The 144179-nt window shown below is 46.4% G+C and overlaps 1 long non-coding RNA gene across 1 annotated transcript; it reads right to left on the bottom strand.

The window, feature by feature from the left end:
- Positions 1-31234: 31234 nt before the first annotated feature.
- Positions 31235-124665, bottom strand: LOC146783920 (uncharacterized). The gene is made up of 3 exons (XR_014970530.1): positions 124533-124665; positions 32395-32775; positions 31235-31684 (listed from the first exon to the last, which is right to left on the bottom strand). It is a non-coding gene; the product is annotated as an uncharacterized LOC146783920 (long non-coding RNA).
- Between the last annotated feature and the right edge of the window lie 19514 nt (positions 124666-144179).

The following is a 144179-nucleotide window of genomic DNA, read 5'->3' as shown; positions in this document are numbered from 1 at the left end:
TCGGTGCCAAGATACCCTTATGGGTGAACATGTACCTCACAAACACACATAAATATGTTATGTTTTTGTCCGGAGTTAGAAACAAGCTAGTGTCAGAGTGGGATATTTTTCAGTGGTTGATGGTGAAACTTGGGGAACCAGTGACTCCAAAGTGAGGTCAGTGACGTTTCTGACATTTTTGGAAATAGAGATGGATTTGGTGGGGAAGGAGGCACAATTCCCTAGTGAGAAAAGAAATGCAGTGTTGGGGTTGTTGGGAGACATTTTGTCTAGGAAGAAGGTTTAGGTGAGGGCTATTCAATTATTATAGGGACACTTAATTATGCTTGCTGTGTGGTGAGAGCAAGGACACTCTTGTAGAAGATTGGAGACAGCCGTAGCGTGTACTTCTCTTCCACACACACATTGAGGGTATCAGTGGGATTAGGGCTGATTTGCAAGTTTGGCTGGCTTTTATGAGATGGAGGGTCACCCACACCCCTTGTGGGGTGTGGGTGATGAATGATCCAGATTTACTCTGATGCGGCAAGTGCAGTGGTGTAGCGAGACATTTGGCTGTCCGTGGCGGTCCCTGCGTTTGCCACCCGCAGCGGCCACATGCAAGAGCAGGGGGGCGGGGTGTGCTGGCCATTCCTGCCTCTGCTTCCCTGCAACGGCCGCAGGTAAGGTGGGGGGAGGACGCCGCCCCCAAAGCTCGTGGTGCCCGGGTTGGACCGCCCCACTCCTGCCACACCATTGCTGCGCCACAAGTGGGGGCAGGTTTGTCCTGTTGTGGCAGGGTAGGTGATGCACAGAACAGTGGCTGAAGTCATGTAAGCAGGATGGGAGTAGCATTGCTTTCAATGTTTTCCCCTCTTGGTGGCATTGGTGATGTGGTATCCTCAGGGAGGTTCGGAACACGAGTAATAGTCCCACATTCAAGTGCCAGTTCAGACGTTTCTTTATTTTCCAAAGTTAAGTTCAGTGTCCGCGAAACATGTTAGCTGTGTTCGTATTGATTTTGTGCGAGATAAAACGAACCAATGATTTTGAAGAACATATTTTAATTGGAAGATTATAACTTCGGAAAATAAAGAAAGCATCTGAACTGGGATTATTAATTATCTCACTAACTTCCCTGAGGATCCTATGAACTTCATAACGTGCCATTAGGGTATTGATACAGGAGGGAAGAAGAGCACCGGGCGAATGTCCTTTTTACCTTACAATTGGTGCTATGGGGCTGATACAATAAGAATGTGGCCTTTAATGTGGTGAAACACTTGCAAGAATTATGGGCCTCTCATTGAGAGCATGCGGGATGAAAAGGGGCACTTTTAGTAATTATTAACTTAATGTTGCACTTGATGTACTACATGTCGAAGCAACACCTCCCGCTTCCAAGTCTGATGTGTACTTGAGATCAGCGACGAGAGGCACAGAGAGTATCTAAAGAGATTACAAAGATCATGTCAGTTTACAGGCTTAGCACATATGAAAGGACAGTTGTCAAGTATGGCATTTGCATATTAACACGTATTACACACTCACACATCTCCGCCCATACAAAATGTGGCTCAAAATCATGCATATGTTCTTGAAGCCTTACCACTCTTTACACTAGCAGCTTCACCCAAAAGGACCATGGTGATAACATGGGGAAAAGAAACATAAATCACAGAAACATTGGTCTCGATTCTAGACGTAGTCTTAATGGGTGACACTCACGGATCCAGTCATGAGAAAGAAAGACTTATGGAAATAAAACTCAAAATGGGCCATGGTATGGCAAGGGCGATTTCTCAGTTTGTGATTGGTTGAGCGGGAGACCTAGGTAAGTGCCATGCTTCGCATTTTAGCCTTTCACTATATACTATACTATACTATATACTATATATTCACGATATACAAGTTAAAAAAGAAAATGCAGCAGCTTTTTTTAATTGGTTGCACTAGTAGAAATAAAGTTGTGTCATAAAAAAACATATTCTAGGCAGAAATATTTTAAAGCAGTAAGATGCACATCCATGCCTTTACTAGATGACAGCGCCATCAGTTTCACGCCTGCTCCTCTAACATCCATATGCCACTATGAAGAATTATTGTCTGGGACCAATTCTCTGCGAACAAAAAGTAAACGCGCAATCTGAATAGCCCAGTACAGTCACAAATCTTCAAAGGAATGTGTAAACTGCTTTTTTTCACCTCATTGTTTTTTTTTGCAATATCCAGAAAGCATTTAATAAATTTAGAAGCAACCGTACATAATGTATACATCATGTTTCTTTCTTTAGGAATAGGCTGCTTCAGGCTTGCTGTCTGAATATAACCAAAGATTATTATTTCACATTTTATTGTGCGACAGGTTAGCAAAAAAAAAAAAAAAAAAAATTAACCAGATATGTATTTTTTGTGTTGCCGCAACTTGCTTCTATTATATTTGTCTACTGCGAAAAAATGTACATCTCCTCCCCAGCCGAGAAAACTCTGATCCAGGTGATTGTCCTCTACCGCCTGAACAGGGAAAACTCTCTTCTCCCCAGTCTCTGTCAGTCCAGTCACGCAGGTAATAGTTAAACACGTAGTATAGGGTTGGATTCTCTGCCTAGTGGTGTGGCCCCGGGAAGTTCTCATCGGAATGGACATGTGGACATGGACTGCCTTTGCTGGTATTGCTGGAGGAGGCACTGAAATGAAAATGAAAATTATATAGTGCGCTAAACCCGCAGGTGTCAAGGCGCTGTGTTTTGGAATTTCTAAACCCCCTCAGGGGAGCCAAACCCAAGATGAAAAAGCCAGGATTTTAGGTGTTTTTGAAAAGAGGCAAAAGAACCAATTTATGCAAAGGGGCTTGGTAAGGTATTCCATAATTTGGCAGCTGTGACTGAGAAGAAGCCGTGCGCCCCATTTTGCCTTTCGTAATTTTGGCACAGTAACTACCCTGCTTAAAGCTGATCGTAAAAGCCTAGGTTGACTGTGCAGAGCGCTTTGAAAATCACACGCTTCCTGACTGGAAGCCAATGGAGATCTCGAAGACCTTATCTCACAGAGAGATATTTCAGGGCGTTAAGGATACGTTTGCACCAACTGAAGTTTATTCAGAGAGTAGCTGTTTATATTGAGATAGACAGCATTACAGTTGTCTAATTGCGAGGTGATTAACCTGAAAGACACTGTTTTGCGAGGCTCCTCAGGAATGAGTGGGAAAATATTTCTGAGGGATCGAATTATATAAATGCAGGTGCTTGTGGTACAATTTACCTGCAGAATGAAGTTGAGAGAGGTATCGAACAGAACCCCTAAGTTCTTTGCTGATTCTGCGGGAGTTGGGAGAGACCCACATGTATCCAGCCACCATAACTCGGACCAGATAGAGTGCTGGGTTCTGAAGACCATAACTTCACTCTCATCAGCATTAAGTTTAAGGAAATTATCCTTCATCCAACTATTTACACCACTCATGCAAAGTTTGAACTTCTCAGCCATCCCAGGTAGTTTATCAGTGAAGGACACAATAATTTGTGTGCCATCGGCATAAGATACTAACTGGGATCCAAAGGATATCACTAAAGCTGCCAAAGAGTTTACGTATAAGTAAAAAAATGTCAGTGGCTGAGAGGAGCCCTGAGGCAACCCACGTGGAAGGCTGAAGGCCTTAGCTCTAAACTGCCCACAACTTACATTCTGGGCAGTTCTGAGCGAAATAGGCCTTCCGGCTGAGTTACTCACTCTGATAATGAGGCTGCATGAGTGTAATTTCGCCAAAGTTCAGTGGGGTATGAATGGGGAATCATCTGCCGACTTTCCGATTGAACGCGGAGTATGACAGGGGTGCGCTATGGCCCCCCTGCTTTTTTCCCTATTTATTAACGGAATTGTGGCTCGGATGCTGGATGCCAGTGTCGATGCACCCTCGTTGGCGGGCCTCGGGGTTCCGATCCTGATGTTCGCCGACGATATGCTGATTTTGTCTAAAACACCGGCTGGCTTGCAGCGAGCTTTAAACATCTTCGATCTTTTCTGTGGGGAACATGGCCTGGAAGTTAACATGGGCAAGACCAAGCTGATGGCCTTCTCACCAAAACGTAGACCCCGGCCTAAAATACTTCTGAACAACTGTGAGCTTGAGGTGGTTACTGTATTTACCTACCTTGTGGTGCAGATAGCAAACAATCTAAAATGGTCTCAACATATAGAAAAGGCGGTCCTGGGGCATCAACAGATTTCGGGGGCACTTCGGGTGGAACACAAAAAGTCTAAATCAAAGCCTATAAAACCAGTCCTGGCAGTATATGATGCCAAGGCTATTGGGTCTGCCCTATATGGGGCTGAGCTGTGGGGTTTCGAGAGGCTTCTCCCCTTGCAAATATCAGAGAATAGGTTCCTTAGGGGAATCACGGGTCTCCCTCAGAGTACACCATAAATCCCGCTTGGTCTTGATTTAGGGAGAAGATCAGTTAGTGACCGAGCGCGATTGCGCCCGATTCTCTATTGGAGACGCCTCTGGACTATCCCAGAGATACGGCATTATGCAGAAGGGTTCCTTGCCATAATTAAAGCTGACACCTTTCATAAAATAGTCTGGTTAAAAAATCTTAGGACTGCTCTAGGTGACCTCGGCCTCTCCAATCTATGGGATAATCCATCTGGGGAACCCTTTCCAAGTAAAAACATAATTAAAAGCTTATATTGGGACTGGATAGATGGCAGACTCTGGAGTAGAACGAGATCAGACACAATGGCGGGGCGTTTCTTAGAAATCAAACTGTGTCCTGTATTGGAACTGTACTGGGACAGTATTACTAACCCAGGGGATAGGAAGCTTTTCTTCCAGTTAAGATCAGGTGCCCTTCCTCTGAGATCACTGACGGGTAGGTGGAGGAGTTCAACCACCTCGTGCTGCCCGGTTTGTGGTGCAACTGAGGAAAATTTAGGTCACTTTCTATTCCTGTGTAAAGCTTATGCCACCCCGAGAAGAGTTTGGTTAGCTCCGGTTTGTATAAATCTAGGGACAACCAGGGGTGTTGAGGCGCTACGAATTATTTGCACCACCACTGATATGCCTATTGTTCTGGGTACAGCAAAGTATCTGGGGTGGACATGGTCCATTAGACGGAGGGGAATTTCTATTAATGTAATATAACTGGGGTAACAAGTAATCTCTGTGTAAATGTACACCAAAGATTTTTATTGTTTATGTATGCACAACTGTTTTAACAGTATGTATAAATAGGAACATTTTTAATGTGATGTATTTTAAATGTATGTTTGTGCTTTTATGAGTATATTCCTCGAATAAAGCTTTGAATACGTAATACATTCTGCAGTCTCTCAACAAGGAAGGAGTGAAACAGTTCTAGTGCTTTTGCGCCCACCCCTATTCATTGTAGCCGTTTGACTATTTGTATGGGCGAGATAGTATCCAAGGCTTCCGATAAGTCCAAAAGGAACAGGACAGCCGTCCCGCACTGTTCCACCTGCATTCTCATAGAGTCAGTGGTAGCAATGAGCGACAACTCTGTGCTGCGGCCACTTCTTTTTTTTAAATGTATTTAAAATAAATTTTTTATTTTATTTTGAGCAAAGAAAACAAAAGAAACAGGTCATATTATTATTTTCAGTGTCACAATAAGTATACATTGAGACAACAGGCAGTCAGTCAAAAGTGTTGACAGAGCACACATTAACAGTTGATCTCACGAGGAAGAAGGCGATCGAGGACAGAATTATGCTCGTCCAAACCTTCGCAATACAATCTGATTATCACATAAAGCTTAGAACCAACAATACCCGATGACCCCTGTTGAATGCCCATTGTACGAACTGGTTGGTGCCCCCAGCCCTCACATCACCCAGAGCAACCCAGGGGCAGCTTGTATTCAAACGTTATCTGCATCATTATCCCGTTTTTTGACTAGATACAGTGCAAACAACCCCAACATTTTTTGGGGCAACTGCGAGGGGGTAACAGCTCATTATAAATATACGATTGGGTATTACAATACAACATATCTCTCTTCCACTCTGCAACAGTTGGAATAGGGCCCTGCATCCAGCACATCGCAACCCGGCGCTTGGCCAGTAACAAACCCATGGAGGCCAGTTTTCTGACTTACTTTAGAGAGGTTTCGTGTAACCTAAAAGCACCAGGAGGGGATCAGGAGTGAGGGAGAGCCCAGCTATCGTTCAATGTTTGAAAGATATGCTGCCAAAATACCACAACTAGGGGGCACTGCCATGCAACATGTAAAAAATCAGCCCCTGGTAATCCACACCTCTCGCAAGGATCTGTGTCCCTTAGCCCACAATGAAATAGCTTCTGTGGCGTGTAATGGACCCTATTTAAAATGCACCAATCTATGCCGGCCGTTAAGAGAGACCTTTTGTGTGGCTTCAAAGCAGTGTTGCCAGATGTCATCAGTGAGGGGGACCTGGCTATCGTTCTGCCATGCCAATTGTGCCTTGGTATATTGTGAGTTTTTTAAAACTTGTGACGAGGCGTAGAGTCTTGAGACTAGTTTAACAGGGGACTCTGAACGCAATAGGATAGAGAGGGCCGGGAGCTCCGGGGTTCTTGAAGTTGTTCGCCCAGCAGCGCCCTCAGAGCATGACGAGTTCTAAAAAAATAAAATTGTGTTAGGGCAGTAGGGTCTGATAAACCTGCCACTGTCTCCTCCCAGGAGTGCGCCTGTCCGTCCTTAACCCCTTTGCTGCTTCTGTCGGCCAACATCCGTCGCGAACACTACCTCCGTAGTGCCGCGGCGCCGTCCACTCAATGGAATGCCCCGCACCGCGGCGGAATGTCCACCGCGGTTAAACCGTTAAACCGTATTACATGGATACGCAGGCCGTTTAGTGAGCGAAGTGCACCTCGTTCGGAGCTGAAAGCAAACCATTGACACAATTCAAACGGTAAAAGAGGAGAGTACAACTGAGCACCAGCTTGCAACTTAAGTAACACATGCCAGGCATGAACTGTAGACAGAGTCCAAAGCGCTGCAGTGCCTAATAGGCTGCTGAGTCAGCAAACGCGGGAGAGGGTATGGACTAACAGCCACCTTTTCTATCTGAAGATGTGGTAGATCGTGCAGGCCATGAATCCAGCTATGAGCGTGCGAACCTTGTGCCACCCTGTAATATAACCCGAAATCTGGCGCGCCCAGGCCCCCCGCTGTATAGGGCAGGGTAAGAGTATCTAGTCCGACACGTGGAGTTTTGCCCGCCCATGCCAACTTAACCATCAGTGTCTGCAGCTCTCTGAACATGTGTTGGGGCACCACTATGGGTATATTTACAAAGAGAAAAAGGAAGCAGAGAAGTACTATCATTTTCATTAAGGACACGCGCCCCACGTGCGAGAGGGGAAGTCGTATCCATCGTTCTGTGTCGTCCCCTAGCTTGGCAATGGCTCTCCCGTAGTTTGCTCTGAGCACTTGCTCCGCATCGGAGTGGACTTGAATACCCAAGTAATGAACCGGATCAGAAGTCCACTGAAGAGGAAAGTCCAGTGGTATCGGCACTGTAGCCAGAGTTATCAGAAAAATTATTGATTTGTCCCAGTTGATTTTAAGACCCGAGAGGCTGTCAAATCGCAGCACTTCCCGGATTATTGGAGGGAGGTTTGTGTCCGGGTTCCGAATTTATAGAAGCATATCATTCGCGTAAGCAGAGACAATTAAATAGTAATTAGGGAAGCGGAGGCCCCTGTTACCATAAAATTCTCGCAGTGCTCTCAACAAGGGTTCTGCGGCATCCGCATAAAGTAGTGGGGACAGGGGGCACCCCTGTCTAGTGCCCTTAGAGATTTGGATAGGTGCGGAGACCAGGTCTCCCATACTCACTCATGCCGAGGGCAAATTATAAAGAACCAACAACAATTGAAGGAAGACCTCCCCAACGCCCATGCGTCTGAGGACCGCGAGCATAAATCTCCATTCAATGGAATTGAAGGCTTTCTCAGCGTCAAAAAACACTGCCGCCCCCTTAACCTCTGGCCGGACATGCTAGAGGGCACCGAAGACAGTTCTAAAATTATATGATAGTGTGCGACCTGTATAAAGCCGGCTTTCTTCGGGCCAACCAGCAGAGGCAAAAGGGGGGATAATCGGTTAGCCAGTATCTTAGCAAAAATGTTGGTGTCGACATTTATTAATGACAGTGACCTGTACGATGAGCAATTCTGGGGATCCTTACCCGGTTTTAATAACGTTAATATCAGGGCTTCGCGCATAGAGGGGGACATAATGCCAGTTTCACTTATTTTTCGGAACAGTGTACTCAGATGGGTGATCAGCATGTCACTGAAAGTCTTATAAAAGGGCACCATAAGCCCGTCCTGTCCTTGGGCACTGCCGTCCCGCATGGAATTCAGCACCATGAGAATCTCTACAGCTTAAAGGGGACGCATTAAGAATTCCCTGTGCCCATCCGACAGCCATGGCAATTTGATGTATTTTAGGTAATGCAATATGTCTTCCTCATCAGGTGCGACCTTGGAGCTGTATAGGTCCTGATAGTAACTACAGAACCAGTTGTTTATATCTGCCTGCTCTGTCAAGACGGCGCCATCCTCGTCTAACACCTCAGCTATGGCGCCGGACTCGAACCTACGGCGAACGAGTGTCGCCAGTACCGAGCCTGGCCTATCCCCTTCCCCATAAGTTCTGGCCAGAGCATATTTCCCCATTGTTTGATTTCGCTATCCGCCACCTTGTGGTACTATTCTAGAGTGGTTTTCAATTGTTCTAGGATCTGTGGGTCACTCCTGATGGCCGCCTCAGACTCCAGTTTCCCCAGTCGGGCCTCTAACAAAGCGAGTCTACCTCTAATGGAGCGAAGGACACCAACGTGTTTATTGATAGCAACCCCACGTATGAAAACTTTGAATGTCTCCCAAACCGTTGCGAAGGAGTCGACTGACCCATCGTTGGTAGCAAAAAATTCCATGGTAGCGTCAGCTAAATCAGCTTTAAATACTGTATCCAATAATGAGTATGGCGGGAACCTCAACTGAAAAGGAGGAGGTCCCCGGGAAGGAACATCAACTGCTAACAGTATGGGAGAGTGATCTGAAAATGAACGAGCCAGAAATGTGCAGCCCTGTACCTTAGTCATTAACATCTCTGAAATGAACCAGTAGTCAATGCGAGTGTGGATATCATGGTACGCCGAATAGTGCGTGAACCCACCATTCCCAGAGGACCTAGCTCTCCACACGTCCACCAGATGTATCTGCAAAGTGCTGCGGTCACTTCTGAAAGCATTTTGTGAAGGGTCGAGAATATCATGATAGGTAATAAATTGTGCATTGGGCATTGTGCCCCGAAACATGTCTCAATGTAAATATTGGATGAAGCTTTACCCTGGACTGCTTCGCTGGTGTAAAAGAAAGCAGTAACAAGGGAGAGAATTGGGCTTATGATAGTTGTCTATAATATACTATGGTATTTTATGAAATGTGGAGATGTCTGACTTATAAAAAGGCCTATGAAGAGATGTTGTCTCAAATAGTAGTCTGCTGTATTGGTGAAAAAACCTTCAATAAAATCTGTTTACAAAAGCAAAAAAAAGAAATCAGTAACATAGCCTTTATTAGATTTTCTGAATCTACATCTGGCTAGATATGAGGGCCTCAAGTACCTCGGCGACAATGATGAGAGGAGCCTTGCTATTTATGGGACTTCCCCACCTAATCATCGTTAGTCAATGAAGTTCATCAATAAAGAAGGCCATAGCTCCAGAATGTTTTGCAGTCTTGAAGAAACACCAGACCAGAGAACTTTGTTCAAGGCCACCAGGTATGAGGTGGTCTTCCATTGTTTTGTAGTAGTATTATCCTTGAAGAAAAGGGGCTTCTCATAGGAAAACAGACTCGAAACCCTTCAGTTATGCTTCTCCATTAGGCTTGAAACTGAGTGATTTCTGAATAGACAGGGAGAGAATGAGAGTGCTCAAATAGAGAATCTGGGCTTCAAAATTTCTTTAGGCAGGTTTTTTTTTATTCAAGTCGTTTTAAATTAAATTAAAAAATTAAAAGCAGATCTGACGAAAGCCCCACTTTTGAGCAATCTGACCTTTTAGAAGGCTTTTAATGAATGGAAACAGAAGAAGGCTAAAAGGTGTGTTTTGATGTATGTTCTTGGGAAAAAGAAGTGTATTTTTGGAGATATTGCTTGCTTTACTTTGCTGTCCAGTAACAGTTTTTTATTATTGTAGGGCCTCAGCTCAATGTAATTGATACAAATTCCCTCTCTTTGCCTTCCGAGGTGTATATATAGGGGAATTCACTTACCATTAGGAGTATGCGCACCATTTCCAGGTAGGAGTTATAACATATATGTATGCTGGAAATATTCACTATATAACTCTCCCAGTGAGCCAATGAATAGTCGACACCCACTGTCTACAGGATCAACTCTCGGGCCACCCCTTGCTAGACCTGTTCCCTAAACCTTGCCAAAGTTAGCCATCTAAGTATAGCTCTTGACTACTGCGTCAAGATGACGGTGGATTTTGGTTACATTCTGCCTGCTTAAGTATCTAGGCCTTGACAGTCTCTAACTTTGCTTGATTGCTCAACTTCAACTTGTGTAAAATGATGCCACCTGTCTTCTTTTCAATCTTCTCCGGAATACTTGTATTTTGCATCATCTGATAAGCTTATACTTCCTTCCCATTGCTAAATGCTCTTTGTTCAATACACTTTGCATTTGTCATCAGGCCATTTTTGCATTTGGCCCCTGTTACCTGAAAGAAAGAATCCAACACTATCAACCGATCTGCCCTCTGGGCTCCAACTCTCTTTATCTTTTGAGGGTTCCCAAGATCCTTTGGACTAGGTGTGGTGGTAGATCTTTCTCTCACCTAGGACCCAAACACTGTTATTCTCTCCCTTTCTCTATCCACATGCAATCTAATTTTCTACGCTTCTGCAAATCTCTTAAGATTAATCTCTTCTCACTTTGATCCTGGTGTTGTCTTTGCCTTGATATGCCCTCTTATCTAGTTATCACCAGAACATTATTATTGGGAATTTGCACACTTTACATAACACCATCATCCTTATTGTGAAGATCTCTTGTCTACTAATGTCCTACCTACATGGTTCCAAGTCTTAACTTTGCTGTTTAGCACAATTGTTCCAATTGTTCTCACATGTCTTTATACAGGTACTTATTGAAAATATCATTAGACCCATCTGCTGTGATCATTTGCGGTCTTTTCATGACATGCAGGGCCTACATGGTATCAAGCTTTCCTTTGCTTTTTTATGACATCTTTTCTCAGGTTTCATTTTAAAGCGCTTTTTGAAACAATGGCCTTTAACCTTTCCATGAAAACAAGTTCTAATTTACTCCTGAGAAGCCACTTATTTTGTTCCCTCTAGAATACTTGTAGTAAATTGCAGCCTTCCAAACTATGCCAGTTGCTTTGCAGTAATTGGTATATACAGCACAATCTTGACACCCCACAACTTTACCTCAACAGAACGCCCACAATTCGATGAACTGGAGACGCATTAAACCTCAGTTTTATGAGGCAATGTGTCCTCAAGGTGAGGCACCTTCCAACACATCAACATATCAGAAAAGCAGTTAAGTAAAAGGCCCACTCAAGAACTGAGTTCCAGATCAGGGGAATAGTTTAAATGATTTACTACAAAAATGTTAAAGAAATATGGGACAGATCAATTGTCATGAAGGCTCTCTTCAAGAGAAGTGCAAAATCAAAAATATTTTAAGTCCCATGAGGGCAGCATAATCAACAGAGAAACGGGCAGCATCCCTCACAGCATCTAAGTCTTAAACAAAGTCTTCTAACTCACCCCCAAAAATGTATGTTTTTTATACATTATTTTTTCATATGAAATCAGCAAATAGGCTGGGTCAATGTGATATGATCAAAAGTGTTACATTCTCAGAAAATCAGACCATGGTTTTATTAAGCTTCATATTACATTACCATCAAATCCCTATCCCACTACATGATTCTTAACTCTGCCTACTTCATGCTAATGCAATCCAGAGACAGTGGAACATATTAGATACATGAACAACAGCAAGCTATTATGAATGAACAGGGTAGAATGAGGTAGCTGAAAAACCTTGAACTAAAGATACCGTTGTTTGACCAAGCCCAGGAGATTAATTGAAAACAGAAAGAACAATGACATTGGAAATATACAAGTATGACTCTGCTTAACTGTGTGCTGTAGAAATAACAAGCAGTGAAATGTGCAGGTGACATGCCTTTTGATCAAGATGGCTGCTAGTCCTAAATTGAGGACTAGTTAGGTAGGAACACACACTTCTACTCGTCATATAAATGTTCTTTTTTAAACAATGGCACTATATCAGTGCGTAAATGTCAGTGTGTACATGTGTAATGGAGTTTCAAACCACATTCTACACATTAAGAATGCGCAAAATATAAATGTGCAAAAATCCTTAACATATGTACTCCATCATTCAACAATTTTCAGTGACTGATCAAATCTGTCACAAATCACTTTGTGATCATCAAGGGTTGTTAATATTTACGACCCATCACTTACCATCAAGGCATGCTCAAATTAGACATCCAAAACTTCATAAACCTAAAACCATGCTCAGATTTTCCACTCACTACATACAGGCATGCTCACGCTTGCCAAATTTCACTCAGCAATACATCCATGCAAGACAGAGTTTCTGGTGACTAAGAATGGAGGGTAGTTGGGTGAGATGCATAGTAACCGTTGGTCAAACTCCTGTCACACCCAATGATTTTTTTAGCTGACAGTTCTACTTGACTTTGGGATGGGTATGTAGACTGAAATAATTCAACTCCGAGTGGTAGAAATATTCCCCAAGAAACAGCGAGAGAGCGAGAGCATGTGCGTGTGCGTGTTGGAAAGTACTGACGGGACACTCGCCACTTCTTATTCGTCTATTTTCAATTTTAATTTACCATTCTGACAAAGCTATTCGCCAAGTTAGAACTGTAAATTTGAAAATAGGCTCAAACACCATGAGGGATCCGCGTGCATAGGTCCTAATACAGGTCTTACGTGACACACATGTGCAGCAGCAGCCATACTGAATGCATCCTAATCGTTTCTAGGAGTACGTTTGAATGCGCTCAGCAAAAAGCATGAGTAAAGATGTTAATGACAACCATGTAATATTGATCTGAGGTTTTCCAAACGTTCGTGATCAGAAATTTTAGAAAAAAAAAGACGAATCAAGAGCATTACCAGCATTTGTCTGACGTTAGGCATAAACGAAAAATGGCCAGAACGATCTGACAGCAAAGCAGCCCTTGAAAGGTGCAAATGAAGGATGAACACCAAGTGACAAAAGTCTCTTTAGTTTTATACCCATTAATCTCAATGTTCAAATAGTATCAGGGGACTCAAAAGTCTGTCTGCAGAGCTGTCCTATATTTAATTGCATAACAGCCGATGTTTAGTTGCTACCATCCAACAAATAGAATGCCATAATGACTTCAGTCCCTGAAATCCCAGCTTTTTAAAAGTGGTCATCTATGATCAGAGATTCGGTTAACCTAGTTAGAAAAGACATATCCGGATGAGTATAAACGGGAAGCTGGAAAGGTGACCAATTAACCTTTGTCTGGTGCTAAAGTTGAAGGCTTAGTCCCAACGTCCAGAAGTGGATCAAAAAATGCACATCCTTCTGTTCCAGTCTATGAAAAGCCACAAAAACATACATAATGGGAAAAAGGGTTCAAAATGATTTGGACAATTTAGGCATATACAGACCGTAAGAGCTCTTGTTTCTTCTGAATGGAGAACAGCACATAAAATACGCTTTAGTAATGATGGTAATATGTAACCTCTGACTGTCTGTGTATATCAGAGGGTGTTTATTGCTCGCTTTGTGCAGATGGGCATGCCTCGAAGATGACTCAACATAAACACCAGCGAAAGGAAATACTTTTGTGATTCTGCTCACATTTAAAGCAATCAATGTCAACATTTTTGGGATGCATTTAAAAATACAACGAGGAGAAAAGAAATGCATCTTTTAAAGCGCGTTTTTCCTAAAAGGAAGGCACTAGGACCTCTGGGACGCTGTCCAAACCTTAGACGAGGAGCAGTTCTATTTTGTCCGTTACATCAATGCATGTAATTAGTGATTGGTCCCTTTGTAACACCCAGATTCACCATCTGCACACTCCCATGGGTATGTGCCATTGGAGAACACCAACAGCCGATTAACCTCCAATTTCACACTAAATGATTTTTAAGCACACTTGGTTACAATGATGCAGTATTAGAATGAAAAACGTAAAGTTAGCCTTCTTGTACAGCACCATACGGAGAAGCAATTAAATATCTGCACCATTAAATAGTCAAAAATCGAATTTGTTTTTCCCTTCATTTGAGCATGGCTCAAAAATGAAAATTAAGGACTGGTTTACAAGGCCATAAGTGAGAAGTCAGAAATCTGCTCCCCTAAATATTAAATATGAATAAATACTAACTTTTTTAAATAACCCTTCATATACTTCTGATATTTCTAAACATTACAATGTACTGCTGTTTCAAATACACAATTTAATGGTAATCATTTTACCCGACTCCCGATTCAAAATTGAAACCTACAAATCATCTCATATTCCGTGAACTCACCAAGCCATCCAGCCACCTATACTAGTGTGCATTAGCACACTCAACGTCTGGAACCCGATAAACCCCACCCCAAAAAAAAAACCAAGTGTAGAAAATGCCCTGCCACCCCACTCCCCACTAAATATCGAGGTTTTATCTTGCCTTTCAGAGGAGAAAAGAAATGTACATTTCTAGAAGGAAACTAAGGAAACAGAGCACAGAAACTTAGAGCCTGATTTCGAGTCTGGCGGTCTTCCGACAGCCAGACTCACGGTGGTGGTCCACCGTTTGCCGCATAAAGACTTTGAAAGCCATAGGGGCTGATTACGAGTTTGGCACAGTTGCACCAATCCCCGTGCAAAGACCGTCCGTCATATTACAAGTTGAATTAGTGCACGGCGGGTCCTTCGCCTTTCCCATGGAGGTGCCTGAAAAACAGGCACCGCAATTGGAATGGCATAAAAGTTCCAGCACAGCATGGATGGTGACGTCCCTGCCGTGCCGGAACTTTGGGGTATACAGAAAGGTGGGCACATATTGTGCCCCCCTGAATGTATCCACATGGCGGGGGAGAATATGGGCTCTGTAGGGCCTCCTTTGCTACTTCACCGCCAGCCCTTTCATGGCAGGGCTCCCGCCATGAAATGGCTGGCTGTGGTGGAACTTGTAATATGCTCAGCGGTACTGCGCCAGTTCCGCGGAGTATCTTACATTGTGGCGCAGATGCGCCACCTCTGGCACAGTGGGTGGTCCTCCGTCACAACGACTTTCAAAGTCGTTATGTTGCGGACGGTGGACCGCCACCCCAAGTCTGGAGGTCGGAAGACCGGCAGACTCGAAATCAGGGCTTAATTTGGGAATATTCACCTACTTCTGCAAGGTGCTGTGCCCGCCCAGAAATGTCCAGTGAGTTTCTAATGCTTTATCTGCAAGTGCATCTGTTCTGATAAAGACACTCTGCAGGATTTTTCACATTCCTGAGTACATTTTCCCAACATAAAATTCGATCAGATATTCTGTGGATCGGGATGTGGAATTTCGTTTGCAGAAAAAAAAGTTTGTGAATCAGGCCCTAAGTCAAGTGATGGTCTTGCTGTGAAACAGGTTTGTTTATTTACTACAAGATTATTTTATAATTCACTTGCACATAGGTCACTACAATACTTAAAAAATAAAAACTCGAAATCCAAATCTTAAATACAAGAACAATAAGCATTGGCAATGCCAATAAGACTCATAAGAAGGCATACAGACACGTATGCACAAAATCCATCAAACATAGAGGCCATCAAACATTGTGGCCCATTAATACATATTAACAGATTCAAACACCCATAAAACACAACAAAAGACAGACACTCATGCAAACAAACTCGACAGTCATGTGCAAATGGACACATAAAAATAGAGATATAAGAACCCATGCAGAAAGAAGAGCATACTTACAGCTCACCAAGAAATGTTCACTGATTTACTCAACTGCTGCTGCTGCTTTACTGCTAGCCTGGCTGTCTCTACGGGTCATGCTGTCAATATAGGTACTCCATGCTGCGAATGGATGCACAGACTGCTGATAATCCATCTCCGATGTCTGAGGTAGCAGTTAGGAGAGTTGTAAATTGGATGCACTGGCAGGTTGCATCAATGGCAAACATAAAGCACGCTCAGGCCCTTATTACAAGTAGCCTCTTCATTTTTATGAGGCCGGTAGCAAAAGTTACCACCCCATCCAAATTATGAAGTCTGTGAGATCACCAGATCTTTTTGTTTACACCCGGAGATTTCAGCTGCTGAAACCAATCGAAATCTCAATGTGAAAGCATGGGGGTAATGAGAAACTACCTGGAAATCAGATTGAGAATGAAAAATTTCCTAGCTAACGTAACGGAAAGTTTCAATTCTATTAAGGACTCGGAGGCGAGGATTATGCTCTATATTTCTTTAATTCTAAAAGCAGCACTTCAAAGTTCACAAAAAAAAACACTGTTCCCATGAACCATAGGGAACATAACACAGAAACAATAGAGTGTTCATGGGCAGATAGTCCGACATCCATGCACCAATCACAGGGCCCCTGGGGGTATGTAGTCCTCTGTCGTTATCCATTCCTCCTCTTTCGATGCTGCAGGCCAGCCAGTTCCAGATCCTCACGAATCCTGTTTGCCAGAATCGCCTGCGGAAGCAAAGGACAGCGTAAGCGAGAACCTTGGCTAAGGCTTAGCCCTGCAAGGAAGGAATTTCGGCACAGACATTCAATAGGTACAAGCAAAAAAATTGCAACTCCAAAGAAGACCTGTTACTTACCCTAGTACGAGGGAGGGAAATGTATCCTTAGAACTGATACCCTGGGTGGGATAATCCTCGCCTCCGAGTCCTTAATAGAATTGAAACTTTCCGTTACGTTAGCTAGGAAATTTTTCATTCTATGTCAGGACCGGAGGCGAGGATTATGCTCGTTTAAAGCTTGCTCACCACCAAATGTGCAATATCCAGCACCGGTTTGAAGTAAAACCGTTTAAAGGTGGAGTCCGAAGACCAATCTGCCGCATTGAGAATGTCTTCTAGACGAGCTCCCAGGGTAAACGCCTTAGAGGCCATTGCCCCTCTGGTAGAATGGGCCCCAAAAACACGGAGGTCAATGCCTGCCTCCTGCATCACCCAACGTACCCAACGAGCGATCGTGGGGGAGGAGACCGCCTTGTGCGGTTTCTTCAATGCGATGAGCAACTGTCGCTCTCCAGGAGGTCGAAACTCGTCCGACATCTCCTCATAAGCTTTAAGGCAGGACACCACGCAGAGCTTAGGAGAATCCGGAAAAGCAGGGTAAGACAAAGAGGTGGTACCGCATTTCGTCCGCCTCCGGATAGTGAATGTGACCCCAAAGGGAGTGAAGATCCTGCCTGAGACGTCCAACGCCCGCACATCTGAAACCCTTCTGCAAGATATCAGACAAAGAAGCATAGCCAGTTTGGCAGACAGCTCTTTCCGAGATAAATATTGGTTTGGTTGCCAAGACAAGAAAAGGTTCAGGACCTGGTTCACGTCCCAAAGTTGGGAGTAACGAGGCTCCGGTGGCAACGAAAGGCGGATGCCTCGAAGCAGGCGACAGACCCGAGGATGCTCGCCCACCGGGGAGCCCTCCACTAAGGAGTGGCCAGCCGAAATGGCAGAGCGAAAGGTATTGATGGTTCTGTACGCCAAACCGTCCTCAGCCAAAGCGGCTAGAAAATTCACAACAGCAATCAGATCTGCTGCCACGGGATCGAGATCCCGGCGCATACACCAACGCACCCATCGCCTGCAAGAGGATCGGTATCTCTTGACCGTACCGTCAGCCCAAGTCTTTGACATGAGCTTCTCAGCTGCTCCCGAAAGGCCCGGGATCGCCCATCGTCCCCGGTAATCCGCCAAGCCATCAGGGCCAGGGACCCCTGCGCTATGAGGGGGTGAGGAATCCCGTCGGGATCCAGGAGAAGAGTCGGGAAGCGGGGTAGTAGGATTGGAAAATCCCATGAAAGTTCCAGAAGAACTGGAAACCAAACTTGAGATCTCCAAATCGGGGATATTAACACAATGTCCGCTCCCTGGCGACGCACCTGCGCCGACACTCTCGTCAGCATGGCAAACGGGGGAAAGGCATAACCCGTCTCCTCCCTCCAATCCTGGAGAAAGGCATCCGTGTTCGTTGCTAGAGGATCCGGCCGCCAACTGAAGAACCGGGGCAGTTGATGATCTAAGCGGGAAGCGAACAGATCCACTGAAAACGGGCCCCAGATGCTCTGGAGGTCCGCAAATACTCCCGGATGAAGTTTCCACAGGCTCACGTCTTGAACATGCCGTGAGTGGAAATCCGCCACCTGGTTGCTGTGGCCTGGAAGGTATTCCGCTGTGACGGAAACATGATGATCGAGGCAATACTGCCAAAAATTCGCTGCCAGGTCGGAGAGAGCGCGGGACCGAGTCCCCCCCAGGTGGTTGATGTAACGCACCGCGGACACGTTGTCCATCCTGAGAAGGACGCAGGAACGGACCGAATCCTTGGTCCAGCACTTGATCGCAAAGGATCCCGCTAACAGTTCCAGACAGTTGATGTGGAGCTGCTGTTCTTGTGGTGACCACACACCTCCGGTAGCATACTCGCCACATCGTGCGCCCCATCCGGACCTGCTGGCGTCGGACTCGATAACAATATCGGGCGCGGAACCGAAGATTGCCCGCCCATTCCAGGCTTCCATATTGGCGAGCCACCACTGCAACTCTTCCCTGGCTTCGGCCGAAAGGGTGACTTTCTGGGAATACGAGAGGCCTCTGCGAAGGTGCCTTGCCTTGAGGCGTTGTAAAGCCCTGTAGTCCAACGGGCCCGGAAAAATCACCTGTATGGAGGCTGAAAGAAGACCGACTATCCGAGCCAGTTGGCGCAAGGAGAGACGCGACTGCGCAAGAGACCGTCGGATCTCGTGACGAATCTTGGTCATTTTCCGAGAAGGCAGGCTGAGGGTGGCCGCCACCGAGTCGATCACAAAACCTAGGAACGTCACTTGTTGGGCCGGAACCAGGACCGACTTCGCTTCGTTGATAACGAAGCCCAAATTCTGAAGGAGATCCACTGTCGTTTGAAGGTGGTCCGCCAAAACCCGAGGACATTGGGCCATGATCAAAATGTCGTCCAGGTAGACTATCATGCGCATTCCGGACGCCCTCAAGCGCTCGATCGCGGGCCGAAGGACCTTGGTGAAACACCAAGGGGCGGAGGACAGACCGAACGGGAGGGTGGTGAACTCGTACACCATGTCCCGCCACCTGAACTGCAAAAATCTCCGATGGGGAGGAAAAATCGGAATCGCCAGATAAGCGTCCTGGAGGTCCAGACGCGCCATCCAGTCGCCGGGTCTGAGAAGATCGCGCAAGAGATGGATGCCCTCCATCTTGAAGTGGCGGTAAACCAGCCACTCGTTGAATTCTCTCAGATTGATAACCGGACGTTGTGTCCCGTCGGCCTTGTCGACCAGGAAAATATTGCTGAGGAAACCTCTGGAGTGAGGTCGGGCCTCGACGATAGCTTGCTTGTCCAGTAACGCGGAGACCTCTAAATCGATCAGTGCCATGTCGGCGGCTGAAAAGGAGAGGGGGCGAGGAGGAACCGACTGATAGGGTTCTCCATGGAACTCTATTTGGAACCCTTGTACCGTCTGTAGCACCCACGCGTCCCCCGTGACAGAAGTCCAGGCCTGGAAAAAATGCGCCAGACGGCCCCCCACCCTTAGACGGGAAGAAGGGAGAACACTCACCGGACGAGTTGGAGGCTCCACTGCCTCGACCGCCTCTGCCTTTTCCTCTGCGACCTCTAGTCGGGTAGAAGTTTCCAAATCTGGCTTGATCTTGGTAGTTGCCATTACCGGAGCCTTGCCCTCTGCCCTGCCTAGGACGGCAAACACGGGGATGGAAAACTTTCCGAATGGAAGATTGGGCTCTGTCTAGCGAAGTGAAACTGTTTACGAATTTACCCAATTCCTTGATAAAGGGTTCTCCGAAAAGGCCTCCCTGGGCTACGGAGCCCGCCTCGGAGTCTGCGAGGTCGCCAAGCTTGGGATCTACCTTGATGAGCAAGCTTCGTCGTCTCTCCGTAGAGAGTGCGCAGTTGGCGTTTCCCAGGAACACCACCACGCGCTGAGCCCAAGCAGAGAGGGTGTCAGGCGAAATCAGAGAGCCTGATACCTTGGCCTCTTCCGCCATATCCAAAATCTTAGTGGCAGGGCCAAGTATATCCAGAAGCTTGTCCTGGCAAGCTAGCCAGGATCTGTCAATACCCCGTTTGGGGTCCTTGACAAACTTCTGTAAAAATGTCGCCATACGGGGATCGATCTCTGGAGTAGCAGCCACTTTGCCCTCTAGAGAAGGCCGGGGGCATTCTGCCCTAAGACAGCTCCTGGCTGAGGCCTCTAAAGGCCAGCGGATTCTGCTGGCGACATATTGGGCGACTTTCTCAGAGGGAGCCCAGTCTGAGGAGCGGGGATGCAAAATGTCATCAGGGTCTAACATGTCTGCGCAGAGGTTCTGCGTCTCACTAGTTGGGTCGGGACGGGACGGCCGCCAGGGACGGGATGGGCCGGCCTCGCCGTCCGTATCGTTCGCCAAATCCCCTGATGGAGTGGGAGTCACTGGAGCAGGGTTGCTCGCTAAGAACGCCTGCTTAAGGCGAGCGAAGGCATCTATGTCCACCCCAGTGTCTTTAGGCCGTTTGGCAGGAGGTGGTTGAGAGTCAGCAAGAACACCCCCTGAATTGGGGGAGGGATGGGGAAGGTTCTGTGCCCTAGCTAGCGCCTGCTCTATTCTGCGGGAAAGGCGATCTTCCAAGGGCCCCATGGCCTGCTCCACCGCCTTGTGGATAGAGTCATCCACCGCGTCATAAAAGTCCTCGTCCCATTGTAGGGCTGTAAGGGGGTCCTCCTCCACTGACCGTCCTGCTGGTAAGCCTCTTCGTCATACAGTTCCATTGCAGGTGAGGGCTCCAAACAGGTAAGTGGGGCAGAGAGGGTAACCTTGAGTTAAGGGGGGGCTGGGTGTCAGCCTATATAAGGTGCGGGCAGTGCTCGCGTGAAGAAGGGTACAAAGACCCGGGATCCTTAGCCCTGGTGCAATAATACAAATATATAGGGCACCCTGCCAACAGTATAGGGATCCCTACAGACTCATCAGAGCGTTGCTTGAGCCTAAGAATACCGACCTCACCCCTAAAGCGATTGAAATCGCCAAATGTTTATGTCCTGAAGAAAATGGGACAGCTGCCTAATGGCAGATACAGACTCGCTTTCCTGCGAGCGTTCAAAATTCATGTGGGGGAGGCGTTTAAAACACTGCCTCAGGGCAGGAAAACAGGCCACACACGGGCGTACGGCAGGGCAGGCTCCGCGACGAAGCGTCTGAGGCATTAACGAGGAACGCGCGAAGAATGCACGGAATGCCAGACGCTTCGTCGCTGAGGCGCGCTAGGCGCCCTCTAGCGGCAGGAGGGTCGCCGCGAGCCTGGGCACCACAGAACTCGCCCGTTAGGGAGAGAAACGCTCCCACGGCCAGGCGAGGGATGACCGAGTAGCGGCTCCCTCGCAAACCTGAAGAAAACGGAAAATGTTCACACGGAGAAGTAATGAAACCAGCAAAGCGCCACAAACGCGTTGGTTATAAATCAAACCGGAACCTGACAAGGAACAATCGAAGCCAGCGCGCGAAGCGCTCTTCTACGCAATTAACCAAAATATGTCAGAAATACATTTAACTCTTAAAACAAGTGCCCCAAACAAAGTTATAAGGAGGAAGGTGAAGGAAACACTTATCTGAGGCTGCAGCATTAAAGAAAGAGGATGAATGGATAACGACAGAGGACTACATACCCCCAGGGGCCCTGTGATTGGTGCATGGATGTCGGACTATCTGCCCATGGACACTCTATTGTTTCTGTGTTATGTTCCCTATGGTTCATGGGAACAGTGTTTTTTTTTTGTGAACTTTGAAGTGCTGCTTTTGGAATTAAAGAAAGATAGAGCATAATCCTCGCCTCCGGTCCTGACATAGAATCACCAATTCCCCCAGTAAGTAATCACTTAGTGGGCCATCAGGGTCCAGCTTGTAATGGCCATGATTTTCCCCACCCACAGTTACCGGTACCCCTATTATCGGTAATTCATGGTGTGGGAAAAACCCAGCCCATTTACTAAGCCCCTCATGATGGGGGGCCTCAGTGTGTTACCAATGAGACATTAGTTCAGAAGATGGAAGACAACGGTGACAGTACAAATTAAGAGGCAGGCATATCAATGATGAAAATAAATTCAGCTTTGAGAAACCCTGATCCAATAGTAAAGATAATATACAGAGAATGACATGTATTCCAGCATTGAAGATCAAGAACGATCTTTATTTAGAACCATTGAAAGATATATAAGAAAGGCATAAGCCAGATACCTGAATAAGGCAGCACTTATTTCCACAAAACGACACCATCTGAATCTAAAGGTAAACACTGTATTATTCTACTAAGGAAATACTAACCCCTCAAAACCCAAGGGTTAGCAGTTGAACACCAAAGTACTACAAATATATTAATTGAGGTCCCAATGGATGCATGTCACTTTTTTCCCTGCAATATTACACAAGTGTGTACATTGCCTAGAAACTGTAAGAAGGATGAGAACGGGTTTTTGTCAAGCACATAGAGAACCCTGACTATTTCCCTACATACCTCCTTTGATTATCTCTTAGCAGAACCTGCAAGTGTGGATATGTTATCTTTATTGAACAGTGAAATGGATGCATTTATAAATATAAGCGCATCTCAGCAGGAACATATGGAGCAGGCTTGTGGGGCCATAGCAACATGGGGGCCCTTCAACGGGCTGAAAATTGTTTCATTTGTAGACTATCAGTATCTGGAGGTACTGCCACTTTACTTTGCCACGAGGAAATAGGGCTAACATACCTGGAAGATATTGATAGAGCGTTGTGATATTCTGAAAATTGTAGGGGTACATTATATTCATGAATAGTCCGTACCTGCATATAATCTTGTGTGTGTTAATATTAGTTAGTAATTTGTGCCGTAATAATCAATGGAAAGTGAAGTGTTAGAATGAAGCTTGCCATTCACAAAAAGTGAAATGGCATTTAGATGGAATTATGTAATCCTCGATGTTCATTGCAAATGCTTAATGAGGTAGCACACGTGTAATGTAATGCATTAGATTTAAACGTGCATCATATTACATTCTGTACACGTATAGATGATTAATTGTGCCTTAAATGTGATGAAATATAGTGCTTGCAGATGCAACATTTATAAATGTGTGTTTAATTTGATGTCAAAGGCCTAGATGGAGTATTTGCTCTTTCGTGCTATTAAAGGCCTATTCGTTTCCTTATGTTAGCCGGTTTGTGTAGGCCTGAAATGCATTTTCCCTGGTAAAGCTCTCATTTGGAGGCAGTCAGCGAAATTCATGTGCGTGCAAAGTTGTTCTGTTCTCATGCTTCTGTTGCAGGTGCAAGGACACCATTCTCGTTAGTTAAACTAACGCCTTTTGTTTTAGGAGTTAGGTGTGGAGGAGACCTGCTACAAAGTATTCAGGAATGCCGATAATTGGGAGCCGATATTCTTTCTCGCTGAAGAAGCTTGAGACCCAAGGACACATCAACCGTTGCTGGACCGAATACAAGTTTTGGTGGAAAATTACCTACGAGAGGTGCCTGGCCAGAGGAGGTGTTTCAGGGGCGTGTTCTATCAATTGTGCATTTTGTATTAGGGACAGTGCCCCGAGGCATGAGTGAGCAGAGAGCCGTTAGAGGATAGAAGGAAGGGATCGATTCTCAGAAGGAAGACTTCGAGCGAACTCTGTAGCTTTGGCTACTGACCCTTACAACGTGAGTGTACTTCTTAGGAAGTCTTCACGAGATGACCCCTTTTCTTGATCTTGCCTGGTAAATGCTAATTAGGGATGCCATTTTAGTGATAGTGTAGGGACAGATTAATGGATTTCTTTTAGAGCTGCTAATGAAGACTAACATAGATATTGGAGCAGTTATTGCCGGTTTAGTATTTTTGGAGTTGCTCATTCTTTTTATATCGCATCGGATTAGACTAATTTGTAGGATGAACTTTGTATTAGTGCCTATGTATTTTTTTCAACCTCGTCATGAGGTGCTTGTATGTTCAGTTATTCTTGGCTTTGTAATAAAAACCCTAAATTGGAATTCGGAGTCAGTGATCCTTTCTGGGTCTTACTTGATTGGTCCATGCTAGTTAGTCATGAATGTATGGTGTCTCCCCTTTACACTTTTCAGCAGGTAATATAGATCCAGTCGACCAAGGATTCTTAGAGAACTTTTATAGTAGAATCCGGCGTTATCAGTTGGTACCAGAGTAGGATGGTTATCTCTGTAGTAAGGGGAGACGTAGAGAAGGGTATTCATTGAGTCCCCATAGAGCCCAAGTGATGATTATCGAGCAGATTGTGAATGGAGGACGACGGCTTTTGATGGAAATCGACGGAGAGTGACGGTGCGGCGGAGGCAGCAGTTCGTGGTAGAGTGAGTATGAACAGGGATGTGTGTCTGTTAGATTGCGGTGTTGTTTTGATTGTGTGATGCCTTGCGGAGTTGGAATGAGAGTTGAGTGATTGTGGTTTTGGGCTGAACGCGTGCGGTCCATGAGATTTGATTTTGATATCCCGAGATAAGAGATTGTAGTGTAGAAGACACCCAGAGTTGAAATTGTCTGACCAGTGATTGTGGGAGTCATGAGACGTCATTGCCAGACCCACCAGTGATAGGGAAGCGTGTGTGTGAGTGCGTGAGTAACCAACGCAGGTCGTGGGTTACTGAATGTGGTACATTGAGTGATTGGATCCTATTGATTAAGTACATGACTGTCCAGCTGTTCGTGGGCAGATAGTCAGAGGCAGCTGTCTGGTCGTTTCGTGGATAGACAGTTGCCGGAGTTGAGGTCGACAATTGTGAGAGACTGTCTGGTCATAGGTGGACAGACAGTCAGAGAAGTGACTGTTCGGTCGTTTGGTGAACAAACAGTTATTTCATTGTATGAGAGAGACACGTGAGTGTGCGAGAGACGAATTGTAAAGGAGGGGAACTGCTGCATGTGAAGGAAGAGTGACATCAGAGAGTGTCGCACTGCGATAGGTCAGTTGGAGTGAAGCCGCGCTGGTATTGGTGGATTGACATCGGGAAGTAAAACGAAACGCTGTGTGTAAAAGAAAGTTGATTTCATCAGGAAATGTTTTAAAGTTTTATGAGATATGTGCAGAGGAGATAGAAGGGGGTTACTCGAGGAGGAGAAGAAGCTCCACCTGAGGATACTCCAGCCCATTGCATGGCTACAAATGTGTGATTGCATACTATAATAAAACGACTGAAAAAGAGGGAGAATTGGCTTTCCGCATTATGGTACTTTCAGGTTGGAGGTGTTGTACCAGTTGAAATCAGTGATGTCTTCATTGCGACCTCTACCCAGACCGACACAGTTTGAGGCGCTACATGCATGGATGAGAGCAAAACATGACAGGAAAAGAGATCGAAGTCAGGAAAGGGTGAAAAAGTCGATCAGGGCATTTCAGGATGCACGATGGGACGCATTGGGGAAAAGATGGAGGGTGGAAACTATTGAGGGGGATAGGCTATGGTGAGAGTAGGAAGTACCCAGAAGAAGTGTGGTGAGGAAGATGATAGTGACACGGATGACAGCTTGTTAGATAGATTGCTATCAGAAAGACCGCCTCCATATAATCCAGGTTCAGAGGAGGGAAAGTAAGTATCAACAGAAGGGACTGGAGATCGCAGACTCAACCTAGTGCGAAAGTAGTTGGAAGAATTTCAACAGGAACAGAAGGGATGGGAACACAGACACCAACAGGTACTTAAGCTAACGGAGTTACCGTTGTCCCAAGACTACCGGATGCTCTTACAGTGTCGGTTACGATTGGCCCCATGGTGTCAGTATATGACCCAGATCAGGTAAGAAATTGAAGTTTAGCACAATCAGTAGCTGGAGAGGGGACTGGTTCTGGGGGGAATGGCATAGTGAGTGGAATAGCTCACCTTCCGAGACCTATGGAATCAAAGAAACCATTGCCAGCCACTGCAGACTCCTCTAGAGGACAGGTGGATGTAAGAACAGCGAGACCAAGGTCTTTGGCCGATTTAAGATATGACATGAACATGTGGGAACCACCAGTGAAAGGCCAGAATGACAGGAGATTTAGCTCACGGAGACTCAGGAAGCTGACCGGTCCTTAGGAATATAGCGGAAGGGACCTGATGTGGAGAATCGAGCAGTGCATCTAGTCGAGGGACCCTGAAAGTTTCTATAAGAGCAAAGATGTTGGACATGGTGAGGTTAAAAGCTGAGATAGATTAGTGAGAACCTGCGTTTGGAAAGAGTGGAACTTTATGAACCAGACGAGTTGCTGTTTGTAGCAAAGGATGTAACTCGCAAGGCAAGGACCGCACATGAGAAACTGACAGATTTGGAAAAAAGATATGAGGTGGATCTGTCCAAATCAAAGATGTTACAGGGAGGTCCCAGATTGCAGTACAGTGATCAGGATTTGGAAGAGAAGAAAGTCATAGGGTTGAAAACTCACATTCGAGAATTGATTGTTGGAATACGTGCCTGGAGCATGCTTGATAAGTGGAAGGAAAGATGGTCCAAGAAGAAGAGCACTAAAAAGAGCGTAGGAGAGACACCGCCTCCAGGAGGGGGTATAGTAGTAGTGGAGAATTACCCTTTGTGAGAGGTACAAAATGGAGGGTATGTGCTTGTGCCTTGGAGTAGAGGTGATTTGGCAGCATTTAAGAAAGAATTTCCTCGGCTGAGGGAGAAGCCTGTTGAGTGGTACAAGCAGGTCGATCGTTTTGTTAAAATCTTGAAAGTGTTAAGGGTTGATCTGAACACATTGTTTGATATCGTAGTACCAAGTGATTTGTCGGCGGCTTGTAAAGTTGCAGTTGATTGGCCGACTTCTGAACCAGACAGGTATTCTGTTACCAATGGTCCTTCATCTATTGTTATGAAAAAGTTTGAACAGGTAATTACATGGCTGGCCACAGGGTATTGATTGGGTTAAGATAGATCGAACCGTTCAGGAACCGAAGGAGTCCGTACACAAATATTATGAAAGGCTTCTACAAGCCTTTAAGCCGTACAGTGGGCTAGACACATTAGACCCCAAAGACATGGGACAGTTTGTTTCCAAGTTCATTTTGGGTCTGAGACCGGAAGTTAGCTTCATGATTCAGCAGCATTGGATCTGCTGGCAGAATAAGTCAGTGGACGAAATACTGAGGTACGCCAGGTACTGCAGTGACGAAGTGGACTCAAAACACAGGAAACTTAAGGATAAGCTAATGCTAGTTAAAATGCAAAACGCTGACAGGGAAGCCCAGACACAGCCAAGTGGAGGGACACTAGGAAGAAGACAGGGAAACAAACAAGGAGGAACCCAGAATGTGCAGGGTCAAGGGAAAGGGAAACCTGTAGACCCCAAGACAGGGATGGATTTGGCAACACTGAAAAAGACCACTGCATGCCACCTTTGTCACAAGATCAGCATTGGAAGCGCGAGTGTAGATTGAATCCAGCGAACCAAGTGCAACAAGAGGAAGATGCGGTGCGGGTATCAGAGGTCGTCAATACAGTAACGAGACCCAGGTCCATGCAAGGGGGAACACTGTGCCCACAGGTGCAAGTTCCGCAACCTCCGAGAATTCCACAGGGAAATCGAATGTATCAGCAGATGCCCCTTTTCGAGAATTATGATGAGTACGGCTCAGACCCGTTGAAATGACGGTGCCTGAGGGTGGGGAAGACAGCACTCTTGGGTCAGTCTTAAAGGTAGACCAGAGAGGACCATTTGTAGAGGCGGATGTTGACGGTCATCCCACCACCTTTTTGGTTGATACTGGTGCTACCCGTTCTACTGTAAGATCTGCAGTAGTTCCCAACCTACCCCTCTCGGGACAATCAATCCAAGTAGTAGGAGTGGCAAATAAGAAAATGACTAACCCATTGACCGAGCCGATTCCTGTAAGAATAGGAACGTTTCGAGATCGACACCAGTTCGTGGTGTGCAATTCAAGCACAGTCTGTTTGTTAGGACGTAATCTTTTGTGCAAGCTGAATTGTACCATCTACTGCACGCCCAAGGGAGTGGAAATACAGACGAATGATGATGATGCCACCTTTAAGGTTGCGAATCAGCATTTGTGCATAGAGATGTATCCTGTGATGACAGTGGAAGAACTTCCACTGGACTTGAGAGACTCTGTTTCATTGGATGTGTGGGATTTCAACGGAGAAGAGATTGGACTGATCAAGGGTGTTGAACCAGTTAAGATCCAGGTTAACCAGAATGTTGAGTTCCCGAGAACGCCCCAGTATAATCTGTCACCTGAGACGATTGCAGGGATTAAACCTCTAATCAATTCCATGATTCAGCACGGAATCCTGAAGGATATAAAGAGCAGTCGATACAACTCACCCATTATGGGATTACAGAAACCAAGCGGTAAATTCAGAATCGTGCAAGACCTGCGAAAGGTAAACACGATTGTGGTTCCATGTTGTACGGTGGTACCGAATCCATCAGTGATATTATTTCAGATTTCATGTGAAGCTGAGTGGTTTACTATTATTGACTTGTGTCAAGCATTCTTTTCGATACCTCTACACGAGGAGAGCCAATTTTTATTTGCTTTACGGCTGGAAGATCGTGTGTTAACGTGGTGTCGTATTCCTCAAGGGTATACAGAGAGTCCATCGATCTTTAATCAGATCTTGAAAAAGAATCTTGAGAGTCTTGTATTGCCACAGAATTCGGTTCTCGTGCAATACATCGACGATCTCCTTATTACGTCAGAGACGGAAGACGCTTGCAGGATCGACACGATTGCCTTTCTGAATCATTTGGCAGAGAATGGACACAAGGTGTCCACAAACAAGTTGCAGTATTGTTTGAGTGAGGTTCAGTACTTGGGTCGACAAACTGAGAAAGGCAAGAGAAAGGTGTCACCAGAACGAATTGAGGCGATCATGAATATGACTTTGCCTACCACTCAGAAGGAAGTCAGAATGTTCTTGGGGATGGTTGGCTACTGTCGCCAATGGATTCCCAATTTCTCCTTGAAGGCGAAGCTTTTGCAGAGACTGACGCACAAGGATGTAAGTGATCCAGTGCCATGGGACTATGACTGTCTGATGGCGTTCTTGGAGTTGAGAGAGGGCCTGTGTCGTGCTCTTGCTCTGGGAATGCCTGACTACAACAAGTCTTTTTCATTGTTTGTTATGATCGGGAAGGTTGCGCATTGTCAGTCCTGACTCAGAGTCATGGAGGTGTCCGTAGACCAGTTGCCTATTTCTCAGCTACTTTAGATCCAGTAGCTTCAGTGTAGCCTGGATGTCTCAAATCCGTTTCGGTAACGGGTGTCAGCATTGAGAGGTGTGAAAGCATTGTTATGGGTCACTCTTTGACTGTCTATGTTCTGCATTCTGTTGAGCTGTTGATGACGAGGACTAAAACACAGCACCTGACAAACAATAGACTCACACGCTACGAGCAAGTAATACTTGCCGCGGAGAAAGTGACTCTGAAAAGGTGTTCTGTTTTAAATCCTGCTGCACTGATGTCCTTGCCAAATGCAGATGATGAAGATTGTGAAGACCATGACTGCCTTGATGTGACTGAACTTTGCACCAAACTGAGACCTGACATTGTTGATGAACCTCTGCCTAACCTTGATGAAATTTTCTTTGTCGATGGTTCATGTTTAAGAGACAATGTGGGTCAGTTGAGAGCATCGTTTGCTGTATGTACCATTACGGGAGTAGTTGAAGCTGCTTGCTTAGAAGGAGTATACTCCGCACAAGTGGCCAAAATGATTGCCTTGACTCATGCCTGTTTGGCAGCAGATCAGATCCAAATCACCATCTACACTGACAGCCAGTATGGGTACGGTGTGGTTCATGATTTCGGGCAGCTAGGGTCGCAGAGAGGTTTCCTGACATCATCTGGATCTCCCATTAGGAATGGAGAATATGTGAGACAATTGCTGGAAGCTTTACAGCGTCCAAAGGAAATTGCTGTGGTAAAATGTGCAGCCCATGGGAGGGGAAATTACTTTCAGGCACATGCATCAAAGTGAAAAATTGCGAGTCCTTATTTGCGATTTTTAAGGACTCGCAAAACGCGATGCACCAAAAAAATAGCGATAAAATAAAGAATCGCTAAAAAATCGCTAATATAATAGCGATTCCAGCAATTGCGAACTCGCTATTAGCGATTTCGCTATTAGCGAAATCGCAATTACCAAAGTCGCATTTTGATGCATCTTGATGACATCAGAACCAGGAAGTGAGCAGCTCCAGACTCATTTTCAGTGCACAGTCTCAGGGAAAGGAGGGAGCTGGCTCTGGGAGCTGAACAGGAGTGGGAGAGAGACATTAGAAACACCTTGAATCTCAACTAAATGGAAGCCTCACAATCAGCAGAGGAGAGCCAAACAGGCAGGAAGCGGAAAATAACGTTTTCTGAAAAAGAAATTGACACCCTCATTGAGAGAGTAGTCCACAGCCATGATAAGCTGTTTGGAAAATTATCCTTAAAAGTGGCAGAGCAGAAGAAATGAAAAATCTGGCTCCGGATCCAAAACAGGGTCAATGCCATTGGGGTGACACACCGCACCATCGAAGAACTGAAAAAACGATGGTACGACTTGCGCAGTCGGGCTAAGGTGCGCATTGCTGACCGGCTCAAGGAGGCAAAGAAGACAGGAGGGGGAACACCAACAGACACTGGGAACACTCCCATGGAGGACTTGGTCGAATCCACCATCCAGCCAGAAGCTGTTGTTGGTGTGACCCAGCTTGACACGTCAGGAGCAGCAAACACATCTGAAGGTAAGATGAATGCATGTTACCATTGTCCTAAAATATAATGGTGGAACATGACCTCAGTACAGCCCAAGCGCACACTTTGAACATCCACTACACAAGGTATTCAGAAAGGGAGGTGCATTATGGGAGATGTAGTCAGGTGAAGCAGTTACAATGACAAACACACAAATCTGAGAGAAACAACTCTAACTAGTGTAATAGATTATCAATTTAATAACAAAGCAAAAAATATATTACTTTGACATGACATGACAGACATTAATTCATGTAATTTTGCACTGTTTCACCTCACAGATGCACAACGTGTAGAAGCTGAGGATAGTGATTCCCAGGACATGCAGGACACCAGCGCAGGTGAACAAATGGACACACCCGTGTTGGCAAAAAATCCGTCACGTGCCCCAAACTCACGCAGGGCAACTGTCCCATCACTGGTCACCATGGATTCTGATGATGAGGCTGATGCAACACCAGGTGCCAGCCATGGCCAGGCCACTTCCATCCCAAAACCACAAACACAGGTCCACAGAAACAATGTCAGAGTCCGGCGTAGAAGAGGAAGAGCACTGAGAACACCGCAGGAGGAGCAACCAAATGATGTCTGGGGTGGTCTTGAGGGACAGATGCTCCGCATGCAGCGCCTGCAGACAAAAAACACATGTGCAGTGCAATTACAAATTGGCAAGATGGCAAGCAACATTCCAGTACTGTCCGATAGTGTGCAGCAACTGACCAAGCTCACGCAGGAGGGACATGTATCCCAGAAAAGACACCATCGCGAACTAATGCGGCACCTCAAAATGTTTGCAAAATCTAACAATAGGCTGGCCACGACAACTGCACTGCTGGCACATAGGTCTGTGACCATGCAAACAGAAATGTGCCATTGGAGCGGGGATGTGGCGAAAGCACTGGACCAGGTGACCAATGCAGTAGATTTGCTTAATGCTTCCACAATTACGGCCAACATTTCCACGCCGGAACAGGGTAGTGAGGGCGCCTCAAGCCTAAGTAGTTTGGCAATGCCAGTCACCACTGCAGGAAGACGCAACACACGCAGCAGTACCCCCTCCGCTTCAAACATTAGGGATGACCATAATGGCTCTGACAGGCGTCTGGGTGTTCGTGGAACAAAGCGCTAGACTGCCATGTAAAACTACATTCCACTATGGTGACGTAACCATTGTTGTGATCTGACCTTTTACTGACTTACAAGTAAATTTCCTTTTGCAAACCAATTATGTCCATTACACTGGTCACATTAAAAGTGTGCTTCAACACTCATGTCATTCTTATTTAATTAAAGATTACTTTGATTGCAATATCAAGTTTCTGTGTCATCATTACTCGCCTCAGAAATAATTTTGTGTGATGTCCAATCTTCTCCTGCGTCCTTCTGCTACGCTTGCCCCTTGTGCTGCACGGTGGTGTGGCACTTGCTGGTTCCCATCCTCTGATTCGCTGTCAGACACCTCGATTTCCATTCCTCCCTTTGTCGCAATATTGTGCAGCATGGCACATGCTGTTACTATCTTGCAGCATTGTTCAGGGTTGTACTGAAGTGCTCCACCGGTCTTATGGAGACATCTGAATCGGCTCTTCAGCAGCCCAAATGTGCGCTCTATGATGTTCCTTGTTGAAATATGTGCTGCATTGTACCTCTGTTGATTGGCAGATGTGGGATTGAGGTAAGGCGTCATGAGGTAATTACGCAAGGCGTATGCGCTGTCACCTACATGTAAGGAAGCAAAGGGTCAGTGGCAGTTTGACATTGACATACGTACAATGACTGTGAGAAACAATTACACATATTTACCAAGCAGATGTCCCTCTCCAAATTCTCCCCTGACAAGACGGGTGTGTATGCCACTTTGCCTGAATATATAAGAATCATGTGCACTCCCGGGAAATTGCGCAACTATGTCAGTTATTATGTTTTTGGCATTGCAAACAACCTGAATATTGAAGGAATGGTAACATTTCCTATTTCTATATAAATATTCCTGTGCTGCAGGGGGACATATTGCCACGTGGGTACAATCAATACAACCCAAAACATGTGGGAAGCGAGGTATCTGGTACAACTCCTGTTTAGTTTTCGCAACGTCAAGCGCGGTGGTAGGGAAATTGATGTGTGACCCGATCATGGCCATCATGGCATCAAGGAATGCTTTGAATATTCTTGAAAGTGCGCTTTGTGACACACCTCCCGCTACAGCAATGACCCCCTGAAAACTGCCTGACGCCAGAAGGTGTAGGCAACATAGGACCTGCACATGAGTTGGGATAGCATTGGACCTAGGTGTCTGTCGTTGCAGAATGGGATCCAATTCATTGATTAGATCATGGATCATTGCTGCATTGAGCCTATACTTATCGTATATCTCATCCTCTTGCTGTCCTAGCAAAGTTATGCGGACTCTGAAAATGCGCTCATTTATTCGCCTCCGTCTGTGTGCAGCAGCCTGCAGCCTCATCCTCCTCGCCATCAGGTAAATCCCTGCCATTGTGAAATGTGCTAGCTCATTCTGGGTGTGTTTAAATAGGTTTTAGTTGATTTTCATCTGTATCTGATTTGCACTCATGATTACCACCTGGTTGTGATCCTTCTTATTTTGCTCTCGCAAAATTGCGATTTTCTGGTAAATCGCAATCTGCGATTTTTCATGCATATATTTTGCGATTCTTTATTTGCGATTCGCTATTTGGGAGACGCAAATACCGAATCGCAATATGAATCGCAGAATGTTTAGCGATTCTTTATATCTGCGAAAACGTGTGTTTTCGCAAATATACAGTTGATACATTGCTACACCGTCTTTTGCAATCGCCAACGCCCAATTTTTGCGATTCGCACCATTTGCGATCGCAAAAAGGTTTGATGCATGTGCCTGTTTGTTTCTCTTGATAACAAGTACGCGGACGAAGTTGCACGTTTTTGCGCTAAACAAGGGTGCATATTTACTGGGGATTACACAGGAGAGAGCCCAGAAAGAACTGAGCTCAGCATAATGTTAGCCATGGCAGACACTTGGGAGGAACTCAAGCGCCTGCAGGGAGAAGTTTCAGACCAGGAAAAGAATGTATGGATCAAATCAGGATGTGAGATGGGGGATGTTGGCATTTGGGTTTCAAGTGATGGTCGAGCAGTATTACCAGATGACTTATTGAGCCCGATGGAAAGGCATATTTATGGTGCTGTGCATCTTGGAAGGGATGTGATGTTGAGAGTGTTCAGACAAACCTGTCAACAAATGAATGCTGGGAAAAAGACTGTGGTTGCGTTGAGTCATATTGGGAGGTCAGGAGGACCTTTCAATAGAATGCAGCTTGGTTTTATCAAAATGCCTAAGTGCAATGGATTGAGGTAAATTTTAGTGGTGGTGTGTGTTTTTTCACGGTGGGTGGAAGCTTATCCAACACGAAGGTGCGATACCCTCACAGTAGCGAAGCTGTTATTGAGGGAGTTGATCCCTAGGTTTGGTTACCCAACCTCGTTGGAGTCGGATAGAGGAACACACTTCCACAGCGAGATTATGAAGTTGCTTTGCACTGCTTTGAATGTTGATCAGAGGCTCTACTATAGCTATCGACCAGAGGCTTCTGGGATAGTGGATGGCAAAAGTGTGTTCATCTACATCCCTGAAATGGCCTAATGCATTGCCTTTGGTGTTGATGAGTGTTCGCAATGTCCCAGATAGGAGGACTGTTCTTTCCCCAATTGAAATCCTTATAGGGAGGGCGATGCGATTGCAAGCAGTACCATCCACAGCTTTGAAAAACATCACTGATGACTTAATCCTTGATTACTGCAAAGGACTAGCTGATGAGGTCCATTCTGTGTCTCAGCAGGTGCAAACTGCCACTGTTCTAGCTTCAAGTGACCTCTGCCACGATCTGTGCCCGGGTGACTGGGTGCTTCTCTGCAAGCACGTGAGGAAGAGCTGCCAAGATGCTGTGTGGCGAGGCCCTTACCAGGTGATACTGGTAACGAACACAGCGGTGAAGTGCGGAGGGTAGCTGAACTGGGTACATGCCTCCCACACCCGCAGAGTTTCAGAACCCTTGGAAGAAACAGCTTTGCTCAGAAATGAAAATCCAGCTGTGGCGGCAGGGCCACGAGAGAGGACAAGCCAAGCTGTGAGGGTTTCTGATGAAACTGGTTGCTCACCAGACCAGGCTGAGGAGGGTTACGCTGCACACAACCCAGATATTGACTCTGATGAAGAAGATAATGTTGCGAGTGGCATAGAGTCAGACTCAGCTGAAGGGAGTGGTGCGCAGGGTATTTGGGAGGAAGGCAAGAGGGCTATATGAGCAGAAGAATTGAGGCCTGAGAGACAGAGAAGGCTGAATCTAAGATTGGCTCCTGAGAGAGATCTTGCCCCGTGTCTGAGACATCTGAATCAGAGGTGAGTGAAGAAAAGCAAGCCCAAGGAGGCCTGAGAAGGTCGAGAAGGACAAGAGTGCCTTGCCAAAGATACGCTGCCCCGGAGTGGACTTACGCCGTAACTGATGCCGGCAGTAGTGAGTTCGGGGAGGCTGAGGTTCATAAAAGTGGTCAGCAGGAATCCTCTACAAAAATCGATGTGGGACTGATAGTTCCAGGACTCGAAGTTGAAGGAGTGTTGACAATCACGGTTCCAAAACCTCCAGTTTTGAGCAGGGTGCGAATCCTGATACTGCACAAGTTAGTTTTCCCTACGTTTGGATTTGAACCACCACCTCATGAAATGGTCAATGTCCGTCTTGAAATTTTGCAGCATGTTTTAGCCACAATTGGATCTGATCTTATTGTGGACTGTGAATGAACTGTGATCTGTAAATAGGTGTTTGAAGATGATAACCTAGGCCCGAGTGAAAGAAGAATAAACTTAGGGACTTTCTGTAGAAGAAGAAAGAGGGCTAAGGAAGTCTTTTTGGACTGTGTAAATAAAGAACTAAAGTACTGTAAAGGAAATTTCCAGCACTTCAGGAGAGATGTTTGAACTGGTTAAGCGGCAACCTGTGTTGGAGAAAGAGAATCTGAGTGTTCTGTTGCTGAAGACTAATCGGACAGCGAAGATGGAGGCTGGAAATCCGAACCGTAGGTCCTAGTGTATAATAGGCGCATTCATAGTAGGAGTGATAGTCTCTATAGTCATCGTTATTATAGTGTCAGTTATTGTTTCACACGAAGCAGAAGTCGTAGAGGTGAAAGGGACACCTACACCCAGTACTTCTAGCAAGAAAGAGGATATCATAGGAGCTGAAAGGGCTATACTAGATCAGAATAGTCGTAGGTTGCACTTAGATTTGTCTAAAGGTGATTTTAAGCTTAATGCGTATGCCAAGCTGCTACACGAGTATGTCGAAACGATGGATGTGAGAGATTGCTATGTGTGTATGCAGTTGCCAGCATTAGTGGATGAGGGTATTAAATACCACCATCTTCCATTGACGTATGGGATTTCGTGTAGTTTGTTGCTTAGTAAGTTTTATGGAAGAGGCCATTATGAGTACATCTTTTCCAATTATGATGCGGTGCTTTCAGAGGTACCAGCATACAAGCACCTGAACAAGTATGATTATTACAAGCAGTAAGATAGAATTGGGAAGTATTTCATACCAACTACAACGTTAGATACAGCTTATGCCCATAGACATCATTTGACGTGTTCACTAACAGGTGTAGAGAAGAAATTTGTAGATCAAGTAAAAGATAGATATAGACAGCTAACACAAACACGTAGCACCGGAGAAAGTCCAGTAGATTGGACAGAGAAGGAGAGAACTCACAGAGCGAAAGGGAGCTATGGCCCTATAGCATTGGATCTAGAGCAGAAGGGGAAGCTGTGTGTTAAGCGTGTCCAGACCTATTATGATAAGGTCTATGTGGGACAGAGTGCGTGTGATCACGTTTTCACAATGGTAGAAACAGCAAAGAACTTTTTGCAAGGTCCTGTACAACTGGTGCCGACAGTATATTATGTGTGTGGGAAGAATGCTTACGTGAGATTGCCTGCAAATTGGTATGGAACTTGTTATCTGGGAATTATTTTTCCCACAATCTACCACGCGGAGGAACTAGAACTCCTGGAAGGTGAAAAGCATTCTAGAGCAAGGAGAGATGCGAGTGCAGGAGGAGTGATGGGAGATATTTTTGGAGCAATGATACCAGGCTTGGGAGTGGTTTTGAATGATGTGAAGATTAACCCCTTCCATGCTGCGCAGATTCCGCCGCTGTGCTGACGGAATCTTGCGCGGGCGTGGTCATGACGGAACGGTTCCGTCATGAGCACAGCTCAACCGTGGCTCATGACGGAACCGTTCCGTCATGAGCACCGAAGGGGTTAAAAAGCTGGCGATGGTTGTGGATAAGTTGTCAATGAATACAGCTAAATCACTGATCCTCGTTGATGGAGAGATGTTATCGATAAGGACGATGGTGATGGAGAACCGTCTTGCTTTAGATGTTTTATTAGCGAAAGAGGGCGGAGTCTGTAAAATGCTGAAGGTTCAAGAGTGCTGTACTTATATACCAGATAATAGTAAAGATCTGAAGAAGTATATAAGTAACATCACTGTGATCTATCATGAGATCCAGGATCTGAATGAAGAGGGTGTTTGGGAGAAAGTGTGTAAAGGTTTTGGTAGAGTTGGGAATAGGGTTGCGAGCTTCGGAAAAGGTATCATTGGTTACATTTTGAAGCCTATAATTATAATCGTGGTTTGTGTGGTTTGCCTGTGGGGTGTAGTCAGAGCTTATCAGTGGTACAAGGCGAGCCAAGTCGAAAGATCCCTTAGGGAGTGAAAAGTAAGGATGGCTAGAGTGCAGGACAGTCACTACGAGAATATCAATAATCTAGAGAAGTTCCCGACAGGGAAGAATGGCTACAAGTTCTGTTTAGGTTGGTTCTTTCTCCAGGGAGTTGTGATTTTGTTGATGACACTAGTCATCAGAGGGGGAACTGATAGAGCGTTGTGATATTCTGAAAATTGTAGGGGTACATTATATTCATGAATAGTCCGTACCCGCATATAATCTTATGTGTGTTAATTTTAGTTAGTAATTTGTGCCGTAATAATCAATGGAAAGTGAAGTGTTAGAATGAAGCTTGCCATTCACGAAAAGTAACATGGCATTTAGATGGAATTATGTAATCCTCGATGTTCATTGCAAATGCTTAATGAGGTAGCTCACGTGTAATGTAATGCATTAGATTTAAATGTGCATCATATTAAATTTTGTACACGGATAGATGATTAATTGTGCCTTAAATGTGATGAAATATAGTGCTTGGAGATGCAACATTTATAAATGTGTGTTTAATTTGATGTCAAAGGCCTAGATGGAGTATTTGCTCTTTCGTGCTATGAAAGGCCTATTCGTTTCCTTATGTTAGCTGGTTTGTGTAGGACTGAAATGCATTTTCCCTGGTAAAGCTCTCATTTGGAGGCAGTCAGCGAAATTCGTGTGCGTGCAAGGTTGTTCTGTTCTCATGCTTCTGTTGCAGGTGCAAGGACGCCATTCTCGTTAGTTAGACTAACGCCTTTTGTTTTAGGAGTTAGGTGTGGAGGAGACCTACTACAAAGTATTAAGGAATGCCGATAATTGGGAGCCGATATTCTTTCTCGCTGAAGAAGCTTGAGACCCAAGGACACATCAACCGTTGCTGGACCGAATACAAGTTTTGGTGGAAAATTACCTACGAGAGGTGCCTGGCCAGAGGAGGTGTTTCAGGGGCGTGTTCTATCAATTGTGCATTTTGTATTAGGGACAGTGCCCCGAGGCATGAGTGAGCAGAGAGCCGTTAGAGGATAGAAGGAAGGGATCGATTCTCAGAAGGAAGACTTAGAACGAACTATGTAGCTTGGCTACTGACCCTTACAACGTGAGTGTACTTCTTAGGAAGTCTTCACGAGATGACATCTTTTTCTTGATCTTGCCTGGTAAATGCTAATTAGGGATGCCATTTTAGTGATAGTGTAAGGACAGATTAATGGATTTCTTTTACAGCTGCTAATGAAGACTAATATAGATATTGGAGCAGTTATTGCCTGTTTAGTATTTTTGGAGTTGCTCATTCTTTTTATATTGCAGCGAATTAGACTAATTCGTAGGATGAACTTTGTATTAGTGCCTATGTATTTTTTCAACCTCATCATGAGGTGCTTGTATGTTCAGTTATTCTTGGCTTTGTAATAAAATCCCTAAATTGGAATTCGGAGTCAGTGATCCTTTCTGGGTCTTACTTGATTGGTCCATGCTAGTTAGTCATGAATGTATGGTTTATCCCCTTTACACTTTTCAGCAGGTAATAAAGATCCAGTCGACCAAGGACTTTTAGAGAACTATTATATGGAATCTGGCGTTATCAATATCATAGGGCTAGCACCATTGATGCTATGGATTAAGAGTTGGGGTAAACAGAAGGTGGGATTGGTTACAACCTTTCTTGGTGGTGATTGCCTTACACTCGATAATGTGGAGCGGATACCTTGGTTTACTTATTTAAGGAAAACTTTTGAGACGATAGGCATCCGGGTATTATATAACAATCCGTAATCAATAACCTCTAGCTATAAAGAAACAGTCAAACAGTGATACTTTGATTATCGTATGAAGCTGCGGCTGGAGAGGGCCCAGTTGAAGGGAACAATAATTATATATTCCCCGGTGTCAAAAACAAGTGGCATGGAATCTTATTTAGAAAGGGTTGAGAACCCCATTTACAGTTGCACGTTGCACTTTAAGGTAGCTTTTCCCTTGCAAGGAATCTGGCAACATGATCTTCCTCCACGCTGGTTTGAAGATTTTTCTAAACAATGAACAACTAATTAAAAAAAATTCTGTCCACTTTATTCAGCATCCTACCTCCTTTCTTGTCCCTATCCTACGAAGAAATAATCTTAGACAATATAAATCCGGCCTGGTGTTTTTACAGCGCCTCCGCAACATAGATACTTTTTATGCTGTGATAAATTTCATGAGAGTAGAATTAACAACCAGAAAATGATTCAAAGATTAAGGTATTTAATTGTAGGCTGATTTCTTATGTATTGATTTTGTTGAAATTCATTATAAAATCTATCGACCACAGATTTTTAAATATTTTAAATTATGTGCTCATACTTTAGGCATTGTATATACTGTGTTTTCTACTTTTATGGCATATGCCGGATAAAGATTAGCAAAAGAAAAGAAAGAAAGAGATGGATGCTGAATTATGGAATCAGTGGCGGAAATCAAAAGTGAAAAATTACTTTCCTCAGTCTTATGAGGCAGAGGTAGATTTTGAGAGAGAGAGAGACAAGTTTTTGTAAATCCACAGAATTTAGTACCAACATTTTTGTACCATCTACCATCATTACCTCAGAAACAGCAAGTGTCGTGATTGGGGCATTTGATATTGTGAATGAATTAGAAAAGGGTGGGAGAAAAGCTACTTCTTAGATCTAGTGGTTGTAATCGAGGAATATTACACTACATCTGAATGAACTGCGGATAACCAAAGATGAACGTAGATCTCTTTTTGCATTCTACCCAGATTCCCCTGACCACTGTCTTGTTGACTTGGCATTTAAAACCCTTTGCCAAGCCTTAAACTCCCCTTTTGTTACATATGCGTGACCCCTAAGGTTGCCCCCGGTAGCCCATAGAGCAGGGTGCTATTTAATCAAAAGGTAGGACATGTACTTTTAAGCTTTGCATGTCCGGGTAGGAAAAAACACCCAAATTTGTGTATTACTTCTGTGAGGCCTACCCATCTCCTTATTAAACCCTTACGCTGTGATTACTGATTGAGAAGGAGTAGATCTGTCATTTTTCATATCACTGGAATGGTGATGATAAATCCTCTTTACTGATAAAGTTAAATTTATCATTACCCTTTTACAAATGCCACTTTTAGAAAGATGCCATTTTTCTGTTCTTAGCCCTGTGTGCCAGCAGCCTGTCTCCAATACACTTTTGGGGTGGGTGACAGCTGGACTTTGTGCATTTCCTCTAGACAGCCACACACAAAGAGAGCTTATATGTGACTGAGTAGCCATCCACATCCTGATGGGTCATCCTGGGCAGGATGGGAGGAAGGAGCTGAAAAATACACCTAAATAGACTGTGTCCTGTCCCCACACAAAGGGCTGCATAGCCCCCTGGTCTGATTCTGGAGCCAGAACTGGGAGAGAGAACCTATGTGCACTTCAAAGCGCCCCATGGAAGTCACTCCCTTGTCAAAGGCACTACTGGATATAAGTACTGACCCCCACCAAATCAGTACACTACTGCACCTGTGCAGAACTCTGCCAGGAGGAAGGACTGCTGTGCTGCAAAATTACTGCGACTCTGCTGGACTGCTGCTCTGTAAGAACTGCTACTCTGCTGTGCTGACCTGCTGCCTGCTACCCTCTGCCCTTCTGAGGAAGGACTGGACTCATTTCACTTGATCCAGAGTGACCCCAAGGGCATGCTGGCTTGACCCCTGTTCTAAGTCTCAGAGACAACTAAGACTTTTCATCAACCTGCAACAGCACCTGTACTTTGCACGCTGCCAAGTGGTGCCAATTCAATCCTAAGCCCTTGGAAGTGAGTATAAATTGCTGCAACCGCTAGAATTCACGCATTGACAAGGTTGTGCCAATCGGAACAGAAGCATCTCCCTCGATGCCAACACATCACTGCTGCTGCATGGACCATGGGCATCGCTTCGCCGACTGCACATTACATCATCTCCAGTTTCTGATGCATCTCCGACTCTCTGCGACTTGGCACTGGCACATCACCTTCATCTCAGAGGTTCGACGAGGAGGCATCGCCTCCTTGCTTACCGCGTCTCGACTCCAGTCCCATCAAATCTCCGACTTTGAGCGGCTCGGTGCCGACGTATCACATTCAATCCTACGGTTTGACGACTACGCATCGTCTCTTTGCTTCCTGCATCTCGGCTCTGTTGATAATGCAACTAAGGTACTTTTCAGCATGCAAAGGCTTGTCCCTGTATCCGACCCGTGCTCCATCACGGCCAGCCTGAACCTTTAGATTTACCCCGGTCTAGCGCAACCAGATAGCCCCGGTTGGCTGGATGTTTGTCATTTTGGTCTTGATTTGTTCATAAAAATACAACCTATTTTTCTAACTTGGCGTGGAGTCTTTTTGTGGTGTTACTATTTCAAGTGTTGCACAATACTTTACACATTGCCTCTTAAATTAAGCATGTCTGCTACTAGCTAAGCTACCAGAGGATGAGAACAGGTTAATTTATGGTGTGTATCTGACTTACCCTGATTAGGTTTGCGGTTCCTGCTTGGACAAGGTTCATAACTCTGCCAATCAGAAACCCAATTTCTAAAAGTACCCATATGAAAATCATACATTTGAAATGCCACAATATGCACTATGTGGTGTTCAACAGAATTAAGTATTGTTGTGGATCTCAATGAAATGTAAAATTGAGATGTGCTTGCAGTTTGTTAGAATGCAGTTGAAATTGTACATCTTAACCCCAACACTGTATGTATTTTCCCCAATGTTTGCAGGATTGTAGTTAGTGTGTTTGTATTGTTTTTCATTTATTTTTTAATGTTCTTAGTTTGGAGTTAGGTAACGTACTTATTTTTATTTCATCATTCTAGTTTCTTTAAAGTTATTTTTCTTTATTTTGTTTTGTTGGTATTTTTTGTTGTATTTTGTTTTTTAAATCAACACCTATTTTTCATATGATTCAGTACTTTAAAATATTAGTTGTGTTACATAGCTATAAAATACATTATGTATGGGTTAAATATTAATATATCAGTGCAGTTATAAAATGATCTAAATGGTGTTTCCGTTTGGGTAGAAGAGAGTTAGGGTAACTTGAAATAATGCAATGAATCAACCTTTGACTACTGTTAGAATGTTTTGTAATATAAGTAGTTGCTATTTTACCAATAACACGATAAATTAAGGGGTTCAGTATATATTTCTATCAGGCAAGAGTATTACTGAGTCAAAAACTTGAAAATAATAATTGTGGATTATTATCTATATAGATATGATTGTTGGAACACTATTAGAATGTACTATTTTTGTAAATTTTGAGTGATATCATTAATATTAATATGTACTTTAAAGTGCTTGTTATCTCGTGTTTAATTGTTGTGTTTTTTCTTTTTCTGTTTTTTTGCCTTCCCCTTCCTTTGCACTCAGGTTTGCCACACTTTAGCCCTGAGGATACGCTTGAATATGCAAAACATGTGTTTGCTGTGGGGTTTAAGACATTTTGGAATTATCTCAAAGACAAAAAACATATGTCAATGAATATGTACAAAAAAGGGAATATGATCTAGTATTGCAAAGTTTAAAGGTAAGACAAGTTTGAAATACAAAGATATGTTGGAACAACTGCAATGAGAATATATATGCAAAAATGTAGATGTGTATGAAAAGGAAGAAGAAATTATAGTATAATCTCTGTGAGTATTGAAGACATTTCAGATTGAGACTCCTTTTAATGTTTGTATTTGCAATGAGTATTAATATATTTGGACAAAGAATACAAATTATTTTTAGGTATAGTTTTGAAGATAGTAAATTTATTATATGTTAAATGTTATGATCCCTCAGACATTATTGTGAATTTGATGTATACACCACCTGGGTTCCTAGTTTAATTGGGTTGAGAAACACTGCAATCTAAAAAATAGTAATTGTTTCTCTATATTTGTTATACCATTGTCTTCACTCCTGCATCCTATCTTGGATATCCAGCTGTACCAATCCTGCCACTTTCTGAACAGGTTGTCCATATATGTTTTTCTGGCTAGTTTCCCAGTTTGTCTGGGGGCTAGTTACACTGAGACTATGCAGGTCACTGAGTAAGCCGTAAAGGGCTTAATTTAGAGTTCCTTGGACATGGCTTTGTCAGTTAGTGTGGGGAAAGACATTGCCTCTGCCACCGTTACAGCCTACCATCTGCCAAATTTAGAAATGACCACCAGCCTAGTGGTCATCTCCGTACCTTAAAAGCAATTGTTGCCCTGGTGCCACCCTGCAAAGTACAAAACGTTTGGTGATCAGATGTCGATTTTGACAGCTGTCCACCAAAACATTTACACTTTTTTTGCATTTCAGAAGCAAACTCCCAAATTGGGACAGTGTTTCTGAAAAACATAAAAAATCATTTCTCCAAGGGTGTGGGGGGCATTTATGTTTTTTTCTGTCCCTTAATGCCACAATTTACGGGGTGTTGAGGACAGTAAAAAAGGACAGTACACTATCCACCCTAAATATAGCTAATGACACTCTCCAAAGGTTCGGTGGACAGGGTACACTGTCTGTCTGCACTAGAGTACCCTCTCCACTAAAATCTAAATCAGGTGCCAAGACTTGTACATATATTGTTGTATCTGTTTCATTATGCCTGATACAATACTTTACCCTAGTGACGGCCGTCTTGTTACCACACTCTACAAGAAAAAAACGGACAGAAACAAAGCCTTACACTACTCAAGTAACCACCCACGGAGTTTAAGGGATAATCTGCCTTACGGCCAATTTTTGCGGATCCGCCGAAATTGTTAGTTTAAAGATGAATATTTTCTTCATGCCGAAAATCTAAAAACCAATCTCCTAGCCAGAGGCTATCTAAAAAAACTATTGAAAAAAGCAATCAAACGAGCTTGGTGGACCCCGAGAGAAGCATTGTTGGAAAGGAAGGTTAAATCTAAGATGGACAGGATTGTATGCGTATCCACGTTTGGTCCCATGTCCAACTGGTTCAAAAAGACCATTAGCCAAAATTGGCATTTGGTCAAGAATCTTGACACCACACTAAAGCAATCACCGCTATTTGCTTTTAAGAAAGATAAAAGCATCGCCAACCAGATAGTGCGAGCTGCACTACCTAAAACTAAAAGTCTAAATATGAGAAGTTTCTTGAATCTTCCACCCATCCAAGGCCATCACAAATGCGGAACATGTGTTTGCTGCGAATCAACTATGGAAGGCAACCATTTTTCCCACAGGGGAATCCATTGGAAACACGACACCTTTTCCAACTGCAAAACCAAATTCGTGGTGTATGGAATCCTATGCCCATGTAACAAATTGTACATTGGGAAAACAAATCAGGAGATCAGATTAAGGATCCAGCAACATAAATCCAGAATTCGTAAGAACGTGCAAAATGCCCCGTTGGTTAACCACTGGAATCTTAATAACCATACGGAGATCGATCTAAAATGGACTATAATCTCCAAAGTTGAACAGGACAGTCGCGGTGGTGACCTTGACGCCAAACTATTAAAAAGGGAAGCAATGCTCATTCTAAAGTTCAATACGTCGGTTGACGGCCTAAATGAAATCTCTGAGATTTACAACCTTTAATTGCCTCCAGCTCCAGCTTGGTTATCACTGGATGCAGTCCATGCCATCATCTGAAATGAACACATATAGGGGCTAAGATTTCTACAGTACTTTTTGCCATATGCGACCCTTGTGGTTATAAGTTGAAGACGTCATTACGTCACTGGCGCGCTCCACTCTCAGATAATCTTCAAGCGTAACAAGTGAGTAAATGATTCGTACTTTGGCCACCAGTGACCACCTAAAAATTTGGACAATTCTAGGTCAAGTTTGCTGTCAGCTTCAATAAACACTGACATCAGTCAACCGAAATGTATTCTGTTCTAAAGTGATTCTGTCACCCCTGCACTTCCTTGAATATAAAGCACTTGACATATGCATACTGGTCGTTCAGTCTTCAATAGCAAACTTACTCATCTTTATATACATCACGGTGTTCTATCCCCTAAATAAAGTTTTGACTATGTCAACTGCGGATCACATATAAAAAATACCATGACAAAATCACTACCCTCATGAACACTGATTTAAGGTGTATAACCTTACAGTGGCCACCAATGGGTGACTTCGGCACGGTGACATAATGGCCACGTAACTTAATTTGTTTTGATTTCAAAATCGCACACGGATTTCGATTACTGATAACCTCCTAAACTACAACTCCCATGAGTCTCTTCTGGCGGAAGTACTTGTACTCAAATAGCCGCGGTGTCGACTGGACTCTTATTCCAAACAGTATGGCGCCAACACGCCCGGAGTAAAGAGCAGAACCTTTACGCATTTTCAGGTAAAATCTTGTGCCGTGCACAGCTGTGTCCAAATTGGAACGTTCTACATGCCAAGGAGGGTACTGAATTGCATCTTTATATAATTTTTTATTTCTAACTAGAGTGGTTAAAAACAACCAGAAGGAGTGACAATTGAACTGAAAGCTTCGTGTTTAAGGCACTGGATACACGGTAATTTTAAGGATCCAGATTTGGACGCCACTGAAGGAGCACTGACGAATCTTTCAGGTAAAAGCGCTAACAGTGCGCAGTTGTGTTTAAATAGGGACGCCTTATATGCCGAGGTGGTTACTAAGTTGCGCTGTCATTTTTTCATCAGAATTGACATAAATAATCGTAAAGGGCAACAGTTGCACAGAAAAGCCTTGTGGCCGCTGCACTGGGAAACGGCAATTGGTAAAGACCCAGACTTTGACGCCAGTGAAGAGAACTATCATTTTGTCACCACATTAAGCTCGACAAGTAAGATTGTTATTTCCTTGGGTTGCTCATCCATTGTAAAGTCGGTTGTACTCAGGTTGCATGTAGATTACATTTTTGGTTCTTTGTCTGATGTTCAGGTCATTGTTCGGCTTCAGAATTTTTGGTGAAAGTCTTCTCTGCACACATTGAACTGCAGGTAAGACGCTAAAACTAGGTCTGCGGTTCAAAATCTAATTATTTTTGGGTCATTTTAGTAAAATTCGGTTGTGTTTCTGTTTTGTTTCAGAAAGTGTTGGTCCTGACGAGAATCCCTACATGTAAAGGGATTCGAAACGCGTAGACCTTTCTTCACTAGAGGCCAATCAAACTCAAATGATCAAATACAGTGTATTACAAGTGTGCCAATTTATATTTGTCGATGGCCGTTTTGTACATTTGATTCATGTTTTTAAAAATATTTTTGTATCATAATCAGTGATTGAGGATGTTTGTGTGAAAGTGTATGTTCAGTTTGTATGATTGACCGTTGTATGCAAGTAGGGGTGTCGCAAAAAATTTGTAGATGTAAATGTATAGATTTATATTGTTCTCTTTTCTTCTCCTTTTGAATATGTGATAAATGTGACATTTAAACCACATAAATTGACAAATAAATAGATTGATTACAAATGTTAAAAAAATGTTGATTTAAATCCAACTGAAAAAGTGGTTGCTTGTGAAACTGTTTCATTCAGTTCATGTTCTAACTTTTCATTCGAATTAGGTGCAGCATTGGCACTGGTTTTGTTTTGTTGACTATATGTGGCTTGGCCTTGCTGCTATTTAGCCAAAATCCGAGTTGGTTATTCAGGTTGTCTGGCGGGTGCATACTCGCGAGGTTGTTTTGCATTTAAATTTGGAGTAGTAGTTCTTTGCTTTGTGTTGTGTGCAGTCGGTTGGCTGCAGGTTCCTAAATTGATCACTTGGTGTTCTCTTTAGGTTTGAGTTTAGTGTATGAAGAGGGAAATATAGTTTGTTTGAGCACTCTTCTTCATTTTAATTATGTCAGATTGCGACACTTTTGCATACAGTGAGGAACACATATTGAAACTAATAAATGACCCTCCATTGTTTTCGTCCGCTGCCTTAAGCACAACAGCAAAAATCAACAATGAGTCTGACAGACTCATAAGACTAAAAAAGAAACAAATCAGAACAGACTTACATGGCTATTTCTTAATTGAACACCTGAGGGCAGGAACCATACCAGGAGGCCTGCAGATACGCAACGTCCCAGTCATATTCACGGACGATCCGATTTACAAAAAAGGATATAGTCTGATAGAAACTAAATGTAGCAGAGATTTAATGGTGCTTACTGTTGAGACAGCACAAAGACTCTCTAAACAACAATTAGAAGAGATTGCCAGTTTAGAGATTGAAATTAAAGCTAACCAACTCATCACTGACGCTAAGGGACTCTTGGATAAAGTAGAAAAAGGAATACTAGAATTTATAGATTATTCGATTAACCAAAAGGGGACTAAATTCGAAAAGGACAAAAAGAATTTCTCATTGGAAAAAGTCTACCCGTATCTTCAGACTGATTTTTATTCAAGATCAGAATCACGTAGGTTCCTACCGGACTATCAAGGTAGATCTAGAAAAAAATTTATCACTTTTTCCGAATCGTCATCATCATCAAGTGGCAGTGACACAGAGACCCCTAACACTTGGGCAAATTTCAATAGACGTGGCAACTTTCAACAAGATTTTCAACAGAATTTTCAACAATCGCCTTTTTTAGGAGGAGGCCAGCGGAAACCTCGAGGCAGGTCCAGATATACCAACCAGCCATGGGAAATGTCGACAAGGCGCCAAAATTACAAGAACTAAAAACATCATCTATTTTTAACCTATCAGATAAAATACTGACAGCTGTCGAGTTCAGTGTATTGGAGAAGGGACTGTCCTTTGTGCCATCTAAAGTGACCAACTTTGTCCAACTAAAAACAGAATTTATTGAATTCTGCCGTAAGATACGCCTTAAAATGTTTTTCTCTGACAATCCACTTAAAGACAACTTAGAAACAACAGGACTAAAGAAAAAATCTATGTTTTGCCCACCAACAGCAAAAACTCCGAAGGAGGTAATCATGTTCGAGAAAGTTGTGATGTCAGCCATAGCGGAAGTCGAGAAACAAAAAAGGAAATTTACTAAACCAAACATCTCCAGAATTCAGAAAGAAGCTTTGCTGGATCTAAAAAATGATTCATCTATAGTGATCAAGCAAGCCGACAAAGGCGGGTCAATTGTCATCTGGGCAACAGATAGGTATACAGCAGAAGTTTCTAAACAACTTTCTAATGAACAATGTTACAGAAAGATAGCAAAAGATCCAACATATGAATTACAAGGCAAACTGTTCAATATTCTCCAAGAAGGATTTGATAAAGGATTTCTAGGTAAAAAAGAATTTGAGTTCTTGAAAAATAAGCATCCTCGGACGCCAATTTTTTATGTACTACCAAAAGTGCATAAAGATCAAAATTGCCCTCCGGGACGACCGGTAGTCTCGGGCTGTGAGTCATTAAATGAACCTATTTCGAAATTTGTTGACTTCTTTCTAAAACCATTTATGCAAGAAGTGAAATCATATTTACAAGATACCACGGACTTTTTGATTAAACTAAGTACAATGGAATTTGAAGAAAATACACATTTTCTGGTCACATTAGACGTAACATCATTGTACACGGAGATACCACAAGATGAAGGATTGGCAGTATTGGAAACATTTCTCAACAGTAGACCAAAACCCGAAAAGGTTCCGACACAATTCATCATGGAACTAGCCACCTTTGCTCTGAAAAATAACTATTTTTGTTTCAAAGATGAATATTTCCTTCAAATCAAAGGCGTCGCTATGGGGTGTCCTTTCGCCCCAGAGCTGGCAGTCCTTTATATGTCCAAATACGAAGATAGATTTGTATACAATAACAACCCCTTTTCAATCTACATCAGCAACTGGGTCCGGTACATCGACGATGTTTTTCTGACCTGGACTGGAGAAGAAAATCAACTACAAGCTTTTGTTGATTGGCTAAACAACAGAACACCAGATATTAAGTTTAGCCTCAATTATTCTAAACTTCGAATGCCATTTTTGGATGTTGAGGTTTACCCTAGTGACGGCCGTCTTATTACCACACTCTACAAGAAAAAAACGGACAGAAACAAAGCCTTACACTACTCAAGTAACCACCCACGGAGTTTAAGGGATAATCTGCCTTACGGCCAATTTTTGCGGATCCGCCGAAATTGTTCGTTTAAAGATGAATATTTTCTTCATGCCGAAAATCTAAAAACCAATCTCCTAGCCAGAGGCTATCCAAAAAAACTATTGAAAAAAGCAATCAAACGAGCTTGGTGGACCCCGAGAGAAGCATTGTTGGAAAGGAAGGTTAAATCTAAGATGGACAGGATTGTATGCGTATCCACGTTTGGTTCCATGTCCAACTGGTTCAAAAAGACCATTAGCCAAAATTGGCATTTGGTCAAGAATCTTGACACCACACTAAAGCAATCACCGCTATTTGCTTTTAAGAAAGATAAAAGCATCGCCAACCAGATAGTGCAAGCTGCACTACCTAAAACTAAAAGTCTAAATATGAGAAGTTTCTTGAATCTTCCACCCATCCAAGGCCATCACAAATGCAGAACGTGTGTTTGCTGCGAATCAACTATGGAAGGCAACCATTTTTCCCACAGGGGAATCCATTGGAAACACGACACCTTTTCCAACTGCAAAACCAAATTCGTGGTGTATGGAATCCTATGCCCATGTAACAAATTGTACATTGGGAAAACAAATCAGGAGATCAGATTAAGGATCCAGCAACATAAATCCAGAATTCGTAAGAACGTGCAAAATGCCCCGTTGGTTAACCACTGGAATCTTAATAACCATACGGAGATCGATCTAAAATGGACTATAATCTCCAAAGTTGAACAGGACAGTCGCGGTGGTGACCTTGACGCCAAACTATTAAAAAGGGAAGCAATGCTCATTCTAAAGTTCAATACGTCGGTTGACGGCCTAAATGAAATCTCTGAGATTTACAACCTTTAATTGCCTCCAGCTCCAGCTTGGTTATCACTGGATGCAGTCCATGCCATCATCTGAAATGAACACATATAGGGGCTAAGATTTCTACAGTACTTTTTGCCATATGCGACCCTTGTGGTTATAAGTTGAAGACGTCATTACGTCACTGGCGCGCTCCACTCTCAGATAATCTTCAAGCGTTACAAGTGAGTAAATGATTCGTACTTTGGCCACCAGTGACCACCTAAAAATTTGGACAATTCTAGGTCAAGTTTGCTGTCAGCTTCAATAAACACTGACATCAGTCAACCGAAATGTATTCTGTTCTAAAGTGATTCTGTCACCCCTGCACTTCCTTGAATATAAAGCACTTGACATATGCATACTGGTCGTTCAGTCTTCAATGGCAAACGTACTCATCTTTATATACATCACGGTGTTCTATCTCCTAAATAAAGTTTTGGCTATGTCAACTGCGGATCACATATAAAATATACCATGACAAAATCACTACCCTCATGAACACTGATTTAAGGTGTATAACCTTACAGTGGCCACCAATCGGTGACTTCGGCACGGTGACATAATGACCACGTAACTTAATTTGTTTTGATTTCAAAATCGCACACGGATTTCGATTACTGATAACCTCCTAAACTACAACTCCCATGAGTCTCTTCTGGCGGAAGTACTTGTACTCAAATAGCCGCTGTGTCGACTGGACTCTTATTCCAAACAGTATGGCGCCAACACGCCCGGAGTAAAGAGCGGTATCTTGTAACAGTGGTTCCTGTCAATGCTTTATAAATTACTGCCACCTTGGCAGTCATTTATAAATTCAGCTGGCGGTACCGCCACCAGGGGGATAAAGTAATGTACTCCATCCCCCTGGCGGAACAACAGGCCATTCCCCGAAATATCAATCGGGCTTTTAGTCTCTCGCTCTGTGTCTTAACAGGTTATTGGTTTAAGCCTATGAGTCAAAATGCCTCTTGTAGTCCCAAGAGTTCAGTCGAGGTCTTCTACCATCCAACCTGATGGGAAGCGTATTTTATCTGTCATTTCCACTCCCCCCGCCCCCTTTTACCCTGGTCCTAGGTTTACTTAACTGTCCTGGAGTAGCTATACAGAAGGTGGACTAACATCTAAGGGACAAAGGTGGGATAGGCCTCGCTATCAAGTATTTGAGTCTAGATTTTCATATACTGTGTTGTGAGCTCTCTGCAGCATCTTAGAGTAAGCTTTCTCCGAATGCTATCATAACCTTTGGTGAGTCAAGTATACAAAGGAATTAACTTGATTACTGAATTGGAATTAAATAGTACATTAGACCTTACAATCTCCTTAGGCCATTAGTCTCTTACCTATAAAGATTAGGAGTGCGCAAAAACAAACTCAGTTAAGGTAGTGAGTGCTATACAAAATCTTTGACAAAGAAACCCCAATGAGGTGTGCAATGCACAGTGTTGGGCTGACACAAACACCCAATTTCCACCACTAGATGTGGTACAATGGGAATGTTTTAGCCATGGCACCATGAGACCTGACGTGTAATCATATTTTTACTAATTTACAAAAATATGTTGTTTGTGAACTCTATTTTAAAAGTCTGGCCAGTGACATTTCTTTGGTGAGAGTAGTCTCTGAGTCTCTCTACTGGAACTATTCACACCCAATTGCTGTGTAATTGGCAACATATAAACCATGGAACCAAAGCATATTGTTTTTATCATAGTCAGCCTCCCCTTGTGACAACTTGTGCAATCTTTAGCAATCACTTTTGGAATATATTTCTCTGCTCCTTTTTTTCATAGCGATAGAAAGAACTTAATCAAATGAAACACTGGTAGTAAGTATGTGATAAGAAAACAGGACTATATACCCAATAATAGTTTGCTTTTACCCATGGTGCAAAGAATACTCAGTCTCATAGTCCACTCATTAAAATGTGGTGGAGTGAGAAAGTGATGGACCTTAAAACAAGGAGTCTTACACTGCAGTGTTGGTACTCCTGCTTCACCGAATTCTTTGATCATGGTCAAATCATTTCCTTCCTATGCCTTTCTCCCCTCAATTGCCACACTGGGATAGAAGTTGGAAAGCCACTCCAAGCTCGAGCTAGGTGCCTGGCTCTGGCTCATCTCATAGTTCTCTTGGATCCTCGATCGCAAAATGTGCAAAGCCTTCATGTGGCTTCTGTGTGCCAGCCACCCACGTTCTAACTTCATATGGCAAGAATTAAAGACAGAGAACTAAATTGTGATGCAAAACGAGAGGGAGAGATACCCATCTAGTGGCTGAATTGTACAACTTGGAACTAGAATACATGGGATAAGTCCCGGCCTCCCAGCTTGACCAAACTGCATGATCCCAGGCTTTTTATTTTATTTTACATTGCCTCCTTTTTCTTCATCGCATATGAGAACACTTTGAAATACATGAGTTCAGGGTGTGTGCTGTCCAAAATGTTCTTGTGTGTTTAACTTAATAGACTATAATATTGTTCCATGTAGAATAACAACCTAGGCCACATATAGAATGCACATGACAACTAACATACCTCTTAGTTCACTAGTGTCATTGTCTTTGAAATAGGGTAGGGCATGGATGTTTTTATATTTATGTTTGAAAACTATCATTCCTAATAATTGTCACTCGTTGTAGTGATATAATCTCATATAATCACATTAGCGAAAATAATTTTTTTGAATTTGAAGACTTAATCATGGTGTTTCATGTTTGCTGCACAATGCCTTTAAACATGAAGGTGATCCTAAAAATAAAAGCAGCAGGACACCTTTTGTGCTTCTTTTCCTTTTCTTCAGTTAATATGTAAATAAATGTTTGCACATTTCTTTAACATCTTTCTGAATACTAGTGCTCAGTTACATAAACAGCAGCCAAGTACTGCTAGATCAGGGCACCACTTGTAAGAGGCAGGAGGGTCGCAAGCAGCGTATGGGGTCTATAAGGAGTATCCCTGCTGTAGAACAATGCACAGAACAAACCAAGGTCAAAGAGAGACCCTTCTATCTCAGTTGAAATTTCCTTTCAAAACCAATCAAGATGACAGAATTCTCGCTCATGCCACAAGAACCAATGTAGATAAAAAGTATTCAGAAGACCATCACAGCCGAGGAAAAGAAAAAGAGAAATGAAAAAAGGTTGTACTCTTCGGTGGAATTGCATGGCATTTTGTAAAGAACTACCCGTAGCTGTCAGAAAACTTTAGAATTCGGCTGAACTCCGATTGAGTTCTCTTTCAACAAAGGGGTTAATCTTTGAAAGATTTTCAAAAGACTCATTTTTAGCCACCAATTCAAGGGTTTACTGAGACTGCGCCTTTGAATGGTCTCGCTTTATGAGATTGTATTGCTTCAGAAAACAACCTTTACGACACAGTCATTACATCGCACTACATTTACAACGCAGTCATTACATTGCAAAATCCTTTACAACGCAGTCATTACATTGCATGTCACTACAACGCATGACACTACAACGCATGTCACTACAACGCAGGCATTACATCGCATGTCATTACAACGCATACCATTACAACCCATAGTACCCCTACACTATCCAACACTTACCCTACTGTTGCACCCTCTGGAGTTAGAATAGTAATGTTTACCCCTACACTATCCAATACTTACCTTAAATGCAATGTAATGGTATGCGTTGTAATGGTATGTGTTGTAAAGGTATAATGCGATGTAATGGAATGCGTTGTAAATGTAGTTTTAAAAAATTTGTTTTAGTGGCATGTGATGTAAATGTATGCGTTGTGAAGGATGTTGTGATGTAAAAACTGCGTTGTAGAGGCATGCGTTATAAATGTATGCGTCTTAACGTCATACATTGTATTGCTTCAGGCTGTTTCAAGGATCACTTTTCATGCTTTTTGTGATTTTCCCAAAAGGATCAACAAAAGTCTGAATCAACAACTGGAAAAAGATGGCAAATCCTTGCTGCCATAACGTCTAAATAGGGAGACTGCAAAAATAGTGATGACTTTAGAAAATGGACATCTGGGCACAATCCAATTCAATCTTCTTGAGTACCCCACATTTAGGGTGATATTCGGAATCTCTTTGCTTTAGAATCAAGTGAAGAAGACAGATTCAAGTTTATCTTCATAGTGTAAACAGCTCTTTGCTTCCCTCGCCAGGGGTTGAATCAAGATCTTCTATTACTTGCTGAATGTTACAACCAACCAGAATCTCCTCATTCTTGCATTCCTGAACCCTACAATGAGTTTTCAGATGTCTTTAGAAGGAAGGGGGCAGATGAATTACCACAACACAGGCCCGATGGCCGTCTCTTTGATCTTGTCCCCCAAGCTGAGATTACTGACGGAAGGATGTGTCCCCTCATGGTAAAAGAGAATGAGGTATTCTCTAGTTACTTCCAAGAAAACCTGCCAAAAGCATTTATCAGGCTTTCCTCATCATCAGCAGGAGACCCAATATTATTTATTCCAAACCGGGAAGTCGGGTGGTCTATTGGCTATGTATCAATTAAAGAGAGCTTAACAGCATCATAATTTATAACTGATATGCTCTGCCTTTCACATTGGTACTACTAGAATAGATTAAATCGGTAAAGATATTTCCTAAATTGGACTTGAGGAGGGGCATACAATCTTGTCCACATACATAAGGAAGATGAAAGGACGATAGCATTCAACCCCAAATATGAAAACTTTGAGCACTTGGTTATACAGTTTGGGTTGTGAAATGCTCCAGTGGCATTCCAGCATTTTGTTAATGATATTTTTGGGGATATCTTGGTTGTGTAAATAGTCAAGTATCTGGGTGGCAATCTGATTTTCTCCGAGTCCTTAAAAGAACACAAAAAACATATTGAAGAATAAGTTCTCTGGAGGTCGAGACACTACTTAAGTTAAAGAAGTGTGTCTTCAAAGAATTTTGGATCAAGGACTTCACATGACCTATACAACGTAAAGGCAGTAAAAGAATGGCTAGCTTCCAAAACAGTGAAAGAAATCCAACAGTTTTTGGACTTTGCCAATGTTCTTAGATGCTTTGTTCAATGGTTCTCTCACATCATTCAACCTATCTCCTGTGCAATTGTAACCGTTCTCTCCCAGAAAAATCCCGAGACTGGCACTATACATTATGTGGCACACTTTTCACAAACGTTAACATCATTTGAGATCAACTATACGATTTAGAATAGAGACCTTTTGGCCATCAAAGAGCCTCTGGCTCACTCTAGACACCATTTGGAAGGGGTTGAACCTTGCATCATCTTTTGGACAGACAAAACAACTTGTGTTACTTAATTACCATAAAATGTATGAATACTCGCATACAGAGTGATCACTGTTTTTCTCAAGATTTGACTATGAGATCACATATAGACCCTGAAACAGACATGGATAGGTGAATGCCTTAACCCAGCAGAGAGAAAAAGAAACGCTGATCCACAGTCTATCCTCTGCAATGGTGTTAACCAGAAGGAGTACTATAGATGTGGAACATTTCCCAAATAAATTGAAGGAAACATTTCATCCCTAGGACTCGGTGGCTCAAGATACAACCACCAAGAAAATAGAAAAGGAACTTCTTTAGGATTCACATAAGATCTTAATTTCAGACTTAGAGTTGCATGAACAGGACATGACACAGGGCCATTCTTCTCCAGTGGCAAGACATCCAGGAATGCAAACATCAAGGGATCTAATAACTTTGCGCTTTTGGTGGCCAGGCATGAGAAGGAACATTGAGCAGTATGTCCAACACTGTGTGACTTAGGTACACGCCAAGGTACCTCATAAAAAGCCAATGGGATTATTACAATCTTTGCCTCAACAAACCAAGTCTCAAATTTCTAGAGACTTTATAACAGATTTGCTACTTTATGAGGGGATGACTGTCTTATTAGTGGTTGTAGATTATCTTACTAAGACCTTCATCTCTTTTGCCAAGATCATTACAGCTCCCATGTGAATTACATATTTCTAAAAGAAATTATCAGGTTAAATGGACTGCCCCACATCATTGTTACTGATCAGGGGTCTTAGTTCATAGTCTGATTTTGGAAAGAGCTACTTGAACAAATTCGCGTCATACACTTCCTGTCCAGAAATTATCATCCTCAGATGGAAGGGAAGATGGAGTGATTAAATCAGACCCTCAAACAATATCTAAGATGAACACTTCAGAACAGTTTGTAAAATGGATCCCTATAGAAGAATTTTCCTATAACAGCATCCTCCACACCTCGTTATGGTATTCTCTATTTTACTGCTTCTCTGGCTAATACTGACACATTTGGCCAGTTGGGATTTTCCCTCATCCCTTCCTTCTGTTGAAACATTACTAGAAGACAGTCGTTAACTTTAGGAACTGGCCAGTAGACACTTATGTCCTGCTATGTCCACATATACAAGATTTGCAGACAGAAGATGAAGTCCTAATCTAGGGTTCAAGGTGGAAGGCAAAGTCTGGCTGTCCACCGATTATCTATTGATAACGGATCACATCTAAACTTTTCATCCAAGACTTGTAAGTCCCTTCCATATCACTTGACTCATTGGAAAATTATCAGTAGAGCTGAAACTACCAAGTCAATTTAGAATGCAGCCTGTATTTCATGTTTCTAGGGTAAAAAGGGCCATCCCTCCTGTTACACATCCATCTACTCAAGTGAGTGGAACACTAGAATATGAGGTGGAAGAAATATTGGACTCCTCATACAAGATGGGGGAAATATAGTACTTAGTATCCAATTAGGGATATGATGTATCAAATAATTCCTGGGAACTAGCAGCATTGGTGTATAGCTCAAAACTAGTGACAACATTTCATAGGATGCTCCCTGTGAAACCTGACCCCAAGAAGAGTGTGGCCTGTGGGGGTTGGGTACTGTCAGATCACTGAGAGAAACACTGGTTAGGTCGCAATGGGGTGTATTATTTGGTGTGGTTGTGAGACTTCATCGTGTAATACACTACCAACCTTCTTAGGACCAGACAGGCTTTGTTTAGCTCAATTCTGGGAAGCTGTGGCTTTGAGCAACCAGGCTTCAACAAAGTAACAAGTGTAAAGCATTTAAACAGTACCAAAACAACTGGAGAAGAAAGGAACATGACCCTCAAGAAATCTGACGTCACTATATAAAAATAGTTATATTTTTATGAATTTATGGACACCAAAATAAAAAAGATCCACTGGAGGGATCAGGAGATATAGATTTTTAAAGAAACAATAAATCAAGACTTTTCACTCAACCACAAATTAGCATTAGCAAATTCAACAAATTTTACACTTAGAAGGTTTTTCAGCAAAACGTTACATCCAGTTGTATGTGGTCACTTTGGATTACTTTGGGTGACCAACTCCAGCAGTAAGCCAGTCAAAGGGTCAACAAGGTCAGAAGAAATGGTTACCTTTACTAAGAAAGCAGTTTCCAGTCCAGGTCCAGCATTAACGCCCCCTTGCCATTGACATCTATAGAGTGGTCATGATGAAAGGGATACAGGATGCTGAAGATGCTCAAGGATGCTGAAGATCCTGTGCCGTTTACGGGGAACTTCTTGGGGTTACTTCTGGTTTCACAGTTCAGTGGGGGCAACTTTGGCCACAGGGGTCGATGTCCCTCAAAGTTTCTTTGATCCAGCAAACGTCCAGTCGCCACTGGACTACTGGTCACCGGGCACAACAAAATCATTAGTTCTCTCTTTTAATGATAACAGTCCTTTTGGGGTACCAAGCTGCACTCTGATGACTTTCCCGGGTCCAGCAGTATCACGTGTAAATTGTGGGCATCGGATCTCTGTCTCCAAGGCTGCGCTGCGACAAGGAGTGAGGATCCAATGATCTGGACTACCAGCTCGCCCAGGCAGGTTTCCTCAGCTTTTGTGGCCCTGTGCTGCAAACAGGAAGTCAGCCAACTGACTCTTGGAGTCTCCACTTCTGGCTGGGCTCGGGACAATTTCTCCACAAGCATGACACCACAGGTACAGTCCTCTCTTTGCTAGCACAAGGAGCAGCAGGTGCAGTCCAACTTTGGTACAGCCTCTTCTTTGCCAGATCCAAAGTCAGCAGGGCAGTCTTTCTTTGGTCCTCTTTTACAATCCAGGCGAGATCTGAGTTCTGAGTTCTAGGAGTGCCTCTATAATATGCCCAGAATGTGCCCTTGGGGGAAGTAGCGGACACTACTAATTGGGATAATAGAGATCCTCCCGCCTGGTGTCGACTTCCTGTGAAGTGTGCCATCTAAATATCACAGAAGGACATGTTTTGCCCATCCTCAAAATGGCAGATTCCTTCTCTCAGCTTGAGGAGCTTGGTAGTCCACACCAGGCGTGTGGCTACCTGTGGGCTACAAGCAGAGCGGAAAACCAGTTTGGCAACTGTTTTCCCTCTTTGTCTCCACTGCCAGCCTGTCTACCTAACCAATAGAGCAGCCTCTCCCATGTGGGAGCACCGCTTGCCCTTCAAAGAGGCCTATACCCCATTTGGCTTCAAGCAAGGAGGAGCTAACAGCTCCTCCAGTGATGGACCCCTATTGTTACCTTTCCTGGAAGTCATTCATGCATCTCCCCAGGAGGGCAGAAGACTGTCTGGAAAGACAGTCTGTGTACATTCATAAATGACTACAGGAAACCTTGGGTAAGCAAAGAGACAACTTACTAAAGTTGTGCTTTGCCCATCAGTGACATTAAATTCAATGTAAAAATTAAATCAGATTTAATTCACTGATTCTTTTGATACCTGTATGTCTGTGATGGAACCGGAGTAGGCTCATTCGTCGACATATTGTCGGCCTGCCCACCTCTATGTAAGGCAGGTGGACCGTGAGTTTGGTGGAGAGGGTACTTCTTTGTTGTTGGGACAGAATACTGTCTCAACCCTGCAGTCTTTAGCTTCCAATACCACTTAATAGCAGTCTTCCATCTCTGACTTGGAAGTCAATTCCCAGTCCTCAGGCGGCTGGTGCAGCATGGATTGGGCTTGACCCCGGAGGCTCTTGTACTCCATGAATGAAGTATCCACTGCCCCGTCTGCCATCTCCTCCACATCGTACATTTCCTCACTTATGTGGTGTCTTGACAGTACCCACCTACCACACTTACCCACATTAGGCCCAGTCTTGTGTGAAAACATTTTGTGGTACAGTTTTACCAGTTTCGGGTCATGGGCCAAGCAGCTGGTTTCCAGGAGTTATCTGATACATCATACTTCCATGCTACTAAGTACTGCAGTTGACCTCGATGACATTTTGGGTCAAGTTATTCCTCTACTTCATAATCACGTATTGCATCTATTAAAGTAGGAGGAGGAGCCACAGAATTAGAGGAGGTAGCCTTTTTTTACCCTGGAGACATGAACTACAGGGCCAGATGTACAAAGGTTTTTTGCGTGCGCAAATGGGTTTTAAACCAGTTTACGCCAGCAAAAAACCTGTGGCTCATGTACTAATCCTATTTTGCGAGTCGTAAATCAATTTGCAACTCACAAAATAGGATTAGCGACTCGCTATTAGGAAGGGGCGTTCCAAGGGCATCCCTTCCTAATAACGACTCCTTAAGCTATTTAAGAATGTTTTGCGATGGCAATTGCGGTTGCAAAACACTCGCAGTTTACCACCTTTCTCAGAAGGGTGGCAAAGTACTCGCAAACAGGAAGGGGTTCCCATTTGTGAATGCATGTGCACATTTTTTTTAAGGGCAGGCTGTGGTCCAAAGGACCACAGCCTGCCCTTAAAAAATGAAACTGAAAAGTTTAATTATTATTATTTAAATGAATCCAGTTTTCCTTTAAGGAAAACGGGCTGCCTTTGAAAAAAAAGAACTGCTTTATTTAAAAGCAGTCCCAGACATGGAGGTCTGCTGACCCCAGCAGGCCACCATCACTGGAAGTGCCAGCCATTCCCAATGGGGTCGCAAATTGCGACAGCCTCATTAATATGCATGAGGCATGCCATTTGCGACCCCACTGGGAATCGCAAACAGTGTCTCAGACACTGTTGTGCATCCCAATTAGGGAGTCGCAAATGCGACGCAATTTGCAACTCGCTAATTGGCAGGTTGTACATCTGGCCCACAGAGTGTATTCCCCAGTGATCCAGGAGTCTTAATTCTGAGGCATACTTGCCTATTAATTTGATTAGGGGGAAGGGTCTTTCAAATCTTGATGCAAACTTGGGATGAGACCCGGGGGAAGGAGTAATGAGTTGACAACCTAACCTTTCTGAAACACTGGTTCTGCATTGCTCTTCCTGTCAGCTAACCTCTTGTAATGAGCTTTAGCCCATTAGCTGAACTAATGATGGGTCTTGAACCTTGCATATGTATTCGAGTAGTGTCTGGACTGAAGTAACTATGGAGGACGAAAAGGTAGGTGGCCAAATGTGGAAATGAATCCCTGTGGAGCAACAAACTCAGAGTATCCCAGTAAGGAGTGTAGAGTGTTATTGTATGAGAATCCCACAACTGTAAACCATTGCATCAGTCTTACTGAACAGTTCATTAAAAAATCTCAAATATTGTTCAAACGTTTGATTTAGTCTTTCTGTTTGTCTGTCTGTCTGGGGATAATAACTGGTGGGCATAAAATGCAGAACCCCAAGTTGTTTCAGTATGGTTCTCCAAAATTGGACTACAAATTCAGACCCACTATAATAATGACAGGGGGAAGTCCATGTAATCTAACAGCTTTCCTGAGAAACACTGATACAACGGTGGGAGTGGTAAGATGCAAATGGAATAAAAAGACCTGTTGTAGTGGAATGGTCAACGATTAGCAACAGCACCCTCTTTCTCCAGACAAGAGTAAGTCTGTTATAACTTCAATTAAATCTGCGACCATTGTTCTTGAGGGGTTGGGAAGCATTGCAATCCCACCTGTTACCTTCGAGGGGCCTTATACTGGACACATATGCTGCATTGTCTGAAACCTTTTTAATCCCTCTCCTTGTTTGTGACCACCAAAATTGATGATTTTTCAAATCTTGTGTCTTATAAATTCCAGGATGCTGCAGGGGATGCATGTCTCCATCTTATGATTAGTTCATGTAATTCAAAAAATTAGTATGTAGCTCTTTACTTTATGCCACAAAAACTGTTTTCTATCCTTTGATGTTTCAGACTTCAAGCAATCCATTCTGTTGCAATGAGCGTTTGATGCTTTTCTTCTGCCCTAATTCTTCCTGTTCTGACCAAAATCGATGAGGAAACAAACACTACTCTTTTCTCTTTTCCTTGTCTAGACGGAGCATCTTCTTTATCATGTCTTTTACAGGGTCTATAAATTATCTCATATTCGGCCTGAAGAATAAGACAAATCACCAAGCAGGTCTTTAGTTCATTTATTTCATTGACTTCAGGTACCATAAATTCTGCCCAAATTGTAATCTGATTTTGAACCCTCTCCAGATAAAGACACCAATGGGCCAAATAATCTTTTATTGCCAAACATTCTCTGTCGTCGATAATATAATTAATTTCTGCAGCACTGCCAGTTCTGGAAATATAGGCTACCGGTGAGCAGTCCTAGTCTCTGGATCTTTTTGTGACAAAATTTGCTTCAACGACTTAAGAGGAAGCATCTAGTTACAGGCTTAACTGTAGCTCACTATCTGGATGTTTTAACATAGGTGCAGCAGTGAAGGCCTTTTTAAGTCTTTGAAATGCCTTCTATTGTTCCTTTGTGTAACAAATAGGACTCTCCATCTGTGAAAAATTGATTTACAACCTCACAGTCTTTGAGAACCCTTTCACAAAATGCCTGTAAAAGTGAGAGAATCCCAGAAAAACGTTGAATCAGTTTCACCAACATGACTTGAGGGACAGTCACTCTTGTACTGCTATCACTTTATCTTGGTCGATATAGACTTCTTTCTCAAAAATATTGAAACCCAGAAAAAACACATTAGTGACTTCAATTCTTTTTTCATCTATGCAAACAAAGAGCGTTCTCATAACCTTTCAAATACTTCCCCTACATGCAATGTTGTTCCAGTGATTCCAAAAAGATTAAGATGTCATCAAGGTAAATGAATATGTCTATATCCAACACATCTCATAAAATGCCCTTGACAAAATGTGGAACTGCTGCAAGAATGTTACACAGTCCAAAAAGCGTAACTAAATATTCATAATGCCTGTACAGAGTAGTGACTGTGGTCTTCCACTCATCTGCTTGTCTACTTCTTGCCAAGTTATAGGCATCCCTCAAATCCAATTTGGATTTTTTTTTTGCATATCTTATCTGTTACAACAGAACCTACTGAGCACTATCTGGCAAGGTAGAAAAGGCGACTATACCTCTACTGTAGATTTCCCCTAAGTAGTCACAAAGGACCTCATTGTTGGTGAGAGGAGTGATTTTTTAAGTTATGTTATGTGTGGCTGTAGAGCACATGACTCACCTGAAAGGGTATCCTCACACTAAATGGAGATGCTGTATCGACCAAGACTGGGCCATGCCAGGGGCATGCCCGAGCACCATCAAAGATGGACGCTGGGTAAAGTGGCTCCCACAACTGACCAACAATCCCCCAGTCCCAGTATCTGTCCCATTTCAGCACTACAGGGATGTTCAGAGGTCATGAAAGTAGGAGCGCCATATTCTGGTGACATTTTAGACCCAAAAGCAGTGCTTAAGAAAAGAAAAGGGCCAAAAAGAATCCTGTGCTTGCAGCCGCAGTCTCAATTAAAACAGTAATGTGGTGATGGAGGCACTAACAACAATGAGGAGGCCGATGCCGGAAGAACTAAGTGGACCTAGAGACCAGGAAAAAAACACATTGAGAGGTCGGGAATGGACAGCAGTCTATTCGCTACATTACAGAAGGGAAAGTAAGGCCTCTTCATTGATGGAGACTGCAGGAGAAGAGACTTGTAAAAGGAAAGTACGATGTGTGGCCCCAAGACAGGAAAATGACAAAAGAGCGAGGGAGTGTTGGTGAGACGTCAGCCACTCCCCAACCAGAGTCTCAAGGGCGCAGAAACTGGCGCTGGGCTCAGGGGCAGCTTGCGAGAAGTCTAGCAAGGCATATATCTAGGGGGCAACCTGGAGAGACATGGACACTGACTTGACCTGCAGTACCAAGGTGAGGGATTGGATCCGGGGCTCACTGTTGGATAGGTGGTGCATTGATGACCAGCCCGGCCCGGCCCCTACCCCTTAATACATCGGCCCAGCTAGAAACAGGTCGAATGTTAGGCATATGATACCTGCAAGTAAATCAGCTGTGGTTGAAGGGAGTGAGGGGGGGGCGAAAGGCCATCCATAGTGGTGCAGACATGAAAGACTGCAGAGGCCCAGGATTAGACTTGCGGTCAAAAAGTAGGAGTAACAGAAAACCAAGAGGCCACAGTGAGGTGTGAAACAACTACCTAAATACGGGTCAAGTCCCCTTCTAACGCCCCCACCACACCAGTTGTTGGCCGAAGTGTCTCCACTACTGGAGTGTATGCAGCTTTATCCCCCCTCTCTTCCACACAGAAGTTTGGCAACGCATGGGCCGGATCATCCTCAGTGAGTGATTTTATTATTTATACATACATACATACATTTATATATTATCACTTAAAAAACCCAAAGGTTACAGGTATGTTATAGTTAGGAAATAAAATTAAAAAGTACTTAGAAAGTCACTGAAAAAAATAAAGGTTACAGGGACGTTATAGTTGGGCTCAGATTTGAGTGAAATTCAGCAGTTATAGTTACCTGAGCTAACTATAACTTACGACCCCGGAATGCACTGCTTATGACCTCCCATATTATATCACTCATGACATGGTCAGTGACATCACTGATGACATCTTAAAGGCCATCACTGATGACATCATCTACAGAACCACTCACAAAACCACTCACACCCTCATTCAACCTCTCATACGCCTACTCAGACACCCACTTAACCACTCACATACCCATTCACAGACCCATATCAGTACTCACACACCCACTCACTCCTCCAGAGAGCCAGTCACACACCCACTTACTCCTTCACATGTACAGCTGCTCACACAACCATTCACTTATCCATACAGCCACTCATACAACCAGTCACATAGCCACACACTTACCCATCCAGCTACTCATACACCCACTTATTTACTTACAAAGTCATTCACACACCCACTCACTCACCCATATAATCAATCACACACTCCCTTGAACACCCATACAACCACGTACATACACATTCACACATCCACACAAGCACTCACTCATCCGCTCACTCGCCCACACAGCCATTCACAGGCACTCACTCTCCAATACAGCCACTCACACACCAATGTACTTAATCAAACACCAAAACATCCACTCACCCATACCGCCACTTACACACCCAGTCACTCACTCATACAGCCATTCTGACACCCACTCACTCACCCATCTAGTCACTAAACATCCACTTAACCACCCATAGAACCACTCACATTTCCACTCACTCACCCATACAGCCACTGGCACACGCACGCACTCACCAAATACAGCCACTCACACAGCATCTCACTTACCCACACAGTTACTCACACACCCAGTTATACACCCGAACAGCCACTCACACACCCATACACACAAGGATACATACAGTCACACAGCCACTCACATAATATATGTTAAAAGTAGTATCACTCAGTAGTAGTGCACCTAGTATGCTAATTTAACTTTTGCAGTTGGTTAGTATATATGTTTAGCACCCATACACTCTTAAAAACACTTACACTCATTTGATAATGTCATCAGTGATGTAATTTGAGATGTCATTAGCGATGTCACTGGCCATGTCATGAGTGATTTAACAGCGGCCACAATGGTGCAGGGAAAAGGCTTCCCAAAAAACAAGATGAACAAACATGCAGTATTAATGTCCATGCAAGGGCTGACACGGTTCAAGGGGAGTGACATAAAGACCCCACCAGCAGGAAAGAAAAAAGCAAAACATCCCTTCCTTAAGGTCATTACAGCAGCTATAATCAAATGAAACACACACTGGAACCAAGAACTGATTCAATGACAACTAGGGGAATCTGCTTAGAGCTGACCTGAGGAGAATGAGTGAAAGGATACAACACAGTGAGCGAAAGATGTCCACACTAAAAGAGAAAGTGAAAGCTCTCTAAGCAATAGTGAACTGACTGGGAAAAAAAACAATTTCACACAAGTGAAGCTTGAGGATAATGAAGAATGATCACGAAGAAACAATATCAGGTTGGTGGAGGTTCTAGAGAGAGCATAGAGGCCCAGCTCCAAGTTGTTTCTGCAGGGCTTTATCTTAAATGCACTCAGGCCAAATGGCCTCTTCAACTTCTTCTCCATCAAACGCGTACATACAGCCCCGATCCCACCGCCAAAACCGGGGACCCCACCTAGAACAATGATCCCATGGATCTTCAACCACAGACACAAAGATGCAATTTTTCAGGCTGCACAATGCCTGGCATATCCAATATGAAAATGCTGCTATAAGAATTTTCCCAGATTTCATGTTAAAAGTTCAAAGGTTGAGACACAACTTCAGCAAGGTAAAGAGAGTCCTAAGAGAGAGGGAAGTCCAGTACATGATGCTGATCTGAATGCGGCTTGTAGCATAAGGAAAAATGGGACATTTTGGGTCACCAGAGGTAGTCTGCGAGTAGATATTAGGCTGGAGAGTGGCAAAATCAAAACGGGAAGGAGACAAGCAAGGTAAAAAAAAAAAACGTAACTAGTGAGCAGGTGGGGAGGCCCATCCATTCCAATGTCCTAGGACAAAGAAGTGTAGCTCAACCTCCAGGATACATTGAAATGGAGAAAGGAGTAGGAAAACAAATACACAAGTAACGATGGAAAGAGTATGCCGATACTGACGAAGGATAAACCACCTGCAGACAATAAGGTGAACAATGAGAATTGCCAATAGGCTCACCAAACAAAGTCAATGCTGAGGCCCAAAAATGTCAAAGAGACACCTTGGCCTACGCTGTGTAAGGACAACAGAAGGCAGCGTACAGGAAGACAGACTCCACGGGGGAATTGTAGTCAACAGCGAAGAGTCTGCCACAAGCTAATGAACAAGTTACTTACCTTCGGTAACGATATATCTGCAAGAAACATTAGTTAGTTAGATTCCTTACCTTGGAATATCCCCAGGCGTCAGGCTGGATCAGGAAAGATTTTTCGTCAGCAATACCCTTGCGCCTCACTAGGCGTCGTCTGCAGCTCCGCGTCCGTCGTCGGCGTCGTGATCGCCGGGATGACGTCATCGGAGTACTTAGACGCCGCCCTCGCGCGCTGACGTCAGTTCTTGTACATAGCTTTCCGCACAAGAACGCAGAGCCATGCAAGAAACCGACACTGGTGCCATGAATCTAGGGCCCTGAAAGGGATGACCTTAACCCTAGATATCAGTTCGCAGAACGGGGAGGATGGGTGGGGCGGTAAGTAATCTAACTAACTAATGTTTCTTACAGATATATCGTTACCAAAGGTAAGTAACTTGTTCATCTGAAAGAAACACGTTAGTTAAGATTCCTTCCCTTAGAATAGATACCCCAGCAATACCAACCCCGGTGGTGGGTCTGCAAACCAGGATCACACCAGGAAGTCCTGGAGAACAGAACGGCCAAAGAAGCCGTCTCTCCGGACTTGGCTGTCCAGGCAATAATGCTTGGCAAACGTGTGCAGCAAGGCCCACGTTGCTGTCTGACAAATGTCCTGCAGAGGTACTCCCCATCCCAGGGCAGTAGTAGTCGCTGTGGCCCGAGTGGAATAGGCCCTCAGCCCCACAGGAGGTTCCTTCTTAGCCAAGGAATACCAGGCCTTAATGCACAAAACGACCCACCGAGAGATGGTCCGCTTGTGCACTGCCCGCCCCTTCTTGGCGCCCACGTAGCCAACAAAGAGTTCGTCGTCCACCCGGAACTGTTTCGTGCGGTCCAGATTGAAGGAAAGCGCACGTTTTGGGTCTAGACGGTGGAGCCTCTCTTCCTCTTTCGAAGGATGTGGAGGCGGAAAGAAGGTGGGCAATGTAACAGACTGGCCGATGTGAAAGGCAGCTACCACCTTAGGGAGAAAGGAAGGACGAGTCCTGAGAACAACCTTGTCCGGATGGACAGAGAGGAAAGGAGGTTTAGAAGAAAGAGCCTGGAGCTCACTCACTCATCTGGCAGAGGTGATGGCAACCAGGAAAGCAGTCTTAAGAGTCAGAAGACGAAGAGGACAATTATGAAGTGGCTCAATCAGATAGGTTAACACCAGGTTCAAGTCCCACTGAGGCATTACGAAAGGGACAGGAGGAAACATGTGAGTAATGAATGCCCTTAAAGAATCTAGCAGTAACAGGGGACTTAAAAAGAGGAGGTTGATCGGGAAGCCATAAGAAGGCAGAAACAGCTGAAAGATATCCCTTGAGGGTGCCCAGAGCAGAGCCCTGCTGGGCCAGGGAAAGAAGAAAAAGGTGAACTTCAAAAAGAGGGGCGGAAAGGGGATCCACAGCCTTTGCTGTGCACCATGCCACAAATTTGTTCCACCTGCAGGCGTATACCGTTTTAGCGGAGGGACGCCTGGCTGCCAGAATGACATCACAGACTTCAGTAGGCAAGGCAAATGGCATCAACTGTCGCCGCTCAATCTCCACGCATGGAGGTGGAGGCTGGACAGGTTCGGGTGGAGGACCGTCCCCTGCTGCTGCGACAGAAGGTCCTCCTGAAGAGGCAGTCGAATCAGGGGATCGATTGACAGACTGAGTAGCTCGGGATACCAGTACCTTCCTGCCCAATCCGGAGCCACAAGGATGACTTGGGCCCGGTCGCGCCTGATCTTCTTCAGCACTCTGGGCAGAAGTGGTATAGGCAGAAAGGCGTACAATAGACCGCAACTCCACTCGCGACGAAAAGCGTCTCCGAGCGAGTGCCGCCTTGAAAATTCCAATGCGCAGAACTGATGACATTGCGCGTTTTCTTCGGTGGCGAATAGATCTAACCAAGGCTCTCCCCACTGCCGAAAGAGGCCTTGCGCCACGCCCGAGTTCAGACGCCATTCGTGATCCATCATGCACTGGCGGCTGAGTTTGTCCGCCCTGACGTTCAGAGAACCTGCCAGGTGTTGAACCACCAGGGTGATGCCCTGATGTTCCAGCCATGTTCATGTTTAAAGTATTTTATTCATTCAGTGTGTCACATCCGAACTCACATACCGCAATACAGGATTGGCAAATGAAAAGAGGCAAAAGTTCGGCATGACAGTACATTTCAATACAAACGTTCCCCGCCCCCCCCAAACGTCCCAATGCCCCCCCTAACTCCCCCCCCACCCACCCCACCCACCGTCCAGTGCGCTACTAACGTGCAGCCCATCTCCCAAAGCTATAGGTAATTGGGGAGGAGAGTCGCGACCCACTCACTGATCCTGCGCTGGCGGGCTCGTAAGCCGCAGGAGGCGAAGGTACCTCGGACAGGTGAGCTCCCGAAACTCTGTGAGCAGCAGAGAGTGGAATGGTTGCCACAGTTCATTAAATTGCGTTACATTCCCAGCCACCACCAAAGACAATTTCTCCATCCCCAGCACGTGCCATAGTCTATGGAGCCAGCCCGTTATCGTGGGCACTGTGTCTGTACGCCAGTATATCAAGATATTCTGAACTGCAGAGCCGAGTGCAATGGCGATCTGCCTGCCTCTTCTGGACTTAAGGGGATACATTAGCTCATTTGGGAGTCCTAGCAGGGTATATGCCGGGAAGCGCGGGAGCTCTATGCCGAAACGCAAATCAATGTCATCCAGCACTTCCTTCCAGTAGGCAGTTAAGAGGGGACAGTCCCAGAGAATGTGCGTGAGCGTTCCCCGCACCCTCGCCAGCATGTATCTGTCTTACTATGATCGAACTCATGAATCCGCTCAGGCGTATAATACCAGTACGTGGACACTTTAGTGAAAGTGTCAGTGAGGCCCATATGGTATGCTGAGTGGCGCGCCCTGTAAGATATGTGGTCCCAGTCCTTGTGGCTCAGTGTCCTCCCAAGCTCCCGCTCCCATCGAACCCTCCCTGGATTGTGGAAATGCGTTAAAGGTAATTGCAGAAACTTATACAGGTCCGAGATTAGCTTCGAGTCCGATGTACGGGACACCAGCCATCTCTCACACGGTAAGAGCCTCCTATCCGCCACATCCCTCACCTGTGGTTGAAGGGCCCAGTGCCGAACCTGCATATAACGGTGTCTCTCCGTTTCGGGGAATGAGAAGTCCAGCCGAAATTGTGTGAACGGGATGACCTCCTCGGGGCCATACAGGTGATATAATGCTCTACAGCCCGCCTGCCGCCAATGCGTGAAGGCTCCCCTCTCCATCCCAGGAGTGAAGGCCGGATTATCCACTAGCGGCGAAAGCAGCGAGGGAAACGTGGTGAGGCCATATCTAAGGCAGGTCGCATCCCAGACCCGCAGAGGTACCCTAGTAACGAAGGAGGCGTAAAGGTTCCTAGGCCGGTGGGACCGGTGCAGGAACGGTATCTCCTGCAGAGGTCGCCCGCCACCGCTTGGTCCTGGAAAAGCCAATGCTTATCCGACTCCCACCTGCACCATTCGACCAGGTACCTCAACTGCGCCGCCTGAAAGTATTTACGGAAGTCGGGAATACCTAGGCCCCCAGCGTCAGGGGACAAAAGGGAAAGGGTCCTACGTAGCCTAGGCTTTTTCCCCTGCCAAATAAACCGGGCCACGTCCGACTGTAGCTGCTGTATCCACCCCTTAGGCGGCGGCAGCGGCAGGGCCCTGAATAAGTAGAGTACCTGCGGCAGGATCGTCATCTTGACGACAGCAATCCTACCTAACCAGGCAAGAATGCGGCGATTCCAGTGGCCCAGCTCGCTCCTGATCTTGGTACCCAAGGCCGAGTAATTGGCCGAAACCATAGCGGACAACGTAGGGGCGATCTGAATCCCCAAATAAGGTATCGCCTCTGAGGACCAAAGTAACGGGAACCTGTCCTGCAAATATGCCTTAGTGTCCGTCGCCAGGGAGATATCCAAAGCCACCGACTTCCCCATATTTACTTTGAAGCCCGAGACCGCGCCGAACGCCGCCAATTCTTCCATACAGGCTGGAAGCGATGTCCGGGGTGTAGCCAATGTAAAGATGACATCGTCAGCGTAGAGACTGATCGCATGGGTAAAGCCTCCCATCCGTATCCCCTTCACCACCGGCCGCGTCCGCACCCGTTGAGCGAACGGCTCCATGTAGAGAGCAAAGAGCAGGGGCGAAAGCGGGCAGCCCTGCCTGGTACCTCTCTCGATGGGGAAGGCCGCAGAGGTGTGGCCGTTAACCCGGACCACTGCCGAGGGCTCCCTATAGCAGTTAAGGATCATGGTACGGAACCGATCCCCTATACCCGCCTTCACCAGCACTTGTTCCAGGAAGGGCCAATGCACCCGGTCGAACGCCTTTTCCGCGTCCACCGTGAGCATCATCCTCTCACCCGGGATCCGGGAAGCCTTTTCCAGCAGGTGGACCACCCGCTTCGTATTATCCACCGTCTGCCGCCCCGGAACGAAGCCCGCCTGATCCGGGTCGACAAGGTCGGGCAGATGAAGCGCCAGGTGGCGTGCCAAAATTCCAGTATAGAGTTTCAGGTCGACATTCAGGAGAGAGATCGGCCGATAAGAACCACAGTGCTTAGGGTCTTTCCCCGGTTTGGGGATGACCGTGATGGAAGCCCTCAAGAGGTCAGGTGATATGGCACCGGGTTCCGCAAAGGAGTTGAAGAGGCGGGTGAGAATGGGGGCTAACGACCCGCAGAATGTCTTATAGAAGAGTGCCGAGTAGCCATCGGGGCCCGGCGCTTTGCCGTGCTTGAGTCTGGCAATGGCTGTCACCACTTCCTCTATGCTAATGGCCCTGTTCAGGTGGTCTGCCTGTACAGGGTCCAGGGAAGGCAGAGTGACCGAGTCCAGATAGGAGGTCATAGCCGGTACATCCGTCGGGTCACCCGCGTAGAGGCTCCCGTAAAACCCTCGAAACACGGCCGAGATGCATGCATCATCTGTTACTGCACCGCCCGTGGGGTCAGAGAGTTCCTTCACCGACTGGCTCTGCCGGGTGGCCCGGAGTCTATTGGCCAAAAGCTTGCTACAGCGGTCCCCCCCAGTATAAAAAGCGTGGCGCAATCGGAGGGCCGCATATTCCGCCCGGTCCACATCCAAGGCAGCAAGAAGTTTCCTCGCTGCTTTGAGCTGCCGCCAAATTCTCGGAGCCCCCGTCCTGCGGTGGATCAGTTCCAGCTCCCGAACTCTGTCAGTAAACTCATCCCTCTTTAGCTTGCGCTCCCTATTTTCGGCCGCGGAGATTGACAAGAACTCCCCGCGGAGGACCGCCTTCAGAGCTGCCCACTGAGTGGCTCTGGTGGTATCTGTGTTATCATTGTGTGCCAGATATTCCCTAAGTACCCGCCCAATACGTCCGTGACCGCTTTCCTGTGTAGTAGAGTATCCCGAAGGCGCCAGACCCTCTCCGGGGCGGCAGACGGCGGCAAGCAAAAGGAAGCCTCAACAGGGGCATGATCCGACAAGGAAATAACCCCCATGTCCACAGCGGACGCCAGGGCCTGCGCCGGGGAGGTGACCAGGAAATGATCAAGCCTCGCATATGTCTTGTGCGCATGGGAGTAGTAGGAGTAATCCCTGGCCACGGGGTGCTTCTGGCGCCAGAGGTCCCGAAGGTCCACCTCCGCAAGTCTAGCCTTACAGTCGGCTGAAAATTCCCCAACTTGCGGGGAACGCTGCACGGATCGGTCGACCACCGAATCAAAGACCATGTTAAGGTCGCCCCCTAGGCGAGGCCGAAATCTCCTCCACCGCAGACTGCAAGAACCGCTCCTGTTTATCATTGGGGCTATAAAGGGAGCCTATCGTGAATGGAATGCCCCCCACCTGAAACCTATGTGCCAACAGCCTCCCTTTTATCTCTGCTAGTTTGTGGATGTGTTCCCCCCGGAAATGTCGAGCCACTAGAATCGCCACCCCGGCTGTCTTGGCAATACCGGAAGAGAAAAACTGCGTCGGGAATTTACAAGAGCGTAGCCTATGTGTATCCTGTGGTAACAGGTGAGTTTCCTGAAGAAGGCATATGTCCGCCCGGGTGTTTTCTAACAAGGAAAGCACCGCTCGCCGCTTAACTGGATTGTTCAGACCTCTGACATTCAGGGTCACGATCTTAAAGGTATGAGGAGGCATAGTAAGAAATGTGTAGAAAGGCGCTAGCGTCCTGCGTGGCGATCATAGTGAGCAGGCACACTCCCCCCCACTCAAACCGCCAGTCAGTCTCCCAAAGACAGTATGCAAAGCCGCTCCCCCCTGCGCTGCGCGGCCTAATACCAATCACCAGCCCCAATGTGACCAGGTCTCCCCCCCACACCCCCCAACCCCACAATCCACCTCCTCGTGCGCCTCCTGATCGGCACAGAGCACGACAAAGTTGAGAAACACAGGCAAAGCAACAACTCCGGACATAGCGCACTGGACAACTCCCCCCCCCACACCCAACTCCCCCGACCCCCCCCGGCACCCCACCACCCCAAAACAACCCCAACCCCCCCTCCCAGTCCCCCAAACCCCACTCCAAACTCCCTGGTCCCCCGCCCAATCCTCCTTTGATAACATGCAAACAGCCCCACACTTGTCCCCCCAAGTCCCGAAACTTCAATGTCCAAGTCCTGCTCCCTGGGAAGCAGGTCTTCGGTGAGGTATACTAGTGAACGTCTAGCCACCACTTCCTCCCCGCCCGCCCCCGCCCCGCCCGGCCCCCAAACATGCATAGCAAATAAAGGCTGTGGTAATCTCCCCCGGAGCTGCCTCACGCAGTCAATGCGACGTCGCTGACGCCTATGGTCCCGGCCACTTCCATTACTGCATCATCCATGCCGGCCCTGATGGTGGGCGAGTCCGGGCGTGTAGTTCGTCCACAGGGCCGACGCCCCGAGACCCTCCGCCATCCATCCTCCCGGGGGTGCCGCCGCCTCTGCGCGGCTCCCTCGGCCTCCGGCACCTCGATTCCCAGGACCCCACAAGTCTCCTGCAGGGAGCGCAGTTGGTGCATCGTACCATTCCAGCGGAAAATGAGTCGAAAGGGGTGCCCCCAGGTATAGGGCGTGTCATGTGTCCTGAGAAAGTCCGTAGCCACCTTGAACGTTTTACGCTTCTGCAGCGTGATAGCTGACAGGTCCTGGTAGAGGGCCACCTGATGGCCTCGGAAAGTCAGAGGTTGCCGCTTCCACGCCTCTATCATGATGCGCTCCTTGAGTGGGAAATCCGGGAGGAAAGCCAGAATGTCCGGAGGCCGCGCCGACGCGCCTTGTTGCGGTCCCACTCTATGCGCTTGGTCGATCCGTATAGGGAACCCATCCGCTTCCCCCAATACCTCACGGAACAGGGCTTGCATACATCCTGCGACGTCTGCCCCCTCGGCCAAGGATGGAAGTCCGCGGACCCTAATGTTGTTCCGTCAAGACCTATTTTCAAGGTCCTCAGCGTGTGCCTGGAGGTCAATTTGCTGGTCCCGGAGGCGCAGCACTTCCTGTTGCAGTTGTTCAACTTCCTCGTCTCTTCTGCTACCAGCGTCCTCCACCACGGCCACCCGCTCTCCCAGGCCATCCACCTCCCGGCGCATCTCCCGCACCTCGCCTGCCACTTCACTCTTCAGGGTTTGGAAATCCTCCCGAAGGGTGCTGAAGAGAGACTCCATAAAGGACCTGGTGAGGGGAGGTTCTCCGTGTCCAGTGTCTTGCGCCCCTCCTGAGGTGCCAGGAGACTGCTGCCCCCGATCCGCCCGGTGCTGCTGTCGTCCAAGTAGTTCCGGAAGGGTACGCTCCCCCTTCCTCCCTCCCTTGTTGCCAGCCATGGTCGCTGAGGCACGGCCGCTCCCGGACCCACACAGCCACTGCAATCCCCGCCTCCCCTCGGCGCTGGTTCCGGCTCTCCCGCGGGGCCACCCGCACCACCGGCGTGAAGGCCGTCCCGCGCCGCGCTCGTGGCTACTGCCACTCCTTCCGAACTCTCCCACGGTGGGCACCCCTACCTCCGCATCCGACGGTGCAGCTGCCCCGATGCCGGTGCCGTTGGGCCGCAGTGCTCTCCGCTCTGTCCCTCCCTGCTGCGGACAGGGGCCTGCGGACCCCAATCGCCCTCCTGCACCACCACGAGGGCTCCGAGAGAGAAACTCCGCAGATGGGCGTGAGGGGAAACCGTCTCTCTGTCGCCTCTCCAGCTGGGCCGTTGGCCGCCCCGAATGCACAGCCTTCCCGTCTCCGACAGCAGGGCCCACTCACTTATGTCCTGGGCAGCCGGCTCTCTGTCGGGGCCCTTCAAGGTCCTGCCCCCCACTCTCCACACTGGCCCACCTTGTCTCCGCAGCGGCGCTCCCCACCATTCGCTGGTTCTTCTGCCGAGGGCCGCCGCCTCCGTGTACCGGGGCCAGTTCCGTTATCTTCCGGGTGGGAGAGGGCTCTCCCCACCCCTGTGTCACCCAGTCGCCTTAGCGGGGGCCCAGCGCCGACGTCCGTGTGTGCTAGGGCTGCACCTGTCCCCCCCGGGCCTCCGGGGGGGATCCGCCGCGCTGCCACCCCTCGCCGCTACCTGCGAAGGAGTCCAACCGTTTACTGGGCCAGGGCCCGCCTCCGTCGGTCGCTGGGTCGCTGTCCGTCCCCTGGGTCAGCAAAGGCAGGGGGCCGCGTCTCGCCGCAGCGCGTCCGCAGGCCTCTCCGGCGCTCCGGGTCTCTCGCGTGATGTGCCGGCCGACGGCAGTCACGTCAGGCTCGGCGCGATGCCCCGCCTCCTCGCGGCGCCTCTGCTCCATCCGTGTTTTCGCCCGTCACCGGGTCTTCCCGGGGCTGTAAGGTGCGCACCGGCCGGCCCTGGCGCTCCGCAGCTTCCGCTACAGGTCCTCTCGCTGCGTGGGGGGAGATGCAGCGCAGGAACCGAGGCTAGGGGCTCCACGGAGCAGGAGCCGACAGGGAAGACGTCCGTCTACTCCGCCATCTTGGCCACGCCCCCTTCCCAGCCATGTTCAGAGGCACAGAGCCTCCTGACAAAGGGTCCACGACCCCACCCCGCCCTGTTTGTTGCAATACCACATGGCGGTGGTGTTGTCCGTGAACACCTGCACTACACTTCCCCATACAGAGGGAAGGAATGCCTTCAGTGCAAGCCGCATCGCCCGCAGCTCCAACAGGTTGATATGAAGCCGGGACTCCGCCGGAGACCAGAGGCCTCTGATCTCCGCCTCTCCCATGTGGCCCCCCATCCCAGGAGGGACGCATCTGTCACCACTACGTGCTCCGGTTGGGGTAGGGAGAGGGATCTGCCACTGACGCAATCGCGGTCCGTGAGCCACCACTGCAACTGTCTTGCAGTGCCCTCCGAGATCCAGACGTGGTCGGATAGGTTGCCCCGATGTTGGGCCCACTGGAACTTCAGGTCCCACTGCAGAGACCGCATCTGCCACCTGGCGTGATGTACCAGCAGGATGCAGGAGGCCATTAGACCCAGCAGTCGCAGGACCATCCTGACCGAAACTCGAGATAAAGGCTGAAAGATCGGAATCAGAGCCTGAATATCCCAAACCCGCTGTTCTGGAGGATAGACCCGAAACAGCGCCGAGTCCAGAACCGCTCCAATGAAAAGAAGCTTCTGGGAGGAACTCAGATGCGACTTCGGCACGTTGATGGAGAACCCCAGCAAATGCAGGAGGTCGGCCGTAGTCTGGAGGTGGGAGACGACTACCTGGGGCGAGCCCGCCTTCAACAACCAGTCGTCGAGATAGGGGAAGACCGGAACCCCTAATCTGCGCAGATGAGCTGCGACCACCGCCATCACTTTCGTAAACACCCGAGGGGCACTGGTGAGGCCGAAGGGGAGCACGGTAAATTGAAAGTGCTAGTGGCCAACCGTGAACCGCAGGTAACGCCGGTGGGCCGGCAGGACGGGGATGTGGAAATAAGCGTCCTGCAAGTCCAACGCTACCATCCAGACTCCAGGGTCTAGGGCAACCAGAACCTGAGCTAAGGTGAGCATCTTGAACTTCTCCTTCCGGAGGAAGGCGTTGACGCTCCTGAGGTCCAAGATAGGGCGCAGGCCCCCTTTGCCCTTCTTGGGAACCAGAAAGTAGTGGGAGTAGCAACCTAGTCCTACTTCTGGCCCAGGAACGCGCTCGATGGCCCCCTTGGCCAAGAGGGCCGTAACTTCCTCTTGTAGAAGTAACAAGTGATCCCCCGACATGCGGTGGTACTGCGGTGGCATGGCTGGAGGGGTCGCCTCGAAGGGGAGGGAGCAGCTCCTTCGGACGATTTGCAGCACCCACCTGTCCGACGTGATGGTACGCAGTGGAGCAGGTGATGGGGAACTCTGCCTCCCACTGACATGGAATGGGCCTGAAAAGTCAGACTAGGAAGGCTTTGAGGCAGATGCTACGGGGGCAGATGTGGGCTGACCGGCTCTCTGTCCCCCTGTTCCGCCTCGGCGGAACCCATGTCCGTGACCGCGTTGAGACTGGTCCTGCGGCCTGTGGCTAGACGGATGTGTGGGGGTACCCCTTCCTTGGCCACGAAAGAGGCGAAAAGCAGAAGTTTGCGGGCGCGGGCCGAGAGGCCCAAGGACTTGGCCGTAGCCCTGGAGTACTTAAAGCGCTCCAGCGCACTGTCCGCTTTGTCGGCAAAGAGGCTACGGCCATCAAAGGGCATGTCCATGAGTGTGCTCTGGAAAACCCCGGAGGAATTTGTGGATCTCAGCCAGGTGTGGCGACCGTCGTCGCAATCGCCCTACCTAGCAAGTCCGTTGTGTCAAGCCCACATCGAATTGAGTACCGTGCTGCATCCCGCCCCTCAGCAAGAGCCTTGACGAGCCCTGTCCGGGACTCCTGCGGACACTCGAGCAGCACGTCCGCCACCGTATCCCACAGGGAGTGGGTGTAACGGTCCAAAAGGCACGCGGTGTTGATAGACCGCACCCCAAACTGAGGGAGGAAAACAGCTTCTTCCCAAACTGTTCCAACCTTTGGATTCCCGATCCGGAGGAGCGGACGGGAAGGCGGTCTGGGACGTAGAGGCCTGGATAACCAGACTCTCAGGGGTGGTGTGCACCGAGAGAAAGCTGGGGTTGCCCGGTGGCGCCGGGCCACGTTCCGGTCCACAGGAGTGACTGTAGAGAGCTTGGACCATGTGCCCATCAGAACGTCAGTCAGTGCTTTATTGAACTGCAGTAGAGTCTCCGAAGAGCTTACTGCCGGTTGAAGCACTTCAGTGAGGAGGTTAGTCCTCACGGCCACTGCAGGGAGCTCCAGATGAACGGCTTCGACAGCCCTGCACAGCACCACAGAATAGGTTGCACCCTCCTCCGTAGCCACGGAGGGAGGAGAGATGAAGCCAGTATCAGGGGAGGTGTCGAGACCACTGGCATCCCCCAGCTCTTCTGCCCAGTCCTGATCAAACTGGCACTGCTGTGCCAGAGGGTCCTCAGACCCCTCCCATTCGTCCCTGTCATCCGACTCCTGGTAGACAGGTTGAAAGGACAGAGCAGGGCGGTAGATGAATTGCTCATTCATCGGCGCCGGAGACGGCGCCGCACGGCGCCGCTCCGATGCCGGGCCCTGACCGGGGCTAAAACTGGGGACGACGTCATCCGAAGACGGCGCCAGGGGTGGCACCATAGGGGTCGATGCCGGCGGAGGGGTCGTAAGGTCAACCGGCGTCAACCGGGATCCAGGCCTGGATCCCATGGGGGCCTACGGCGTCGGGACCGAAGTCGATGACGGCGCCGGGGCCAGAGCCGCCGGCTCGCTAGGCCTCCCAGTCGGACCTGCGGGGCACGAAGGCGCGCCGGCAGGCCTCGACGGCGGAGCGAGACTCCTTATGGCCACGAGGAAGTCCCGAATCTCGCCCGGAGTCGCATTAGGCCCAGGGACCAGAGGGTATGGGGCCAGATGCGACTCCTGCGGCTCCGACGGAGCCGCGCGGGTGGTGCCCCGAACCCTCAGCCGAGTCGCGAGACCGGCGAGGGGAGTCAGAAGAGCGATGTCGCTTCTTCGACTTCTTCTTACTGTGCCTCGAATTACCGGAATGCGGGGACTTCGACCCCGACGAGCAGTGAAGGCTGCGGCTCCGTGACCGGTCCCTCGACCTCCTCCTCGACCGGGACCTTGAGCGGCGCGGAGCCGACTGCCGGACTTCGAGGAGTTTGTGGGACCGCTCCCGCCTAGCCTTCGAGGTCAAGGCCCGGCAGTCGGGGCACGACTCGGCATCATTGTCGGCCCCAAGGCAGTAGAGACACAGACGGTGGTGATCCGTAACCGACATCAGTCGGTGACAGGCGTCGCATGGCTGGAAACCGGGCATCCCTACCGGCACCAGGAGTCGAGGTTGACTCGAAAAATGAACCAAAAAAGTTCAAAAAGTTTAGTCAAAAAGTGACTAAAGGGTATGCTCTTCCCGGATCTGCGCTTACTGGCGCGGAAAAAAGAAGAACTGACGTCAGCGCGCTAGGGCGGCGTCTAAGTACTCCGAAGACTTCATCACAGCGATCACGACGCCGACGACGGACGCGGAGCCGCAGACGACGCCTAGTGACGCGCAAGGGTATTGCTGACGAAAAATCTTTCTGGATCCAGCCTGACGCCTGGGGATATTCTAAGGTAAGGAATCTAACCAACGTGTTTCTTTCAGATATAAAGTTGTATTGTTTCACAATCTGAGTCGACAGGCACTGTGCAAGTTGGGGATACAGGCAGTTGAAAGCCTGGAAAGCAGGGCAGCAGGTGGGGAAAGAAGAGGGGGAGGGAGTTTGGTAACAGTTCAAGTTTATTGAAGTCATCTAGGGATAATAATGTGATGAGGGAGTGGACACAATCTACCTTCATAGCAAGGAGGGACAAAGCGATAGCACCATGTTTAAACTGGATAGGCACATACACCAAACCCAATGGCGCACAACACACACGTGATAATATCATCCTGGAGCATTAACGGGCTGGAACGTGAAATAAAAAAAAGTTGTTGTCATGCAGTATCTAAAGAGATTTGACCCAGACATAGTTATCCCTTAAAGGGAACAGTCCAAAATGTAAGAGAGAAATGGATAGAAAGTACTGGCCCACTCAAGCTATACAACGGACTCCAACAGGTGACGATACTGGTCTGGAAAATGATACAATTGATCCCCATACAAATATTGATAGACACACAAAGCTGTTACGTGATCTATTAGTGTGCTGGGGCACTGGGAATGCAGCAGGAACTGGGTACCGGAAACCAAAACAGAGACTAAATGAACAGAGGATCAGCAGTAAAAGAAGGATGCAGAGGCATTCTCACATTACTACAAAAAATTATATAAATCAACCAACACTACAACACCAGAGGATATTAGAGAATTCCTCAAAGAGATTAAAATCCCCAAGCTCTTTCATAAGAATAGACAGGCGCTGGATTCTGAACTAGAGGAACGCAAAGTAGAAACAGCAATTAGAGACCCCAAGGGTCAGGTCTAAACGACCTACTGCTTGAGCTCTATAAATGCTTGGCCAGCAAGATATTTACACATATCCTTCAAATGCTCAAGAGGTACTTTCAAGACCCAAGAGACGGGAATGGGATACCAGTGGGTATTTTCCTAGAATACAACACTATACTGCATGCCATTACCACCCTCTTCAGGCAGGGGCACTCAGAGCCAACAACATCATTGTCACTGCAGATTGTGCTAACGCACGATGGCTCTAGGGAAGCTGTGACTGCAATATACAACACTTTACATGCACAACAGAAATGCTGGCTAGAGCGAAGTGGGCAGCCGAACTGGGAACTGCACTGACTGCCAAGCAATGGGCAGGTGCTAAAGGGCAAGTGACAGAATTCTCAAGAAATCCATGATTCCCTTGCATGAAATGTAATTATCTACACCAGACCTACCTGACACCAAGAAGCATTAAAGGATAAGTTACTTACCTGTAATCCTAGTTCTCTTCCAGGGGTATCCTCATCAAAGTCATAAGCACTGAATATTCCCGCCCATGTGCGGGGACCCCAGAAATAATAAAAATTATATATGGAAAACATATATATACAGCTCTATATATATATACATATATCATTTTTTCTCATAGCAATGCAGCTCCCATCTAGGAGGCTAAACAATGTAATAACACACATAAAGCTGCATTTGCAAATACATTTAAAAACACAAGAGGGCAAATAAACTCATGAAGAAAAAACACTGCAAATAAAGCAGGTATTGTTAGCCTACAGGCTGCATTGTAAACCAATAGCATAGAAAATGAAAGCATTTTTCTACAAAAACTGGCACCATGCCTTTAAGGCAGCCATGACCCCTAGCTTCCCATCATGCCTCAGGGGTGACAGTTAGGTCAGTTGTTCTTTGCGTAGCACTGAAGAACAGGGCCCAAAGATATTCTTTAACAATTAATACAATCTCAGTTGCCTGGGGCGGAGGGTGGGTTCCTTATGACTTTGATGAGGATACCCCTGGAAGAGAACTAGGATTACAGGTAAGTAACTTATCCTTCTCTTCCAGGGGATCCTCATCAATAGTCATAAGCACTGAATAGAATAGCAAGAACAATCCTCACCCTGCAGGCAAATGAGAGACAGAGAGACTCAACATACAACAACAGCCGCAATCAGCTGTTGAACAGATTCCTCAAGGAGGCCTGGCCTACTTGGGTGTCTGCTCTGGTTTCTGAATCTAGACAATAGTGGCTCGTAAATGTATGGACGGACCTCCAAGTCGCCGCCTTACAGATTTCAGATATAGGCACGTTATGCAGAAAAGCAGTGGTAGCTGCTTTTCCTCTGGTAGAATCTGCCTTGGGAGTAGATCCAAGAGGCCTCTATGCTAATTGATAAGCTAGCTTTATACATGAAACTATCCACATGGAGATGGACGGCTTTGAAGCTGGAAAACCCGTTCTGATCGACCCATAGTTAAAAAATAGTTGATCAGATTTTCTCGTGGACTTGGACCTATCCAGGTAGAATTTTAAAACTCTTTTTTTTTTTTTTTATTTATGGTTTTTATAGAGCGCAACACTCATCCCGTGGGATATCACGGCGCTATATACCAAAGAAGCTACTGCTGACGTGTGCTGAGATTATTGAGGGTTGGGGAAGAGATAGGTTTTTAGATTTTTTCGAAACTGGAGATAATTAGCGGTATGTCTTAGGTCGGTGGGTAGTTCATTCCATCTTTTTGCTGCTAGATATGAAAAGGAACGACCACCTGTTCTAACTTTGTAAATACGTTTCGTTTTAGCCAAGGCTGATTGACAGGAGCGTAAGTTCCTGTTGGGTACATAGAATTCAATTTTCCCGTGAAGAATTGAGGGGCCGGTCTTGTGTAAGGCCCGGTGGGCATGGCTAAGCAGCTTAAAAGCAGCCCTCTGACGCATCGGAAGCCAATGAAGTTTTTTTAGGCATTCCGATGCTGAGTCACGATAACCTTTATTGCAGATGAGTTTAGCCGCCAGATTCTGCAGAACCTGTAGGCGGGAGAATAGATATTCGTTCATCCCTACAAACAGCGCATTTCCATAATCCAGGCGACTGACCAATAGAGCCTGTGTCACCGAACGTCTGCAATCTAAGGGTATCCAGGGAAATATCCTTGCAAGGAGTTTTAACATGGCAAAGCCCTTGCCAAAAAGGGATCGAACATGGTCCTTCATGGACAATGCGTCGTCCATGATAATACCTAGGTTCCTGGCATGTTGTTTTGGAATGGGGGCCGATCCCAAAGAGGGTGGCCACCATGTATCATCCCACATACGTTTGGCGCCACCGAACAAAAGAATCTCTGTTTTGCCTGTATTCAGCTTTAAACAGTGATCATGCATCCATCGTGCCATTTCAGAGAGACAGTCATGTAACTTGGTTTTTCAAACCTCTGGTCTCTCACCCATCGTCACCATCAACTGCGTATCATCCGCATAAGAGCAGATTTCAATACCCCACTTCCTTCCGATGTCAGCGAGAGATGATATATAGACATTGAAAAGGGTGGGGCTCAGTGAGGCGCCCTGAGGAACCCCGCAGTCGATGGAATTGGGCCTTGAATGGAACTGACCCATGTGTACTGCCTGGGTGCGGTTGCTCAGGAAAGAGTGTATCCAGTTCAACGCCGTAGATTGGAATCCTTTACTCTGAAGAATGTTCAGCAGGCACTTATGTGATACCGTGTTAAACGCCGCTGACAGATCCAGCAGTATCAGTGCCACTGCTCCACCTTGATCGGTGGAGGATCTGATACGGTCTGATACTGCCAGCAGCGTTGTCTCGGTGCTGTTATTGGCTCTAAAGCCGGTCTGGGAAATATCTAGAAGAGAGTTACTTTCCAGGTATTTAGTCAGTTGCATATTGACCAATTTCTCCAGAGCCTTAGAAAGATAGGGGAGCTGGGAAATCGGTCTATAATTTTCAGGATTGAAAATATCGGACCCAGCTTTTTTCAATAGGGGGGTCACAGAGGCGTGCTTCCAGACATCGGGAAAGGTAGCAGTAGTAAGTGATTTATTAAAGAGTCGAGTGATCGTGGGACAAAGCGTAGACGCAATTTCTGCGAACACAAAGTGAGGGCAGGGGTCCAAAGGTGATCCTGATTTAACCGTATTTAAGACTGCTAGAACCTCAGCTTCTAAGAATGGTTCGAAGCTGGTTAGCCGGGGTGTATTTCCTGGGTCTGGTAGGGCCATGGATGTTTCTGGTAACGTCTCGATTTTAGATAAGTTATTTGAGTTATTATGGGTGTATTGAGGAGTGAAGGAAGAGTATATTTTCTTGATTTTTTCTGAAAAGAAAGTGTTAATACGCTCACAAGCCTCGATCGAGGGAGTGAGTGTTTGTGAAGTGCTAGGTGGTTTACTGAGCTCCTTCACTATCCTAAACAGCTCTTTCGCTGAATTGCTATTTTCTTGGATGCGCTGGGTAAAGTAATCCTTTTTTGTGTTTTTAATAGCAAGGATATACTGATTTCGTTTGTGGACGTAGGTTAATCTGGTTTCATTATCTTTGGATTGTCTCCATAAATGTTCAGTTTTTTGGCATTGCTTTTTGAGGTTTTTTAGATGAGGGGTGTACCATTTCTCTGTTAAAGGTTTTTTTCGGGATTCCCGTATCGGGGCTAATTTATTTAATGTTTGTAATATTTCAGCATCCAATAGGGCAGCGTCATCGCAAACAGAGGAATCTTCCGATAATTTGACATTGGCCACTTGGAAGTGTTCCTCAAAGCTAGATTCATTAATTAGCTTCCAAGCTCCAAGCTTTTCAGGTCCAAAGAGTGGAAAGCCCTCTCAGCTGGAGTGGAGGGATTAGGGAAAAAAGTGGGCAGAGAGATGATCTGATTTACATGAAAATCTGACACCACTTTGGGGAGGAAAGAGGGATGAGTACTCAATACGACCCTATTAAGATGGAAGACGGTATAAGGTTCCTTAGAGCAGAGGGCCTGTATTTCGCTCACTCTGCGAGCTGACATGATTGCTACCAAGAAAGCCGCCTTCCAAGAAAGGTGTTGTAAGCTTGCTTTGAGTATGGACCCATCAATTTTGATAGCACCAGGTCCAGTTCCCAGGGTGGTGAAGGAGGCCGGATCGGAGGATAGACCTTCTTCAGACCCTGCAAAAAATCTTTTACAACCTGCAACTGAAAGAAAGAAGGTTGAGAAGGTGAACGCCTATATGCAGTGATAGCTGCTAAGTGCACCTTAATGGAAGGAAATTCAAGCCTGCTTTCGCCAGATGAATCAGGTATGGAAGGATGACCTCTTCCTGTCCTTTGGTTGGGTTACAATTGTTTTGAACACACCACATATAAAAGTGTTTCCACTTGCACGCATATGAGTGTCTAGTGGAAGGCCTTCGTGCTTCCTTTAAAATGGACATGCAGTCCTGTGGTAGTCCTAAATGGCCATATTGGAGGACTTCAGGAGCCATGCTGCCAAGTTCAGTGAGGGAAGGTTGGGGTGATGAATCCTCCCGTTCATCTTGGACAGCAGGTCCGGTCTGCACGGCAGCCTCCTGTGAGGGCACTCCGACAGGTGCAGAAGATCCGGGTACCACCATTGCCTCAGCCAGTCCGGGGCAATCATATCATCCTTGTGTGGGAATGAGACAACTTGGTCACCACCTTCGGAATGAGAGGAAGGGGTGAAAAGGCGTACACAAATGCCCCTGACCAGTCTATCAAAAGGGCATTCCCTTTCGACCCTGGCCGGTAGAACCTTGAGGCGAAGTCTCAGCATTTTGTATTTTCGTCGTCCGCGAAGAGGTCGATGGTGGGGCGACCCCAAGCCTGGAATATGTCTTCGACGACTTCGTCGTTGAGAACCCAGTCTTGTCTGTCTTCGAAGAGATGACTGAGAGCATCTGCTCTCACGTTCTGTTCGCCCCGCAGGTGGACTGCTGTGATCGACAGATTCCGTGCCAGGAGCAAATGCCAGAGAGCTTGAGCTTCCAGCGACAATATGCAGGAACGAGTTCCCCTCTGTTTGTTCAGGCAGTACATGGTGGTGGCATTGTCCGTCTGTACTAAGATTGAACTTGCCTGAATCGAATGGAGGAAAGCCTTGAGGGCCAGGGGAACTGCTTTCAGTTCCAGCATGTTGATGTGAGAGGATCGCTTGTTTAGAGACCATAGTCCTTGCATCTGGAGGGATCCCATGTGGGCTCCCCAGCCCTGGAGGGAAGCGTCCGTGATCAGTGTTTGAGAGGGAGGTGCTTGGTGAAAAGGTATCCCGACTTGCATAATCTCCTTCTTCATCCACCATGGGGTGGAAGCACTTGCTTTGTTTGAGAGACTGATCTTTTCTTCCCAGTGAGCTGTTTCCTGACCCCACTTGTCCTCCAGATCCTGCTGAAGAGGACGCATTCGTAGTCTAGCATTGGGGACCAGGAAGATGCAGGATGCCATCGACCCTAATAGGGAGGCAATCCGACGAACCGACAGCCTTCCGTTGCCCAGAACAAGCTTGCATTTCTGTACGATGGAATACTGTCTCTCCTCTGAAGGAAACACTTTTCCTACCTCGGAGTCTACCAGAGTGCCTAGATAATGGATTCTCTGTGTTGGTTGTGGAGTTGATTTGTTGAAGTTCACGTGAAGGCCCAGCCAGTGACAAAGCTCTAGGCATTGCAGGAAATGACTCCTCACGCTGTGCGGTGAGGGACCCTTCAACAGCCAGTCGTCTAAGTACGGGTACACGAAGATGCCTTAGCGGCGTGGTGCGGCTGCCACTACCGCCCTGCACTTCGTGAACAGTCAGGGAGCTGACTTCAACCCGAAGGGTAGTACCTTGAACTGGCAGTGAGAGGATCCCACCAGGAATCTTAGGTATTCTCTGTGATGCTGATTTACAGGGATGTGAAAGTATGCATCTTGCAGATCCAGCAAACACATCCAATTTCCCTGCCTGAGATGTGGATATATTTTATGGAGAGCCAACATGCGAAACCTCTCCTTTCTGATTGATTTGTTGAGTGTTCGCAGATCCAGAATGGGTCTGGACTCCGCTTTTCGACCCTTCTTCTTTACTAAGAAGTATCTTGAGTAGACCCCTCTCCCTCTTTGAGATCTTGGCACCTTCTCGATGGCTGATTTTCGGAGAAGGGTGGTCACTTCGCTCTGTAATATTTCCATCTGGTGACACAATGATGGAACCGGAGGGATTGAGGGAGGATGGCGTCAAAAACGTAGAGAGTACCCGTTCTGCAGCATAGCCAACACCCACTGGTCGTTTGTGATAGCTCGCCACTCATCGAGATGATTTGCAACACTTCCCCCCACTGGAGTGGTGAACGGTGACGGGGGAAGCGGGCACTCATTGCTTGGTCTGCGTCTTGGCAGAGGTGTTAGTTTGATGCTGGTTTCCTCTTCATCTGGAGGAACGCCTGCCCTGATATTGAGATCTTTGTTGACCTTGCTGATCCTGATTTTTCTGCCAATGAGGGGTTTGAACCCTCTGTTGGGAGGATCGTCGATTCTAAGGCCTGAATCTTTTGCAGAATTCCTTCTTCTTTTCTAGACTAACAGCCTTTAGTGTGTCCAGCTCTGTTTTCATGCGGGACATCTCCTCATCTGTGTGAGCCCCAAAGAGAGATGATCCGGAGAAGAGAAGATTAAGTGTGCGCGACTGCGCTTCTGAAGTACTGGGTATTTTAGACCCAGCGGTGCAGGGGCACACACCCTATGACTTCTGGGTTCACCCTGTTCCGGACCTACAGAAACACAGAGTCTTCTGGGTGAAGTTAAAGATTCGTTTATTGGCTGCAGACCAATGACAGGTATCCTAGAAGTACAACAGCGTGTATGTTCTCAGGAGACTGCTGAAAATCATAGGAACGGACTTCTCCTTAAGTACAAAATATCATGCTCCAGGCACACATTCCTTGGTTTACGATATGGTCATTATAAGTATACATTACAAACGAAAAAGCAGAGTCATGATGACCATCCCACATTCCAGTTCGGCCAGCCCACAATGATTTACAGAGTAAGGTTCAGATCCCATGTTTGATGTAAAGAGACCCCCCAATAAACATGAGCATCTCCTGTTTTGGGAAACAAGTCATAAAGCAGGAACAAGCAGGTGTGGAAGAGATTAGCCGGGGGATTGTGTAGAATGAAAGGACTTTATGACGGGTCAAACCCTGATGCTAATCACAGGTGGACGGAGGAAGGGGAGCTCGTGAGGCCGGTTTGACCCGGGGGCAGCAGAGCCAGCTGCCCAGGTCACAGAGAAGTCAGAGGGAAAGCCCATGTACTGTGAGGCCCGTATTAACTCCATCATAGCCTATGTGAGGGCAATGACAAGATGGCCACTGCTTCCAAAATGGAACCCGCGTAGTGAAGCTGAATAACGTGTACACAGTGCATTCATAGCTAGAACGATATATAAAGCACTCGTACATGCCGCATTTACCATTTGCGGTTCGCTAATACCAAGGTAGACAGGGGTAGGGCCCTGTCCCCTACGCGGTCCCGAATATTAAAGTACGACAGACCCTCCTTTTGCCCTTACATAGGCAATCACTATACTCATCTTAATCCGAGTCTAGGTCAATGTTCACGAAGTCATGGAGATGTTGCTGTAGCATCATTCTATTACTTAGCTCGTCCCTCGATACAGGTTTCCTTACACATAAGGTAGTACAGAGACCACATATCGCGGGAGCACACTGTATACACAGACAGAACAGGAAAAGAATGGCTAAGATCATTCCAACGACCATTAGAACTTTCCAACCCCAGGCAGATATCAATTCCCAGAACCACCCCACTAGTGACCAATCTCCCTTATCCACGTGTTTGGCTTCAGATATTTTATGGAGTTTGGAGATGGCTTGATACACTGTTGGAGCATTATCTGGTATGAAAATGCAGCAACTGGATTGGATGACCTTGCACACCCCACCGCGGTCTGCAAGAATAACGTCTAGAACCATGCGGTTCTGCAGAGTCATAAGGCGATCCGCTTGGAGCTCAGCTGTCAGATTACTAAGGGCACCAGCCGTTACATTGACAGTGGATTCAACCACACGAGTCAGCTGTCTCAGGTTCCTACTATTGACCATAGGTCCCCAAAACGGCAGGAAACCCAAGAAGAAGTCTCCTGCTTCTTGACCGGCAGTATCCTCCTTACTAATCACACCTCTCACAACTCTGGTCTTGTGATAGTCAGAGGCAGCAGTAAATGTCGGCAGTAGCAAGTTCGCAATATAACATGTGCCCGAGAAATCAGGGGGCAGCCATGTATATGCTCGTTCATGACAGATGAAATAGGTGCCCTTGGCAGCCAAAAACGCAGGGGAAAACGGTGACGGGAAAGTGTACGTTTCAGTACAGTCACTTCTTCCCAGTTGAGCTCTAGGATTCTGACCATTACCCTGTAAGCAGAACCGACCCATGTGGGGTACGACCCAGATTGGAGATGAGATTTTTCGCTGTCTTTCACCCAGACTAATACTATACCCCGTCGCGTTCCATCCTACATAAGGTCTCAACTCTTCTTTGGGAATAGATGAGTATGCATTAATATCCCTACTCATATCGGCAACTCCTTTCATCAAAGCCTTATTATTGGTGATAGGTCTGATGGAACGCGGTTGGCGAGGGGAGTATGTATCTAGAGCATAGAGAAACATGGTTTGGAATGCCCATGACGATCCATTGTAACTGTACGGCAGCACCAGGTAGGGAATACCCTTGTTAATGGTATGGGGCATTAACCCACACACCCAGCAATTGGTCGTATTCATTACTAGTTGGTGCTGGTGCAAGAGCTGGATAAACGAGTTATTTACGAACTCTGATCGTCTGGTCTGTTCGTGCTCAGGCAAAGGGTGAAAAGAGTGAGAGGAGGCAGTAGAAGGAGATATAGGCTGTTCAGTGGGTGCAATGGGCTTTTGAGCGGAGAAAAACACAAATCCTACAATAAACATTATTATGCTACACAGTGTAAAAAGGCACAAAAAGACAAAACATTTACTTTTTACAATTCTGCACATCCTTGCGTAAAAGTTCATTTCCTCAATCGGTCTCTCCATCTTAAAAAACTCCATCCTCTACTCGGGCCGCTCGCGGTGGATGAGTTTCTTCTGCTGAGGGGCACGCCTGTCAGTCCAGGGAAACGCCCTAGACCAACCAGAACCGTCGACCTAGCGTCTTCGGCCTGTACCCCAAAGTCTTGGCACCGCGACCCTGCGGCAGAACCCGGATGGTGGTTCGAAAAACAAAAATCAAGAAAGTCCTTCAGATGGGAGAGCAAAAATGTCAAAAGGGAAATAATGAGGAAATCTTTATTTGTCCATGGGCCTAGGTCTCAAATTATAGCGGAGACGGCCAGGTGCTGTTTGGTCTTGAAACAAAAGTTCAGGCTCAGTGGTGTCCAGTCGACTTGATGGTGGCACAGCTTCCTGCAGAATATTGTCACTCTCTTGGTCTGAAACTGTGCCTCTTAAGCGTGCGTCACTGAATGGTACAAAGCGAGGTACAATGTCTGTCTCTGAGTCGGCGATACCCTCCTTGACCCACTGGTCATATGGCAGAGGCAAGGGGACTACTTTGCAGTGGGTACCATGAATCCAGTGCTTCTTCCCTTTCACTCGCACTGCTGATCTTGTCGAAAGAAGAACAAGATGAGGGCCGATCCAGCGAGGCTCGTCGTTGCTCTTGCGCTGGAAATTTCGGACTAGCACCCACGTACCAGGGTTGATAGGGTGTCCAGGAGGTTCAGAGGCTTGGGGAAGGGTATCATGTAGCTGTTGGTGCAAAACACGCAGTTTAACAGTCAAATCATACAGGTAATCGAGCAGTACTGGATGTTCTATTTCGCTAAATTTCGCCGGTCTTGGCACGCCCCATACATTAGCCGGGCGGCCAAAGACGACCTCGTAAGGGCTAAGCCCCACTCGTGAGTGTATGGTCATTCTGGTGGACAGGAGTGCTAAAGGCAGAGCGTCAGGCCATTTAAGACCGGTGCTCGCCTGGATTTTAGCCAGCTTGAGCTTTAAGGCTGCGTTGTAGCGTTCTACTAATCCAGCTGATTGGGGGTGATTTGCAGCGTGGAACTTCTGCTTTATCCCTAGCCCTTCACATACATTCTTCATCACTTTACCCACAAACTCACTTCCGTTATCACACCACACCATTCTTGGCATCCCAAACCTAGGGAAAAACTCCTTCACAAGGGCTTTGGCTGTGGATAGGGCAGTGTTATCTTTCAGAGGATAAGCCTCTATCCATTTTGAGAAAGCACAAACAACCACCAGTACATATTTCAGGTTGTTGCATCTTTCCATGTGAATAAAGTCCAGCTGCAAAACTTCAAATGGACATGATGGGGGTGCAAAGTGACCAGCCGGAGTTGGGGTTCCCCTACCAGGGTTGTACTTCAAGCATACTATGCAATTCTTGACCACGTTCTCTGCACACTTGGGAATCCCAGCATTCTGCCATACTGGAGCTAACAACTTGCATATACCTTTCGTACTGATATGTGCCATTCCATGTGCCATAGTAACCACTGGAAGCACATATGCATCAGGCAACAACCATCGCCTATGTTCTGTCAGATCAATCCAACAACCATTCTCATCCAACTTACCCATACTTTCTCTCCACTTGCTTAACTCTTCCTCTGTGGCTTCAGCTTGAAGCGACTTCACACTCTCTATTGTGTTCTCACACATTCCCACATCATTAACCCATCTTGCGGGGCCTGCAACATACATTCTAGTCTTCACAGTCTGTGCTGTTTCTCTCGCGGTCTCATCAGCAAACGCATTCCCACGTCCAACATCATCTGTGACTTTCCTGTGCGCACTGCATTTCATGATCGCAACTTGCAACGGTAGGGTCAGTGACTCAAGGAGATCATTCACCAACTTGCCATTCTGAATTTTAGCTCCATGCGACGTCAGGAACCCACGCTCCTTCCACAAACGCCCAAAATTATGAGCCACGCCAAAGGCGTACTGGCTATCTGTGTATATGTTCACTCTCATTCCTTCAGACAACACACATGCTCTCGTGAGGGCGATTAATTCTGCTGCTTGGGCCGAATTATGTGGCACTCGTGCAGTTTCCACGACTGTGTGCAAAGTCGTGATAGCATATGCAGCAGTCGTGTCACCATTAGGGAGCTTAAAACAGGACCCATCTACCCATAAAGTGCCATCACACTCAGTCAGGGGAGTATCTTTTAGATCTACTCTTCCTTTCGTCTCTTCTTCTGTTCTGAACAGACAGTCATGCTGCTCAATCTCATCTGAGTCTGCTGGAATTGGCAACAATGTAGCTGGATTCAGCGTATTGCATCTTTTTATGTGTATGTGATTAGCTAACAGTGTAAGTTCGTAGCCCGATAATCGTGCACTAGTTAAGTGTTGTGTCTTGGTCCTATTTAATAATGTGTCTACAGCGTGTGGAACCATGACAATCAATGTGTTGTCCATTACCAAACCAGCAGATTGTCGGATAGACATCGCTGCAGCAGCTGTCGCTCTCAGACAGCTTGGCAATGCCCTTGCTACAGGGTCCAAGGTGGATGAAAAATATGCGCATGGGCGCGGTCTGTCACCGAAAGGCTGTGTTAACACTGACAATGCACATCCATCTTTCTCGTAAACATACAATGTAAAAGGCTTACTGTAGTCGGGAGTACCCAACACAGGTGCTGAACATAATGCATTACGCAATTCCACAAAACTTTTCTGACACTCTTCAGACCATGGGATAGGATTCGGTGTGTCTTTGCATGTTAAGGCTAACAAAGGTTTTGCCAATAAAGAAAAACTAGGGATCCAATGCCTACAGTATGAAGTGATGCCCAAGAAAGCACGCACTTCTCTCTGTGTTTTAGGCACACTCAACTGTGCAATAGCTTGAATTCTTTCTGGGGTCAGTTTCCTTCCCTCCTTCGATAAGAGATGACCTAAGTAGGTCACTTCTTGTCGACAATATTGCAGCTTAGAGAGAGACACTTTGTGATGGAAAGCGGATAAATGGCGCAACAGTGACAATGTGGCTTCTTTACAGATCTTCTCAGTATCCGCGGCGATCAGTAAATCGTCCACGTACTGAATCAGGATAGCGCCATTAGGTAAAACAAGTGCATCAAGCTGCGCTTTCAAAGCATGACTATATATGGATGGACTCTCACAGTAGCCCTGGGGAGCGCGTTTGAAACGGAAGCTTCGGCCTCCCAGACTAAAACCAAAAATATCTCTGCTCTCTTCTGCAATTGGGATGCTAAAGAAAGCATTCTTCAAATCGATCACTGAAAACCATGCAGCAGAGGATGGAATCATCGTTAACAAGGCAGTTATATCAGGGACAACCGGAAACTGTGGCACAACAATCTTATTAACCTCTCTAAGATCAATCACAAATCTGTAAACAGGTGGCTGTGAGGGATCCGTTCGTTTTAAGACAGGTAAAATCGGGCTATTGCAAACGTTGCCTCTTGTCTCTTCTATCACACCCTTATTAATCAAGTCGCTGACAATGTCTAACAATGCTTTCTGCCCTTCATTAGAGATCTTGTACTGGGGAATACGTGGCAGTCTGACATTAGCCTTTAAAGTCACCACATATGGCGGTATCTCCAAAAGGCCCACATCATTGGGACCAGTAGCCCAAAGGGCATCCGGAAGGGATGACAATTCAGGTGGCATCGTGTTCTTAGACAAATACATTGGGGAAATCACTTTCTTACCTAATGTAAGTTGTACTCCTGAAGGAGAACAATACAGTGTAGCGTGCAATCTTTTCAACAAATCTAATCCCAGCAAATTCTCACCACAACCTGTTGTCAGAATCAGGGGTGCTTTCAGCTCACAAGGTCCAACAGAAAGTGACATGGGACTAGAAATCGGGTTCCTAACCGGGGCGCCAGAAAAACCTACTGAAACATTTATATCGCCAGACAAAGGTGCGCCAGGGAGTTTTGAATGCATGATTGAACTCTTTGCAGCACCAGTGTCTAGCAGAAAAGGCTCCGTTACATTTGCTGTAGTCACCTCAACATACGGTCCACTCTGATCCACTGGCACTGAAACAACTCCCTCTCTCTGTCTACGGCTGTCCTAGTAATCATTATTTTCTGCATCACCGTCCTCTGCATAATAATCATTATTATAATACTGTGCCGTATTACTAGTCGCGTTAGCTTGCTGATCAAAACTATTGATGGTACTTTGAGGCGGCAGAGGACGCGCGTTCTGGGGAACACTTCCACGCCCTCTGCCTCTAGGAGCTTGCTGACCACCCCTACCTCTTGCGCCATACATATTACCGTTCCGCTGCATTAATTTAGGGCAACTGTATTTAAAATGACCTTCCTCTTTACAGTATGAACATTGGTTGGGACCTACAGGGACACGTGGTTGGTAATACCCGTTCATTTGCTGGTTTGTCTGAAACTGTTGGGGTTGGTGATAGACACCTTGGGGTTGCCTATAATTATTACCACCTCCACGTGGCGGATAGGCCTGCTGTAAAAGGACCTTTGTCTTCAGTTCCTTCGTTTTCTTCTCCGTTCTATCTTTCTCGTCTTTATCTCTATTTTCATAATACTGTGCAGTAGCCAGTATTTGCGCTGAAGAAGAAACAGCCCAAGAACTTTCTGAATCTTTTAACTTTTTACACAGGTCAGGAAGTAAATTCTGCACAAACTTATCCACAAACAGCCGTTGGCCACCCTCAGTACTCATATCCTGCCCACTGTGGTCAATAAACGTTTCTTCAAACCTAGTAAAGAAGTCTGACACTGTCTCATCTTTCTTCTGCTTGCATGCAGATAACTTGTCCCAATTTACGCGCATCGCAGGCATTATTGTCTTCATATACGTGATTATTCTACCAGGCAATTCAGCTACTAAAGGTTCTGGTTTCGCACCACCAGTTTGTCTAGCGTCAGCAGCAACAATGTTAGTCCATGTATCCCCTAGTTCTGCATTGTGATCTACATTACGAATTGATCCCCATAGAGGCTGCGGAACAACATTGCCAAACAACATGTCTATATCGGCCAGATTCATAATGCATGACCCTGCCGTTTGTGACAACTCTTTATAATAACCTGCTGGGTTTTTACGGGGATCAGGCAAGGACTGCTTAAGCGCTAACACCTCAGAGCGCTTCCATGGAACATGCACCCAAACACGCTGGAAATGCGCTGCCACAGCGGGGTTACCACCGACAGCTGCAACCGCTTCCTTCCATACCGGGGGAACTTCTCTCATAGGGTATTGTCGCGCTTTTGCCTTTTTCCCCACAAGGACCTCTTGTTCAAACAATGACTGTTGGCAATCGTCATTCCTAAAGGACAATACAACCGCAACTGCTTTATCTACTTCGCGGTCCACAATTATACCAGTTCCAAAATCGAACCTCACTCTACACAATTCCTGCGGGTTCGGATTTCTACCACTATCCTCCAATTCTTCACAGAGAATTTCGCACATTTTCTCAAACACATATCTCTGTTTAGGGGCATCCCATTGATGGAAAGTGTTGACAACTGATTCCACATCATACAGTGAAGGGAAAACGATCCATCTACGCGCCATGTGATCTATTACCTTTTTCTCATCGGGGTTAGGCAATTGGCTGCGCAACTGCTTACGCTGTAAACCAGGAGTTGCACCAGATGACCCAAAGAGAGGAGACATTAATGTAGTAACCACGTTAGCTAAGCGCTGTCGCGCTGAAGGAGAAGCTGAGGCGAGAACAGGGGGAAAAACAGAGGGAAGAAAAGAGGATGTAGAGACAGGTACTGGAGTGGTGGAAGGAAGAGTGTTAGGGGAGGCAGTTACTGGATTAGGCAAAGTCGCAGGAAGTGCGGGGGCAGTGGGAAGCACAACTGGCGGCGCTTGAGAGGGCTGCGCTACAGGAATAGGAACTGGCTGCAAAGCAACTGGCGGTTGCGGCAAGGCTTGCAGTATATGCACTGGAGGTGGCATATTTACAAGCTGGGGAGGCGCCGTGGCAGTTTGAGCATACGGGGGTGGCGAACTCAACAAATGTGACATCAGGGGATCTTTCTCCTTTTCTTCTGACTCATTCTGCTTAGAATGTGGCAAAGCTGGGTAACATTTGTCAATCCCTAACTTACGCTGCCTGTGCAATTGCTCATTCATTTGCTCCTCTTCATTGTCTTTAAATTGTACAGCTGCTTGCATTACTGACATACCTCTCTCTCTCTTATTCTTTTTCACTAACTTAATTTCCTTCTGTTTGGCTTCCTTTCGCCATAAGCGGAAAGAGTCAAACATCGCCGGCCGGGCTTTCTTCTTAAACAATTTAATTTCCAAATTATCTAAAATATCGGTATCAAAACTACCATTTTGGGGCCATTTTAAAACACCATCTTTCCTGGTGTAGTGGATCCACACTTCGTTATATGCAATGGGGCCTACGCCATGTTTTACATAGAGCTCATAAGTTGGAGTTCCAACCGGAGGAACCGGACATGATTCCTCTAGCTGTTAATCTTTTCCACAACCCAAACAGAATAATCTACCAAATATTCCAGAACCAGGCATCTTCGCTCACTAGTCTAGATCCAAACGTCAAAGGATTATCGATTACGATAGCCTCGTGAATACACGAGTCCTCTGGTTTTGGCGTTTGCAAACTCCAAAGTACCAATTTACCAAGTCAAACGATCCCGAAGGATACCAAAAACAAATAGGAGACGCTCCACTTATACTTAACTGAATATTGCTGATCGATGGCGTCACCAGAAGACTCTCTCGATTGTTTCGCTCTCTCAAAACTCGTCAAGGGTCCAAAACAGGTCGATTAATCAGGGCAGCAGTCCTTCGTAGCCGTCGGGACGCGGAGAACCTCGCAGAAAAGACTTTCGGACCACGTCGACATGCAGGGGTCGATGAAGTGGCGGCCTTCCTCCGGAATTTCCACACGAAGCTCCTCACGAACCTCTGGCTTGGACTGGTACCGCTGAAATCGTCCCGAGTTGGGCGCCAAACTGAAGTACTGGGTATTTTAGACCCAGCGGTGCAGGGGCACACACCCTATGACTTCTGGGTTCACCCTGTTCCGGACCTACAGAAACACAGAGTCTTCTGGGTGAAGTTAAAGATTCGTTTATTGGCTGCAGACCAATGACAGGTATCCTAGAAGTACAACAGCGTGTATGTTCTCAGGAGACTGCTGAAAATCATAGGAACGGACTTCTCCTTAAGTACAAAATATCATGCTCCAGGCACACATTCCTTGGTTTACGATATGGTCATTATAAGTATACATTACAAACGAAAAAGCAGAGTCATGATGACCATCCCACATTCCAGTTCGGCCAGCCCACAATGATTTACACAGTAAGGTTCAGATCCCATGTTTGATGTAAAGAGACCCCCCAATAAACATGAGCATCTCCTGTTTTGGGAAACAAGTCATAAAGCAGGAACAAGCAGGTGTGGAAGAGATTAGCCGGGGGATTGTGTAGAATGAAAGGACTTTATGACGGGTCAAACCCTGATGCTAATCACAGGTGGACGGAGGAAGGGGAGCTCGTGAGGCCGGTTTGACCCGGGGGCAGCAGAGCCAGCTGCCCAGGTCACAGAGAAGTCAGAGGGAAAGCCCATGTACTGTGAGGCCCGTATTAACTCCATCATAGCCTATGTGAGGGCAATGACAAGATGGCCACTGCTTCCAAAATGGAACCCGCGTAGTGAAGCTGAATAACGTGTACACAGTGCATTCATAGCTAGAACGATATATAAAGCACTCGTACATGCCGCATTTACCATTTGCGGTTCGCTAATACCAAGGTAGACAGGGGTAGGGCCCTGTCCCCTACGCGGTCCCGAATATTAAAGTACGACACTTCTGGCTTGAGCGCTGTGAGACGGAGCCAAGATGTTCGTCAAGCACATATTCCATGCGCATAGGCATGCGCCGAAAGAGTAGCTCCATCAGCTGCAGCGCTGATAACTTGGTTAGCCACCAAGCTGCCCTCCTGCAAGATCTCCTCAAAGTCCTTGAGGTCGTCCTGTGGCAAATTCTCTGTGAATCGTTGTAGGGAGTCCCACAGAGACCTGTCATAACGGCCCAAGAGAGCCGATGCACTTGAGACCTTTAACATCGAGGCTGATGTGCCACAAACCTTCCTTCCCCACGAATCCTGCATTTTACTCTATTTGTCTGGTGGAACAGCAGAGGAGGAAGCAATAGCATGAGTCTTTTTTGCTGCTGCAATTATAACAGAATCCGGAGGGGGATCAGATCTAAGGAAGAGTGGGTTGTCTTCTGGCGAGCGGGACTTCTTTAAAATTCTAGCTGGCGCGGTCTTAACTGTCGCCGGTGTAAGAAAAATGTCCATCACTGGCTCTATGAGGCCCGGTACCAAAGGTAGCAAAGGTCTAGATGCTTCCCTTTGGTGTAAAGTTTCAAAAATCACAGAGGACTTACTCTGACGAGCCGGCATAGGAATGCCAGCTTTGTTGCCCCTCTGCCAAGTATGTCCTGAAAGGTGGTAACGTCATCCACCGGAGAGACCCTCAATGGTGGACTGTCAGTGAGGGTAGGTGAGCAGTCTCTGTAGGACGTGCGAGTAGAAGAGGATGAAGAAGTCAGGGATCTGCGTCTCCTCCCCCTGCTTCTAAATCTAGATCTCCTTCTGTGTGAGTGCATAGGAGTGCAGCTGCGAGTTCTGACTCTTGCAGGAGTATGTTCCCTGTCCACAGCCTGTACCAGTCGAGCCAACGGAGCTCTGTGAAGGGGGCTCAAATAATGCTGTGTCCCTGTGTCTGGAGCCGTGGCCCAGTGATGCAAGGGTCTGTTCCATCGTGGTGAAAGATGGATGGAAGGTGATCTTCGCCTCTCTCGCCCTTCAGGAGAATTTGTAGGGGGAGGAGAATTTGCCCCTTTCTGCGTCGACCTGGTCGGAGAATCTTGGTGTCCTCTGGACACTGGACTGCCGGACGTCGAGATAATCACCTACGGAGACCTTGACGTGGAGCCTCTGTGAGAACTGGGAGAACCTGTTCTAGACGTCAGCGTTGGTGAAGAGGATAGACTCACTGGACGTGAGCCCTCCTTAGACTGTTGTCTCGACTTAGATCTGGAACGCCGCTGCACCGACTGCCTTCTCGACGGAGAAGCCTGCCTCGACGTTGACCTTCTCCTCTTAGATGGAGGGCTCAATCTTGTAGTCGATCGGCCTCTCGACGTCGAACGTCTACCTGATGTCGACGGAGTGCCATGCTTCGATGTTAGCCGCCTTTGTTCTGACGATCGGTGTCTCGAAGTCAACCGGCGGTGTGCTGCCGTCGACGGAGAACACTGCTTTGATGCTGAAGATCTTTTCTGCCTCGACGTTGACGATGGAGTGTGGTGTGTCGACGTCGAAGATCTTTGGGTTGACTTCGACAGAAACTTCTGCCTCGACGTCGAAGATGGTGTCCTATGCCTCGACGTCGAAGATCTCTTCTGGACTGATCTCAAAGGAGACCTGTGCCTCACCGTCGATCACCGTTTACGAGCCGTCGACAGAGTGATGTGCCTCGACGTCGAACGCCCAGCCGGCGCCGACGGAGACTTGTCCCTCGATGTTGAACGTAGCCTGGTTGACGTCCACGGCGGACCTGTTACCTTCATCGACGTTGATGGCTTTGCCGATGTCTTAGACAACGATTTCTTCATCGGCGGCAGCTTCTCTTTTTCTCTTTTTCTGCTGACTCACAGGAGACCTACCTCTTTCGGAGAGGCCATAAAGTCGAATTCTCTCTTCTTTGATGGTCCTTCTCGACAGCGTCTTACAATGATGGCAGTTGGAAGAAGAGTGAGATTCAGGGAGGCAGAGAATACACACAGGGTGTGTGTCTGATCTGGCCTTCTTCTTGCCATAGGCAGGGCAAGGATCAAATAAAGAAGGCATTCTTGAAGAAAATAAACCTTTTCTGGAACCCAAAATATTTATCACTTTCACTCTAAGGCAAAAAGACGTCGAGTGAGAGTACAAAAAGTAGAAAATTATCAGTTATTTTTTTACAGAAAGCCAATAAAGAGCGGTAAATCCAGGGTCCTGACTGAAGGAACCGGAAAGCCCAACTGACCTAACTGTCACCCCTGAGGCATGATGGGAAGCTAGGTGCCAGTTTTTGTAGGAAAATGCTTTCATTGTCTATGCTATTGGTTTACAATGCAGCCTGTAGGCTAACAATGTCTGCTTTATTTGCAGTGATTTTTCTTCATGAGTTTTATTTGCCCACTTGTGTTTTTATATGTATTTGCAAATGCAGCTTTATGTGTGTTATTACATTGTTTAGCCTCCTAGATGGAAGCTGCATTGGTATGAGAAAAATTATATATGTATATATATATAGAGCTGTATATACATGTTTTCCATATATAATTGTTGTTATTTCCGAGGTCCCTGCACATGGGCGGGAATATTCAGTGCTTATGACTATTGATGAGGATCCCCTGGAAGAGAACACATGTTCCCGAAGCTCCATCGGAATATCCTAGGTGTTGCCATCAAGACGTTGGTTTCTACCATATGGTGTGGACCTGCCAGCTACTTCAAAACAAATCAAGGGAAGTGATAGGGATCCTAGCAGAATTAATACGCCACATAATACCCCTCGCCCCTGAATACTGCCTTCTGGGTATGAAGGCCAAAACTAAACAGGACAGACATATCTGTAAATTAATTGATATGACCTTGGTGCTTTTTAGGAGGCAAATAACAATGTCATGGAAGGCCAGTGTATTGTCTGCTACGAAACGCTGGCCTTATGACCTTGTGAAATGTGCTAAGGTGGAGATGGATGCCATCACTTAGCCGGCCTCCTGAGTTGAAGATGTCCAGTTGGCAATGCCTGGGGCACATGTGTCACGAAACTGGAGGCCAAGAATGACGAAAGGCCACCCTAAGATGGGACTTGCCACCAGTCATGATCGATGTACACTAAACTGTAGTACTCCTAAAATCTGTGAATACTGTAAAATGTTATTGTTTGCTATATATGAGACTCTGTGTTACCCAAAGTACAAGCCCAAAATGTGAATCTATTCTATGTTCAATATTTTGTTTGCACATGATCCCTGGTTGCTTACACAGGAATGAGGGCAATCAACCTCTGCCTGGCAGAGGAATGCCTTGAATGTGTGACTCCAATGCAGACAATATTGTACGGGATGGTGCCCGTTTTATTGGTTGTTTTACTTTTAAGCTTTACAAAAATCAAATAAAAAAATATATTTAAAAAATCCTTTAAATGCCCAAGGAATCTAGAAGGACGGGTCAGCTTCCTTATCTTCATAGGTTAGCCACAATAGTGACAATACTCAAGGAAGATAAAACACCTGACAATACACCTTGTGTAATCCCATTTCCTTAGCCACTGCGAAGGCAGAGATCCTCATGAAAGTTCTGGTGAACAGGCTAAGAAAGGTCATTACTACCCTCAGGTACCCAGACCAGTAAAATTTTATGACAAACAGGGGAACCAGGCTTAATGTAGGAAGGTTTAATGGAAGCATGAGCTATATTTAGGATATTACGGAGCAGTAGTACTGTCTTTGGATGCCACAATGGTGTTGGAATGGACCTACAAGTTTATGGTCCTGGAAAACCTGGGGTTGGGCCTATACAGACAATAACCTGGGTAAGGGTTAGCAGTGCATGGCTGATACCTTTCCAGTTAGAAAAGGAAACAAGGCAGGGGCGTCAGCTCTCCCCCATAATCTATTGACCATGGCATTGGAGCCTCTGTCAGCCTGAGTGAGGGAGGATGCGCCAGTCAGGTGACTTGGGTGGGAGGACATGTGGGACGAGAGTATCTCGCTCTACACAGATGATGTGCTACTATACGTTTTTAGTACGGAGATGCAGGGTTAGAGGGATCCGCTCGGCATTCAGAACTAGAAGGAAGACATGGCAGCCGAGAAGTAAGTATACGAGGGTAGCGTATGCCCCAGGAAATGGGGGAAAACTTGGCAACCCTGGCAGCAATATAGAAGAATGCAGGCTGATATTTAGTACATTAATTGAAACATTATTTTATACGTTATGCCGGGAAGCCATGGGAACGGGGAGACAATCACTGTTCATTGGTGGTTGTTGACAACTGCAGAAAGTTTGCCGAGTATCAGATCTGACTCAGTTGACTGATTGTTTTATTCTCCTTATTCTAAACCAATAAAAATATTTAAAAAACAAAAAGGGGGGGTTATGGCTTAGTGAAGAGCCAGGTCTTTTGTTTCTTGCCAAATTCAAGAAATAAGGAGGAGGCTCTTATGTGCAGGAGCAGGTCGTTCTAGGCTTTGGAAGTGAAGTAGGAGAGTTCAGCAGTGTATTAGGCGGAGTTCTACAGCTACGTGTTGTTGCAAAAAATTACTACTTCCATTTTTCAGTTTTTGTTTGTAATGCATTGTTTTATCAACCTTGCAACACATCGCAGTACAACAGGCATTATCTCACTGAATGTGTTCTATATTTCTATATCACAATATCTCACATTGCAAAATGCGATTTACAACTGTACAGCGTAAGATAGAGTCATAGCAATGATGCAGTAAACTAAAGTGGAAAGCCATGCATCTTCTGCAGCATATCGCTTGATGCCTCATGTCTGTTGTCAACACAAACAATTAAAGCTGTAATATCAAGCATATAACACACTTGTCCTACAGTGCACCAATGTGTCTGATAAAGCTCATGGTGGTCCCCATAAAGGGTGAGTGTTTGAGGCTGGTAAAATCTCGCATCTATAGGGTGTTTCAGCAGTCCCTGGTCATAGTAGACCATCACTGTTTTTCCTCAGCAGCTGCAGATAGCCATAACGATTTAAGGTTGGACAAGACTCTACAATCGCATCCAAAGCTTGTGCTATAGCAAGTCAGCGCAGCCCTATTTTCTCATCTCTTTTAAGGATATCACTCTCACATGCGGCACAAGTAGTGAGTGTTCTCCACAACTCACTGCTACTCATCAACAGGTTTGTCTTGGTTCTGGGGAAATGCCCCAGAAGGCACATCTTTGGCGCACAGGGAATATCGTGTTCTGTGGTGTGGTTGATAATCTGGAGCACTTTTCCCAAAACACTCTGAGCCGTACACAACCCCAAACCACGTGGTAGAGGTATGCACCTACATCCCAACATCTAGGGCAACCTGCCCTCACAACAGGAAACCTGTGATTAATTTTCTTAGGAGTAATGTAGACGTGGTGTAGGTAATAGCTTTGAACCGCGTATTTCTGGATCCTTTATTGAATTGCTTTAATATAGTTGACCAATCAGAATCAAACACTTGTGCTCTCATGTCTTCTGCCCATTTAACATGTAATGTCAGCAAGTCTCTCCCCACAGCTCCAAGAGTGAACGGCACAGGAGCTTACTCGCCCTGCATCTACCATTAATAAGGTAAATGAATTGCAGGCATTTATGTTCTGGGGGTTCCTTTGTGCCCTTGTTCCACCATTTCTGTGCCATACTCACTAAAGCGCATTCAACAGAAAGTGTCCCTGTGGTAAGTAATATTTCTCACAGAGTTCTTGGAAGATCCTATTAGTGCCCCCCATAAATAGGCTGCCCACTACAGTGAGGTCCTTTTGCCCCACAGACGCAATCCCCTTTATCTACCCTGACCATACCATTAGAAACGATATAGGCAGTTCTTTACAATATAGCAGACGCATGTGCGTTCTTTGTATTGCACGTAAATAGAAGAAACAGTAATGTCCAAATCAGTATGCCTTCGTCCTTAACAAATGATTTCTGAAAGGGGTTAAGCAACAGCTGTGAGAGTCAGGGTCAACTACGACTACACTCACCCAGGTAGTGTATGCCCATTGTAGTTGAGCAGCTAAATAACAGAGTTCAAAATCAGGGGCAGCTAGGCTTCCCTTGCCCGTCGGAAGTCTCAATCCAGCACCTTTTCGTGCCCTGGAGTAACATTTTATCCATCTCACTGAATACTGAATTAGGAATCTAAATAGAAAGAATGGCGGAAAGATATAGTCATTTCAGCAGCATGATTATTTTTGACACAGCAAGCCTTCCCATAACCAAGTCGGCAGGGTGTTCCAGAAAGCAATGGACTGCCGAAGAGATGACTTTCCCCTCCAGTAAACCACGCTCTAATCTATAGATACGCACATTTACATATTTTATCATTGGCCTATCCAATCCATTAGAGCGCCTTATCGAATATTTGCAGGATTTGTCCCAATTCACGCTTCGGCCAGACCAGCTGCCAAAGTCCTCAAGAGCCTCAATTGAGCCCCTCATATCCGTTTCGTCTCCACACAAGTGACAGCATGTCATCTGCATAGAATGATATCTATAGAGTGCGCCCATAGATTGGTAACCCCAGGTAGCATCTGCCCTGTCAAATTCTCAATGCAAGCGGCTCTACTGCCAGAGCAAACAATACAGGAGAGAGGGGCACCCCTTTCTTTTGCCCCTACTTACAATAGAGGGCTCTGAAACTACAGGGCCTGTTCTGACTCTGATGGAGCAAGGACTCGTAGAAAAGAGACTTGCTTGTAAGCAATACTCTCCTATAACTCATAACTTCGTATTAACTGTGTATTGTGTAATTAATATGCACCACACTTCAAATAATTTGAAAAGAAGAAGCTTGCCTACGTGTCTTACTAACAAGTAACTTGAGTGAAATCTAAAATGGCTGCTAACACGGGAAACTGTAATGCGCATCCGTCAACTGCATCTACGCAGTAATGACGAGCTGACGCTTGGAGGGAATTCTCTGCACCTGCGCAGACGATTCTAAAATGGCCGCTAAAAGCTCACATGCTAAGCATCTGCTTTGCTGAAACTAAATGAAGCTATTTACTAATTGCTAATGCGGGGAAAACATTTATAAATAAAATGGGAATAGAGTAGAGATAGGAGGTATACCGTGAAATTTTGAAATTAATATACTTTCTCTTAATTTTTCTTATTGGTTCGTATTCAGGCCTATGTGAGACTGAAGTCTACACCCCATGTGATCTCTACACATGCGCAGTCTGAGTGAGCCAGAAGCCGTAATGTAATCCGTGAATGCCATCCAAGGACGAGAACAGAAACATACCCTGGGAACCAGCACAATGTCCTGTGAAAAGGAAGAGAATATATGAAGTGTATACTTTTGTAATTGATAAAGATGTGAATGCGGGTGGGAATAAAAACGTATGAATAAAAATTAAGGGGCGGGATCATTAAATAAAGAACTGAAAGACCGTGTTGAAAATTTAGTATGGTGTGATGATCATCCCCTTTGCCTGTACAACCAGAATTAGGAGTTTTATGAAAATGAAACAATAAGGGGTGGTACATAGCATTAGAAGGATATAATTGAGGTAACTTCAATTAGTTAGTTAGCACAGAGAGACCGGAATGCTGCAGAACTCGGGATGCTGTTGGAGTGAAAAGCGAATCCTGAAGAAGAATCGTATTGCAGACTTCAAATTTAGCCAAATTAATTCGAAGAAGATTGTGGAAGAATCGAGGAGGGAGATAAGCCAAATCAAATTAGAAGAAGATCGCGGAAGAATCAAGGAGGAAGATAGTGTCAGAGAGGGGTGCGACGCAGGCATCGTATCTAGAAGAGGTCACCTTATCCTGTCCTAAATTCTGTCCTGAATCCTGAAGCCTTTGTCTCCTGACTTTTCCTGGGGGACCCTTCCCAACTCCTTGGCTAAGGGGTTGGTTCTCACACTATTCTAGGTAATTATGATTCTGTAAATGTGTAATTGTTCTGCTCTCTCTCTATCCTCTCTTTTCTGAGTATCATCATTGAAAATTCTTGCTGATTTAATTTTTCCTTCCTTGGGAGACGGAGACTGTACTGTACTTTGAATTTGGCTCACATGAATTTCATTTAGATAAAGTGTTTAAAAACTTCCCGAGTTGGAGGTCATTTCAATATAGAAGAGAAAAAAAAACTTTACTTATGTCATTTGACCAGCAACTAGTTCAACTAATGGTCCATTGACCAGAGGAAAGAACTTTTTGATCAGTGAAAGATTAGCTAGGGATGAAAGGTAACTAATCTTAGAAAGAACATTTATAAAACAATTTGACCCCAAGCGGGTTTTAACTGGCTTGTGTGTGTTTTATGGGCCCAGGTGATTATATGGTATTTGAGTATCTGAGGCTGGTTTCCCGCTGGATCAGTTTTTCTGGTAGCAGAGCTATGGTTATTATTTACTAGTTTGGGGATAAGTTTTGATTATTGATTTACGTTTCTAACAAACCAGTTAACGTCTTGTTTTATGTTGTCTGGAAATTCCCGGGAAATGAATAGCGGGTGGTAAAATAGAAGCCACACTGCAGTGAGGTTACTCGTCTCTTAGAAAAGTGCTGAGAAGCTATGCAGAGCTATCAGTGCTAAATTTAGGGACTATTTTCTGTGTGAAAGTGAGAGTGATTGAAAGCAAGGAGTTCGCTGGTGAAACTTTTATCACCTAGAAAGGGTAACACAGAAGGAGTAGCAGGTTCTTCTGAGCTTGAATAAAGGGTAAACGGAAGGTTTTGCTCATAGTATATGAAGAGTAAGCGGAAGGGTTTTACTCGTAGCAAAAAAAGAATAATCTATTCTTTGGTTTTTAGTGGAACAGACAGAGTAGCGAATGTTTTTATGTTGTTAATGAAAATTGAATACAAAATTAAGAAAGAATAAGTTTTCGGAATACCTTGTGAAGGGAGGGCCAGTCGGCGGAGTTGTACTGACGTCACTGGAAGCCGCGCTGGGATTGGTTGAGGCAGCGGGCGTGGGACAGAAAGAGAAATTGTAAAGGAGGGGTCAGTAGTGAGGAGAAGCATTAACGTCACAGAGTGCCGCGCTGGTACTGGTGGAAAATTGTAGGTGTGTGACAAACGCAGATTATAAAGGAGGGGTCAGTTGTAAGGAGGGATACAAACGTCACAGGAGGCCCCTCTGGGATTGGTCAAACCACAAGTGTGAGCCTAATTCTAATTAGTTCAGAAAATAGAAGCAGTAATAGAATTGGACGAAGGAGTTTTTATGTGGAAACCTGATCCGACTTTAATAGGGACTCGACCAGAAAGGAGATATTTAGGATTTGCAAGAGACATTTTTCTATATAGATCATCACCTAAAATGTACGGAGAAAAGAGAAAAATGTCATTTATGCAGAGAATTAAAAAATATTTCAAGAAAGATAAACCCATCTTGACTAGAGAAGGAATTCTTATTCCGCCACTGAAAACACCTGCATCTTTTATGATGATGGAGAGAGGTTATCATACCTGCATGTGGTTGGAAAATTGAATAGAATATACTAAAGGCAACGGAGTGTTAGCTTTCCCAGAGTATGATACATTCAATGGGAGGATTCTTCAAAATTTGAGAATGAGAATGAATGATTTAGAGCCCAGACCTAGATTAGCACTATACGAAGCATTAGAAGAATGGGAGACTGAGTCATATGAACGTGATAGATCTAGAAGTAGCAGGAGTTATAGAGGATTTTTTCCCAGATGAGGGCGAGAGTCATGAGAAGAACAAATTAAGCAGTGGAGGAAAGCAATGATTACAGAAGGATTATATCCTGCATTGATGGCTGAGGAACAGTCAGGGGAAAATGTAAGGAGAAAACTAAACACCTGACAAAGACAGGTTTTGGCGAATCGGAAGATGAGTTTATAGAGGACATTTTAACTAAAAACCCTCCACCGTATCAGGAAGAACCCAGTAGAGTTGCTCCACGTGCACCCGTTTTTGGAACACCTTTGGTTCCACAGATTTTACATGATACAAATGTCAATAGGGTACTTCAGGACAAGGAAAGAGAAGCATTAAATTAAAACAGAGAGGAATTGATACAGAAAATAATCCAACTAAATGTACACCCTGATGCATTAACCATACCAGTAACGATAGGTCCTGTTGTTCCATTATATGGAGATAAAGCAAGTTGTCCAAAACCACCAGTTATAACACCTCCTTTGAATAAACCAAGAAAAGAAATTTTAATAACTGATGATCAAATCAGTGAATGTGAATCAGTAATATCCTTAATGGATTTACCAATAAGAGAACAAACAAATGAAACCCCGAGAAGAGTTATACCGAATTGTTCAAAAGAAGGAAGATCAGTGGCATCATCAGGAGTCAGAAGTGCAACAGCAGTAACTCCAGAGGATCTAGAAAGATGGTCAGAGGGAATAGAAAAACAAAGTTCACCCTCAAAGATTTTAGATATTTTCAAATTAAAAGTAGAATTGGAAGAAATGATAGCTTGAACTGTGGGAATAGATAGGCTAAACACTTACAGTGAGGAAGAGTTGTTATTCATATGTAGGAGCATAAACAGAAATGCAAAGATATTTCATGAACAATTGACAGAACTTGCCTCTGAAATGGGGATTGAAATAGGGAGATCCAAGGTATTGCAGAAACCATATAGAGAAGAATTTATGGACAAAGATTTGGAGAATATGAATGTGTCTGGGAGAAAATTACAAATTAAAGAGTTGATGACTATTTTACAAAAGTGGGGAGACATAGACAGGTGGAAAACTAGGTGGACAAAGAAGAAGGAGGAAGCACAAGCAAGTCGGACAGCATCTGAATATTTACTAAAGGAATCAGGAAAGACAGAGAGATTGTGGCCAATGAGAGAAGTTCCCGGAGGGGGATTTGTACATGTTCCATGGAGTCGAAAAGATATTTTGTCATTTACCGATGACTTTCCCCAACTGAGAGAAAAACCAGTTGAGCGGTACAAGCAGGTTGAAAGGTTTGCGAAAGTTTTGAAGGTTTTGTTGAAAGACTTGGATGGTTTGTTTGACATAGTGGTACCTGCTGATTTATGGACACAGTGTAAGATCACAGTTGATTGGTCTAGTGATGAGTACCCGAGACATTAAAAAACAGGAGCTCCCTCAGAAGAAGTGATGAAAAAATATCACCAAGTGATTACTTTTCTGAAAGTGAAAATCCCACCTAAAGAGACAAATTGGGTAAAAACAGATAGAACAACCCAAGAACCGAATGAATCTGTACATGCTTATTATGAACGCCCGTTACAGGTGTTTAAACATTATAGCGGATTTGAAGATAGTGGAGATAAAGACATGGGTCATTTTGTGTATTGGTTTGAGTATGGTTTGAAACCAGAAATTAGTCAGATGATTCAGCAGCATATGCAGGTGAAACCCATGGACGACATATTAAAGTATGCTAAATATTGTGGAGATGATATTGAGGCCAGGCATAAAAAGTTAAAGGAGAAAATGATGTGGGCACAAGTAAAATTGGCAGAACAGCAGGAACTTAAATTGAATAGTCAGACTGATGGTCAAACCAAAGGACAGGGTCAGAGTGATAATGCAGTAAGTGGGGGCAAAGCAAAAGGACTGTTGAGTAGAGAGGATGCAAAGAAGAAGTTTCCAAGTTAGGACATTGGAAAAACGAGTGTAAAAATATTCAGAATTATAATGGCCCAAAACAAAATTTAAATCCACAGACGCAGAATGAGGTGCTAATGAATCAACCGCAGCAGGCTGTTAACCAGCAGTGTCAGGTGCCACCTGCCCCTATGCAAAATTTAGTGAACAAACCAGGGTACAGTGTGGACGCCGGATTTCGAGGAAGTGGTAAGAAAAATTCTGTAACTTCACAATTTCTTTTGCAAAATAGTTGCAACAGCCATGATGAACAATGACGGTGCCTGAGGGGGAAGGAAGAGCGGTAGCTCAGTCAGGTCCATTTATTGATGGGAAAGTAGAAGGAAAAGATATCACTTTTCTGTTGGACACTGGTGCTACCCGTTCTACTGTGAGAACAGCAGACATCCCAAACCTACCCCACTCGGGAGAAGCAATCCAAGTAGTAGGCGTATCTAACAAACAGATTAGAACCCTGATTACAGAACCAATGGAGGTGCGCATTGGCAATTTTAGAGAAATGCACAAATTTGTAGTGTGCGACTCTAGTCCAGTAAACTTGGTAGGAAGAGACTTATTGTGCAATATGAACTGCACGATTTATTGCACACCGGATGGTGTCGCTATTCAGACCCCTGATGAAGACAGTGTCTATAAGATCATGTTGGCAAAACAAGCCACAGAGGTAGATGAGATGTATTCATTAATGACAAAAGACGACTTACCAGAAGAGTTGAAAACAACTGTGAATCCAGAAGTGTGGGATCTCACTGGGAAAGAAGTAGGATTAATGGTAAATATAGACTCAGTGAAGAAGACTGTGAAGGAAGGTGCAGTTTATCCTAACACCAAACAATACAAAATGAGTACTGAAGTAAAAGCAGGAGTTGCTTTTGAAATTGGTCGAATGATTAAATAAGGCATTTTGAAAGAAATAATAAGCAGCCCTTGTAATTCGCCCATAATTGGTCTTAAAAACCCTAGTGGAAAGTACAGGATAGTACAGGATTTAAGGAAGATAAATAAGATTGTGGTACCTTGTTGCCCTGTAGTGCCAAATCCAGCAGTAATTCTGTATCAGATACCCTGGAATGTGGGATGGTTTACTGTTATTGACTTATGTCAAGCATTTTTCTCTATTCCTTTACATCCAGACAGCCAGTATCTCTTTTCCTTTAAATTTGAGGATCGTATTTTAGTATGGAATTGAGTTCCTCAAGGGCATACAGAAAGTCCTTCAATTTTCAATCGAATTTGGAAAAAGTGTCTAGAGAAATTAGTTATGCCTCGAAATTCAGTTTTAGTGCAGTATATCGATGACTTAGTAATAGCATCAAAGTCTCGAGATGACTGTGTTACTGATTCAATTGCATTATTGAATCATTTGACTGATGGAGGACATAAAGTATCCCCCGGGGAAGTTACAATTTTATCGAACTGGAGTCAAATATTTGGGACACCAAATAGAAAGAGGACTGAAGAAAGTGACCTCTGAAAGAATGAAAATAAAAAAAGAGATGCAGTTGCCACAAACTCAGAGAGAGATCAGAATGTTCCTTGGGTAGTGGGATACTGTAGGCAGTGGATTGTGGGGTTTTCGTTATTGGCAAAACCCTTAATTCAGATGACACAGAAAAGAGAAAAGGACCTAATAGTTTGGGATGATGAAAGTGTGGAAGCATTTGTAAATTTATGAAATTGTTTGTGTGAGGCCCCTGCCCTAGGCATGCCTGACTGTACGAAAGAATTTGCACTATTCTGTTATGAGAGAGAGAATCGTACACTCTCAGTTTTAACCCAAGGACATGGTTTGAGAAGACGTCCCGTAGCATATTTTTCTGCTTCTTTGGATACTGTAGCTTCAGCATTACCTGGTTGCCTAAAAGCAGTGGCTGCTACTTGCATGAGTCTGGAACAAAGTGAGTCAATTGTGATGGGACATCCAGTGAAGGTATATGTTCCACATTCAGTTGAGATTCTTTTAACCAGAACTCGAACACAGTATCTTACACCTAGTCGGATGATTAAGTATGAAAGAATCATTTTGGGAGCTGAAAACGTGACAGTGGTTAGGTGTACCATGTTAAACCCTGCAACTCTATTGCCTGATGTACATGGTGAAGAAGTGAGAGACGAAGTTGAACATGATTGCTTAGATGTGACAGAGCTATGCACTAAGCCCCATCCTGACATAGAGGAAGAACCACTAAAAGAATCTGACAACTACGTTTTTGTCGATGGCTCATGTTTGAGACTTGAGGATGGAGGATTAAGTGCAGCTTATGCTGTATGCAAAATTACGGGAGTAGTTGAAGCATCCTGTTTACCAGGAGTCAAGTCTGCACAAGTAGCCTAATTGATAGCTTTAATTAAAGCCTGCAAAATTGGGAAAAATTGGAAAGTAACCATATTTCCTGATAGTCAATATGGTTACGGGGTTGTGCATGACTTTGGCCAGCTCTGGATGCAGAGGGATTTCATGACTTCTTCAGGATCCCCTATTTAAAATGGAATATTTGTGAAATAATTGTTAGAAGCAATACAACTGCCAAACGAATTAGCAGTGGTCAAGTGTGCTGCTCATCAGTCAGGAAATTACTATGTGGTAGCTGGTAATTGATACGCTGACCAAGTTGCTCAATACTGTGCAAGAAATAAAATGGCAATAAACAAGATAATTGAAACAAGCGGAATCAGCTGCCAACTTATGTTATTCTCAGCATTAGAAACATGGGATGAGTTGAGGCAACTACAGGATGAAGTGGAAGTGATTGAAAACGAAAGTTGGATAAAATCAGGATGTGAAAGGAGGGCAGATGACGTGAGGATTCATCCAGATGGCAGACCAGTAATGCCAGACTGTTTGCTTTCACAAATGGCCAGAATGTATCATGGAGACACACATGTAGGCAGGGATGCCATGATCAGACTTTTCAGACAAAATTGGTACAATCCAAGATTTAGGGCAGTCGATGAGAGCCTTTGCCAGTGATGTTTAACTTGTCAACAAATAAATCCAGGTAGGAAAACAGTGGTCAGTTGGGGAAAAATTGGAAAAGCAGAAGGACCATTTGTGAGGTTGCAAGTAGATTTCATACAAATGCCACCATGCAGAGGATTGAAGTACATTCTTGTCATAGAATGTTTGTTTTCATGGTGGGTGGAGGCATGCCCTACTAAGAGAAATGACAGCATAACAGTTGCCAGACTGCTATTGAGGGAGCTAATTTCGCGGTTTGGTTTTCCAGTAACTTTGGAATCAGATAGAGGATCTCACTTTAATAATGAAATAATTTGTTTAATATGTGAAGCCTTTAAAATTTAACTAAAACTGCACTGTGCATACCGCCCAGAGGCTTCTGGAGTGGTGGAACAAATGAATGGCACAATCAAGTCAAGAGTGGCAAAGGTATGCGATTCCATATCACTGTGTTCGCCAGATGCATTACCTCTTGTTCTGATGGGACTCAGAAGCATTCCTGACAGAAAAACAGGACTGAGCCCCCATGAGATTCTCATGGGAAGAGCAATGAGACAAGCATTCATACCAGGACATAAACTGTTGAATATAACTGATGATCTGGTATTGGACTATTGTAAAGGATTGGCTGACCTAGTGCGTTCTGTCTCTCACCAGGTTGGAGAAGACGCAGTTGCTAGGCAGCCGGATCAAGCACATGATCTGAATCCCTGAGACCGGGTGGTAGTGAAAAATCACACCAGAGAGTCGTGTCTGGCACCCAGGTGGGATGATCCGCGACAGGTCATACTGGTCGCAGGGTTGCCTAACTGGGTTGCCTAACTGGATACATGCCAGTCATACCAAAAGAGTTCCAGCTCCTGAGGAAGAGGGACCACAACTGACACAAGCAGTTGAGGCCGCTGAAGGTTGTGCAGCTAAAGAATCTAGAGTAACCGATTCTGAACAAGCTGACAGAGAACAACCAAGCACAAGTCAGGAGGACTGGATACCAGTGGTTAACATATCTGAGGTTATTGTTAAGATAAGAAGCAGAACCAGATTAGAAAGACAGGACACTAGAGAGGATCAGACAGGTGTAGAAGAACAAGCTCAGGAAAGGGTGAATAAAACTGTTGGAGACCCTGAGCAAGATCAGACAATGAAAGAAGACAATGCTCAGGCAAACAACAAAATAAATGAGCTTGAGCAGGGACAGACAGGTATAGAAGAACACGTTCAGGCTGTAGAAAAGCAAGGTGCAGTAAGACCTGAACAGGACCAGTTAGGGGAAGAAGAAAAAGTTCAGGAAGAAGAAGAACAAATTGAAATCAGACCTGAACAGGATCAGATAGAGGAAGAAGAACAAGTTCAGGTGGATGAAGTCACAATAATAAGCCCTGAACAAGGACAGATAGAGAGGGACTCTGAAGACACAGAAAATCAAATTGTGCCAAAACATAACGAAAATAAAAGGGTTCTCGAAAGAGACGAAGAAAGTGAAAGTGCAGTGCAGGCCAAGAAGGTCAGAAAATGTGATAACTGGCTAGGTGGTGTCAAGAGGTTAAAATATCACTTAAAAACAGTAAGTGAGGAACCTGAACAAGTAAATGAAGTCACTAGCCAGTGTGGACAGTTGAATGAGAAAGCCAGACAAAGAAGCCAAAGACTGAGAATCTTGAACAATAAGTTCAAGGGTCCCGAATGGACTTATGTGATTCTTGAAGAACTCGAGAATCTAGATTTAAATGAAGAAAGTGATGAGGAGATAATTGCGGAGCAAATTGTCGAGGGAGAAGTGAGACCCCCTGGAAGTGTCAAAAGAAATAAATTCATAAAAGCAAAAATAAAGAAAAGAAGAGAATCTTCTTAGACTAAAATGGCTCAAAATAGAGTTGCTGGAGAACCAAAATGAAATTGTATAAAGAAGTGTTGTAGAATTTGTATATGTAGTATTTTATTAGTGGTTATAGTTTGGTTGGTTTTAACAATAGCGATTCCTTACCCGGTGATAACAAAAATAACACAGACACTAATGGAAAGTTAGCAAGCATAAAAAGAGATAGAGTAGAGTTAGAAGCATCAGATGAGTTCGATTTACATCACACTACGACAGATAATGACACTACTTTAAATGTATTCACAAAGTTATTATTTCAGTATGTAAACACAGTGGAAATTAGTGATTGTTATGTTTGTATGAAATTACCGGCTTCAGTAGCAGAGGGGGTTACATACCATCATTTACCGTTAACCTATGGTATTTCATATAGTATATTATCAAGGCTATTTTATAGAACAGGAAAGTTACAGTATTATTATTCAAACTTAGATGTGATATTTCCAGAGATTCCTATTCGAAAGAGTATGAATCTAGTGCTTAGTAGTCAAGATGCACAGTTTAATGGGTGAATTTTTCTTAACTATGAAATCCATAGATATAGCAAAGGCACACAAGAACAACTTAACATGCTCACTAAAAGAAGAAGAAAAAATATTTTTGAATTTTGTTGAAGAAAGGAGACAGGATTTCCAAAAGAAAGCTTCTGAACAGAAAACCCATATTCCGCCAGGGGCTGAGAAAGAGGGAATTTATACCGCTGGCAAGATTCAGGCTGCGATGTCCCTAGATTTTGTAAAGAAAGGGAAGACCTGCCTCCATAGATTAAAGACTGACTATAAAAATGTATTCATTGGTTCCAGTGAATGTGAACATAACTTCTTGATTCTAGGAGGTTGGGGACTAAAAGGGTGAATGGATCCAGTCTTTCCTGGGGATTACTACGTGTGTGGGAATAAAGCTTATTATAAGCTACCTGCACGGTGGTACAGGAGTTGCTGTTTCGGAATAGTATTCCCTAAAGTTTACCATGTAAAAAGAATCACTGAAAGCAATGAAAACACTAAAGAACTAACCCGTAGAAAGAGAGCTAGTTTTTCAGAAATAGTAGGTGACATATTTAGTGCATTGATACCTTCAGTGGGAGTCGTTCTGAATTCGCGCAGAATTTGTCAATTGTCTACAATAGTTGATCGTCTATCTACTGATACTGCTGGAGGTTTCTTAATGATTAATACAGAAATGGTTGCAATTAGGTCTATGGTTTTACAAAATCGACTTGCGCTTGATATATTATTGGCAAAAGAGGGCGGAGTCTGTAAAATGTTGCAGTGCAACATTGTTCCACGTACATAACAGACAAAAGTATAGAAATTGGAGGATATATTAAAAATATTACAAAAATTGAAGAAGAATTGAAACCACTGGAAGTTGATAATGTATGGGAAAAATTAACAAAAAGTATTTCTTCAATAGGGACTTGGATTACCAATATTGGGAAAAGTTGTATAGGCCAGATAATACTACCTTTAGTTGGTATAACTATAATAGTCTTAACAATGATGATATGGCGCATTTGTTGCAGAAAAAGAAAGCGATATGAAATAAATGAAAAGGGAAAAAAAAGAAAGTATGAAGAGATACAGTTAGAAGAAATAAAAGGAGATTTATATAAAAGGAAGAAGAATTTAAAAAATAAAGATGAAGAAGAGAATGAGAAGACTGGAAAGGGAATTGAGATGTGCTGAAGTTGGCATCTGGTTTTGTGATGGGTAATTTTGTGATGGCTCAAAAATGCCATCAGAGACGGGATTGATGGAGCAAGGACTCGTAGAAAAGAGACTTGCTTGTAAGCAATCCTCTCCTATAACTCAAAACTTCGTATTAACTGTGTATTGTGTAATTAATATGCACCACACTTCAAATAATTAGAAAAGAAGAAGCTTGCCTACATGTCTTACTAACAAGTAACTTGAGTGAAATCTAAAATGGCTGCTAACGCGGGAAACTGTAATGCGCATGCGCCAACTGCATCTACGCAGTATTGACGAGCTGTCGCTTGGAGGGAATTCTCTGCACCTGCGCAGACACTTCTAAAATGGCAGCTAAAAGCTCACATGCTAAGCATCTGCTTTGCTGAAACTAAACGAAGCTATTTACTAATTGCTAATGTGGGGAAAACATTTATAAGTAAAATGGGATAGAGTAGAGATAGGTGGTATACAGTGAAATCATTTTATTTTGAAATTAATATACTTTCTCTTGACTTTTCTTATTAGTTCGTATTCTGGCCTTTGTGAGAGACCGAAGTCTATACCCCATGTGATCTCTACACATGCACAATCTGAGTGAGCCAGAAGCCGCGATGTAATCCTTGAACGCCATCCAAGGACGAGAACAGAAACATACCCTGGGAACCAGCACAATGTCCTGTGAAAAGGAAGAGAATATATGAAGTGTATACTTTTGTAATTGATAAAGATGTGAATGCGGGTGGGAATAAAAATTTATTAATAAAAATTAAGGGGCGGGATCATTAAACAAAGAACTGAAAGACCGTGTTGAATATTTAGCATGGTGTGATGATCATCCCCCTTGCCTGGTCAACCAGAATTAGGAGTTTTATGAAATTCAAACAATAATGGGTGGTACATAGCATTAGAAGGGTATAATTGAGGTAACTTTAGTTAGTTAGTTAGCAGAGAGACCGGAATGCTGCAGAGCTCGGGATGCTGTTGGAGTGAATAGCGAATGCTGAAAAAGAATCGTCAATCATTAAGTGGGTCGCACACCGCTCGTCATACTAGCAAAGTTGCCCCATAGGATTCTGGACAATGAAGTAGCAACGGCGAGTACACCTATGCTACAAGTGTTGAAAATAAATGCCATCCCTGGACACGTGTTTCGAGGTAGTTGCCTCTCGTCAGCAGGGAGCAGGTCTGTATGTGGGGTGCCGGTAGACTGAAAAAGAATCGTATTGCACACTTAAATTTAGCCAAATTAATTAGAAGATTGCGAAAGAATCGAGGAGGGAGATAAGCCAAATTAAATTAGAAGAAGATCGCGGAAGAATCGAGGAGGAACATAGTGTCAGATAGGGGTGCAACGCAGGGATCTAGAAGAGGTCACCTTATCCTGTCCTAAATCCTGTCCTGAATCCTGAAGCCTTTGTCTCCTGACTTTTCCCGGGGGACCCTTCCCAACTCCTTGGCTAAGGGGTTGGTTCTCACACCATTCTAGGTAATTGTGATTCTGTAAATGTGTAATTGTGCTGCTCTCTCTCTCTAGCCTCTCTTTTCTGAGTATCGTCATTGAAAATTCTTGCTGATTTAATTTTTCCTTCTTTGGGAGACGGAGACTGTACTGTACTTTGAATTTGGCTCACATGAATAACATTTAGATAAAGCGTTTAAAATCTTTCTGAGTTTGTGGTCATTTTAATATAGAAGAGGAAAAAAAACCTTTACTTATATCATTTCACCATCAACTAGTTCAACTAATGGTCCATTGACCAGAGGAAACAACTTTTTGATCAGTGAAAGATTAGTTAGGGATGAAAGGTAACTAATCTTAGAAAGAAAATGTATTTAAAAAAATTGACCCCCAGCGGGTTTTAACTGGCTTGTGTGTGCATGTGTGTTTTATGGGCCCAGGTGAGTATATGGTATTTGAGTATCTGAGGCTGGTTTCCCGCTGGATCAGTTTTCCCGCTGGATCAACTCTGAGCAGGGGAACAGTGCACAACTCAGTCCACTTTAAGTAGCCTTGGATCAACTCCATGCGCCACATTGATGCATAATGGAAGTCCCACTGAAGGTAGCTGAAGGCCTAATCAATATCAATAGACAAAACCAAAGCCGAGTAACTGGCAATCAGGGGGCGTCTAATACCTGTATTAATCTCCATACATTGGGCATAATGCTGCACTTAGGGATAAACCAATTTAGACAAAGATGAACAATGTAACTCACCATAGGAAGTTGCCTGCTCACTACGATTTTGCTTAACATTTTATAGTCAACATTAAGATTTGACAATGACCCATAAGAGTATACTTGGGTAGGCTCTTTGTCCATTTTTAGGAGAGAAACAATAACTGCCTCTCTCACCAATTTTGGTAGGGATCCTGTGGTTCTAAAAATTGTTGAACATATTTGCCAGTTTAGGGGCTGTGACACCAACATATGCTGCATAAAATTCAATCAGTAACCCAGGTGGCCACAGCACAGAATCTGCTCTGATTAAATCAGTGGAAGAAATCAGAGAGGCCTTAGATTCCGGAGGCAAGGCAGCCTTGATTCAATTGGATCTCTCAGCGGCCTTCAACACGGTCCATCATGGCACTCTTGTGGATCATTTAGCATCATTAGGAGTACAGGGAACCAACCTTAGCCTTTTGCGCTCCTTTCTTTTGGACAGGAGTCAGTTTGTAGCTCTGGATTCATATACCTCTAAATCTTTTACTCTCCCTTGTGGGGTTCCACAGGGCTCTTCCATCAGCCCTACCCTGTTTAATGTTTATGTGGAAGCCTTGGCGCCTGTAATTAAATCTTTGGGGTTTGACCTGACCTCTTACGCCAACAATACTCAAATAATATTTGCAAAACTTTCCATGACTGTATGTTGGCAGTTAGTTCTTGGATGAGTAGCAATTGCCTAAAAGTAAACTCTGATAAACTGAGGTTATACTATTTGGCAATAACCCATCCTTTTGGTCTGGTGGCCAGAGGAATTGGGATCACTACCCACACCAGTCATGAAAGCCAAAAATGTGGGAATGACTTTTTATAATAAGCTCTCCTTTGGCAATCAGGTCAATTCATTGATGACATTGACTTTCTTCATTCTAAGAATGATCAAAAAGCTCTTACCTTTCATTCCTTCAGAATCCCAAAAAACACTTATGTCATCATGAGTTTGTCAAGGTTGAAATATTGTAACAGTTTGTATATGAACATGCAGCAACAACACATATAGAAGTTGCAGGTGTTGCAAAATGCTGCTGCCAGACTGGTGTCTTGCACTCCCAAACTTTCCTCAGTTAAATCAGTAATTCGAAAACTGCAATGGCTACCAGTGAGAAATAGGATCAAGTAATTGCCTACAAGGCGCTTCAAAATATAGGCCCTTCTCATCTCACCCAGAATTTCGAGTGGTATGTACCTATTAGGGCACTTCAGTCGGCAAACGCCAGAACTGTGGTTGTCCTCAAATTTAAACAAGCATTGGCATAGCCAATAGGTCTCGCCTTTGGGACCTTATAAGTGTTTAGCTATGCAACAGTTGCATAACTAAATACTTATAAGGTCCCAAAAGCGAGACCTATTGGCTATACAAAGCGCCCGTGCGGCCGCGAAAGTGAAAGTGATCGTGGTAAAGCGCGGCGCCCGCGCACATGCACTGTAGCTCTAGGCTGGCCTGGTAGCACTTTTTGGTGCCCTCTCAATAAGTCTCGCCAGACCAGCGCATGCGCTAGGTCAGGCGAGACCTAAAAAGCTAACTGGGGAAGAAGTTTCTTCATTGGCACAGTCAAGGCATGGAATGAGTTGCTCCCCTCCATTTGTGCTGCCCCGAGCTTGCTTGCCTTCAGAAAGGTTTTGAAAACCTGGCTTTTTTTCAACAAGGCCATCGGGTTATGTGCTGATCTAAGAGCTAGAGCAAGGCACCCCAGGGTAACAGTGCGCTTTACAAGTCTCATTAATATTAACAACAATTCTGGGCACCTTCTCTCTTGCCAGTTCCTTTATCGCCACTTTCATTTCTTGTTCAGTTATCTCAGCTCCCAAAGCTGTCACCTCTACCTGCGAAATCTGGAGGGAGGGGGGTGTTAATGCATGCATAACATAGTCATTCAGCTCATTGGAGCACCCACCATCCCTAGTCGAGTAAAGGTAGTAGGCCTTAAAGGCAGCATTGATCTGGGACTTAGAGTACACCGGCAAACCCCCTTCAGTGTGGATATGCAGGATCTGAGTAGGTCTGTGTTCCTGACTAACCAACCAGGACACTAACTTCCCTGCTTTATCAGGCTCATCATAAGATAGGCTCTGTAGTCATACCCCCTCAAATGTTCACCAATTACGTCAGTTTTTCCAAGGAGCTCCTGCGATCCCCTGCACCCAGCCACATCCGTTTCAATTATGTTTAAGAGCTGCTTTTAAAATGTCGATGTGCTCTCGCCCAACCCTTGTGGCTATGCAGTGCCCCTTAACCACTGTCAAGTTTTTCGGCCCATGTGACCTTGACCTGCTTCGGCAGGCAACAAAGGAATTTATCCAACCAGATATGCAGATCGTGCAAACTTGAGTAATAACAATATACCTTTTCCATAGGATTCAAGAACCTCGAGCCATCCACCACGCCCCGCTGCACCATTAACTTACCAAAAGCTTTGGCCATCCTATACATCCCAGATGTGGGAAGGAGAAGGTGAGACCTGTCCATCTCAGCATCTTTCACACAGTTAAAGTCTCCCTGAATAACTCATGGGAAACACAATGTCATAGACAGGTGGGGCTAGATAATCTTCCCAAAAAAGCTAGCTGGTCATTATTCGAGACATAGATGTTAACCAATATAATATCCTTGCCCTCAAGTCTACCCGTTATCACAAAATACCTCCCTACTGAATCAATTATTTTGTCAGGGACTGAAAAGATGTGTCTGGTTCACCTAAATAAATGCCTGGGCAAACGCCGAACAGGTTGTGTAGTACATGAGGCCCGCCACCTTGTTTGCAATTCTTGCCCTTCAGAATGCATAAGATGTGTCTCTTGAAGAAAAGCAGTATGTGCTACTCTTCTCTTAATGTGTGCATATTAGAGTTTACTAAGTGATTTGAGACCGTGCACGTTCATTGTTAAGAACTTAATTTGGCCCAGATTCTGTGTCGTCCAGGCAACTATCATGAATACAAACATATTCCATTAATGGAACCTGCCCCCAAGGAACATATGCCCAGCTTCATTAGTCATCTTCCTGCTCTAGTGATAACCAAGAACATTAAATAACCTTGTAACAAAATAAAGAAGTACAATTCTCCCCAACATTCCCCTCCCAGGACTGTGATGACAGGCCAAGCTAGTAACAAACAAAACTAGCTTTGCACCTCGGGTGTTGTACGTATAGGTCGCGCCAGTAAATGCTGTGAGGTAAGAGAAAGGAATAAAGAGACATCAACAATCTCATTGGCTAGCCGACCGCCCCGCAGCCCCATAACATAATATTTGTAAAGGATATCATCCATTCAAGCCCATCTTACAGTGCTTAAGCACTACGAGCTCCTAATCCGTTTAGTCTGTTCATGCCTATAATATATCGTCCGCTGCGCCATGGGTCCCTGTTGCAAACACACCTTCAGCGTCAGAGTCTTCAGTACTCTCTGGCCCTATGGACCAGTCTTTATCTGTGTTGTGATCTTCAGCAGGAGGCCTGCTTGAGTTGCTCTTGCTCAGTGATGCAGCGCCTGCCACTGCCTGCTCTCTCACCAGCTGGCCTGGCGCCTTAAAGGACGCATCCTTCTCGTCCTTTTTGCATGCTGCCTTCTAGGGACTGGCAGTTTGTTGTGGTTCACCATCATCCAATCTCGGCCTCCAGTATTATAGCTTTCAATCCAGTACCAAGCTACGGCAGAGGCGGTGAATAAAAACAACTTTTCCTCCGCCTGCACCCCCAGGTGGGCTGGAAAAGGCAGAGCATATTGCAGGCCCAGTTCACACAGGCACTTCTCCACCGCAGTGAACAATATGCGCTGAGCTTGTGCTGTTGCCAGGTAGTCTGAATATATGGATATCAATGCATTATCCACTGCAAAGCTACCAGCCATCCTGGCCTGCTGAAAGAGGTAGTTTCCCCTAGAACCCCAAGATAACGGACCGCAGCTGTTCTCCTAGTTAGGGGATCATCACCCATTTGGATTACCTGTGGAAGGGGGGGTGCGCCGTCACAAAACTGAAAAGCGCAACATTTACCCCGATGCGCTTTGAGGCGCGCTGCTTCCTCAAAGTCCCTGAAGGTAGACAAAATCGAGGTGGTATACGCTGCTGCGTTTTGGATGTAAAGTAGTATGCGTGTGGTTCCGTCTAAGGAGATTTCCATTGTCAGCCATCCAAACGAAGGCGATGGGCCAGCAGCTCCATAGCAACTGAGAATAGGATAGGGGAGAGAGGGTAACCTTGATGGGTGACGCGGCGAGATCAAGCGACCGATGCGGACCCTAGAGGCCGGGTTAATGTACAATAGCTTCGTGTAGGCCTGTAGGCGTTACCTCAAACCTGCGACTTGCAGAACCTCAAAGACGTATTCTCACAATAAGGCATCAAAGGCCTTCTTGGGATCTAAGATGAGGCATGCGGCCTACGGGTATCTTAATGGGGCCTGATCCGTCACATGAAAGAGTCATCTGATGTTGTTAGACATGTTACGACCTGGCGCAAACCCATTTTAGTCGGGTGGATGAGGGCCGGAAGTACCCTTATATATTGGTCCACTAGGATATTGCCAAATATCTTGTAATCAGAGCCTAAAATTGCCACCAGGCGATAGGGGGACAGGCGAGTGGAGTACATGTCGGGTTTCAGAAGGGATACTAGAAGAGACTACTGAGGGAGGGCGGGTACGCGCCCAAAGTCAGGGCTTCATTCTCGACCAGTTGAGGGGCCAGGCTCACCGAGAACAAATAGTAGTATTCAATTGGAAGCCCGTCTAATCCCGGAGGGTTATTACGGTCTAGGTCGTCTATTGCCTGCTTTACCTCAGCCTCATGTATGTGTTCATCCAGCTCCTCTCATTCCAGAGTGTTGATGGAGGGCAGGGGGAGGGGAGTGAGAAAACGTCTTATTGTATCGGGTGGGGCGGGAGCTGCCTTGCATAGCTGAGCATAATATGAGCTGAATGCTTTCAATATGGCTAGTTGGAACCTCAAACTCGGGCTCGTCTCTGGAATAATTTCCGTGACTGGAGAAGATTGCGTTTCCTGACAGGCAAGACATGCCAGCAAGTGACCAGATTTGTCACCCACAGAGTGTATACAAGCTGTGTGTTCTGTAAAGTAATAACACCGGAAGCGTTCTACATAGGCAGCTTGCGGTTTTTTGGCATCTCTGAAAGCGCTACGCGCTGTCTCGTTAGCGGGGGCAGATATTCAATGTTGTTACTGTGTCATCCACGTCTCAGAGGGCTCTGGTCAGTTCCCTGCAGACCCCTGCTATGTTTTGAATGCAGAAGCCCCTAGTGACCACCTTGAAAGAATCCCATTCAACAGCATGGTTAGTGGCTGTATCATGGTTTTCCTTATAGTAGTGGGCTATGTGAGTTAAATGGGTATCCCAAAGTCTGGGTCCTCTAGCGTGTCTTTGGATAATTTCCAAGTGGGAACCGACGGATGAGGAGTGCCCCACTCGATGTCTGCTATATGTGCGGCATGGCCTGGCAGTACACGGCCTAAGCAATCTGAATGGAGAAGTTGTGGCATGAGGTCTTGCGTGCAGATGAAACGATCTAAATGGGCATATAGGTTGTGTGGAACTGAGTAGCGAGAGTATAGGCGTAGATGTGAGTTATGGGCCTTCCATGCATCAAGAAGAGACCACTGTTGCATCCAACCGCAGCATTGCTGGGAGTGTTTCCGAGCAGGTGCACAAAGTAGTGAGTAAATAGGGGGTGAGAACAGTCAGGAGAGATGTCTAGTACATTGTTGTAATCACCCCACCAGTACCCAAGGGATACCGACCCATTGAGCCAGGACTCATGATAGGACAGCCCAAAAAGTCATCTGTTCGGTGTTTGGGGCATATATAGAACCAAGGAGGACGGGTTCACCATCTAACTGACCTTCAACAAATGCGTATCTGTTATCCATATTAATGACTGTGCGTTGGGTTTGAGAGGGAGTACCCGGGCATATACAGAGCAACACGCCCCGGGCATATGCAGAATATGTCATGCCATGGATCGTACATCTCCATGGTTTGCGAAGTTCAGCACTAGTTTGATGTGTCTCCTAAAGGAAACTGATGTGCGTTTGTTGTCTGTTGATGTAAGAGTATGCAGCGGTATGCTGAGTGCATCCCCCATACATTTAGCATGAGGATTAGTCTGAGGATTAGTATGGAGCAGGTCAAGGCCATTGTGGAAAGGCAGGCGTGTGGGGGAGAGGGCAGGAGTTTGCAACCAGGTACCAATACTGCTCGCCCATTCCAGTCCGCAAGAAGTGGGGTTAAATATTGCTCACGCTATTGGGAAGAAAAACAACAGTTAGCAAACAACAATACAGTAACCGAAACCAGAGCCTGTTGCCGAGGGCCACATGTCCAAACTGTTGCTTTATGAGGCAGTGCATGAAACAAGGGGTGGCGGCAGAGTTATGCCCGAGGTAGAGCGGCATCGGCGTGAAAGGCACCAGATGTACAATCCAAATTGTAATAATAAAGGGCAAAGAGCCTAGCTCTAGGGGGCCAGGTATGCCCCCAAGCAGCTAGGGGCTGTGATCCATCATTGGAAAGGATGGGGGGGGGGACTGGATCACTCAGGTGGCGAGAGAGCCCATGGGATAAATGGGTGGCTTTAGATTAAGTTGTCTGCTGAACGTGGCATTATTGCCAGGCTTGGCAATAGCCTCTCATGTTGCAGTGTATCCTGAAGTGCGTCATCCTCGCTCACGGAAGTGCTAGAGTCAGTGTCCTGGGTGGGTTAGGGTTGTCGGAGGGCAAATGCTTCGTCAATTGCTGGCTTTGGCAAAGGGTGTGTGGAGAGAGCAACCTTGGAGCACCCCCGGGCCTGTTGCAAAAAACCTAAGCGATGTATCAGGAGATCTACTGCCTAATGTTTAGTGTTGACATGTGTCTAGTTTCGGTGAATTGTCAGTCGCATTGTTTTAATATTTTGGTTAACATCTTTTGACAAGCATTGTAAGACTTAGAGCATTATCTGAACATTTGTCAATGCTTGTTTACAAATTGTGCTAGAGGATTCGAACTAACATGGTGATGGGCGGCACATGTTTTCAAACTCTTGCTCTGCACGTGTAAACCGCCTTGCCAATGCACGCGCTAGGCACACAGCAAGAACAGTCCCAGGACCCATGCAGACTTTGGTGCGCAAGACTATTTAAACCCCACCCGCTTTTCCCCAGTGCTTTGCTTCCCGTTTTAGCGCTCACCTGGCTCCGCTTCAGCTCCGCGTCCGTATTCATCTTTCTGTCCTGCTTCAGCTTCCAGTCTCCAGTGAAGGTTTCTCCGCAGTCCGCACAAGAGATCCGTCCGGTTCCTCTTCTGCTTCGGCGCTTCCGCTACGAAACTTCCGCATATCTTGAAACCCTGAAAAGAAGAAAAGAACTTTCAACAAACGGTTGCTAAGCAACCCATCACAAGACTTGGTAATGTTTGTTTAAAGACCCTGAACACGGTAAGAGCTCTTTTCCTTTATTTTAATGCCTAAACTCGCTCTAAGGTTCATTCTGAAGCAAGAGAACCTTAAAAGAGCACAGTGGGGGAGTGGCCAAGTAAGATGGCGGAGCGGTTGTGAACTGACTCAGCTCCGGACCCCGATTGTATCATGCGCTTCCCAGCAGCCTGGTGAACGAACTACTTACCCACTGGGTGTCTGAGTTCTTCCGTGAGCTGGAGGGCCTGCCGGCATCGAGAGGCTAGCCACGGGTCTGCAAAATCTTGCCTTTGAGGCGGAGTCCATGAGGTCCCAGGCCCTCCATGGACTGGTGTAGGGGGCCGGATCGGGAATCCTGTGGCTTGCCGCGATCGCTGGAGGAGGCCACGGATGGATTATCCTTGCGCCGGAGTGGTGCCTTGACCCAGCGGAGCTCCGCTGTTATGCTTGCCGATGCGACCAGCCCTCCAGACGCGATGAGTGCCGGCGGTCCCGCGTTGGCGCCATTTCGAGGGTCCCGTGTTGTTGGTTCAGCGGTGGGAGTGCTGCGCTGAGTGGGGAGCGGCAGCAGGGGGGCACTCAGAGTGACGTACTGGAGCAGCCTGGGGCCCCACCATCTGCTACAGGAGCGCTTCAACGTCTTTACAGACCTGGGGGAAAAGAAGCGCTCCACGAGGGCTGTGCCTGACCCCAAGATGGCGGCGTGACAGAGACAGGCACCAACAGCGGCTAGGCAATCCGGGCCTTGATGATGAGCCATCCACCCAGCTACAGTGAGAGGACATGGCGGACCGCGCTTTGGAGGGGAATCCCTTAGGAGCCTTCAGCAGGGCGGGTACCCCACTGCCTGACCCTCAAGAGAATACCGGAGAGCAGTAGGCGGCGGGGGTCCGATCCCACCACGAGGGGGGAGCACACATCACGATCTGGCCTTTCGTCGTGATTACTTCTGGCAAGGTCTGGAGAACCCTGGTGACTTTGAGCACGTGGGAGTGGGGTGGTGACCTTATGCATCCCAAGAAAAACGCCAACAAAGTCTCCCGGTACTTTAAGGCACCTGAGAAGGCTCTCACCCCAGCGGACACCGCACAACTGCAGAAGATGGCGCTTACGCGTGACGATCTGGTGGCCACCCTTCGTGATTTCAAAGCTGAGCTGTGTTTAGAGATCAAACAAGACCTACGGTCCTCGGTGGACCAATTAAAAGCTGACCTCATCAAGAAGCTCACCACCCTCCGGCAGGATGTAGACGCGGTGGGTACTCGCGTACTGAAGGTGGAGGAACAGACGCAGGACCTGGCGACGGCTACTTCCAAAGCACAGGATTCGCAGCAAGCGCTTCAAGCCCAGCTTCAGCAAGTCATACTTAAGGCGGAAGACCTGGAGAACAGAACTCGAAGGGAGAACATTCGGATCCGAGATTTGGAAGAGGGGGCGGAGGGGCCTGATCTGGAGGCATTTGTGACGGGCCTCTTTGAAGAAATCCTCTCCCCACAACTCCTGAAAATCAAGCTGGACAGGGCCCATCGTGTGGGCACATTACAGGCGGGGCGCCGTAAGCGCCCGAGGGATGTCTTGGTCAAACTCCATTCTTTCAAAGTGAAGGAAGCTATCTTGTCTGCTGCCAGGAAAAAGAAAGATGTGTCCTTTCAAGTCCACAGATGCTCTCTCTACCAAGATCTGGCCCCCGCGACCTTGGCCCGCCGGCAAACACTGCGACCGATCACCACCAAACTGCAAGAGGATCACATTCGCTACCGCTGGACATTCCCCTTCGGCCTTACTTTTAAGAATCGAAACAAGACACACTATGTCACTGAGCTCTCTGACGGCCTCCGCATCTTGGGGCTACCTTTAACGGAGGACCCCCCTGCTTCGGGGGCCTCGGCTGAGGCGGTAACACCCAGGAGAAGCTCCGGATCCTGGCACAAGGTCACAAAGAACCGTTGAAACGTAGTCATTTTCTCTTGGGGGACCCCATCGCCATTTTGCTGCATGACCCCTGGATGTATAGATGCTTGATTACCTGACCAGGGGATGACGGAGTTGTCAGATGCGATCATCTGGGAACTGAGGGGGGCCGCACTGGCAGCGCTTGATTCCTGATCGGGACACTATAGACACTGAGGTTTTTATTTTCTCCCACTCAGTAAAGTGCTGTTCACCAATTTATACGACTTTGCAATCGGGGGGTGCGGGCCTTGACCGTGCTACCCACTATTCCTCCTATGGCTTTTGGAGGAAGTGTGAGCCGAGGATCCGTTGGTCCTCGGGTCACCAGTCTTTGGGGAAGTTGGGGGTTTTGTGGGGGGGAGGGGTCCCGGTGGTGATTCTGGGGGTATGCTTTTCACTTTTCTGGATACCTAGCTCGTCTCAGCGTGGTTGGGATGATGGAGGGTGGTGATGTGGACTGGGGAGGGGTACAATGTGCTATACGGAGAGTGGCCGGGTAAGTGTTGACGGGTCCTGTGGGCCCGCATGGGGGGGTGGAGAGTGTTCCTTGTCTGATGGTTAACGTAGCTTCTTGGAATGTTAAAGGATTGAACTCCCCACAGAAAAGCCAGAAAATCTGGAATTATATCACAGACCGCAAATTTGAAGTAGTGGCGCTGCAGGAGACACATCTCAAGCGAGCTGAGGTCACTAGGCTCCGCCACAGAGCTTACTCGCTAATCTATACTTCGGCCACCACCACTAAACACAATGGGGTCGCCTTACTTTTCCACAGCACAACGAAATTTCAACCTGACGCTGTCAAGACAGATCGTGAGGGGAGGATGTTGATGGTTAAGGGGAGGCTGAGGGGCATGCTTTGCACATTCATCTCACTATACGCACCTAACTCAGGTCAGTCTAAGTTTCTCTCCACCGCTCTTGACCAGATAGGGGGGTTCGCGGAAGGGCCCATTATACTTATGGGAGATTTCAACTTAGCTTGGTATGAGACCCTCGACAGTACCAGCGCTAACAGGGCGGCGGCCAACACCTTCTCTGAAGGGGTTAGACAGAAATTATCTACCCTTGGCTTATGTGACGCCTGGCGTTTCCTTCATCCTACCACAAAGGATTATACACACTTCTCCCACGTACATCAGTCATACTCCCGAATAGATTACTTCTTCGTCAGCCAATCCTTGTTGGGGGCTCTCCAGGCAGCACAGATATTACCGATCTCCATTTCAGACCATAGCTTGATCACCTTGGGCCTTAGCTGGACCGGTCCTTCTAAAGGACATCCTGGGTGGTACTTCCCTTCTGCTCTTATTCGGGATGCGGTTCTCAGAGAGGAGCTCAGGGCTGCCATCGTAGACTTCTTTGCCCATAACACTCCCCAGGACACATCCGCGCAGAACAATTGGGATGCCTTCAAGGCTGTTCTGAGAGGGAAGTGCATCCAACTCAACTCGATCCTCAACAAGCAAAGGGCGAAGGAGAGGGAGGCTCTTGAGGGGGAATTGGAGATTGCGGAACGGGCACACAAAGCTACGCCAACACGCGCCCTACAGCGACAACTCACCGCCCTCCGGGGTAAACTCTGATCCATATATGCAAATCGAGCAGAGTTCATTGTTAAAACTACGCCAATCGTGCTACGCACAGGGCGATAAGGTGAGCACTCACTTGGCACGTCAACTTAGAGTAAAGAGGGAACAGGACTTTATTGGGGGGATACGGGATCAACAGGGACAACTCACATACTCCGACACTGCTAAGGCTAACATTTTCGGAGATTTTTATGGTCAGCTGTATCAGGGCACTATTCCCGGTACGGCATTACAACAACAGTTTCTGGATGAGGTTACGCCCCCGCAGCTTTCCTGCTCGGCGGCCGACGTCTTAGATTCCCCTATCTCTTCGGAAGAGGTACGTGTCGCTATCTCCAGGCTCAAATTACATAACGCCCCCGGACCCGACGGCCTCACGGCACAATTTTTTCAATGTTTTGCCTCCGAGCTAGCCCCTCACCTCACGACTCTATTCCAGGCAATAGCGTCAGACGCCCGTGTTTCGGATTCTAAGGTTGAGGCTGTGATCACGGTGATCCCCAAACCCGGAAAGGACCCACACCTCTGTGGCTTATATAGGCCCATTGCGCTCCTAAACCTTGACGTCAAATTATATTCCGCAATCCTAGCAGCGAGGCTTGAACACCTGATGCCAGAATTAATACATCCTGACCAATCCGGGTTTATAAAGGGCAGGCAAACGCATGGCAACATCAGACGCACCATTCACTAGATTGAGAAGGCCTCCAAGTTTAATATTCCTGCGATTCTGGTGGGTTTGGATGCGGAGAAGGCCTTCGACAGGGTGGATTGGGCTTTCCTCTTTTTAACTATGCAGAAGTTTGGGTTTAGAGCTCCCTTCCTCAAAATGGTACAGGCCAACTACCACCTCCCAACTTCCTTAGTCCTGGTCAATGGTTGTCCCTCCTCCCCCTTTACCCTGAGCAGAGGCACCCGACAGGGGTGCCCTTTTTTCCCCCCTTTTATTCGCCCTCAGTATGGAACCCCTAGCAGTCAGGCTTCGTTCCAATGACGATGTCCGAGGCATTCCCTTTAGCGGGTACGAGCATAAGGCATCTCTCTTTGCCAACGATATATTGCTTACGCTTACGGAGACGGCCTCCTCGCTACAGGCGGTGCAAGGGGAATTACGTTGGTTCGAGCGGGTGGCGGGGTTTAAGGTAAACCTGTCTAAATCATCAATACTTAACCTTACCCTCCCTTCTGCGGAAGCGAACAGATTGAGATTCCAGACGGCCTTTCAATGGGCCAAACGCTCTTTACTCTATCTGGGAGTTCACCTTACGGCCAAGCTAGGTGACCTCTACAAAGCGAATTACCCGCCTTTGGTGACGCAGCTTCAGCAGGACCTTAAACGGTGGTCTCCCCTGTACATTTCGTGGCTCGGGAGGATCAATGCAGTTAAAATGTCAGTACTGCCTAAATTTTTATATTTGTTCCAAGACCTACCCATCGATCTTGAACGATCTCTCATGCCTCATCTCCGCTCGTTGATCACTAACTTTATCTGGCAGGGGGGGCGGGCACACCTGCCCCACCTCGTGCTTAGACGCCCGAGGGATAGGGGTGGACTGGATTTACCCGATGTTAATTTATATTACCAAGCCGCTCAGCTAAGGGTGGTAATGGAATGGTCGGCGAGGGAGTCAGAGAAACACTGGCTCCATATGGACCGCTCTGTGGTGGGATGATCCATTTGGGATATCCTCTGGAAGCCGAGGGGTGATCGACCCCCCCATGCGCATCTTAGTACCCCCACTCGCACAACCCAGCCCACCTGGGACCGACTCACACGGAGGGAGGGCTGGACCTCATTTCCATCCCCTTATACTCCTATTCATTTCAATCTGGCATTCCCGCCGGTGCTCCGCGAGGGCCCTTTCGACAGCTGGAAGGAGGGAGGGTGTCTTAAATTGTCTGACTTGTTCCATTTCCGCACTCTATAACATGCTCTTGAACACCCTACATTCTCGGCTCGATTCATGACATTCTGGGGGCGAGTATTGGGCAGGGACCTGTCTGAGGTAGAATGGAAACACATCTGGAGAGACATTGCCAAACACAACAAATCTATGGCCCTAAGGGAAGCGCACTACAAGACGCTGTCCGGTGTCCGGGATCCCACCTTAGAATATCAAACTAAGGCCGACAATGCGATTATGTGGACGTGCCTCGAGGCTGCTAAGCTCACTGTAGCAGCTGCATTGAAGAAAAATGAAACCCCACTCCAGCGTAGAAGTGTGAATAAATAGGCCGGGACTCTGGGTGTGGTTCACTTGTGTGAGAGCCAATGCGTCTGCCAGAGCAGCGGCCCTCACCCTGCCATGTAGCTTCCGCCATATCCGCCGGCCTCCTCGGCATACGCTCCCTGCGAACACAGCAGCACAGCACCGCAGACTTATGTCTGTACAGACTACTGCGTTCAAACTACACTGCGGACAGCAGGGTACACAATTCAGATGGAGTGGCGATTGCAGGTGACACAGTCTAGTAGGCAAGACACATTCCTCCCAGTGCGGCCCGCCCGGACCACGCATCATCGCAGGCTGTGCACACGCTAAGCGCCAGTGGTACCACTAACTCGGTGCACCACAACTCAACGCTACATGGCCTTACTAAGGCAGAATTCATTAGACAAAAGACATTGCTACCAGTGCGGCCCACCCGGACCACGCATCATCGCAGGGTGCGCACACGCTGAGTGCTTCAGGTGCCACTAACTCACTGCACCACAAGTCATCGCCACGTAGCCTTATTAAGGCAGAATTCATTAGACAAAAAACATTGCTACCAGTGCTGCCCGCCCGGACCACGCATCACCGCAGGGTGCGCACACGCTGAATGCTTCTGATGCCACTAACTCAGTGCACCACAAGTCATCGCCATGTAGCCTTATTAAGGCAGAATTCATTAGACATAAAACATTGCTACCAGTGCTGCCCGCCCGGACCACGCATCACCGCAGGGTGCGCACACGCTGAATGCTTCTGATGCCACTAACTCAGTGCACCACAAGTCACCGCCATGTGACCTTACTGAGGCAGAATTCATTAGACAAAAGACATTGCTACCAGTGCAGCCCGCCCGGCCCACGCATCATCCCAGGGTGCGCACACGCTGGTTGCTTCAGGTGCCACTAACTCAGTGCACCACTTATCATCGCTGATTGCACACATGTTGAATTGCCAATAACTGTGCAGCTCTACTGAACGCCACGTGGCTGTGGGCCCTTGCTGACCGCTGCCTCTGGCCTACACTGCGGTCAGCACTGCTCACAATTAAAATTGAGTGTTTATTCATTAATTACAGAGTCCAGTAGGCAACTAACTATAACGTCTTCGAAACCTAAATAATATCCTTTTAGTATCCTTGCTTCAAGAACTTTTTTGATGTCAAACATAGCTTTAGTACAATCACGAAATTCATCTTGCAAGTCCATGGCAGTCTACAGTGAATGGCAGTCTACACTGCGGCCAGCAGAGTTTACAGTTCAAATTCAGTCTTGATTCATGAATTTCAGAGTCCAGTAGGCAACTAACTATAACGTTCCCGAAACCTATACATTTCGACAATGTATTCCATACATATTTCACCTTTTGTTACCTACACTGCGGTCAGCAGAGCTCATAATTTACATTGAGACATGATTTATTAATTGCAGACAGAATTGTACTCTATGTCCTCAGATTTTGTCAAGAGGAAGTGACAAAAAGCATTCCTCAATGTCTGTTCTGACTACTGCCTTCCGTCTACATTGCGGATAGCAGGGCTCACAATTCACATCGAGTCGCAATTGCAGATGACGCAGTCCAGTAGGCAAGAGACATTGCTCCCAGTGCGGCCCGCCCGGACCACGCATCATCGCTTGCTGCGCACACGCTGAATGTTTCTAATGCCCCTATCTCAGTGCAGCACAACTCATGGACCCTTTATGATACAATATTTTGTGTATAATTTCGAATCTGGTGCCCCCATCTCAGTGTACCACAAGTCATGGACCTTTTACAATAGAATCTTTTGGGTATTATTTCACATCTGGTGCCCCTTCCTTAGTGCAGCACAAATCATTGACCCTTTAATGATTGAATCTCTGTGTCTGATCTAATGATTACTGTTCTACTTCTTGCCAGCACCAACCATTCCCGGAGGGTTGGCTTACACTCACACCACACGCATCCAGCACAGACGTCAGTGGACATGTGACCCTGGTAATAAAAGGAGTCAAGCGCACGTGCCCGTACCCAGTTCCACTATCTATCTGTGTCCGTGTGTTCATTATGTATGCAACATGCTGCCCCTGGGACCTACCACATTACATTGTGCTCTGGACAGTGTATGCAACCAACTTACCTTTGACAGTGGGAGAAAAGTAAGTTTCTACATAGAGACTGGATGATTAGAGTACCCCCTGTGCCCCCATGGCTGGTCGCTCCTCACCTCCTGCTGCTGCCTGCTGATTACGGACGCCTCCTGCTGCCTGTATCTTCGCGACTGCTCCTGCTGCCTCACGCTTGCTCCCCCGGTCCTCTGCTTACTCTGCCTCACCGCCGCTGCTGACCTGCTGACTCGGTAGGTGCCCCCTCACTCGCGCCTTCTCCCCTGCCGCTGCCCCGGTTCCGCTTCTTCCTTTCCCGCCGCTGACCCCTGACCCCGCCCCCACTCTGTGCCCATTGGTCTACCGCCTCCCGCCTCCCAGCTGACCCCCCCTCCCGGCTCCTTACTTAAGGGGACCGAGGCGGGTTGGTCAGTTTGACCCCCTGTGCCGCCACGGCTGGTCGCTCCTCACCTCCTGCTGCTGCCTGCTGATTACGGACGCCTCCTGCTGCCTGTATCTTCGCGACTGCTCCTGCTGCCTCACGCTTGCTCCCCCGGTCCTCTGCTTACTCTGCCTCACCGCCGCCGCTGACCTGCTGACTCGGTAGGTGCCCCCTCACTCGCGCCTTCTCCCCTGCCGCTGCCCCGGTTCCACTTCTTCCTTTCCCGCCGCTGACCCCTGACCCCGCCCCCACTCTGTGCCCATTGGTCTACCGCCTCCCGCCTCCCAGCTGACCCCCCCTCCCGGCTCCTTACTTATGACGCCCCCTCAGCGACCGCGCAGTGGACGCGCGCAGCGGGAGCGCCGATTGTGCGCCGAAGGTGCGCCAAAGGTAAGCCCGTCTGCGCCCGTCCGCGCCTGGACCGCGCCCAGCGCCAGACCCCCTGGCCCCCGCGTCCGCCAACACCCCCGCAGGACCTACGATGCCGCCACCCTCATCGCACTCAACACCGCCCGAGCCCCCGGGTGCTACCAAGCATCCCCGCGACGCACCCATGGACCCTTCGCCTGCCGATCCTGCAACTTCTCCTGCCTCCGAACCGGCACCGCACCCATCAAGACGGACAACAGCAACCACCTCAAGTGCATCCTGATCAACACCCGCTCCGTCCACAGACACACCGTGGAACTCTGGAACCTCCTCGACACCGCATCTCCAGACGTTGCCTTCCTCACTGAAACCTGGATGAATGCCTCCTCAGCCCCCGACATCGCCATAGCCATCCCGGACGGCTACAAGATCATCAGGAAGGATCGCGTCAACCAGACCGGAGGGGGCATCGCCATCGTTCACAAAAGCACCATTCGCATCTCGACTGACTCCATCGACGCATTAAACGCCGCCGAATACCTGCACTTCCAGATCCACACCGACCCCAAGACTACCCTCAGAGGCACCCTCATCTACAGACCCCTGGGACCACGCGCACAGTTCTGCGAAGACATCACGGACTTCATCAGCCCTCACGCCCTCCCCCCCACCGACTACATCCTCCTCGGGGACCTCAACTTCCACCTGGAGAACAACAACGACCGCAACACCACCGCCCTGCTGGACAACCTCGCCAACCTCGGACTCAAGCAACTGGTCAATATCCCCACCCACTACGCCGGCCACACGCTCGACCCCCTCTTCTCATCCAGCAAGCACGTCACCTTCAGCCACTCCACCGGACTTCACTGGACTGACCACAGCTGCGTCCACTTCAGCTACAAAAAGAACACGGTCCACCACCACCCGAAGCAGGTTCCCCACAGAAACTGGAGCCAGATCACCGTCGACCAGCTCGCCACCTCCCTCAGCCAGAACCCACCTGTCAGGACAACGGACCCTGACACAGCAGCCCTTGACCTCACGCAGTGGCTGACCTCCTGTGCCGACGACCTCGCCCCACTGAGGAACCCACTCACCAGGCCCAGAAGCAAGAAGGCCCCCTGGTTCACCGACGAACTCAAGGACTCCAAGAAGGCCTGCCGCACCCTCGAGAAGGCCTGGCTCCTCGACAAAACCGCCGACAACATGACCACCCTCAAACTCGCCACCCGCAGACATCACCAGCTCATCCGCACCACCAAGAAGAAATCTCTGAAGGAACGACTGGACAAGAACACCCATGACAGCAAGGAGCTCTTCAACATCGTCAAGGAGTTCTCCAACCCCAGCACCGGCAACAACGACATCACTCCCTCGCAGGACCTCTGCGACTCCCTCGCCTCGTACTTCCACCGCAAGATCGCCGACATCCACAACAGTTTTGGCGCTCCACCCCGCACCCATCGGTCGAACCTACGCACCCCGCCGCCATCCTCCAAACATGGACCGAGGTGACCCCCGAAGAAACGACACGCATGATGAACACCATCCACTCCGGATCCCCGACCGACCCGTGCCCCACCATGTCTTCAACAAGGCCGCCTCTACCATCGCACCCCACCTCTGAGACATCATCAACACCTCCTTCGACACAGCAACCTTCCCGGAGAGCTGGAAGCATGCCGAGCTCAGCGCCCTGCTGAAGAAACCAACAGCGGACCCGACCGACCTCAAGAACTTCCGCCCCATCTCGCTCCTGCCTTACCCCGCCAAAGTCATCGAGAAGGTCGTCAACAAGCAACTGGCCGCCTTCCTCGAGACGAACGGATCCCTCGACCCATCGCAGTCCGGATTCAGAGCCAACCACAGCACCGAGACCGCCCTCATCGCAGCCACCGACGACATCCGAGCCCTGCTCGACAACGGTGAAACAGCGGCACTCATCCTCCTAGACCTCTCCGCAGCATTTGACACTGTCTGCCACCGCACCCTAGTCCAACGCCTCAACGACACCGCCTCCCTCCGTTCCGCTCTGAGGCAACCAAAGTCATCTGCAGAGTCCCGCAAGGATCGTCGCTCAGCCCCACTCTCTTCAACATCTACATGAAACCCCTCGCTGCCATCGCACGCCAACACAACCTCAACATCATTTCCTACGCCGATGACACCCAGCTGATTCTCTCACTCACCAAAGACCCCGACACCGCCAAAGCCAGCCTACACGGAGGGATGAGAGACGTCGCCGAATGGATGAACATCAGCCGCCTGAAATTGAACACGGACAAGTAGGAAGTCCTCATCCTGGGACCGTCGCCCTCCGCATGGGACGACTCCTGGTGGTCCCCGGCCCTAGGCACCGCACCCAAGCCAATGGACCACGCACGCAACTTGGGCGTCATCCTGGACTCCTCCCTATCGATGACCAGACAAGTCAACGCCGTCTCCTCATCTTGCTTCCACACCCTCCGAATGCTCCGCAAGATCTTCCGATGGATCCCGACCGAGACCAGGAAGACGGTCACCCAGGCCCTCGTCACCAGCAGACTAGACTACGGAAACACCCTCTACGCCGGTACAACAGCCAAGCTTCAGAAGAGACTTCAGCGTATCCAGAACGCCTCTGCCCGACTCATCCTGGACGTCCCACGACGCAGCCACATCTCGAGCCACCTGAGAGGCCTGCACTGGCTCCCGGTCAACAAGAGGATCACGTTCAGACTCCTCACCCACGCACACAAATCCCTCCACGACCTGGGCCCAAGGTACCTCAACGACCGCCTGACCTTCTACACGCCCACCCGCCAGCTACAATCCACGAATCTCGCCCTCGCCGTCGTCCCTCGCGTCCAGAGAGCCACCGCCGGAGGAAGATCCTTCTCCTACCTGGCGGCCAAGACATGGAACTCCCTGCCCGTCCACCTGCGGCTGACCCAGGACCACCTCGCCTTCAGGAAACAGCTCAAGACCTGGCTGTTCGAGCAGTAGCAGACCCCCTCCCCCAAGCGCCTTGAGACCCTTCCGGGTGAGTAGTGCGCGATATAAATTCCATGATTGATTGATTGAGTACTGCAAGGAGAGTGTATAGTGAATTTATAAATGCGTGGGGATTGGCGGAGTGATTGTATAAGTACATATGTTGGCGTACCAAACTCCGACAATGAGCTTCTCTTTAATTGGCTGCCCTCCATGTCCCAAAAACTGAATTTTGGACTTTGCATGGCCCAGTATTGCTACAACTGCAATACTCCACTGAATGTGGAATAAACATTCACATCCACACAGATGTGTCATGTCCACCATCTTTCTTGTGTGGTGCGCTACACTGTTTCTCTCTTTCTTTCTCTCTTTCTCTTTCTCACTCATTTTCTCTTTCTCTGTCTTCCTCTCTCACACTCTTTCTTTCTTCCTCTCTTTCACTCTTTCTCTCTCTCTCCTTTGCTGGACGCATGACGCACCATCTTATCTTTTTTAGGTCTCGGCTCGAAGGCTGCGCTTGCGCAGTCTCGGTCCGAGATTTAATGTTTTGGAGAAGAGGGGCTTGCACCCGCCCCTCTTCTCCCCTCTTCTCCATTGGCTGGCCTCTTGAATGCTGGCCAGCCATTGGAGAAGAGCTTCGTCACTCCGAACAGGCCCCGTCCTTTTCGGATTCGGGGGCGTGTTTTTTCGTTACTTTTCGATGGGCGTGTCTAAACGCCCCCGAATCCGAAAACACGCCCCCGAATTCGAAAATGCCGCTGCCTTTCTCCGAGGCATTTCTGCTTCGCCTCGGAGAAAGGCGGTGGTGTGCTTGTTTGGCAGATGGTGAATGGAGGTTTAATTGCATAGAATGGGCCAGTGACTTACTTTTTTTGCAGCAGTTTCAAGGCATTTTAAAGCATGTCGTTGTTTTTTGCAGCAGTTTCAAGGCATTTTAAAGCATGTCGTTGTTCAAAAAAGGGGGCAATTTTACTCGTGAGAGTACCTCTCGAAATGTCACATTTGGCAGCAGGATGTCACTCATACCCCCATTGAAATCAGTTAAACGCCACACACAAGTAATCTGAAAGCAATGAGTATACAAAGTACTTATTGAATGATCGGCGTATCCAGTGCTGTCTGCAGAATTGGTGTTCGCACTTTGAACAATGCAGGTACCCCACAGATCCGCGCCCCGAAATTAAACAACAGATTTTACGATCACCCCCCCAGCACCCAAAAGCCTGGCTTTATAGGGACAGCCATCTTGTATTTATTCCTTCCACCATTGAAGCTGGATTCTGATTGGTTACTTGGCCGACAGGTGACCAATCAGGAATGGCGTTGCACGAGGCTGTGGGCCCTTGCTTGAGAACGATTCCGGGCGTGTGGCTGATTGAGCTTGGGGGAGGGGAGGGCTCTGGCCGCGTGTGTAGACCTCACATTATCAGCGTTGTCTTGTGTACAGATGTGGAAAAGCAGGTCGCTGGGTGGAGGATGGAGGCTCCCTGGCGTCAGGAGGCCCCAGTCACTGGTGGCGTGAGCAGGAGGGGCCAAGCAGCAAAAAGGGTGTTTTCAATCTAGAGCCGCACGCACACTGGGATCTGGAGAGGCGGTGACAGACACTGAGGGAGGGACGCTTCGCATCATCCGGAGGGGAGACCCTTCCCTTGACAGACGCACGCCTGACTCACCGGTGACTGAGCTGACCCCTCCTTCATACACATCAACGCAAACTGTGGCACCGAGCTAGCGCTCTTGGACCTGCTCAAAACAAGCACAGACCCCACAGCCATGTGGACTCCCTCCTGCAAAAGCCTTGGACACGCTTGCCCGGAATTTCTCATCCTTCTCCTCCTGGCTTCCCAACCTCTGCAGGTCAGTAGCGCTCGCATCTGTTTGACCCTTGTATCGCCCTGAAAACAGTTCTGTAGGGATTGTAAAATGATTAACTTATTCTGTAGTGTTGCGCATGCCTTCTGCAATAGCTTTGAAAGTCAACAGTTATTGAGAACACGAACGGTGCTCCTGTTGAAAAAACTCTCCACCTGGAACATGAAACGCATTTTGTGTTTTAATCATACATTGCCGTTATCCAACAACTCTTACAATGCCAGTGACAAGTTTTACGTGCGAACAAATCAGTTCTCATGGTTATGTACAAGGCAGGAAATGGAAAATATATTCCGGAATCCCATATATCGGGGGTCAATGAGTAGCAGCAGAATGGGGGTGGAGTCAAAAGGGCTGATGTCCGACAGTTAACTTTTATTTTTATTAATTGTGCCCCCAATAAAGTAGAAACAAAGCCCATTCCAAATGTGTTAATGGATCTATATTGGCCTACTTAAGAGGACACAAACTGTCTGCTTTATAAAATGTCTCACCGGGTTGATGCACCGGCTGCATAGATCTTTGTGTACACAGCAAGTGCGTTTACTTAACTGGCAACATCTGTATACAGTCGCGCAGCAAACCAAACAATGGGGACTAGCTTATCCTAGTGACGCCAGCACAAGCACATGGGACATTACACTCACAAGCCGGCTGAGGGAGCGCAGTTGGCTGTGTGTGTGTGGGGGTGGCTCTGTGTGCGTGTGGGTGGCTCTGTGTGCGTGTGGGTGGCTCTGTGTGCGTGTGGGAGGCTCGGTGTGCGTGTGGGAGGCTCTGTGTGGGTGGCTTTTTTTGTAGGTGGCTCTATGCGTGGTGGCTTTCTCTGTGTGGGTAACTCTGTGTGTGTAGGTGGCTATGTGAGTGGCTCTGTGTGTGTGGGTGGCTTTGTGTGTGTGGCTCTGTGTGTGGGTGCAAATGCAATATGTCTCGCATTTGGGAGTGATTAAGCTATTGACATTGTAAATAACAATGCCGTTTCTTTAAATGTTTTAAAAACAAAAATAATGTCATGAGCAATGCCAATAGCTCTAACTTAAACAATGCCGAGACCATTGCATTGTAAATGCTTGTTTTTGTCTTGAAGGCTGTGATTCACTAATTGTGCACTTGTATGTACTCATCCATTACTGATTCCATACTATGTTTCAGATGACTAAGCTTGAGGGCTGCCCTATATCCCGGCACGTGGTTGGAGACACACCGGTGGCAGAAAGGTGAACTGTGAGGATATTCTCCACAGTTTCAACACTCACTCTCCCTGTCCATTTCTTCCTTTCTGTCACTCACACTCTTTCTCTCTCTCTCACTCTATCTCTTCCTTTCTCTCGCTCACTCTCTATCTCTCTTTCTCTGTCTCTTTCTCTCTCTATCATTCTTTCTTTCTCTCTTCCTCTCTCTCCCTTCCTCTCTCTCACACTGTTTCTCTCTTTCTTTCTTCCTTGTATCTCACTCTTTCTCTCTCACATTTTTCTCTCTCTCACTCTTTCTTTCTTTCTTTCTCTCTTTCTCTCTCTCCCTCTTTCTCTCTCTCCTTTGCTGGATGCATGACGCACCATCGTGTCTTTCTTTTTGTCTTGCAGGCTGTGATTCACAAACTGTGCACTTGTATGTACTCATCCATTACAGATTCCATACTATGTTTCAGATGAGGGTTGCCCTATATCCCAGCACATGGTTGGAGACACACCGGTGGCAGAAAGGTGAGCTGTGAGGATTTTCTCTACAGTGTCAACACTCACTCTCTCTCTCCATCCCTTCCTTTCTGTCACTCACACTCTTTCTCTCTCTCTCACTCTCCATCTCTTCCTTTCTCTCTCTAACTCTCTATCTCTTCCTCTCTCTCTCATTCTTTCTTTCTCTCTCTTCTTCTCTCGCACTCTTTCTCTCTCTCTCTTCCTCTCTCTCACACTGTTTCTCTCTTTCTTCCTTGTATCTCACTCCTTCTCTCTCACTCTTTTTCTCTTTCTCTGTCTTCCTCTCTCTCTGACTCTTTCTTTCTTTCTCTCTTTCTCTCTCTGACTCTTTCTCTCTCTCCTTTGCTGGACACATGACGCACCATATTATCTTTCTTTTTGTCTTGCAGGCTGTGATTCACAAATTGTGCACTTGTATATACTCATCCATTACTGATTCCATACTATGTTTCATATGACTAAGCTTGAGGGCTGCCCTATATCCCGGCACGTGGTTGGAGACACACCGGTGGCAGAAAGGTGAGCAGTGAGGATTTCCTCCACAGTGTCAACACTCCCTCTCCCTCTCCATCTCTTCCTTTCTGTCACTAACACTCGTTCTCTCTCTCACTCTCTATCCCTTCCTTTGTCTCTCTCACACTCTTTCTCTCTTTCTCTGTCTCTTCCTCTCTCTCATTCTTTCTTTCTCTCTCTTCCTCTCTCTCACTCTTTCTCTCTCTCTCTTCCTCTCTCTTACACTGCTTCTCTCTCTTCCTCTCTCACTCTTTCTGTCTCTCTCCCTCTCTCTCACACTGTTTCTCTCTCTCTTCCTCTATTACACTGTTTCTCTGTTTCTCTCTTCCTTGTATCTCACTATTTTTCTTTCTCTCTGTCTCTGTCTTCCTCTCTCTCACTTTCTCTCTCTCTCTCTCTCTTCCTAACTCTCACTCTTTCTCTCTCTCTTCCTCTTTCACTCTTTCTCTCTCTCACTGTTTCTCTCTGTCTTCCTCTCACTCTTTCTTTCTTTTTCTCTCTGTCTTCCTCTAACTATTTCTTTCTCTCTCTCTCTTTCTCTCTCCTTTGATGGACGCATGACGCACAATCATATCTTGCTTTTTATCTAACAGGCTGCGATTCATGAATGGATGTCCCCCACCCCAACACCACCACAGCTGAACACGTGTAGAACCTGCGATGATGCGTGGCCATTGTGACAATGCCTCAGAAAGTTGCTTTGACACGTGGTGCACCCTCTTCCACACACGCCAGTGGCGGAAGGTGAGCAGAGAGGCTTCTTTCCGCAGCAGCGGGCAGTCACCTCTGGGCGGTGGGAGTGGATAGTGTGCAGCAGCCTGTGCGCACAGACACCTCCAAACAGGCGGAGTGGATGGGATGCAGCAGCCTGAGTGCGCATTGCCGAAATAGAGAATTAGGCGTATGCAGTTGTATGTACTCTGCAATTACTAATTCTATACTATCTTTCAGGTGACTAAACTTGAGGGTGCACTATGTCCTGGCACGTGGTTGGAGACACACCGGTGGCACAAAAGTGAGCTGCGAAGATTTTCTCCAGTGTCAACTCTCCCACTCCATCTCTTCCTTTATCTCTCTCACACTTCGTCTCTTTCTGTCTCTTCCACTCTCTCCTTCTTTCTTTCTTTCTCTTTCTCTCTCTCACTCTTTCTCTCTCTTTCTCTCTCTCTCTCACACTGTTTCTCTCTCTCATTTTTCCTTGTATCTTACTCTTTCTCTCTTTCTCTCTCACTCTTTCTCTCTTTCTCTGTCTTCCTCTCTCTCTCACTCTTTCTCTGTATTCCTCTCTCTCTCTTTCTCTCCTCTCCTCTCTCTCACTCTTTCTGTCTCTTTTCCTCTCTCTCACTCTTTCTCTCTCTCTCTCTCACACTGTTTCTCTCTTTCTCTCTTCCTTGTATCTCATTCTTTCTCTCTCTCACTCTTCCTCTCTTTCTTTGTCTTCCTCTCTCTCACTCTTTCTTTGTTTCTCTCTCTCTCCCTCACTCTTTCTCCTTTGCTGGATGCATGACGCACCATCTTATCTTTCTTTTTGCCTTGCAGGCTGTGATTCACAAATGGTCCAGCGATGACACGACATGGCTGTACATAGTTTTATTTGTTCTTGTTTTGTTTTAATAAAAATGTTTTATATGTAAATCCATACATGACTAAGATTCTTATTTGTCCAACCTAACATGACTGTCACATTTGTTTGTGGGGGGTGGGGGTGAGGGCGGACAAGGAGATCCTGCTGGGGGATGTCGGAGCAGTGTTGGGTGTCCGACCTGCATGATCGTTGCCTCCATTGCATCTGTTCTCAGAGACTTACGAGCTGGCGGCCTGGCGACCTGGCTCGTAGATGAAGAGCTGCGAGCCGACTGGCAGGCTCATAGAGGGAGAACTGCGGCCCGTCAGTTCGCAGAGGGAGAGCTGCGGGGCAGTTCGCAGAGGAACACCTGAGGGCCGACTGGTATAGGGAAAGGGGCGAGCCGTCGGCTTCCAAAGGGATAGCTGAGGAACAGTGATGTGGTGAGAGGAAGCGTGAACGGGGTATCTCGCAGAGAGAGACCTGCGGTATATTTCCAATCTTAGCTTCACAGATACAACTGCGGGCCCAAGAACTCGCACCCGAAGAGCTGTGAACCAACAAGTGGTTCGCAGAGGGAGACTTACGGGCCCAAGAGTGTTGTTGGAGGTATGCTGTTGATGGGGGAAAAGGGTGCGTTACCTGCTGATGTAGTTAGCCGCAGCGTGAAAAAGGTATCTCGCACAGACAGAGCTCCGGTATATTAAATTGCCCCCGGGACCTTTCTTTTATATTTTCACTCGATGCGAGGCACAAGATGGCTGTTAACACTTCCTGGTTTGAAGTGTTAGCAGCCAATCAGAGGCAAGCTCGTGCTCAGGAGTTAGGGACCGCCCAGATATATATATATCTTTTTTTCCTTTAATATCTCAAAAACTACTGAACGGATACACCATTTCAACAAAAGCGTGCTTTCTGGACCAAGACCTTTCTCCCTGCCAAATTTGGCATAATTTCGGTCAGCAGTTTAACCTGTAGCCTTGTCTAAAGTTTCCTATGGAAACACTTTTTCGGACCCCCCTTTTTTTCTCAGCCCCCCCTTGACCAATCACCCTGTAATATGTCTTTGTAGCTGGATGGCTCCGGTCGTGGGTGCAAATATCTCGCAATAAACTTGCTTTCAATCAACAACCAACCTTGTACGTCCTCAATACACCCCTAAACTTTCAAGACACGAGCTGATCATAAAAGAGAAACTTTCTGGAAAATTTAGTAAAGATTCGTCAAACAATGCCAAAGTTATAAGCACATGGAGGGCTCTACGAGGAGGAGGGCCGCGCAACCCCCCTCCCAACACCTGTACGTCCTCAATACACCCATAAACTTTCAAGATATGAGCTGATCAAAAAAGAGAAACTTTCTGGAAAATTTAGTGAAGGTTCGTCAAACGACGCCAAAGTTATAAGCACATGGAGGGCTCCAGGAGGGGGGCCGGGCAACCCCCTTCCCAACATGAGTGAAGCCCCGGGTCTGCGGGGACCCCAGCGGGCCCCCGCAGCCCCAGCGGGCCACGCTACTATTTTTTAAGAAATGTCCCCAGGACCTAGCTCACCCCGGGGTCTCATTAAAATAAAACGCGGGAACCCGCGACCCCAGCGCGAATCCCACCGATATAATTTTTTTTTTTTTAAATGCTTTCTTTGGCCCTGAGGGTCCTTCTGAGACCCCCTGAGCAGGCCTAGGGGGTCAGGGTGTTTCTACCCTGCCCCCTTCTCTTGTTTTATACCTTTGTTTCTCTGTTTTCTGGTGACTCGCTTCTACCGAGTCACAAGATGACTGCCAACACTTTCTGGTTTGGAGTGTTGACAGCCAATCACAGTGAAGCTCGTTCAGCAGTTCGGGCTGTAGCTCGTTACAAAATTTCCTATGGAAATTACCATGGGGAAAACGCGTTTTGGGACCCCCCTTTTTTCTCAGCCCCCGCTTGACAAATCGCCCCTAAACTTCCAGGATAGGAGCTGACCTAGATAGAGTTTTTTTGGGAGAATTTGGCAAAGATTCGTCAAACGACGCCAAAGGTATTAGCAAATCAAAAAATGCTTTTCCTATGGAAACTAGGTTGTAACTATAACTACCTACTGGCGTCCGCCAGTAGGTTATATATATATATATATATTACCTACTGGCGGTCGCCAGTAGGTAGTTATA

The sequence above is a fragment of the Triturus cristatus genome, chromosome 11 (genome assembly GCF_964204655.1).
Source record: "Triturus cristatus chromosome 11, aTriCri1.1, whole genome shotgun sequence".
In the NCBI taxonomy this organism is placed as follows: Eukaryota; Metazoa; Chordata; class Amphibia; order Caudata; family Salamandridae; genus Triturus; species Triturus cristatus.
The sequence above is the reverse complement of the archived record's forward strand: the minus strand, read 5'-3'. Positions and strand labels throughout refer to the sequence as shown.